We start from the raw sequence: 143,721 nt of genomic DNA, 5'->3' as shown, positions 1-143,721 counted from the left end.
GCCTCCACCACTCTCTTGAAGCTCACCAGTGTTTGGACGTCCGGCTGAAGACATAAAACTTAGCGCTTCTTGGGAGGCAACCCAAGGTGACAAGGAGAAGATAGAATATGCGAGGAAGCTTGCTTGCGTCCTAATTGCCTCAAAGGGGAGTTTTTCTGAACTCTAACCTTTGGTTATGTCTTTCCCTTATCTTCTTTCCTTTCATTTATGAGGCATTGCTTTTTATTACACTCTAGACATTGAGGACAATGTTTCATTTAAGTTTGGGGGGAAGGATTTAGTTATGTTGTTTCAAATTGTCAAAATTTTAAAAATTTTAAAATTTTCAGTGTGTCTAATGTCTAAAAACGCAGGATTTTGTGTCTTGTTTCGTTATCCTTCCAAACACCTATGATAAGACTTGGATCTAATACTAATATGGTTTCTCAGAGATTGATAGTCATTGTTTAAGGACTTTGTGTGGTTCTGAGTTAACTCTGTCTTGCATGCCATCCTTGCACTTATTGAGCACTTTGCCGAGTTAGTCCAATTTCTTGCTACTTGGAGATGTTATGCAATTCTACTTATCTCATGATCTTGGTTTCGTACTCTAGAACTTATTTGAATATCTCTTGAGACATTTTGTTGCCATACAATGCTTAGGAAGTGATTTAGGCCATGTTTGAACCGTTTGAGCTTTTCTAACCATCCCTCTACATGTATTCATCCCTACTCAACCCATTTGAGCCTGCATTAAACCTTTCTTTGTGTAAACCATTCCCACCAGAATGAACCTCTGTTTTCTTATTCTTACTTATTCTATGAGCAATTAAAGTTATCTTCAAAAAAGAGTTATAAAGAATGCAAGGTTTTTGGAGCAAAAGTGAATCATTAGTGCCATAACCCAAGTGTTGAAAAGAAATAAGTTTGGGGGTATTGGTAACTAATCAAAAGAGGTAATGAAGTGTGACCAATGTAGTCACGGCCCTAGGGTGTTATAAAAGAGAAGATCATGGTGATCTAGGGTAAAGAGCCACAAAATTAGGCCAAATAAACAGATATGAAGGTGCTGAAATTATGTTGAAAATCTGCTCATGTATGTGTTCCTTGCTTGTTACAAAGTTCAGTAATCTCTTATGCTCTTACCTATGCTTTAATTATGCTCAAAATATTGTATATCTCATATCCCTTCTTTCATTCAACCACTACCCTAAACCTCATTACTACCCTTGTAAAGTCCTTTTGATCCTTGGTGTTGCATGGTATTATGTGGAGAGCAGATTGGATAATGAGCTTATGGGGTTCGGAATTTTTGATTTTGCTCTAAGTGTGTGCGCATGTACTTATTTGAGTTGCAGGTGTTGTTCTGATTTGGCATTCACACACTACACTTAAGGATGTCATTGTGAGCCTTGGTTACCCTTGAATCATGTGTGGAACTTAGGTTGTGATTGTTGTGTTTCTTTGGAACCATATATTTCGGTGATTCTTTGAGGATATTGTTTGGAAGGCTAGCAGCTTATTTCCTGTTTTCTAAATCGTATTTTTCCTTTGTTTTGCTCGAGGACTAGCAAAATCTAAGTTTGGGGGTATTTGATAAGGTCATAATTTCACACATTTGCATGCCTTCTTTGCTTAGTAATTTTGTTTAGCTTCTCTCTATTTTGAGTCTCTTACCTATGTTTGTGTGTTTTGTAGGTTAAGACAGCAAGAGATCACATTTGATGCAATCCATGCTTGTTAAGGGCTGATTGGGATAAGAGGAATATGGGCTTAAAGACAAACCCAATTTGGGCCACACTCCTTGTCAGTCCAGTTTCGTAGGTCATTTTGGACGCCCCATTTCAGCAACTTACACAGGTCGGATGAGGAGACATCCTTGATAGAAGTTGTTCCAATGGGTGTCTATTATAACATATCCAAATTTTAGCCCAATTGGATAAATCTGGACCCCTCAGCACGTCAAAGACTGAACCATGGTCACAGAAATGTCATGATTGGCTGCCATCACATCTACATCCCTAGAGCCATGTGCTCAGCATGGGCAGCCATACATGGGAGTCAAATCAGCTCAGGAACTCAGAAAGATGAACAAAAGTCAAGCTTTCCATAAAGAAACCATACCAAAGCATGTATTTGGAAGCTGGAGCAGTTGGCAAGTATGGGCAGCTGGAGCAAGTGGCAAGCATGGGCAGAAGGGAGCAGTTGGGAGCAGCTAAGAGAGGTGTGCTTCACCAGCCAAAGGGGAGGACGAAATTTCTCTCTATAAATAGAGAGCTGCTCACTCATTCAAGGGGATAGGCAGACACACACATTCACTTCATCCATTACTCTCAAACACACATTCAGATTCACCACAAAGTGAGAAGAGAGCTGGAGCTGTCCTGGGAATTCCTTGCTGCCATCATCTAGTTCTTCTCCTCTCTTTATCCTATCTATGTATTTCTTATTTTCTGTACTCATAGTTATGTCTAACTAATCCATTTACTTAGGGCTTAGGATGAAGCCCTAGTCATGAATATTCAATGTTATGATGATTTTATAGTTAATTGATTTCCTTGCTTTCATTACCAAGTTGTTAATCTCTAGTTTATTATGTGCTTGATGTATGTTTTCTTGGAGTAGCTAACTAAGATTTTATGCATCTAGCACAGGTTGGGAAGGGGTTTAGATTCACCAATTCTACTCTCCTTTCACAAGCAACACATGAATGGCCTAAGAATCATTCAAGGGGTTAATAACCATAGGTTGACTAGGACAGATACCATGTTCTAGGACTTGTGTGATTATCATATTCTCAAGGAGCTTAATGACTCTTGTATGCTTTATTCTAAGTAGATACCATGCTTAGGTTGCATATTAGAGATCACGTGTTGTGTAGATACCATGCATAATCACATGCCTTAGGAGAATCATGCATCCTGCACCTAGATACCATAGGCTTGTATGCGATAATCTATTGTTGATGAAGCTTGAGTCAATTTCTATGCATTCATAACTTGGATAGGAAGACTAGTGGTAGATTCCAAGGCTCTAACACCTCTCAATCTTTGTTTCACAACTTTTTGATTGCTGCCAGTGTTTACTTTCGAGCACTTTCATTTCACGTTCTTCTTTTCATTTCAACAACAAAACCCCCCATTTCGAGTGCGTGTGTGGTGCTAGGATTCTGTCCTAGACCTTGAGTAATTAGCAAGAGGCATTGTTGAATTCGACCTTACCTTTAGCTAGTTAGTCAGTTTCTTTGTTCTATGTTTTTCTAGCATTCTAAGTAATTTAACTTGGAACCAAGTTACCATTCTCTATGGGATCGACCTCGTATTTACATAAGCTATACTATAAACGGTTCGTGCACTTGCGAGAATTAAAGTTGCTGTTTTTAATAACTCATTTTAGTTGTTAGGAATTGAGACAACACAAATTTAGGGCTCTAAAACTTAAAGCCCCACCGGAGTAGTAGCTAAATGTATGAGCTTTGTTGAAGCCCTTGAAACCGAGTGGGACCCACCAATTGAAAAAGTTGCAGCCCACTTTTGTGCTATTTCTCACTTGCTTGCGACTGTACAAGGCATACTTGCCTTAAATTTGGTTGTCCATTTGCATGTTGGCCCACGTGGCATACTTGCCTTTAATTTGGTTTTTCCATTTGCATGTTGAACCACGTTCATTTGCATGTTGGCCAAAATATAACCAAATTTACAAAGCTGTGTCAACAACTCTATTTCAACTTTGGGATGAGCTTGGTATTTATGAAATAAAATGTTGATTTCCAAATCTTGTCCAAATTTTGATTTTTTTTTGGTTGAAATGTTCACACACAAAAAAACTAACATAACATGAACAAATATTAAAGTAAAATAGTTAATCAAAAAAATAATAACACGTAAATCAAATTACATCATAAAAAAATATAGAGCCTCCCATTGTGGGAGAGATTCCTTTAGAGCCCCAAAGATTCCATTGGAGCTCTAAATGGGGCTCTATAAACCTTTTTTAGAGCCCCAACCATTGGGGATGGCCTAAGGAAATGAGAGTTTCTAAGCACTCTAAACTCCGGACGATGCAAGATTAAAGATACAAAAATAGGATACCATTTTTAATTTTATAAATACTTGATAAAGCAAACTTTTAGAAGTTTGATAATTTTATAATTATAGTATGAAGACTAAATGAAGAAACTAAACGAAGAACCAAGGAAGAACTGCACTCACCGTTTGACTATGGCAACAGTACGTCTGCGAACGAACTCTTTACAAACGTACAAAGATTCCCAATCTTATAGGGTTTTCTTTTTTCGGTTTATGTGGGTTTTAAAATTTGAGGGTATTTATGTCTATTGAGGTGAGTTTTTTGCTATATTTGAATTATTTTTACAAATACTAATGTTTTTGAAATTAGGGGTCAAATTTTAGCTATTTTAAATAAATTCTTGTTTAGGGATGGTGTGGAAAAGCGCACTCAGTTAACATGCAAATGGATGTAGGTGAAAAGCTAATTGTATAAGACTCTATAAGTAAAATATAGACCAAACATATGTGAGAAACATGTGATGGCCTAATGGAAAAGCACACTTAGTTGACATTTTGTTGAGAGGTTCGAATATCTTTGGTGGCGGACTACTCTTAAAGCACTTCTAGCAGTTTGCCCTTTGCCATGGCAGAGAGAAGGGGGAGGGGGTTAGGGCAGCTACTATTCATGTGAATAGTGACCCTTGCAAAAAACAATGGTGTTTCCAACAGTTGCCATGGCAAAAGGCAAATACTATTCTTTTTTTTTTCACAACTTTTTTTTACCTAAACAATTAATTTGGATAATATTTTCGGATAACATTTTTGGGTTCCTACATGTCAATACTATTCATATCTTATAATAGGATAAAATTTTCAGCTAAGATTTTCGGTTTCAAATTTCAAATCAATATCAAAATTCCGATAAATTTCAAATTTCAAAATTCAAATACATTTCAAAATTCAAATTTCAGATAAATTTCAAATTTCAGATAAGATTTTCACCATCTAAAATTGCGCTACGCGTCATCTCTATATGCCTAAATTTTTTATAAAACCAGAGGCTCAGCTCATACCTCTCACATCAGATCTTCTCTATAGTTTCATTTCTTAGATTTTAGAATTCATACTCCATTCTCAATGACAAACATGAACGATGTATTGGAGAGGCAAAAGCAAGAAACTAGAGAAAGAAGGCGTAAATGAGCTGCAGGCAAAAGGGCGCAGAGAGAACTAGATCAGCAAATTGTCATGGCAGTGGCTTTGCTTGATGAGGAAAATCAGAGTAGTCGTGGTTCACAAGAAGGCTTTGTGACTGAATGTGAATGACTTGACATTCTCGGGTAAGAATCTTCTGTGTTCATTTTCGAGCGCAATATAGAATGCAACCCCATTTGTTCAATAAAGTCATGCATGATATTTGCAATTATAATGAATACTTTGTTCAAAAGAAAAATGTTGCTGGAAATTTGGTACTTCTTCCCGAGCAAAAGTTCACAGCTATTATACGAATGTTGGTGTATGGGTCATCTGCTGATAAGGTGGATGAGATTGCCTAGATGGGGAAGTCCACTATTTTGGAGAGTTTGGTGAGATTTTGTGATGCAGTCAAAACTCTGTACACTATGCCCAGGGACTTGCAACGGCTTCTACAAAATGCCGAAGCTCGAGGATTTCTAGGAATGATTGGTAGCATTGACTGCATGCCCTGGCAATGGAAGAATTGCCCAACTGCTTGGTAAGGAGATTATGGAAATAGAAAAGGGCAAAAAATTATCATCCTTGAAGCCATTGCTAGATTCGATACATGGGTTTGACACGCCTTCTTCGGAGTTGCCAAATCTCAAAACGACTTGAACGTCCGGGGTATGGTTGAAAGTTTTTTTGCTATGCCCATTAGCACTATTGTAAAGACAACCTGAAAAATAGAAATTATAAAGATTAGTGTAAACACAGATTATACTCGCAAGTACACAAGGTCAATCATATTATAGTATGGCAAATACGAGGTCATTCCCACGAGGATTGAGTTCAACTTCCAATTAGTCTAACCTAATTTACTTCACAAAATACTTTAACTACTATAATTATATAAACAAGAAATTAAACACGTAGCATACTCACGTCAACATGAAAGGGGTTTTTGAAAAAATGATTTAATTAACAACTATTACTACAACAAACACTTTGCGCGACGAAATAAGTTTGTTGCGCGAAGTACAATTTCGTCACGCAAAACCTGCATGATGAAAATTTGGTCGCGCATGATCCGTCGCGCAAATCTCTTGAAGATAGGGTTTGCGCAACAAAAAATATTCTTTGTCGTGCAGAGCTACTTTGCGAGACGAATCTTAACATCGCGCAAATCTATCTTGAGCGACGAAAAATATTGGTCGTGCAAAGTTTTGCGCAACGAAAGTGTTGGTCACGAAGTCTAAAAAATTAAAAATTTAAAAAAATTCCCGCATCCCATTTTTGGTACCCGCCCAAATTTTTAGAGTTTTGCGCTACAAATACTAACGTTGCTCAAATTTTTTTAATTAAAATAAACTAATTTAATAATTTGCAAGACGAAATATTTTGTCACTCAAGGTTTTTGACTTTTTTATTATTATTTCTTTAATATTAATTTAATTATATTAATTTATTCAAATTTTTACCTTTTATATTTGATTTAATTGTATGATTTTTTTTAATTACTTTAATTTAAATTGACATATTCAAAATAAAATTACATATGAAAAATAGTGATCAAATTATCTAATAAATAAATATATAATATTCAAAATGTACACATAAATTAACAAAGTACAATAATAAAATCCTAATACAAGCCTATTGTGGTGGTACTGGAGGATGATATGTTTCGATAGCGTCCTAATCCTCAACTTTAGCCATCAAAGTCTTGCGATTCCCTACAAAAACAAAAAACAAAAAAAAAAGGTCAAATAAAAAAAAGAAAAAAAAATTGGCATAATCTCCCCTAAAATGGTTCTACCACAAATCCAACCCAAACTCCAATCCTCACCCTATACTCAACCCCAAACCCCACACAAACTCAAAACTAACTCCAAAAGCACATATTAATGAAAAAAATTTAAAATTTGGAGAGAATATACCTTTTGGCAAGATTGAGAGTGAGTGAGAATGAGAGGGTGAAGTGAGTGTGAGAGAATTAGAGAAGATAGTAAGAGAGAGATGAGAGAGTGAGTGAGAGTGAGAGATAGTGAAGAGAGAGATATTAAGTGAGAGGAGTGAGTGTGATAGAAAGGGTCGGCTTTGGGGAGAGGGAAGAGGAGAGAAAGACATTGAGAAAATGGTGGAGGAGTTATTTTGGCTTTAAAAACCGTATCACTTTGCGCGAATTGTTTGGAGGATGAAAAATATTGGAATATGGGTTGCGCAAAGTTTTGTGCGACGAAAAATATTGGTCGCAAAAGTCTAAATTTTTTTAAAAAAACAATTCATGCTTCCCATTTTTGGTACCCGCCTAAATTTTTAAAGTTTTGGGCAACGAAAAATATTCGAATATTGGTCGCCCAAACCTTTGCGCGACAAAAAGTATTGGTGGCAAAGTCTTAAAAAAATAAAATCCCGTCCCATTTTGGTACCACCAAATTTGTTGAGTTTTGCGCGACGAAGTGTTGTCACCAAACTTTTGAGAGACGAAAAATTGGTTCGTAGTACAATATTTATAAAAATATTTGTTATGAATAATAAAAAATTATTTTATTTTATTTTAGGATTTAAAATATAAATACTGTTAAAGCTACATAATAAATATATATATACTATTCAATTTCTTAAGTGTTATACGTACAAAATAAATAAATTTAAAGCTACTTAATAAATAAATAAATATATATATATACACACACCATTCAACGATCCAACCGTCAAACTTGTTTGTATATACTTCAAGATCGTATACCCCAAAAATCACAAAAACTAAACATTCAGAGATCTAGTAATGGGATAAAACTTTTCAATGATTATAAATGAAAAATCACGATTTAACGGTTATTTTAACTCCGATTTTGCTGATTTTTTACAGCCACACTCCTTGACCCTATATGAATACAATGACTAAATTTGATCTTTAATTTAAAATATTTACACTAGTGGATACCACAAAATCTTGTGTTATATTTAACAAAAGTATAAATAAACTCTTAATTGTTAGTGAATATATTGTTTTGATGACATACGCATTCTACGAAACTAGTTTCAATGATCTAACCGTCAAACTTGTTTGTTTATACTTCAAGATCGTATACCCCAAAAATCGCAAAAAACAAATATTCAGAGATCTAGTAACAGGACAAAACTTTTCAACCATTATAAATGAAAAATCACGATTTAACGGTTATTTTAACTCCGATTTTGATGATTTTTTACAGCTACACTCCTTGACCCTATATGAATACAATGACTGAATTTGATCTTCAATTTAAAATATTTACATTAGTGGATACCACAAAATCTTATGTTGTATTTAACGAAAGTACAATAAACTCTTAATTGTTAGTGAATATATTGTTTTGATGGCATATGCATTCAACGAAACTAGTTGCAACGATCCAACCGTCAAAATTATTTGTTTATACTTTGAGATCACATACACCAAAAATCGGAAAAAATAAACATTCAGAGATCAAGTAATGAGACAAAAAAATTCGACGGTTATAAATGAGAAATCACGATTTAACGGTCATTTTAACTCTGATTTTGATGATTTTTAACAACTACACTCCTTCACCCTATATGAATACAATAAACTAATTCGATCGTCAATTTAAAATATATATTTTCTAACAAAAACCCAATCCGAACTACAATAATATATTTTCTAACAAAAATATGATCCGAACTAAAATAATAAATTTAAAGCTATTTAATAAATACAAATACCGTTTAATTTCTTAAGTATTATGCATGCAAAAATGAAAATAAAAAATTGGTTTAGGCTACAAAATGTTTGGATTACGTCATGCAAAGGTTTTAAAAAATAAATTTTTTATTTTATTTATTTTTGTAAAGACTTTGCACAATGAAACACACTTCGTCGCTCAAGACTTTGTGTAACGGAGTTTATTGTTTCGTCACACAAAGTCACTTTGAGGACGATGCATTGTCGTCGCAAAAAGCTTGTCGTGCAAAGTCACTTTGCGCGACAATTGTTTTTCATCACGCAAGACTTTGGCGACAAAGTTTTGAGTTTCACATAAAGTGACTTTGAGCGACGAATAGTTTTTCGACGCAAAAATTTGGTCGCAAGGGTTTTTTTTTATTAGTGAACAAAATTAAAGGACAAAACAAGTAGAAAGTCATGAAACACAAGATGATAAATTCAAATTGATAAAAGCACTAGGACAATGAATTCACCACTAGTAATCCGATCTAGCCTCTTATTCACCTACCTATTTACTAACCATTTGATGTCGCCACTTAGTTTTCATTTTTCATGAATTACTTATGGTATTTAGGCTAACTCGTATATTCCTACATGCAATTCGCCTATGGTATTTGAGTGTACAAATTTCCCCACGAGAATATTCGATTGGAAAGATTCCCCTTTCTTCTTTGCCGCCTCCTTCTCCCTGCAAAATAGAACCAATAAGAGGACCACACTCGGGGGGTGTTGGCCAAAGGCCCTCCGATGCCTAAATTAGTTCAATTGAATCGTATAGAAAACAATAGCTAATAGGGTACGGAGATGTGTTTATGGTGTAAACCGAGTGGCCGGAGCCTTGTGTAAAAGAGAGAGAGAAAGGAGGTGGCTAGGGTTTGAGAGGAATTTTCTCAGAGTTTCAGTAGAGGTTTCAAACGTACCTCAACCCTTGTGTGTGGCCATGCTTTTATAGTGGTCTCGGAGGCTAGGGTTTCAGAGGAATAATTCCGTAGATGGAAGGGGATTATTCCTCCCCTATTTGAAATTGATTTGATTAATTATGGATTTGATTTATTAGGGTAAATCAAATCCCTAATTGTGGTAGGTATCAAATCAAATCCCATTTTAATTAGGTAACTCCTCATTTAATTGGGAATCGTTGTAGGAATCAAATCAATTCTCAACCCAATTAGGTAACGTTCAATTTAATCGGGTAATCCCTAATTAAATTGAGTAACTCCCAATCAGGTTGATTAATTCCCAATTAGGTCAAATAATCCCCAAATGGAATGAATTATTTGACCTAGGGTTTTGATTTAATTTGGTTACCACAGTATTTAGGTCAAATATCAATACATAAAAACTCGATAAGATCAGAGAAAACCTTGAGTAAGCGTGTAAACCCTAGGAGTATGGTATTTACCCTAGACGAATTACAAATCCTAACCACAAGAAGCAAGCCTCAAATTAAGTTTGGTATTTACTCTAATTTGCATCCGATTAACTCAATTAAAAGTCTAGATGGTGATCAATCATCAAGATAATCAACCAAGTTATTAAGCATAGTGTTTAAGAATCCAACATCAAACGGCAATCAATAGATAGGGAAAATAAGAAAACTAGATTATCATACTAGGGCTACATCATGCCCTAGCAAAAGAAAATTAGTTACGCATAATCATAGAATTCGACATAAACAAAAAATAAGGGAGAAACAATCAAACTTAGTTAATTGCGGTACTCTTCCGGCATCTCCAATTTCTCCTAGTCTTTGCATGTCTCCCAAGGGAGTTGTTTCTCATGCTTAAATAAAACACCCCCCATCTATTCCTACCCTAGCTGGGCTTTTACAGCAGCCTAAGAATAAAGACAAACCTAATTAAAACATAAATCCAAAATGGGTAAGTAATTTACTCCTCTTCCTACTTTGACTAGAATAACACTTTAGTTAATTTGCACGCATGTTTGGGGTTGTTCCTCCTCCAAGCAAAATTCGGAAAAAATATGTAAATTGTAGATTTTTGTCTTATCTTTCCAGTCATATAATACGCCTCGAGCAAAAATCAGGAAAGTCTTCAAATAGTCATTCTTCCACAGCAGCACAGTTTTGACGGGATTGCATCTTATGCTGACTTAACTTCAAAGACTACTCTCATTGGCTGCTCCTAAAATTTTAGAAAAATTCCACAATCATCTTCAAGATCTTAGCTTTCATCTCCAATTGGTCTCGTACTAAAACTCCACCAAAAAGTCGTATTTCCGTTGAAAACAAATTACTTGCTCTGGAAAGCTGAAAAGTGAGAAAATAAAGTCATAAGTCCTTTTCAAACCAAATTCTCCAACAAAAACCAAGTATAAAGATTACATAAATGTGTAAATTTATGGACTTATCAAGCACTATATCACATTTGTGCTTGCATAATCTATATATAAAAAAATATTGGAAATGCAAGAAACTTTAAAAAAAAATATTGACAATGCAACAAATATAAACAAAATAATGGAAATGCAAGAAATATTAAAAAAATATAGAAATTGCAAGAAACATTTAAATAAATATTGAAAATACAAGAAATATTAATAAAATATAGAAATTGCAAGAAACATTTAAATAAAAATTAATAGGACATTAAAATTAAAAAAAACCAAAATTACAAATATTTTACCTCATTGCTAAGATTTTCCCTGCTTCTGTAGTTGTCCATCGCTTTTGCCAAGACATCTCTCCATTTTCCCAACTCTTTATTGAGAATTTTCCACCTACTAGATAATGCCATTTCTGTACGGGTCGAACCCGATTTGTCACAAAATTCAGTATGAATTTTTTTCCACATATGACAAAATTTCATCTCATTGCCTGAGACGGGACAATGACTAATTTGGACCCAACACTCACACAACAAAACATCTTCTATGATGCTCCGTGCCCTCCAGTTTCGGTAAAAGAAGTCATAATATGATAGAGAAAAATATAACTTGAAAGTGAAAAATAGTTGGAGGAGAAGAAAATGTATGAGGATTTGGTGTTAAAAGTGAAGAGTATTGGTAGGTATTTATAGAAAAAAAAATTTATTAATTTTTGGGTATTGTTTTAAAAAAAATTCGAATTTTTTTCATTTTTTTATTGCACAAAAATTGGTTGTCATTGAATTGGAGGAAAAAGTCGATCGGCAAGCCCAAACGCGCCACGTGGCTGCTAGCCGTTAGCGATATTGTAGTGGGCGTTCAATTTTTTTAACATTGGCAAGTAAAACTCGGGCCAGAGCAAGGGCTCGCCTCCCTTTGAGCCAGACCAGTTTGCTGGGGTCCACCTTCTGCCCAAGCTAGCCTTTGTTGCTAGAATCGATTTTTTGGGCCAAACCACCAACCCCCCAACCCCATAGGTGTGCTATTGGAAGTGCTCTTTTTCCATAATTTTGGTCGGGCTATAGCCCTAGTTAGACTGGCCTAAGTCCGTCCTTGCTCAAGTTATAGCCCTAGTTAGATGGGCCTAAGTCTGTCTCTGCTCTTAATAACTTGAGCTACAAAATTTTAGAAGAAAATAAACTAAAAATCTTTTTCCTAAGAAAACATTAAAGAAGCAACTCAATTATTCAAACTTTATGTAAAGTTGCCACTTAGGATGACCGCTGCTTGGTCACAAATACCTGTGTATGGGCCTACATTAATCTAGAAGTCCCTTGACAAGGGTTTAAAAGTTCAAGAAAGCCCAATTGATAAATTCCTCAAATGGGCATTGTCCTCTGCACCAACATAAAAATACCAGGTTTTTTTTTTTTTTTCAAACAAGCAGAATTTCATTATACCATGGGCAAATAAAAGAGATTTACAATAAGAACACACCCAAAGGAGGTTCTTGCATACATAATCTGGAAAAGGAAACCAACAAGAACAGTGAGGAAATTAAATCCTAAGTTAAAGTGCAGCTCAAGGAGAGTTGAAAGAGAGAGGATCATGATACTCTTACTCCTTGCAACACCAATGCATCAAAGAGACCATAGTAGATAAAATTTTGTAATAGCTAGAGACCAGAAACACCAACAAGTGAAAGGGCATGACTGCTCAACAATCACCTAACTAGAGAAAACTACAGTGCCTCCAGCAACCCACATGATCCCACAACACCCATTAAAGGATTCGTCAAAGATCTATCAACTCCTCCTCCAAGGACTTCAAAAGCAAATCAAAACCAATTCCCAGTTGTACAAAAGAATAATTATAATAAAAAGTTTACCTTTTTTGGTATCTGAATTTATTTTTATTTTTTATTTTTTTAAAAAGAAGTTTGCATTTTAGCCAGAGTCAATGAATCTATGTCCATGTTAAATAAGAAAAATAATTTATTTTTATCTTTTCAAAGAGCTGCAGACGGAGAGGTGGAGTATGGATGGGGCCCAACTTTTTATTTACCACAAACACCCCTTGCCATGACAAAAAAATCAATGACAACACCTATAACTACCACAATCACTTGATCTGTGGCCAATAGCCTATAGCCATAGGTTGTCTGTGGCGAACATGAAAATAAGCCATAGGTGTATCTGTGGTTTGTATTGAGGTTTTCTAGTAGTGCAAACCAGAAAATTAAGATCCCAATCAAATCCCTAATTAACTCAATCTCTACATTTTGGGGAAAGAATATCTTCCTTCCAAATAAGAAGATATTCTTTGAAAAACCCTAGATGGCTAGAGCCCTATAAATACATGGCCACGTTCAACACACAAGGTAATTCTAAATTCCTCTCTTAACTCTAAACACCCGAAACCTCTCTCTCTCTCTTTGTCTCTGTCTCTGTCTCTGTCTCTCTCCTAGCAAACGACATCCCTAGCTGCTAGCCTCACCACTCTCATCTCTCCTACATGGCCAATCGCCACCACACACAACTCCGGCCACCAAGTTCTCCTCATAGAGAAAATTGTTTGGGCCAAAATCTTGCACACCCAGCCCAACGCTGAGCCCAGAATAACAAAGACAAAACACAGGGCCTGAGAAGTGCGGACTCTGAAAATAAACAGGAATCAAAGGCCCAAAATCCAAGAAGGCACAGCCCGGGATCTATCAAGACATAAAAATAAAACATGGGCCTCGAAAGAATAGAAAGAAAAATAAGCCCATCATGAAAATTCAGACGGGGCCCGGTATGATTAAAAGAAACCCAAAAAACAAAGGAAGACCCACGTGGTATGCAAAAACTTTGAAAAAGTCAATATTCTCAATGGGTTGATAAAAGTTGACAAGGGCAGGCAAAAGAAGGACATACCTGAATCTCTGCCACTAGAAGGTCAAAACCCTTTTTATATTAGAAATATTGCTTCCCGGAGAAGGCACCGACTTTCAAGAGATCGCAGGCTAAGTTTTCAAAAAAAAAGATAAGCAGGAAACAGGGAGTTGTTCAAATTGAAAAAATCAAACTAACATCAAAGTTTGAACTCTTACAAAGAGTAGTTAAATTGGAAGGAGGGTTAGGTTTCCTTTCAAAGAAAATACAGGGAAGTGATTGCCATAGGAATTGTTAAGAGCTTATCTGCCAGAATTGATAAAAATCTATTTTTCTTTGCATTTAAAAAGTAAGAGATCTTTTGAGAATTTTTGCGGCCCATTATTAAAAGAGTTAGAAACCCTACTCCAAAGAATTTCTTATAAATATAAGATGGGGTGAACAGAACACTGGACAGACAATCAATCAAACAATAAAAAATTAACCAAAGGCAAAAACTCAAAATGATCACTTGATCACTGAGAACCTTCAAAATAAACTGGAACAACCAAAAGCTCATTTGAGCCACAAAAGAAGCCAGCTATAGATAAGAACTTCCAAGTTCAGATTTAGAGAAATAAATCATTCAAAACGAAACTTCTCTCTTTACAAATATGAAAACCTCAACAAATTTATGGAGAGCCTTAATCAAGCGAGCAATGTACTACGATTCGCGCTTAGTAAGTCCTCAAGTCTAGCCACTTTTGCCCTTTTAGGTGAAGAGGCCGCAATTCGCCCGTTCAAAAGCGTCCCATGGCTTGAAGTAGATTAACGCTTTGCCAAAATTGAATTTTGGTATCGATTTACAACTGAAGCTAAGCGATCGAAGCTAGGGACAGTCCATCCAAAGACAGATATACCCAGTCTAAACAGGATTAGAAGCTTCTATCCAGGCAGAAATGGAAATTCCAGCCATCTTTTGTCTTTCTAGAGTTGATTTTTCCCTTTCTAGTTTTGTAAAAGGCAGTTTTGCCTAAAACAGTCCACTTTATTATCATTTATTCGGCCAGAACTACCAATTTTGTCTTGAGATAAATTGTAAAGTCCTCACCGATCTGAGGCAGGAAAAGAACTTGGGAGATATTCCTCACCCAAATTCACAATCGCTTGTTTAGAAATCAGTAACTTAGGGCACAAGTTATCTATTTTAAGAAGTCTACTAGAATTGTTATTGCTAGCAGTGGCACGCTCGCATACTAAAGAAAGTTAACTTGTTGACCAGTCAATGGTTTTCAAGATAATGAGGAACTTTACCCTTCCATCACAGGAGCAAACACAAAACGGGTGAACAAAAACTTCATACACTTTTTAGCTATTGTTTCTCAAGAATTCAATCGAATTAACTTAGGCATCGAAGGGCCTTTGGCCAACACCCCCGATGTGTGGTCTTTTACTCCTGTTTATTTCGCAAGAACCGAGGAAAAAAGAGAAGTAAGCTTAAAACATGAAGGATCTACAAGTGAATATTCTCTTGTGAGAAATTTGCACAAACACTACACATATCCACAAATCTAGCTCGAAAGACTGGTATACACACCCTAACAAGACTCGAGAAGAGACCAAAACCCTTGCAAACTCAAGGGAAAGACAAAATCCAGCGCAAACTCTAGGGGAAGACAAAATCTAGAGCAAACCTAGATACAAAAGCTTTCTACAACATGATAGGGGAGAGAGACACCCAATTTATTAGCCAAAAGGGAGAGACACCCGGTTTATTACCCAAAAAGGTTTGGTTCCAAGGGAAACCTCTAGAACCAAAAGGTGTCAGTCAATGACGGTTCTTTGGAGAGGGAGAAGAATAAGCAAGACGGTCATATGAATGATTAATTTAGTTAGCATACATAAAAACACCAATTGAGGAGCAAAATTTAGGACCTGTTTGGTATCCTACTCAAAAAAATGAACTCAAAAATCATGATTATGATTTTTTTTTTTATTTTTATAAACATGGGTTTTTAAATACTGATTTGAAGATCTAAAAACTTGTTTGGTATTGAACTCGAAAATATTTTTAAGATCTAAAAAAATTGAAATTAAAATAAGAAACCCTAGATTCCCAAATTGAAACTAATAAACAAAATGACAGAGGGAGGAGAGAGAGAAGAGAGAAGAGGAGCGAGAGAGTGATGAGAGACGGAGGCAGAGATAGGGAAAAGAGAGCGGGAGATGGAGGGGAGAGAGAGAGAGAACTGCAAACTTCACATTTTTTTTGTTTTTAAAATTAGACATTTTTTAAGTTATTGAGTTAGGTTTTTGAAAAATGGACTTTACCAAACGCGAATTATGGGCTTTGGACTCAAAATTTATTTTTGAGTTTAAAAAAATTGATTCAAGTAGGATACCAAACGAGCCCTTATATTTTGCAAATACTTCGTGTTATAGTTTGCTTTCTCAAAAGTAAGTGCTAATTTGATCATAACATAGTATTTTATTGCATACGAAAATGTTCATAATAGCATTATGTTCAATCTTGTTGATTGTAGTGGTGGGGTCGATCAACCCCGCGAAAGCCATGAAAATGAATGTGAGGTCCTGGTGTGACCCCTTTAGGTTGCCCGCTAGAAGTTTAACGGAAAGCTCGAAAGAGTTTCCCAAGTTTCAGCAGCAGCAACGACATTCCCCCTCACCCCAATTTCTCTAATTCTGACATAATTCCTCATTAAACCCTAACCCAACCCTCAATTCCTTTCTCTATTTGCCTTCTCTTTAATGTATGCGAAGGAACTTGGCCAAGAGCTCAAGCAAATCGTCAGCTCTTTGCAAGACCAAGTTCTTTTCTAATTCTTTGTCTTTTCCAATTTTTTTCTTTCTTCAGTTTATTGCTTTGCTTTTTCTTTTCTAATCCTTCCTTTTCATGTGAACTTCAAAATTAATCAATCTTTGTTTTGTTTATTTGATTGAAAATGGTGTTTGTTTTTATTGATGAAATATCAGATAATGTATGTCAAGTGCAATTAGATCATTTATATTTCCTCTTTCTTTTCTTCTTTCTTTTACCTAGATCAAAAGGTTAGGGGTTAACGTTAATATTACAGTATTGATTTCGGAATTGTTACACCATGACTGACTCCTCATACTAAAAATTCAAGATCTGCTACTGTTTATTAATTACAAATATTAGGAGTGGAGGAAAAAACTTGAACCGAGAAAAGAAAAGCAAAACTATATGGACTAAAAAAGTTAACTTTGTCAAATATGGTTTTTAAATGGGGATATAAAAGATTTACGATTGTATCAATGGACCATATTGCGAGTTTGCCACAATGTTAGTGTTGACTCAATGTTACAATTGATTGCCTAAACCTTAGCCTAAAACATGTTACTCTAGAATCAACCAGGAAGATATGAGGAAACCTCAAGGTTTATTTGATTAACTGGAATAACAAAACATAACCCTAACCAAGGGTAAGTATGCTTAAATACTCTAAAAACTGAAAAAACTTTAAAACTAGATTTCAGGCTAGTAAACGATCTCGGATGACCCAAAAAGCAATGTGTTTTACTCGTGACACCATTATCTTCGAATCAACGGGTGATGGGCCCAATTCTGAGCTTAGAGCCCAAATATGCAGCTTACCCAATTTACCGTTGTGCACTCGTCGCTCCAGCTCCTCTTCAATTGCTTTCGTCATCTCTTCTAAATCAGTCTCTTCCACTTTCAAAGAAATTGACCCTGAGTTATCATCATGATAAATTGACTCATCATCGTGGAACTCATGTAGATCCCATGGAACGAAGGTCCACAACATAGGCATTGTCGTTTATTTTCTTCAAAACTTTGTAAAGGTCATACTTCCGAGGCTTTAGTTTACTGTATGTATCTACTGGGAAACGTTCTCTCCTCAAGTAGACCATCACGGAGTCTCCTTCCTGGAAAAACTTCACACGGCAGCGCTTGTCAGCGGTGGCCTTAAATTTGGCATTGGTCCTCTCTAGCTTGTCCTTCACTTCTTCCCTCACAGTTTGAACCTATTCGGCCATATTTTCAGCAGCTACACTAGTCTTCTGGGCTCTTGGAAACTTGACCCGATCAACCACATGCCTAGGCACCAAAGTGTAAACAATGGCAAATGGTGATTTTCTGGTGGAAGAATGAACAACACTGTTGTAAGCGAACTCCACCTGTGGCAAGGCAACGTCCCATTGCTTCGGCCTATCTTTGCAAATGCTTCTACCCATGTCTCCGAGGGTTCTATTGGTAACATCAGTTCGACCGTCCGTCTACGGATGAGTGGTGCTACTACAATTCAAGTCTGTAACAAACATCCTCCACAAGGTTATCGAAAAGTGGCTAAGGAATTTGGTGTCACGGTCTGATGTAATAAATTTAGGAACACCATGCAACCACACAACCTCCCTGAAAAACAGTTTGGCTATGTTGGAAGCATCCGCAGTCTTCTTGCAACCAATAAAGTGTGCCACCTTAGAAAACCTGTCAACCACAATAAAAAGAATTAACTCCTCGTTATGTATGAAGGGGTCCCAGAACAAAATCCATAGACAAGACTTGCCAAATATCATCAAGGATAGGGAGAGGCATATAAAGACCAGTATTTTGGGATTTCCCTTTAGATATATGACAAATGTAGAACTTCCGCACAATAGTGCTGACCTCTCACTTCAAGTGTGGCAAAAAATGACGCTCCTCCATACTGGCAATGGTTTTAGAAAGGCCTAGATGGCCGCTCAGTCCACCCTCATGCAAGTCTCAAATCCATTTCTCCCTTAAAGAAGAAATAGGGATGCACAATCGATTGCCCTCATTAACATGATAATCTATCATCGGCTCATTGCGAACAAACTTAGCTCAAATTTCTTGAAAATCCTCATCAGTCTCATACAGTTCCTTCATAAATTTGAAACCCACAACTTCTTGAGCCAAAGTAATAAGCAAAGTTGCTCGACAACTCAATGCATCTACTACACGTTTAAGAACTCCATATTTATGTTTAATAACAAATGGAAATTTCTACACAAAAGTAGCCCACCTGTCATGCAACTTGTTCACACTCTTCTGGCTGTTGATAAATTCCAAGGCTTGGTTGTCAGTGCAAAGTACAAACTCCCACTACACTAGATAATGTTCCCATTGTTTCAGGGCTCGAACCACTACATAAAACTCCTAGTCATAGGCGCTCCATTTTTGGCGTGCTTCACCGAGTTTTTCTGAAGAAAAAAAAAACATGCAATCAATCTCTTCTCTTGAGACAAAACAGCTCTAATACCCACTCCACTTGCATCACATTCGACCTCGAATAACTTCTCAAAGTTGGGAAAGGCTAGAACCGATGTTGTGCTCAACTTTTCTTGAATGATGGTAGAGTTGTGCTCTTGCTCTTCACCCCCAATTAAATTTTCCACGCTTCAGGCACTCAGTTTTTAGTGCAGTTAGGGTGTTGAAATGGTGAACAAAACGCCTATAAAAGGTTGCAAGGCCATGGAAACCTCTCATATCACTGGTTGTTTCGGGCATAGGCCACTGCCGAATGGCTCACACCTTATCTTCATCCACGTGGATACCATTTGCACTAATAACATAACCCAAAAAAAGTAACTTGTTTGTGATGAAAGTACACGTTTTCAAGTTAACAAACAGCTTGTGCTCCTGATTTAGAAGTCTCATAAATGTGATCGGTGCATTTGACAACCTAAACGGCATCACCAACCATTCATACAATCCATCCTTGCTCTTAAAAGTTGTTTTCCACTCATCTCCAGGTTTGATTCAAATATGGTGATACCCACCCCTCAAATCAATTTTGGAAAACACTTTAAAGCCTTCCAAAACATCCAACATGTCCTCCAGGCATGAAATTGGAAATATGTACTTGATGGTGATTTGGTGATTGCATGGTGTGATGTACTGTCCTTCTTCAGTACCAACAATACAAGAATTGCACACAGACTCATACTTTCTCGAACAAACCCCTTTTGTAGCAAATCTTCTATCTTTTCTCTGAGAATATCATTCTCCTCAGGGCTCATATGATATTGGGGTAGATTGGGAAGACTAGCCCCATGTTCTAAATCAATGTGATGTTGTATGTCTCTCATAGGTGGTAGCTAATTAGGTAAATAATCTGAAATCAAGTCTTGAAAATCAATTAAAATTTTCTTTACCTTTCTCGGGCAAGACATACCCTCTGGCAAGGCAGCTCACAACCCTTTCACATACATAGTGTACATGACATCAGCTTTTTTAATATCTTCCTCAAACTCTTGCTCGTTGTTCAACATCATTAGAAAACTCGAGTTCTTTTGCTTCTCAATTTTCCAGATTCACTAACACGAGCCATAACATTCTTATAGGAACCCCAATTAAACAAATACACATTATCACGTCCTTTATGTGTACCACATGTATCATACTGCCAAGGATACCTTAGTAATACATGACTAGCATCCATGTCACACGAAACTTCCTCTTTGTAATGCTTGCCAATGGAGATGGGAACCTTGCATACTTTTGTCACCTAAACTATGAGTCCTTTCTTTACCTACCTCAATGCATACAGAGACTTATGCTTCTATGTTGGGAGATGTAAATAATCCACTAATTTCTTGGATACAAGATTTTTGCAACTGCCACTATCCACGATCACACTGCACACTCTATTGTCAATGGTGCAAAGTGAACGGAAAATCTTGTTGCGTTGCCTGCCTCATGTTTTGGGGATATGAAGACTCTCTACAACACGAAATTCATTATCTCATCACCATCCTTATCCGTAAATTTTGCTCCTTCGTAATCTGCATCAACATTACCATCCTCATCTTCGTCTTCAGCTAGCTCAACTAGATTGAAATGTTTGTTAAGCACTCATTGGAGCAATGCCCTGGTTTGGAACTCCTGTAACAAATATCATTCATCGGCCTAGCATAAGGATTGCTCATCTTATTGTGATCTCTTCCCCAATTTTGCTACTACCTTAGTCACGTGGGGTAAAATTCTTTTGCTTATTACTCTCCCCAGTAACTACACACCCTTGTTTTTCTCCATGGATGGAGCAGAGGATTGATAACTGCTCTTCTTGATACCACTAATACTCGACCCAGTATGCTTATTTTTCTAGTAATTCGGCCTTCAATGCCGTATTGTGTGCCTTATGAACTGCCCACAAAGTCCGAAGCCCGATTTTCTCCTGCAAAGACCTGCAGAAACGGTCTAATTGCCTTGGTGGCAATTGTGGTGAAGCCGATACAGGTACTGCTCATAATCGACAGGTAGGAATCTCCCCATCATTAGTTGCTTCATATGGCGCCAAGTCTTTACTCCTTACTTACCCTACCGATCCCGTGATTTTGAAGCTGGCCTCACCATATAGCCGCACTACCCTTGAGACAAAAGGCAGCTATCTTCACCATCTTCATCTCTGGAACCTCCATAATCTAGAAAAAACGCTCCACCTCTACCAACCAATCAAGAAAGTTTTCAATATGTAGGTGACCATTAAAGTATGGAATATCAGCCTTAATCCGAAAATCATCCATGTATTGGTTACGATTATTCTGATTAGGTGCGATCGGGGGCTATTCCTGGAGTTCTTCTTCAGACTCGTAGTCGCTCTCAATAATAGGATGATGTACAGGGGCCCATTAGGTCACAATAGAGGGTTTTGGTTTCCCATGCCAAACAATAAGCACCGAACCTCAACCATTGTCGTAGAGAGGGTCTCAAACTCTGTACGAGTAACAACTTCCCCTGTGCCACGAGTCTTATCACCTCCATCTAGGTTGTTCACTGGGCCAGCAATACTTACCCAATGTGACAATTGATTAGCTAAACCTTAGCCTAAAACATGTAACTTTGGAATCCATCAGGAAGATAGGAAACCTTATGGTTTATTTGATAAACTTGAATAACAAAACATAACCCTAACCACGATTTACCTTATTTGTCTTTGCGTGCGCGTCGCTCCAACTCCTCTTTAATTGCTTCCAACATCTGTTCTACATCAAATGTGATGATCCTTTTTGGTCCTTATCACAACAGATCACTCTTAACAAGGAGGCTCATCATGGTGAAACGAGGGTCGCTCTCTTGCTAGCGAGGAGAGTCGTGCTATATTTGAAGGATTTGTGTCTTTTCCACATCCAGGTTTCACCAACCTTCATCGCACTACTTCTAATTGTGTTAGTCTTATTTCATGTCTCTCTCTCAGTTCTCATGTAGTAGTTCTCCTTCATGCGTCATCGTGCCCTCTTGGCTGCAAGGCGGGGCTGGTCGTTGAATCATTTTGAGGTTCGCGATTAGGGGTTTTGCCCCTGCATTGTCAATTTGGTACTTCGTGAGTTGTTGTGTTCTCTTGGCTGCGAGGTGTCCAACTCAGCAGTCAGCTCAACTCTCATATGAAAAGATCTAGGGGCACAACATCATGTATTCTACACGTCACAAGCTCCCTTTGATGCAGAGACTCACTATCCGAAAATGGAAAGACTCATTTTGGCCATCGTAGTTTCTGTGAGAAAGTTCAGACCTTATTATCAAGCTCATCGGATAATTGTCATGATTGAATTTCCTTTGAGATTGATTTTTCATAGCCCTGACGCTTCTCAATGACTCATGAAATGGGCTATCAAATTGAGTCAATAGGATCTCATCTACCAGCCGAAGACTACTATCAAAGACCAGGCTTTAGCAGATTTAATCTCAAAATTCACTCTTTCCTCAGCCGAAGAAGGGAAGTTGGCCAACAGAGACAAGGACAATTCGAGAGCTAACGAGAACTCATTTGCCAAACTTGACCAACTCAAGACATGTGGAAGTTGGGCATAGACAGAGCGTCAAATCACAAGGGAGTTAGAGCAAGCGTCGTCATAATCACCCTAGATGGAACTATGTTGGAGCAAGCCATAACAATGGGCTTCCCAGCTTCACACAGTGAAGCAAAGTACGAGGCATTGCTCGATGGATTGCACTTAGCAAAAGAATTGACGATCAGAAGGTTAGCCATCTATTCATACTTCCAGCTTATCGCTAATCAAGCCTTAGGGGAGTACATGGAAAATACCTAAGAATTATCCAATACCTCAACAAAGTTTAAGAACTTTTGAAGGCATTGCCAACCTACACCATCCAACAACTTCCTTGAGCAGAGAACACTCATGCAGATGCATTGGCAAGCCTAGGATTGGCACTTGGACACCCAATTTGGGCGCTCAATCCTGGTATAGCACCTTGATCAGCCAACCATTGAAGAGGTAGAACACACAGACTTAATGCAGATCGATGAGGATCTTAGCTGGCAAGACCCTATCATCGACTACTTGGTAAACGAAAATTTGCCAAAAGAGAGGTCTGAGGCCAGAAAAATCCAACAGAAAGCTGCAAGGTACTACATGTAGGACAACAAGCTTGTTCGCATATCATATTTTGGTCTCGCACGCATAAAATACCTTCAAACTCTCGAGATACTCAGCAAAATCCACGACGGTGAATGTGGAAAACATTTTGGGGGCAGGTCTCTCACCTAGAAAGCTCTCAGCATGGGCTAATTATGGCCTACCATGCGCCATGACTCTATAGCGTATATCAAAAGATGTGATCAATGCCAACGATACAAGCTGATTCCTAGTCTACAAACTGAAGTGTATCATTCGCAGAACAACCCATGGCCATTCATGCAATGGGCCATTGACTTAGTGGGCACCATGACACCGACTCTTGCCAAAAAAGAAATGATGATCGCGGCCACTGACTACTTTACAAAATGGATCAAGGCTAAAGCTCTCTTCCCTACTAAAGAAGCCGATGTGGAACGATTCATCATGAAGAACATCATCCGCCTCGTTGGATGCCCAAAGTCGCAAGTCACTGACAACAGATACACAATCGATTGCAAGAATATCACCATATTCTTCGTGAAGTATAGTATAAAGCAACACTTATGAACTCCGAGATATCCGCAAGGCAATGGTTAAGCAAAAGTCTCCAACAAGATCGTGATGGACTAGCTGAAAAAGAGATTAGAAGGCACCAAGGGAAAATAGGTAGATGAGCTGCCCAGAGTATTATGGGCTTATTGCACCACCAAAAGGTGATCAACTCGCAAAACCCCATTTTCCAAAATAAATCATTCCTCCTCACATCACTGTTCCATCCATAAGCATCAAGGTGGGCAACATTAATCAGAACTCCGAGCATATGAGAACCAACTTTGACATGCTCGAAGAGGACCAAGAAAACCCATTGTATGAGTTGCAGCTTATCAGCAGCAATTGATGTCCTACTGCAACAAAAGTGCAGCTTAGTCCCTATCAGATGGCTAAGTCTAGTCCACTTCAGTTCGAAGAAAGTTAGATTTTTCATTTAAAGAAGTGTTTGAGAAATATTCACCCTATCAGCAGAGGATGACACCCTTTACATAAGGTGGGTAAAAATTAACCCTATGTAGAAGAAGGCACTTTTTTCGTAAGGGTGGGTAAGAATAACTCTCGGCAGAGGAAGGAAATAAAAATTAACCTTCAGTAGAGAAAGACACCCTTTACGTAAGGGTGGGTAAACATTGACCCTCAGTAGAGGAAGGCACCCTTTACGTAAGAGGTGGGTAAAAATTAATCCTCAATAGAGGATGACACCCTTTACAGAAGAGATGGGTAAACATTTAAATATCCTAAGGGAGATGTTCAAACACTGATAACATGGTAACTCACTCAATTAACACGTTAACTAAGCAAAAAAAGAAGACAAATTCGAGAGGTTCTTCAAAACCTGAACATAACCTTAAATCCGTCAATGTGATATGCATCTCCTTGAGACCATCTACTGACTAAGGCATTAGAGGTTCTCAAACCTTGAATATTCATCCGATTAAGAGACAACTAAAGCAGTTGCCCAACTAAGAGGCCAATAGGTCCACTAAAGAGACAACTCACTAAGTTGACCAACCAAGAGGCCAACATGTCCACTCAAGAGACGACTCACGCAGTTACCCAACCAAGAGGCCAACAGGCCAACATGTCCACTCAAGAGAAGACTCATGTAATTGCCCAACCAAGAGGCCAACATGTCCACTCAAGAGAAAACTCACACAGTTGCCCAACTAAGAGGCCAACAGGTCTACTTAGGAGACAAGTCACACAGTTGCCCAACCAAGCAGCCAACAGGTTCACTAAAGAGACAAACTCACTAAGTTGACTAACCAAGAGGCCAACAGGTCCACTCAAGAGACGACTCACGCAGTTACCTAACCAAGAAGCCAATAGGTCCACTCAAGAGACGACTCATGTAGTTTCCCAACCAAGAGGCCAACATGTCCACTGAAGAGACAACTCACATAGTTCCCCAACTAATAGGCCAACAGGTCCACTTAGGAGACAACTCATGCAATTGCCCAACCAAGCAGCCAACAGGTTCACTCAAGAGACATTCATGCAATTGCCCAACCAAGAGTGCTAGCAGGCCACTCAAGCAGTCAATAGATCCACATTCAAAACGCTAGCAACCAACAAAAAGCAGTCAGCACACCTAAAACTCAACAAAAAACAAAGCGATCAACAAATTCAGAGGTTCAAATATATTAGTGAGCACCTGACAAGCCCAAGTTCAGCAGAATGGATGAAGTGGTCAATCAAGACCAATACTTAAAGCTACAAAGCTACAAAGAAGAAAGAGTCTTCATCTACTTTGAGACGTCAGTAGGAGACTCCCTATTGTTGACATCCTTCTTAGCTCCAGTCTCATTAGCCACATTCTCTTGGGCTTCAACTTCATCAGCTATCTCCTCTTCAGCTATATTCTCCTCTGCAACATGCTCCTTACCTCTAGCCTCATCGGCTACCAGCTCCTCAATAGCATCTGTGTCTGTGATGATATCCTACTCAACTTATGCAGAAGACTCCTCTGTAAAAAGCAACTCAACCTTTTCATCACTATTGGGGTAGAGTGAAGCAACCCCTTTATTACAGTCCAAGTATAAGACAAAATTCAACCAGTCACAAACATGTTTCATCCTTAGATCCCTTAGGAACATGCTTCCTCTTTTCAGACACGTTGTTTGAGGACTCATCCCTCTCATCGAGCTGATCATTTGAGTTGGGACCATGATGTTTCTATCTTTCAACATCCCTAACTGGGGGGTAGACCACCTTCCTGTTGGCTTGGCGAACTTTGGCCATGTCTAGCTCAAGATCAAACCTTTTACTGATCTCGTCAACTGCAAGTAGAAGACAGAAGTCAGTTAGTGACCAGAACTCACATATAACAAAACTTTGGATATGTGAGTAAAGTACATAAGCAGTTCGATACATACCATAGCAAACATTGCATTGGTCGACTAGCTCAATAACTACCTGGTCCAAGCAAACCTTAACACAGCATAGATGCTCGGCCAATCCCACGATTGGCCATAACTCCAAGGAGTCCCCAAAAAAAAAAAACCTCCAATTTAGAGCCCAACAAGAAATTCACATCTCCTACATGCCCTACTCTCGCCATGTAGAAGCTGGGGGGCCATTTGTGGGAACATGAATTTTGGCAACCAATCACAAGGTGACACGTGGATAGAGGAATATTCCTTAGGTCAAATAATTATGTTAATTAAACCCAATTTAATTAACCGATTATCATTGATTTAAGATTGGAATATCTCCCTAAATCAAGGATATGATTCCTAGCAAATCTCCTTGATATTATCTTGTCATCTCATTTAAAGAAAAGATAATTCCCTTCTATATGGGAATTATCTCTACAAACCCTAACCAAGGAGGATTCTCTATATAAAGATGGCATCACACCACATATGGGGTACTTCGAAAAATCCCATAGGAAACTCTCTCTCTCTCTCTCTCCCAATCTCACGGCTATGTGCCACCCCCTTTCTCTCTTATACCATAGAGAAAGCTTCATCCTTTCAGTTAAAGTTGTATCTTCTAAAGACCATTTAACTGACTTACGCATCGGAGGGCCTTTAGCCAACACCCCTCGGGTGTGCTCCATTGATCGAATCTATTTTGCAAGGATCGGAAAAAAAAGTGGATCGAGTGTTAAGAGGATCATCCGCAAATATTCTCCCCGGGATGAATTTTGCACAAACAACCTTGATGACAACCAAACTTGGATGATCTTAAGCTCTATGTCCTTATACGGCATGTTTTATCACATGTGCCTTGATAAAATAATAGGACTATTAAATGAGGCATGTTTTATAATTCAATTAATAAAACATTAATTGTTAATATTTATTAAAAATATACAGAAATTCAAAATAGATATTAAGTGCTTGTACTTATTAGGAAAGTGTATTAACTCAAAATAAACATTAAACCTTAACATTATTATTGAGAGTTATAAATCCTAACATTATTTAATAATTATATTTATCTGGATTTGAAAGCCAGACACATAAGGGAACTTTTGTAGAACCAGTGTGTGAAGCGCCATTGTCGGCGCGTGGAGCTTAATCGTCGGTGCTGTGTCGAACGAGGCTGGATGTTCCGCGAGTCGATAGTTTCGAGTCCTCCGACTCCAATGATGGTTGCGTTGTCTCGAGGTAATGAGAGGAACGTCGTTGGCGACAAAGGAAAGATCCAACGACACTGTTAATGCCACGCCAACGACACTTCACTTCAAATGGCAGCTCCTTCGAATTCGTAGATCGGAGGCGACAATCCCTATAGCACAGGAGGTGTCGCTAGGTAACTCCGGGAAATCCTCCAACCAAGCTTGGCCGCGTTCATCTTCTTCTCCAAGGCTTCGTCAACAAGCTTTCATCGTCAGGTCATGGAGCTTTGCGTCGGCGTCTGCACCTCGAGGCCTGAGAGTTTGAGGGCATGGCTAGTGCGACTAGGCAATGGGCGGAGGCCGTCTTCCTAAGGATGGAAGTGACTAGGCTGGTTTTGTCACGCTTCCCCATCCTGGCACTGGCCACGAACAGTAACTCTATAAAAAATTTTGCATATAGAAAAAAAATGGTCGTGGTGGGTGTCTAGCGAAATTCTTACCGACATGCAGTAGTTGATGTCGGAATAGATTGATGAGGGGGGAAATGGATTTCCCTTGATTTGGATTCGAGAGCATCGCATTAAGCATATCTCGAACCTCTCAATGAAAGCACCAAATATGTTTGAGCGAAATTCCGCACAGGGAATATTCGCGGGTTGATTCCTTGCCCTTTGATCTTCCTTCTCTCTCCTCTTCCTCGATCCTTGAGAAAAATACCAAAGTAAATATACAACACCCGAGGGGTTGTTGGCCAAAGACCTTCCGATGCCTAAAGTTAGTTAAATGTTCTTGAAAAATATATTGAGATAATGGAAAGGATGGAAGTCTTCTCTCACGGGGAGAGCCGAGTGGCGGGAGCCGTGTGTGAGTGTGGCCAAAGTCGTGAAGAAGGGAGTGGCGTGAGAGAGAGGGCGTTTCAAGGGTAGAATTGGCCAATTAAATGGAGCACAATTATTAACCTAAAAAATATTCTTCTTATCCACGTGATGCCTTGTGATTGGATACCAAAATATTTGTTCCCACACCAATCACAAGGTGACACGTGAATAGAGGAAAATTCCTTTGGTCAAATAATTGTGTTAATTAAATTTATTAACCAATGATCCTTGTTTTAAGATTGGAATATCTCCCTAAATCAAGGATTTGATTCCTAACAAATCTACTTGATATTATCCTATCATCTCACTTAAGAAAAAAATAATTGCCTTCCATATGGGAATTATCTCTACAAATCCTAGCCAAGGAGGATTCTCTATATAAAGATTGCATCACACCACATATTGGGTAGTTCAAAAAACCCTAGAGAAAATTATCTCTCTCTCTCTCTCTCTCTCTCTCCCCACTGTCTCTCTCCCCCCCTCTCTCACACCCATGAGTGCCGCCCCCCTTCTCTCTCGTACCGTAAAGAAAACTTCATCCTTTCAGTTAAAGCTGTAACTTCTTAAGATAATTTAACTGACTTATGCATCGGAGCGCCTTTGGCCAACACCCTTCAGGTGTGCTCCGTTAACCGAATCTATTTTGCAGGGATTGAAAAAAAGAGAGATCAAGTGTTAAGAGGATCATCCGCGAATATTCTCCCCAGGATGAAATTTGCACAAATAGCCTTGATGCCAACAAAATTTGGATGATGTTCAGCTCTATGTCCTTATAAATTGTGGTGGGAGGGACTGTTATGGGTGGATCACATCAGAATTCAGAAAGTGTGTAGCTTTTCTTCCATGGAATGCCATACTAATTACGGATTTGATTTTCGGTGTGATTTGAGTGTTTTGTCATAGTGATGCAAGCACAATAACAATGGAAACATGGTAAAAAACTTTTTCATTTGATATGATTAGTAATATTTAGTGTCCCACACAGGCAGAAAACCAGAGTTTGTTTATCTAGAAGACTAGAAAGAAGATGACCAAAAAGAAAGTGGAATAATGATCAGACAGCTTGCCCAATTATGGCTAATTTGACCACCTTAAACCTAACTAGACTAGTTAATACTCCAATATTAACATTTAAGTCTCATGATATTATCCGTGAACCCACTCTTGGTTATGTACGCACTAAAAATTTACCCTTATTTTCGTCTGAAATATTTTAAGTTTGAAATGTGACACACATGCATATATCGATTTTGCAGACACTTATTTCCCTTATATCAAGAGGCCCTCTCGGATATTTAGTCATCAGCACATTATGGCTTTTGTTATTATTGACACCATGATAGTGTGTGTGAGAGAAATCCACCTCTTCATGTAGTTTAGCTATTGTTTGTACTCAAAATTAAACTCCATAACGTAATCCAATTAAGAATGAACCACGTAAATACCTTGTCTTGTCATATATGTGTATAAACACAAATATCTTGCGACAAATGAGACAAGAACACGTGTACAAAATAATATTTATATTGATTTACCAAGTGTATAGGTTACAATCTTTGTGGATATTATTTTACAAAAATAAAAGAATTTCTTATTATTCGATCTCCAAGAGTGTACGATTCACGGATGCCAAGCACTTGATCTTGAATCGGAATTTGAGACTTCGTTGAGGGCCGTCGCAGCTTGATCTCAATCACGTCAGGACCACAAGTAGTGTCACGTGATGGATAGTCTTCGACTTTGGCGGTGAAGGAATCGGCACGTGTTTGTTATACTTGGTGATTCTCCACAAGCTTGATGAAGAACTTAAGAGTTTAGGTGTTGTTTTGGACAGAGAGCTTTCTGGTTTTCCAAAGTGTGTGTGCCTCTTTTTCTGAAGATCCTTTCTCTTAAATGAGAGCCTAGTATTTATAGGCCAAAATTTGTATTTTGGTTTGGAATCCTCAATCTGAATCCCTTGATTTGTGGGATTGATTTTTGATTTGATTTAATTCAGCTCTTAGTTAAGTCAAAATCCTTGATTTGAGGAAATTAACTTATAATTTAGGAAAAATTGTCCATTAAGAATAATTTATTCCTTTTTTGCATATGATTTAATTTGATTGATAGAGCTCTTAGATGCTGACATGTGTCATCTTTGATTTCCATTTTTTGTCTTGATGTGTCACGTGCCACGTATATTTGTGTGGGACCCATGACTTTCCCAATCCACTTGAATTAGTCAAATTCCTAATTTTGACCAACGAAATTTTCATGTCTACAGTGTGATCTTGGTCGTATATTAATTTATTCATCCCTAAATTGAACATATTTTGGGCATCAACACACTTTGCTCTCCTCAAACATAAAGATGAATGTACGTGTCAGCTGAGCTGCTGGGTAAAGCGGAATGATATGTGCATGCTTGTAGAACCAGTTGTAAATTAACTTTTGACATCATAACATTATAGACAACATTCAGGTTCACACCAAATCTTGGTCCTCTCACGACACAAGCCAAGTTTTTAAGACTGTAACTTCTCAACGCCATTATGACATACATATGTACGATAAATCCTGCAAACTTAGAGAAGAAAAAAATTATGAGAATTATGCCAGCACTTTATTTTTTTTATCTTTTATCTTTTAGAAAGGAAGTCAGATGGGCTCTATAAACATGATTAGTCATTAACAAGGATGGCCATGATTAGAAATTTCATGTAGCAGTTATGTCCCAATGATGATACGACCGAGCCCTTTGACTGTAAAAAGCAGAGTGAGAAAAAGGCAAAATGATAAAAGCAGAAACCCTAATTGCTTGCAGAGCAAAGAATTCTTTGTCTTAATCATGTCACTTGCCTCCTGTGATATAGCTCATACCAACATTGCCCATCAAAGGATTTGATCCTCCATTGCTTTAAACAATCCAGACCTGAAACCACCATGGTATAATTATACTGTCCAAATAAGAATTATTTTTAATATATATATATATATATATATATATATAGAGAGAGAGAGAGAGAGAGAGAGAGAGAGAGAGCTTCCATTGAGGTATCCCTCAAATAAGTTATTTGAGGGACACCCCTTGTAGGGTCCACTCCGGATTGTATTTCACTAATCCAAACCGTCTATTTTGTAGATACACATTCAAAGGTTATCTCTACAAAAAATCACTTGAATCCGATATCATTTGACCATTCACAATTGTGTCTTACAAAATCAATGAACACGGTGCTTCAAGAAAGTACTAAAATTTCATTAACACAATTGAGTGGCCAACGATATCAATTCAAGTGATTTTTTTGTAGAGATGATCTTTGAATTATTATCTAAAACATAGACGGTTTGGATTAATGAAAGACAATGTAGAGTGGGCCCTACAAAAGTGTCCCTCAATAGAAGCTCTACATATATATATATATATATATGTCATTATAAAATATATAATTAGACATAACAATACAATAATGAAAAGCAGTTCAATCGTCAATTGGGTCTAGGTCTAGCCCAGTGAAAAACGGACTTGACTTGTAAATCCGTAGTTTTATGTTCGAATCCTCATGACACTTTGTCAGTGTGTGTGAAAAAATTTCCCCTCTTTCTTTTCTAACTTTGGCAACCAAAAAAAAATGCAGTTAACTTTGCTCTATTTTGCTTACATGCAAGTTGGTGCGCTGTTTGATTCGGGTAAGACTTTAAATTGTTTTCCATGTTAACTGTCTTTTAGGTCGTCTAGCAACTTCACACAACGTTTCTGCATACCTCTCTTTCTCCCTCCTCTTTTCCTCATCCTCTTCCAACTTCCCAGCCAAAGTCATTCCAGCCATGGCATGTGCTACAATGAAGGTCTTCTATTTAAAAATTTAAATCAGGGAGAGTAAAATTTTGTGGGTGCGTTAGAGCATTGAGAGGATCTTTCCCTAGTACGAGAGGACCGGGAAGGACGCACCTCTAGTATACCAATTATCATGCCCACGGTAAAAGACATATGGAAGCCTTCTCCCTTCAACCTACAATTTTCGTAGGATATTTTATTTGCATGCCGTGAATAATAGTAATCATTATGTTTGAACAAATACATGTGAATAATATGAGATAATAATCAAATTATATATCTAAAATATTATTTTAGACAATGCCTTTTTTCTTTTTCTTTTTTCGTTAATAAACTTGCGACTTCCTTCAGAAGGAGTCTGACTTTCTTTCAGGCCTCCAATCTGTCTCACTTTATGAATAGTAAACGTGATAAAAAAAGATCTACCTTTCTCTGTCCCATCTTGTAATATTTTCGGTGGTGAAACAGAAAAAAGTATTTGGTGAGCGTTATTGTTTTTAGGGATTAAAAGAAAAGTGAACTTTGTTCTTTTGAAAAGCGAGAAAGTTATATATACTTCAGGGTATGGTATGAAAGTTCTGGGCCACCTTTCTGTGGGTGGTAAAATAATCGAGTATCCATGACTTTCATACTTTGATCTTTTTCCTCTAAAAATATAAAGTGTCCAAAAACATCATCATTTCCTCTAAGAAAGTGACAACTACAAACATTAAATCTCATACTCGGGTCTGCCCTAGTTATGTCCCACTCCAGCTCCTGTGACCCAAACTTTCAAGAAATTCTCGTAAATTGTTTTATTAACTAACAAATCGGTTTTCACGCCGATTATGGATAATTTAGTAAACAATTTAATGAGAATAAACTTCATTTTCATTTGAATTCTAGAATACAGTTGGTAAACACTTGAACGTGTGTGTATTGAAATGATTCATGCTCACTTCGATTCATATTCCTTTGGATTCATTATTGCTTATATTCCAAATTATACACATAATATTTAAATTATTTCAAGAAGCAATACAAACATTCTGTTTTAATACAAATAGATCCAAAAACGGATTTAAAAGAAAAGATGAGTGTCACTTCTCGACATTATTAGCTAGCAACAATAAGAATACATAATTATGAACACTATTCTTCATCATCATCCTTCATCAACAACTTATTGATGAGCTAATAATAATCAATTTGGACCATTGTATGGGATGACCATGTTGAGGAGACTGATTCCTACAAGTGCATTTTTGACCCGACTTCCTCAAATTTTACTGCTACATGTCCATGTAGGGTTTGTATGTATCCCTGCATGGTTTGATATCATTGTGTTTCATTATCAAAAAGAGTGATGGTTTTTAGTGTGTTTGCATTTGATAGTAAGTTTTTGAAGTAAAATGCACCAACTATATACTCTAGAATAAGTCATACTTTATACAATGAGCCAATAACAACACAAAGTTCCAAAAGAATGTTTTTGTTTAGTAATTTTAAAAGATAATTTAGAATTTACAAGGGATTTAAACCTTACAAAATTTTATGACTTGAAACTGGTCTATTCTTGTAGAATTCAACACCGCAAGTGTTTTGTTCCAAATCGTGTACGAACCAAATTAAAATGAATCGTTATGAAAATATTTGTTGTGAAAATATTATTCTAATACGTTCAAGCGCTAACTAGCTAGCAAGTTAATATGCCATGAATCACTTGTTTGGTTCTACTTCATAACATAATTATATAATCCAAATCGTTCAATTTTAGGTCCTTATTCGAAGTTCATCCATGCAAAATTTCACTGAAATCAAAAAATCACTTAGCAATCAAATTCTTATCAAATAAACAGATCAACAAAATTCCGATAAATAAATAACATATTCACCATAATATCAAAACCACTACACACAACTTCAAATTTTGGAGAATTTTTGTGGGAACAATCCTTGAATGAGGACCTAAAAAATCAACAATTCAGATCATGGGATTACATTATGGAGTGGGTCAAACTAAGTGATTAACGATGTATTAACTTAGTATTGGTAAGGGTTGTGTTTGCTTTTTTTAGGCGAGAAGTTCGATCTCCACCAATGTCACATAATAGTTCTGTTTTCCTTTCCAAATAGGAGATGTCTTAAGAGGTTGTTGATGAGTAGCCAGTGGGGTGACATTGCCGAAGTTGGCCATTCAGATGAGTTCATTGTCTGGTGTCCGGCCAGAAGATGTCGCTTGAGTTGGTTTGGAGGAGGTTGCTGACATAAGAAATGTTACCTAAATAGCTTTTCACAAAAAGGCCCATTCTAACATGAAATTTTATAAACAAATAAATAAAACCTTTCAAGTCCAATATATAGAAAAACTCAATGTTGAACTTTCAAGTGAAAAAACTGTAACACATTAAGAACTAATTAGAAAGTGACAAGTGACTAATTGAGGATATTTTTTTTTTCTCGAAATAAGCACTTTAAGGGCTTTTATATAAAATTTATTATGTTAGAGCAAGTCTATTTATGAAAATCCCTCATGTAAATTGCAGTGTTAGATTTTCATGTAGTATCTAAACTAAAATGATATAGTTGCGAATGCAGATTAAACTAGTTGACCAAGACAGTGAACCCAACTCCCTTGTATTGAAGTTGAAAATGAGATGTTGTTAGCATTTAGATAAAGCAAATCAACTATACGAATTATTACCCTTTATTACCAATTTGTCTCATTGCTCGTAGGGAACCCCCACAAAATAGTATTTTATTTCTAGTTGGGTACAAGTTAAAATTTCATATCGCAAAACCTTTATTTATCCAAAGAAAGGAAAACCCAAGAAAATGATTAACCTCACATTATCCAAGAACAATAAAAAGCTTGAGCAGAACCCCTTTGCAGCTTTCAGTTTAGGAAATTGAAATTTGAAGCCCATCTCTCTCTCTCTCTCTCTCTCTCTCTCTCTCTCTGTTGTTGAGCGTTCCCCAGTAAAAATTTGGGCTCTAAAAATCAGTGGCGAAGAAGTTTCCAATGAGACCCTCTTGCACCATAATATTTATAGAAGCCAGGCAGCAAATCCTATGCATTTTTCTTTTTATTTTGGGTTCTAAATCCTATGCATTTTGACTCTCACCCCCTCACATTGACTTTTTCCCATTTTTCTTCAAATCCCAACACATCCAAGCAAAACAAAACCAAATAGTTCCCAAAAAATCCTCAGTCATCTCAATCCATACATCTCTGCCTCAGAAACCATCAACCTTCATCTGTCTAAGACAGACAAAGAGAGCCATCAAGTATTTCCATGCCCTTGCCATGAAATATTTGGTTAAGAGAAGAAAGCAGATGAGCCTGAAAACAGAGCTGGCCTGCTTGTCTTTGCTTGTTCTGATTCTACTTCAGCTGGAGACTCCAAGCTTAGCAGCTGGAAATGAAAAGTCAACCAGAGTCAAAGCTGCTCCAACAACTGCTTCTGAAATCAAACCAGCTAAGCCTCAAGTTGGTGGGTTTAAAAGAAATGCAGAAAAAGATGGAAATGATGAAATTTTTGGTGCTGATAAGAGGACCATCTACACTGGCCCAAATCCTCTGCACAATAGATAAGTTCATTTGTAGCTTACAGAGAAACCCAGCTTTCTCTCTCTCCATCCTTCAATCCTTGAAATTTTTCTTTCTATATATCTCTCTCTCTACTTTTTATATTTTCCTTCATCTTGGATATTTTTTTTTTGTGGCATTTTTTTTATGCATGAGTTAGAATGTGCTAAAACTGTCCAAAGCAAATGTTCTTCAAGTGATCTTACAGATGTATATGAAGGTTTACCTTTGAGATTTTTGGTGAGGAATTATACTTAATTATTTGTTTAAAATTATATAGGAATAAATTTTTTTTTTAGGTAAAATTATGTATGAACATTAATGCCATTAATGGGGTTGTTGGTGTTATGAATATTTGGTCTGCTGACTCTGCTTTACCTCTTGGTTGGTAGTGTTATTCTATGTAGTTGTTGTTCTTGTTGTTAAAGATAGGATCTTTTTTTCCCAATGGACTTTTGCATATAATCCTTTGAAATCATTTGGTTATCCAAGTCTACTTGCAGATTAGGAACATATCAATTTTGATCTTTAAAAGATTTAATTTACCAATAATTTATGGACTTTTTTTCTTTTTTAAAAAATTTTCTTTTAATATCAATATAAGTGCATGGTACATAGGGTAGGAGTGTCATGAACTAGCTAGACGGTCATTTCCATGCTTTTAGTTTGTTTTTCTTGGGTTTTTTTCTTTCATAACTTTTTATTATCAAATTGCCACATCAATTAGTGGTGAGCATTCAAACCGGCAAACCGGAAATCTGAGTCAAATCGCACAGAAAAAATCGAGAAAAACCCCGATCAATTGAAAGGTTTTTTTTTTGGGTAAAGATTGAAGAGCACTCTTTTTAAAAATAAAAAGGAAAAGGAAATGTACACATCTGGAAAGTCCCATGAAAGGGGTTGCGATTTTTATTTTTGATTTTTTCTTTATTTATTGTGCTGAAAAATATTAGTGTGATGAGATTATTTTCAGCCATAGATTTAGAGTGATTTGACAATTAATTCTTATCAGAAATTCTAATGATAACGGAGGAAGACTCGGGTCGAGTTTGTCCAAGGCCATCCGTCATATTAATTTCTTTGTCTAGAATGATTATGGGGCAGGCCCATGTAGGTTTGATTTTATTCTCCCTTGCCAACCATGTGCCGACTTATGACAATACTTAGACTCAAATTCTAAATATTAAATTTAAATTTGATGGCTTATGTGACAATTTGATACTTTGGAAAAAATTTAACTCCACTCAAAATGCCAAATATTATATTATTTTATTATATTTTTAAAACCAAATGGGATCCATATAGTGCATAAAGTTTTTAAATAGAGTAAAAGTGGGGTCCATGACCAAAAAAATTATTAAAATAATATTTGACATCAAGCTTTTTGATATGTTATTTTTAACATATCTCTTCCAGCCTTCAAATTCATGTAGGATTTGACTATTCAGTTGAAGCAACTTTAACCTTCAATTTTTGTTATTTCATGTCCATGTGGTAATTTGACATATCAGTTGAAGATGCTCTTGGTCGTATTTTTCTTTTCAAAATTTAATGAAACTCAAAGTTTAAATTCTCTCACAAACACGAGTTAGGTTAATTAGTCAAATCAGTGAACCCGTCCTTTTTCGCAAAGTTTGAATTCCCATCTTGAATAATAAAAGAATTAAGATTTAGTCAATTTCATACTCACGGACTAAAAGGAAAAAAAATATATATGTAAGATGAAATGTGATAGAGTAATCCTAATCCCATTTGCCATTAATTTGGAATTAAGGTTTAAAATTCATATTTCTTTTTAAAACAAAGTGGTTTTGTTGGATTTTTGTAGGATAAGCAGTTCAAGAATTATTGGTTAAAACTTTTTAAAGTTAATTTAAATTTAACTAAGTGTTTATGCTTTGGCTCAATTTCATTTTTTATCCATACAGTTAAAATATGGGAAGTTTCACATAGAAGCCTATAACTATAAATGGGGCTCAAATTATATAAATTTTAAAAAATCTACAATCTAGAAACTTTATAATAATAATAAAAATAACCAATTGAAGCATGATTTTAGAACAAGAAATCCAAGCTGAAATATTGAAAATCACATATTAGAGATGAAGAATAGAGTCAAACCTCGTAAAGCACAAATTAAGCTTTGCTCCTCTCGCTTCAACACCAAAAAAGCATAAAAAATGGGACTAATTAATTTGGAAATTTCGTAATCCAATATTAAACTAAACGAACAATTTGGTTGGAGAAGCCGTTGCTAGGCCCTGAGTGGAACATCTTTTCCACCACATATTAAACTTTAAAAAAGGAAAGAAAAAAAAAATTGAAAGCAAACTTTTTTTATTTTATAAAAAAATGTGCTAATAATAACTTGTAAGTTGTGGGTTTTTTTTTTTTTTTTAAGAGGGGGAGAAAAGCCCCAGAAGCAAAAAACAACTAGCTAATAGTAATCATCTGGGGCTTCACAGCCCCCAACATGCCATCAATCATAATAGAGCTAATCCAAATTGGAGCATCATCAAAATAGCAAACCCCCAGATCCATATTCAGACTCCAATTAGCAAAGCAATCTGCAGCAGCATTCCTCTCTCTATAAACATGAGTAAGCTCAACAGACTCAAACTTCCTCATCAAAGCAACACAACTTGCAGTCACCCCAGCACAAGGATGAAGACAACTAGGAACATGCTGCTTGACAAGCTGAACATCAGTCATAGAATCCATTTCAATGGAAAGCCTAGCCACCCCTTTAGCCGCAGCAAGCTTCAAACCAAAGAATAACCCCTAGAGCTCAGCATCCAGAGTTTGCCCAATACCCAAGTTGACAGCAAACCACCCATCTAGTCCCCAAAGGAAACACGGATGATACCACCCTTGCGAGAACCATCAATATTTAACTTGAACACACCATTCACAGGGGCTCCCAAGCCAACATAACCTGCACTTGAGTCCTTTCGGAGATGGAATTAGGACAAGCCTTGAGCCACTCAGAAATTGCAGAAGCAATAATCCTTTTAGGGTGAAAATGAAACTCAGCTTCAACATTAAAAACTCTGTTGTTTCTCCATTTCCAAATAAACCAGTAGGTAAACACAAAAATCACCGGCCAAGGTTGGTGATCAATAACAGACTTGGAACACAAATTACTAAGAAGCCAAGCTTTAAAATCATCCTGGAAAAACCTTTCAGCATCACCCCCCTTAAGGAAAAGAAACCAGACCTCCCTAGCCTTAAAACAATCCCTCAAGATATGAAGCACAGATTCAATGGGCCAACCACAACATTGACAAGATGAATCAAAGGTAAGGTGTCCTCTCACCCTTTGCTCATTGGAGAGGATTTTCCCCTGATACACCAACCAACAAAAAATTTGCAATTTAGGAGGAATCCGCATCTTCCATAGGACTTTGCACCAACGGTCAGACCAATCAGGCCATTTAAACAGCAAATTATAAGCAGATTTCACAATAAAACTTCCATTAGCAGTATATTTCCATATACGAATATCCTTCAATCTCCCATCAAAGTCAGTAGCCAAAGAAGTAATTTTCTTAACCGTATCCTCAGCAAGAAATTTGTTAAGCTTATCCACATCCCACCAGCCATGTTTGAAAAAGTGAGAAACAGGACAATCAACATCAACACCCTCCATAGAATTAACCTGCTGCATCAGAGGAAAATCACCAATCCAAGTATCCTTCCAAAAATTCACTCTATCACCCTTCCCAAGCCTCCAAATCAGAGCCTTATTCAAAAGCTCAGCCCCAAAAAGGATACCTTTCCAAGTTGAGGAAGAACCGTGCCTAGAGGTCATCTTTAAATCAAGAATGGAGTGCCCTTGAGATACTTAGCCTCTAGCCCACAAACCTGTGTCCTTCTGAAGCAACCTCCACCCCACCTTGGCTAAAAGAGCTTGGTTGATATTATGAGATTTTTAAACCCCAACCCACCTTTGCCCTTTGGTCTACACACCAAATCTCATTGGCACAAGTGAACCTTATGTCTTTTCTCACTGCCTCCCCAGAAAAAATTCTTATTAATCTGATCCAGCTCCTCACAAACACTTATAGGAAGCTTAGCAGTCTGCATAGAGTAAATAGGAATTGCAGAAGTCACAGCTCGAATAAGAGTAGATCTCCCTGCCACGGACAACACCTTGCTTTTCCAAGAAGCCAACCTACCATAAACTTTATCCACCAGCCCACCATAGGTAGCCTTAGTGATCCTCGAATGAAGTAAAGGCATCCCCAAATACTTCCCTAGATTCTCAGTAAGAGGGGAACCACATATAAGATTGATTTCTTTTGCCACCTCCTCATAAGTATTAGGGGAGCAAAGAACAGCAGATTTATCAAAGTTTACAGTCTGACTAGAGGCAATACAAAACAACTCTAGGCAACCCTTCATCACCCTAGCTTGTTGGGAACTAGCCTTAGCAAACAGAACCAAATCATTTGCAAAAAATAAGTGCGAAACCATAGGACTAGACTGGCACGATTTGACAGGCATCCACTTCTTTCTTCTAATAGCATAAAAAATAATGTGAGACAACTTTTCAATGCAAAGAACAAAAATATAAGGGGAGAGTGGATTGCCTTGTCTAATGCCACTTCGAGGAATAAAAGGCTCACTCAACTCACCATTCACACAAACCTGATACTTAACAGAGGAAACACAATGCATAATTAATTGGACAGTCGAAAGAGGCAACCCAACCTCTTTGAGCACAAACTCAATAAACCGCCAATTCAATCTGTCATAGGCTTTACACAGGTCAATCTTCCACGCAATAAAACCTTTTTTCCCCTTAGCATTCCCAAACTTGTGCATTAATTCTTGAGCTATAAGAATGTTATTATAATGTGCCTCCCAGGCACAAAATTGACCTGATTGGGGCTGATCAAACCAGGCATAATAGGCCTCAATCAAGCAACCAAAACCTTAGAAATAACTTTATATAAGGTACAACACAAACTAATGGGCCTAAAATGCACCATGGAAGAAGGATTATCAACTTTAGGAACCAAGGTGATTAAGGTAGAGTTCAAACCATCTAGAATACTGCAGGAGATAAAAGTTTGGCAAACCATACTATAAATGTCACTCCCGCAGAGATCCCACTTATTTTGGAAAAAGCATGCAGGAAAACCATCAACTCTAGGGGCTTTTAGACCACCAATATGAAACAAAATTCTCTTTAACCTCAAGGAAATCAATGTTTTGAACAAGATTGACCAAATCAACATCCGCAATACTAGGAAACAAATGAGGGAGATCCCAATTGATGCAGCTACACTGCTCCTGCTCAAACAGCCCCACAAAATAATTAACGGCAAGCTTCTTCAGACCAACAGCCCCTTCAATCCACTCCCCTTTATCCCCTTTCAATCTTTCAATCTTGTTTTTCCGTCTTCTTATTAAGGTAGAGAGATGAAAAAATTTAGTATTTCAATCACCTTCTTGCAGCCACTTCACACGAGACTTTTGTTGCCAAAACAAAGCCTCCTGTTCAAGGACACCATTATACTCATCAATAAGAGTGGTTTCCAGATTATTCAGGAAACGATTACTGCCTTGACAAATAGCTTTCTGGATACCAGCCAAAAAAGCTAAGAGCCTAGCCTTTCTTTGCCTTAGGTGCCCAAAGACATTAGAATTCCAAAGTAACAAAGGCTTCACCAACGAACAAGTTTTATCCAAAACAGACCCATCAAGAAGAGCCCATTGCTGATTAAGGAACTCCTTAAAGTGGTCATGTTTCAACCACATAGCCTCAAACCGAAAGGGACGCAAACTAGGAGACGAAGAGAAACTAGATTTAAGACTTATCTTAATAGGACAGTGGTCAGATTTGGTTATTAGCAGATGCTTAACAAAAGCCTCAGCAAAAAGTCCTCGCCACTGAGCATTACAAACCGCTCGATCAATTCTTTCATAAACCCTTTTATTACTCCAAGTATATTTAGGTCCAGAATACCCAAGATTAATCATTCCATTATCATCAAACCACCTTCTAAACCCTTTCAGTCTACAAAGAGGAGCTCCCCTTAACTTATCATCATAACTCAACATGTCATTAAAGTCCCCCACAAGAATCCAAGGCAGTTGGTGACATTCAGAGACAAAATTCAAGTACTTCCATAACTTTACTCTCTTAGAACTACACGGCGTGGCATAAATAGCCGTGAACAACCAAGGATTTTGACCAGGCCAAGCAATAGCTGCAGAAATAGACTGATCAGTAGTACCAATTACTTCAACTCTAACCTTATTATCATTCCACAAAAGCCAAAGACCACTAGAAAACCCAATGGGATCAACCACCTCAAAGCACGAAAAACCCAACGACTTCACCACATCAAGAGCTTTTGCCCCCCCAATTCTCGGCTCACGGACAAACAGAATATCAACACGATGAACATGAATCAATTCCAACATAGTGTATCTAAATTTAGTGCAAGCAGCACCTCTAGCATTCCAACAAAGAATATCCATCAACAAACAACAGTAGGAAAGGAAACCATAAGGGCTAAACCCTACAATTAAAAGCCAAACGGCTTACCTTCACCATTGTTGAAGGCATTGCTAACCACATTCCCACTAGAATCATTCACTTTACCTGTAGAGACGTCCATCCCTTCATCAAAAATTGACCATCATGAAGAGACGAAGCAACATCATCAAAAAACTCACAATCAATTCCATGCCTATCATCTTTATTAGCTATATTTGGAGGTTGATGTCCAAATATATAGACACCCTTCTCTTGATACAAACTCTGATCCTTCTCCCAAGAATCCAAATGAGTATTCACATATTCGAAAACAGGAGCCCTTCTCTCATTCACAACCTTCTTACCTTTAGCATTCACACTACTATTAGAAAGCCTAGACAAACCCACATTTATTTTACCACCAAATAATCCAGAAGCCTTTGACTTACCATGCTTATTATAAATATCACCAAGCACAACCCTGCTCCCACCATTGGTTTGCCTAGTCTTAGTCCAGATTTTCTTCTCAAAACCAGCACCATTTTTATAAGCAAAAGACTTCCCTGTAGTCCCTTGAGCTACCATACCACCAGAGTCAACATTATCAAACCCAAAATCTTCACTGTTGGCTGCGCAAATCTCACGGCCTGGTGCTCCAGGCCGAGGATGTGCATTAACATGTGACGCCCTTCTTTGGATGCGGGGTGGTTGTGCGCGGGCGTACCAGCAGGTCTACCGTGCGTCGAGATGGTGATGAGGTTTGGGTAAAGATGGTTAAATGATGCGCCTGTTTCGAGTTCGACTCCTGATCAAACAATTGTGACCGAGAGAGGAACTGATCTCGGCCGTCAAGTTCACGGCCTGAGCTATAAGGCCGTTTAATGGTGGTGTTGGTGGCGGGTTTTAGGAGTGCTCCGCGCGTTGCTCGAGAGCGACGGTCGTATGATATATGAGGTGAATGAGATGACAACAAAGATGGTGCTCCGGCGCCTTGAAAATCAAGGGTCGTATGATATATTTGATGAATGGATTTTCCTTACAATCTACCACTACTCCTAGGAAAGCAAATAAAGGTATTGAAAGTGCATTACATGAAAATATAATTTGCTCCGTGGGAGGTTTTTGGTTTGATGTTTGAACCCCTTGAATGTAGTCTTGAGCTTAGTATTTATAGGGGGAGTCTTGGAGGGACAATCGAGGTCGAAAAGATCTGCATGGTGGAGTCAGATCGGGGTAAATGGGTAGTCAAATCGGCATTTGGGATCGTGAAGCATAGTGGTGTGACCCCCATGGATTCGGATAAATCTCGCCACCGCCCTGATCGTGGGTTCTGCCCCATTGGGCGTGGGAATGCATTTAATGCCCTAGTTTGGTGGTTGGTGGTCTGACCTTAAGTTGTAAGATTACTTGTGAGAATATTTGCTCATAAATGGGGCGTGGGACCCTGAGGCCACGTGGCTATTTAACCTCAGTACCTTCTGCCATGTCCTTTACGGCCTTTGGCTTCGGCTTAAAATACCGCAGTCGCGAGGCCGAGAGGATTCTGTCTTTGCAGCTTTTCTTTTGTTTTCGGAAGGCGAAATGCCTAATGAAACGTGGCGTTTCAGTTCATGAGTAGATGCTAGGGCCGAGAGAGGTCCATTCGGTCAGTTTATGACCGTGATTTATTAGGCACAAACATTCACTAACCTTCCTCAAAGCATCAAAACGAGAGCCTTGGTTCATAGAACCAGAACCTTGGTTAACCATCCCCTTAGACATATTCTTTGGCCGCCTCCATGGTGGTACATTCATCCAAGGACCTTGAAGATTCTCCAACTCCTTACTATTCTCTTCTTGACCTATAACACTATCAGCACCCACCTCCGCACCAGCAGATGACTCGCCTGTGTCCGTCTGAGGCAAACTTCTCTTTCAAAGTACAATGCTCCCTCTTATGCCCATAATGGCCACACAAATAACAGATATCAGGAAGACCTTCATACTCTATGTTATACCACACTTGGTTAATTTGAATAAAAGCCTCAAGAGGTTTCGTGAGATCCAATTCCACACAAAGCCGGGCAAATTTACCCCTATTCTGAGCAGTAGTTAGAGCATCAATCTTAAGCAACTTACCCAACAAATTCCCAATCCTCTTCCAAGCCCAAACATCAAAGCACTCCAGTTGAATTGCTAATACTCTGATCCAAGCCGCCATTCGAGTGATATGTGCAGTCCCTGGACAAAAATCAGGCCTCCATTTCAGTAAACCAGATACTGCCCAGCAACAATCTAAGGACCCTCAGTTAACACAAAATCTAAATCCTCCTCTAACTCAAATTTCACTACACTCAAATTTCACTACAAAATAGTCATTCACCAAATCCACTAGCTTCCAACCACCTTTCAAACTCCAATTCTGCTGCAAACGATCATGAATATAGTTATAAGTATGCGACCTACCAAGCAATTTCACAATTAAAGCATTCTTCCAAGGTTTACAGATGCGATCCATTGCTCGCTCAAAGAATTGGATACTGGGTCCCTTATCGTCACGAGAAACCACCACATCATCGCATCACAGATCAAGCATAATTATCATCAAGGGAATCAACATCAATACCCACGTTTTTAACCAAATTGACTTTGTTCATCATCTTATCCCCAAAGTTGTCAGGTCCCCACAAACGAGCTCTGCAGCAAAGTGTCAAGGGATGAGCGAGCGGCGGCGCGAAGCGAAACACAAATTTCGCCACTCAAAGCACACATGCGGCCTAGGATCTCTTCAGGATCCCAATCAGCCTTCTCCCACTTCATGATATTCATGACTCTCACAACTCCGCGAGAGGTTCCCCTTCATGTGTCGTCTTCCCCTAGACAACGAGTCACACTACCATGTGACAATACAATCACTCCGCATCCGGCAACGAACCCTCGACGCCCATACATCAAGCGTTGCATAAGACACGTCAACTGCATCGACCACGTCGCATGCTTAACTCATGGCTCGCTCATGTCCAAGTCAAGACATAGCGATCCAACACACCATCGGTTTACCCACACTTCTGTCGGTCATTCCTTTAGCGTCCACGATAGCCCACATCCTCAAGCTATACACGCAAGCTGTCCTACTTGCATGTCGCCCAAGCCTTGGCGACATATGTATTCCGAATGTCCCACATAACCCTCTATGCATTGCATGGGGTCGCAACCCATGCGTACCGGCATCCGAATATCTTCCTTCCATCTTGGACAAGGCCAAACCCAAGCCAAGTCCATCGAGTATTGTCAAATGCCTCGCTAGCCAATGGCATAGCGAATGCCATACGTTGACCTCACTCTTTACCACGATGCGCAATACGAACGCCCCACGTGTTCGTCCCTCGGAATTCCTTTCCCTCGGAGACACAGATTATCCTTCAACAATCTTATGCCCGCCCTTATGACTATCTCCAATGTCATAAGGATGCTCGCTTAGTGCCACAAGGGTGTAAGCACCAGGGGTGGTGGAGAGCATGACACCATGTCACCCCCTATATAGCATTTTATGCATTTAGCCTTCTGCCAGGAGGGAACATCACCTATGCACGAGGAGTCATAATTGGGCATAACTCCCTCATACGAACTCCGAATGGCGAACCGTCGATTCGCGTTTCTGCGTCTCAACATTACGAAAGTCCCGGTATTCTTAGCTTCTTCAGGGTCCTCCCGTAACCTTCAGAAATACCCAAAATACCCTTCACAAGTGCAACCTGGCCAACACCAACCATTCTAGCTCTTAAGCTCTAGCCTTTTCCACACTTAGACTTCCTCTTAAGCGCATAGATGTTCCAACGGAGTCACGGTAGCACTTGTCTATGTGCGACCCGTGACATTCTCCCCCACTGATAGTGTCGACGTCCTCGTCCGACGTGCCCCACCGTCAACTTCGAATCACGATATCACTCACTTATGTGCGAACCGTGACATTCTCCCCCACTGATAATGGCGACGTCCTCGTCGACATGCCCACTGCATTGTTGCATAACAACACCATATAGGAATATCCTCTTCTCTTCGCTCCAAGGACCACAAAGCACCACTGCCTTAACCCTTCTTAACTTATCTTTCAAAGTTGTATTCCTTCCCTCTCTTGGGCCGAGACCTTTGTCTCTTGTTGCACTTAACCATAGAACAATCACATAGCTCGTTGGTCAAGTACTTCCACATTTTCCATATTAAAAAGATGCGCCCCTCAGCGTGACTCGAAAGCCAACCGTGTGTCCTCCACGGCACCTCCATTTGTTTGTGCTCCTGCACTGCCATACTTCCAAGGCATTCGAGGTTCTCCCCTTCCTATCTCGTTGGCACACCTTCACCTCAAGGTGTCTCCACAGCAAAGTTCCACCACACTTAGGCCATCACAATTCACCAAGGTTAGACATCATCCCTACTACGAGTAGAACTACCTGACTACCAACGCCCAAACTCGGACTCGGCAGAACCACTTCTATAGCATCCCCACGGGAACAAGTAAGCTGTCAACACCCAAGTTACTCCAACATTGTCTGCCATCGAGTGCGGACAGACTCCATGTCCTTAGAAACCATGCTCACAAGTGAGACTTCGGGATCTACCTCTTTGGAACACTCCCTCGTTCCGAAAATCAGTTAGCAACCTTGTGTCAACCATTGTGCCTCACCCACCTGTTCTCAACAATTGTAAGAGCAACCACTTAAGTGACTCCTTCATTAAAGCCTAGCCCGTCAGCGACTTACCCCCTCAATGGAGCCTAGCCCGTCAGCGACTTACTCCCTTCAAAGACTGCACCATTTCGGTCTTGAGCTCCCACAACCTTTCCCCGAACAACGGTCTTACACCATCCGTTCAACACTCATCACCAACCGACTTCAACACAACCGCTTATGGCATGCGATGGTTTGAGTATTGCCAATCTTCGGCACTCTCACCAAGCTCCACTGCCATTGTCTCCAATGAACTTCGTGGGTCTCCCCCACTTATCTCATCGACGCACCCTCACGTCAACGTACCTCCGAAGCAAAGCTCTACAACACTTTAGGCCTTGGCAACTCACCAAGGTTCAATGTCATCCCTACTACGAGTAGAACCACCTAACCAACGCTCGAACTTGAACTTGGTAGAACATACTTCCGTAGCATCCCCAAGGGAACAAGTAAGACATCCTCCCTCAAGTTACTCCATCTTCGGCCTCCCACAAAGTGCGGACGTACTATGTCCTTAGCCACCATCCTCACAAGAAAGACTCTGGGATCCACCTTTGGAACACTCCAGCATTCCGAATATTAGCTCGCAACCATGTGTCAAACATTGTGCATCACCCCCACGTTCTCCACAGTTGCAAGAGCAACCACTTGAGCGACTTCTTCTTTAAAGCTTAATCCTTCTGCAACTTACTCCCTCAATAGAGCCTAGTTCGTCAGCAACTTACTTCCTTCAAAGACAGCCCCCTTTCGGTCTTCCGCCCTCACAAATCTTCCCTGAACAAGGGTCTTGCACTGTCTGCTCAACACTTGTTGCCAACAAAGTTTACTACAACCTCAATGGTATGTCATGGTTCGAGTGCTAGTCAATTTTCAACACTCTCGCCAAACTCGCGCTCCCATCCTCCCCACATCCTAAACTGAACAAGCAACATCCTTCGTCACAAGTCAGAACCCCTGCCTACCCAACTTCCGGGCGCTTGGTGCGCGGATTAGAAAACTAGGCAACCGAGCAACAAAACCAACCATCATCCCACATCTTAGAGTCATCCTGCTTGATGTCTTCTCAGAACTTCGAGGCAATCTTTTTGAATACCTTCACTTTTCCATAGGATCCAGCACCAAGACGGGTTTCCATCATCCGTCACACAACCTGATTCCAACAATCATCCACGGTGACGTTGGGTTCTTCATCCAACTTCGCAAGTCTACTACCTATCACAGGCAATGACCCGCTACCTTGCTATCAAAGTTTCTCCATCACCAATCTCTTCTAGGTATGAATCCCTCACACAGAAACCACCATCTGAATCGATCAACCCTAATACCATTTGTCCTGGGATCAGAGCTTCACTGTTTGTATCAAAGGTGCGAATCATTTGAGCAGAAGCCACCATCTGAATTGATCGGCTCTTTGACATCCTTCTTCGAATCATTAGAGCTTTCGCTCTGATACCACTTGTCACGGGATGAGCAAGCGGCGCGGCGCGGCGAAGCGAAACACAAATTTCGCCACTCAAAGCACACCGTGCGGCCTAGGATCTCTTCGGATCCCAACGCCTTCTCCCACTTCATGATATTCATGACTCTCACAACTCCGCGAGAGGTTCCCCTTCATGTGTCGTCTTCCCCTAGACAACGAGTCACACTACCATGTGACAATACAATCACTCCGCATCCGGCAACGAACCCTCGACGCCCATACATCAAGCGTTGCATAAGACACGTCAACTGCATCGACCACGTCGCATGCTTAACTCATGGCTCGCTCATGTCCAAGTCAAGACATAGCGATCCAACACACCATCGGTTTACCCACACTTCTGTCGGTCATTCCTTTAGCGTCCACGATAGCCCACATCCTCAAGCTATACACGCAAGCTGTCCTACTTGCATGTCGCCCAAGCCTTGGCGACATATGTATTCCGAATGTCTCACATAACCCTCTATGCATTGCATGGGGTCGCAACCCATGTGTACCGGCATCCGAATATCTTCCTTCCATCTTGGACAAGGCCAAACCCAAGCCAAGTCCATCGAGTATTGTCAAATGCCTCGCTAGCCAATGGCATAGCGAATGGCATACGTTGACCTCACTCTTTACCACGATGCGCAATACGAACGGCCCCACATGTTCGTCTTGTCCTCGGAATTCCTTTCCCTCGGAGACACAGATTATCCTTCAACAATCTTATGCTCGCCCTTATGACTATCTCCAATGTCATAAGGATGCTCGATTAGTGCCACAAGGGTGTAAGCACCAGGGGTGGTGGAGAGCATGACACCATGTCACCCCCTATATAGCATTTTATGCATTTAGCCTTCTGCCATGAGGGAACATCACCTATGCATGAGAAGTCATAATTGGGCATAACTCCCTCATGCGAACTCCGAATGGCGAACCGTCGAGTTGCGTTTCCTGCGTCTCAACATTACGAACGTCCCGGTATTCTTAGCTTCTTCAGGGTCCTCCCGTAACCTTCAGAAATACCCAAAATACCCTTCACAAGTGCAACCCGGCCAACACCAACCATTCTAGCTCTTAAGCTCTAGCCTTTTCCACACTTAGACTTCCTCTTAAGCGCATAGATGTTCTAACGGAGTCAAGGTAGCACTTGTCTATGTGCGACCCGTGACAAAAGGCACCTCAAGGTCTTCCATCAGATCTGCATTCAGGACAATTAGGGTTGGGCTTAGGCTCGCAAGCTTCCTCGGTTGAAACCTCTTAGAGAAGAACTTGCTTAGCACTACCGGAGAGCCTTCCTCCATAGATCCAAGAACCATAGCCAAATATTTAAGAAAGAAGATCAAAAAGGTGGGAGACTGCCGGGCGACAAGTCCCATAAAAGGGAAGAAAACTCAAGATCGGCACAGCGCTTGAGGCTGCGTACAAAGTCGGTTATTCTTCAGTTTTTACCAATTGTAAGTTGTGCTTTAACTTTTCACATAGACACATAGAATGTGAATTGTCCTTAATTGTTACAAAACAATGTTGGCCGTAAAAAAAAAATGGAATGTAAGTTTATGTGTCATCAAAAGGTATTGAATCTCAAAGCTACTTTTCTTTAATTATAGATAAAATTTGCTCCAATGGATGAAAGTATCCCTCTACGTTAAAAGTGGCCCGGTCTATTTAAATTTGTGCCGCTATGTTATTCAGGTCAGATTGAACCAGTTGGTTTAATTAATTAAGTTGTACCGTACTAGCCCATTTATTCAAATTGTTAATTTTGGCCCAACCCAAAAGCCAAGTCCACATTAATCTAAGTTTGTGCTCGTGCCGTGCTTGGTTCGAGTCTATGCTTGGGCCATTTAACTTGAATTTCTTTTATTAAAAAAAGAAACTCATGTTAGCATATTAAATTTATAGAAGGAAAAAATTATAATATGTTCAGATATTAAAAATTGAGAATTTATTGTAGTATTTATTTATTGAGGATTTAATATGCGACTAAAAATTGAGGATTTATTGTAGTATTTATTTAATATGAAAAAATATGATTTGTTGGAAAAAGAAGCCACCAAATCAAAGTCCATATATGTCGATCTAGGGGTAGGAGGCTAAGAGAGTGTAGTGTTCTAATATTTTTGTTAAGCATGGGCATTTTTTTGAATGTTTCACTGTTTGAGGCTTCTGCCCTTATATATGTACATCAGAGCTAACACTAGAAACTAAAGCTACCAGCCCACCCCTGACCGATCAAAATTGACCATTAAGATGAACAAAAAGCAGTGGACTTAGAACAAGAAGAATCTCGAATGGAATGACTAGGACTTTCTTGTCAATCCTTTTCAAAAAATTATATTCCATAAATCACCAGCATACAACATCCTTTTCAATCACTTTTACCCATGTCAGTCTTTGGTCTTCATCTAGTCCCCTTCGATTTTCCAAATTTATTCACCTTATTATTTCACCAATGTACTTTGATTTTTACATTTCACATCACCAAAATGTCTCAAAGTAACTGCCCCTCTTGGCTCTTGATTTCAGATATACACTCTATTGCCCCACAACACTTATGCTCAATCAGCTTGTTATATCCTATGAATTGGAGCTCTGGTCCTACATAATGTTACAGAATGGAGAGGTGAGTACCTCATAGCTTAGAAGCATGAGCTGTAACTTTACTCATGGCAACTGCTGTCTTTGAACCAGATGAGCGCCCCAAGTGCTTGCAGATAAAGTCCCCAGCCAACATGAGCTTTTTAAGATCTACGTTCGTCTTCACTCCAAGTCCATTTAGCATGTACACAACATCCTCCGTGGCAACATTTCCAGAAGCACCTTTGGCATATGGACAACCCCCAAGACCTGAGACTGATGAATCCACTGTGCTGATCCCCATCTGCAAAGATGAAAAATTGTCATTGCAATTCTATTGCCTTAAAATATTATGAGATAGTTGGAAATCTGAAATTATGGTCATTAGAATCACGCATCAACACAAAAGGTAATCAGTTTGGGGATTTCTCATTGCTCAAACTTAAACTCCAAACAATTGAAGCTTCAGCTATACCTTATTTACAATGTAAGATGTTCAGCTTGCAAATGAAGGTTCTTCCCCTCGTATAGCAGAACATCATATTTTTCTAGATGATATTCAGAGTTCAGATCTTTTCAAATTTTATCTTTTCTCCTTTTTGTATTCCGTATAGGACAATTCTAACATATGTCTTTCTTGAGAAGCCGACTAGTTCATGCACGCAATTTTAAATATCACTTTGTAGCTAACTCCCACCACAGTTCCACAATCAATGTCAGGAGAGCGTCGCAAGTATAATCTAGCTCTACCAAATGCCAGAGAGACTCACAGCACTCACAGGTAAGGGTGATGAGTCAGGTTGGCTGGCATATGGTGTTTGTCTGTTTCACAAGTATTCGACATTTCGACTAATTGGGCGACAAGAAGACAACACTGATTACTAATGTATTTAATTTTCGCTAATCACAACACAACATGATTATTGAACAAACAAGGCAAAACACATGTAGCATGCAGGTGAGTCAAGTCATAATGAGGTTTGATGATTAAATACCCAACTCAGCACTTTTATTCATTATAATTCACTTGACCAATTTAATGCAAACATCATTTTAGGTACCCGTTTAAACAATACCTATTAATTTGTAATTAGTTTGACATGGTACGCTGGGTCCAATACCTAACCTCATAAAGTCATGTTGTATTTAGGGTCCAATAAAATGTTGTCTTCTAGGCTCTTACTTCAAAATCTTTTTGTCATGGATGTGCACTGAGAAGGTCCACACATCTCCTATGTACTGATGATTTTACTCACTTGGGTATCCTAAGATTAGAGAATCCAAGGCTCCTAAACATTTTAATACCTTTCGTACATTCCCTAAAGGTTGCTTTGGTTGTTTTTTATATCTTTTCGAAGTAATTGGGATTTGAGTGACATTATTTTGCAATGTCATTGGGGTTCACTGCCACCAGTCCTGTTGTCACACACTAGAATAAGAATGGTACAGCTGAACTAAAGCTTCGCCATATTACTCAGATAGCTTCTACGTTTCTCAGTTCAGTTTTGTCTTCCTCAATCTTGGTTGACACAGTTTCAATTGAAGTCCATGTTATGAATCTCCTCCCCAGTTTGTCTCCCCTTATTGATCTCCGTCCCACACTCGTCTTCCTGTGTTAAAAAACATCCATAGTTAGTTACTCATCTTCACGAGGGGATAAAACGATTGTAGTTTCACACAACTGGCAAGGTATATCATCCCTTATCATGCCTTGGCTGCTTAAATTTCTATATCCTAAGCCAACCACAACCCATACTGTCATTAGTTTGGTAGTCAATTTGGGATGATCCTCCACTAGTTATATGAATGCTTCCTCACATAGCTTCATTAGACTATGTTCATGACTCTGGCTCCTTGTGCCTGGTTTCCATGGTTTAGCTCCTTGCTCATTTACTGTGTTTTCACAGAATCGTCAGATCACTCCATGTTTGTGTTTTGACATCCATAATAAATGGTCCTTTTCTTGTTTGTCGATGACATTAGGATCACTATGTATATGGAGACACCCTGTTCACTCTCCTCATTTACCTCCAGTTTTTGATAAAATGATCTTGGCCGTCTTCATTATCTTCTGGGACTAGAGGTGCATTGCCTAAGTTCTGTCTTTTACATCTCCAATCTAAGTATATCGTTGACTTCTTGTGTCGCAATTCTATGATTGAGTGAACAGAAACATCCAGAATACCTTTGAGTGATAACAGCTTTCCTCACTAGAGCGTGATCCACTTTTAGATGCTAATGAGTACTGTCACCACCTAGTTGACTCATTGCCTTTACTATTCAAGATGTTGCTCAACTTATGGGCACCTCGAACTCCACATCTTGGCCCTATTAAGCGCATTCTGCAGTATTGCAAAGGAACTACAGATTGACTTCCAATCCTATATTACATGCTTGCACTAACTTCATTGAGCATGATTATCACTTTATTAATGTGAGCATGTACTCTATGTCAGTCAATCTGTCCAGCGTGTATATCAGACTATCAATTTCTTGATTAAAGGGATTCACAAGCACTACTATGTGCTTTTGCACTCCAAACTCGTCCTCTCTTGACTACCGAGTTGGGAGGGGAGTACTAGCATATTAGGTAGCCTCCTTGCTTGTCTCTTGATTGCGCTTCGTTATAGTAATTGCCTTTGGAACTTTTCTTATAGCTATTCCTATAACTAGTATATAATCTCATTTCAGATGAACACAACCACTCATAAATTCCCAAAACCTTACAAACACAAACTGTTTATTGATAGTTTTAATTTGGTCAAATTTCAGCACGAACACAATTGAAGAACACTAACCCTTTAGTTTTGTCTATTTGAGTCGTATCAATAATTGTCACACCGGCCTACGTATGGTTTAATTTTCAAGCTAAATTCAAGATGCAAAGTGTGATTACCTGGAGTGATGCAAGTATGTTTGAAAGAGCTTGCCCATAAGTGTCATGATAATGGACAGCAAGCTTGTCAGTGGGGACCACATCAGTAACAGCTTCAAGCATTGGAATGACAGTACCTGGGAAAAAAAATTAACAAGCAAATACATAGAAACCCATGACAAAGTTTACAGTAGCTCTGATAGTTGGCCAGAAAACCCACATAGCATGAAAGCTTATACAGTTTAATTTACTTATTTGTTTTATTCATTTTGTTAATGCACTTAGAGAGTAGTTAGGAGGTCATAAAGAGATGCTAAAGGTACATAGGGCTGGAATAGATGTTAAATTCAAGGCACAATAAATTGCCACGCTGTGCCTATCCTAAGCTATTTTATAAGTGCATCAGATGCTTTTGTTTGCTTTTCTAGTTGGGAGACTTAGTTCTAGAGTTCGATAGATGCAACATCTTATATGTTTAAAAATCCAACCAATTGATTGTAAGGTACAGTATAGAAAGGACCAAGTGCATTCTATAACTGTCTGAAAATCAGTTTAGCAAGGAACATGGGAACTACAAGTTTTGGAAGATATATTCAAGATGCAAAACAATTATATCAACAACCAACTAAATGAACAAGATTCTTCACTAGAATTACCTGGAGTACCAACACCAATCGTATCACCAAGAGAAATTTCAGAGCAACCCATATCATAAAGCTTTTTGGCCACATATGCTACTTGTGATGGGAGTACTGTTCCTTCCACTGGACACCCCACAACACATGAAATGTACCTAACAAGATTAGAGAGTATTACATTGTCGTATTGCTTCTAAACTATATAACGTTACTCCTGCATGATTTAAAAGCAGTGACCATAAATAATTAAAAATGTAAGCATTTGAAACTTAAAAGTTGTCCCCAGAAATATTCATAATATTCACCAATAATATATTATAGACAATACAGACAAAAGAAAGGAGGTTATTAAGTGTAGAATATCATGAAAACTTGCATTTTAACATTTTTGGGTCAGGCTGGAATTGAAAATTAACACAATTTTTTTGTACCCAGTCTAAAATCATTGTCATAATTCCAGAAACAAAATTGAGTGCTGTAATTTAAAAGGTAGCAATGACTGAAGGGGTTAGAGTTAAAAATCATCCGTGATGACCTTCTACCATTTTACAGAATCATAAGTAATAAGGCCAAGAAGTAGTCCCAGGGGGGCAAAAAAAAATAGAGCCCAGTTCTTAATACTACAAATCTCTTCTTCAAATAGTCTGTTAAAAAGAAACTTCTGTGCTTATTTCAATCTGTTTATATTAAAGGATTTAAAGAATATACTATTCTGAAAGAAAGTAATTAGTTTTAGTCGGAGTGCACAACACACCCCCGTCCCCCCTATGAACACACACACAAAAGAAAAGGGAAGTTAGAAGATATACCCACGAACAGGAATTGAAAGCTTTGTAGCAGCAGTAGCAACATCATGGTAACGAATGAGACTATCTTCAATACTGCAATTTATATTTGATTTTGAAAAAGACTCAGAAGCTGCGGCAAAGATGGCAACTTCCTTTGCACCAGCAGCAACAGCCGCCTCAAATCCCTATAAGAAAGCTCTACACAATATGAATAAGTCTCACATCTTCTTATTATTTATAATGTTTTGTTTCGCACTGAAAAGTGCTTACTTTAAGATTAGGAGTTAAGACAGGAAATCTAACACCTTCCACATTCCGAATCACCTTCATTACATCTTTTGCATCTGCCAGCTGCAATTGAAGGAAAAAAAATACGGGCGTGAGAAAACATAGCCAATGAGAATCTAATTTTAAAGATGCTCTAAACTTTTTTTGTGCAGATGAAAATTTCATTAGGTTTCACGAAGGCATGACAGAAGAATACAAACAGTGTAAAAAAGAAAGGAAAACAAAAGAAAGAAAAGCTAAATATATAGAGGGAGCTAGAAATCAAAGAATTAATTACTGAGAAGTGGCAGACGTGAAACAGCCACAAAAACAAAGTATCTGAAAATTGTCTTACACTAAAAAATTGGAAGCTAAAATCCATAAATGGTCCAGCTCCTTTCCAACCACATGCACCAGATCAAACATAAAGGTATTGTTGCTAACAAACTTTTCATGACACTAAGGTGATGGATCACACATAGACAGCACCATAACCAATGCATCATATAAAATCAAAATGATATAGCTAAGGAACCAACAAGATGATTTAAGCCAAATGAAAAGAAAATTGATTATATTTGAAACTTCTTATTTTCAAGAATGAAGCTGCAATAGCATCTTTGTCAATTCTAGTTTTGAAAATTATTTGACCTGTGAATATTAGGAGCAAGAACAAAGATTGCAAACGAGGCCACTACCAGATGTTTTGTAAGATAAGAAATTTGTTCTAATAAAAACTACATTTTGTAAAAGAGAAAAATATCATATTAAGATCATGTTTAATAACCAGTTCACAACCATTGAAGATCTAGTTACAAGGAGAAACTTTATCACGATCAGCATTTTCTTTAAAAGAAACCACAATTTTACATTAAAAAATAAAACAGAAAGTACATCGCTGACCGGCCTTATTGGTGACAAGAAACCATAATTTTATATCACAATCAGCATTGAACAGCCTTATCTGTGTAATCGTTAATTCAATAGACACAAAGAGGAAGGATTGAAGACTAATAATTTTATATTTATACGTACTGTCAACCTTCCATAACCCTTCTCCTTTATTATGGCTTAGGACATAGTTGATATTAAATGTATGTGAGAGGGGAGGGGAGGGGAAGGGAGGGGGGCTGCGGTGAGTGTGAGGGTGTTGGTTAGGTAGGAGAGAGAGATTGGCATCTTTATATTATATTACTCCTTCTTTTACTTAACCTAACGACTCCAAAACACATCCTTTAATAGTCCATGATCCATATACGCCCTGCATATTTCAAGTCTGTCCCTAGTTCTTAAGTCTCTTGACGTTTTTATAGTGTGACCATCTTCAATTATCCAGGTTAGAACTTTTGCCACATAATTCTAAATGCATTCTAGCTCTTTCGACAACACAAATTCAACCAAAATGACTAGTGAGGCCTTTTTCCTAACTGGTCAAAATGCAATCCTCAATAAAATTTTAGTTCGCTCAATGAATGTCTCATCATTATCCTTGGGTTCCTTAACTGCTTGGTAACATTTTCTCCAACATATACCCTCAGAGGCATGCAACAAGAACATTAGTAATTGAATAGCGACCCAATGCCATTTTATAAACAAAATAGACACAAAAAAAGGAGTACCTGCGGAACCCATTTGGGTGAGACAAAACTTGTAGCCTCAACAACATCCAATCCTGAAGCAACCAGCATTTCAATCAATTTAACCTTCACAGCAGTAGGAACAATGTGCGTCTCATTCTGAAGTCCATCCCTTGGACCAACTTCCACTATCTTCACAAATTCTGGAATGTTTTTCAACAGCTGATGGATCATACAAATTAACAGATTATCAGAAAGAATTCAATCAAAAACCAAATTTAATCAAATGGGTACAACCATAAGACACCAACATTACTGATTGGCTCCTTTGTGGAACTTTGATTCCAATTGGAGCTTAAACGACGAATTGACGAATATGAAGCCTCAAGGCCCTCAACATCATTACCAGCTGCCCTAAAAAACCCACCAAATCCTGACACTGCTCCGTTCTTACACACAATCCTCATTTGTCTTGACATCTCATGCAAAGCAAACATTGCATTGAATCTACAACGCTAAACGAAACATGTTAAAAGCTCTAAAACTTTCAAAACACAAACATGAAAGGAAAGAAATGATTTTCGAATTGAATTAAAGCCGCTAACCTCAATTAGACGAGATTCTAGTAGTTTGCTGGGTGCGGCACGGTCGCAGGTATGCAATTGGGGACGAAAGAACTCGTGTGCAAGGAGACGACGTGGATGACGAGGGTAATTTGGTAAAACAATAAGGGATGTATTCAATTGGGATTTTCAAAAACTATTTTAGGGATAATAAAAAATGTCTACAGAATTTAAACAGAATGTAATGACCAAATGAATTTTAAAATATTCAAATCGATTTTATGACCAAAAATTATTTTTAGATTTTTATAATTCAAATTTTTTACTTAAGGATTTTAAAGGATTCAAATCATATGATTTATAAGATTTAGAAGTACAAAATGGATTAACTATTCATCATTTCCACCACGATACTTCCATTTAAAATTTGTCACGTGTCTTTTTTCTTAAAAAAAAAAAATTTAAAGCTATTTGTCATTTTTGGGTTTTACCCTCAGCTTTCTTGGCAACCAAACATAGAATAAAGAAGGGAAATAAGCTGGTGTAATCACAATTCAGAAATAGTGTGCTGAAATAATCAGGCTACAAATTGTATTCTAATATAATCACTTGGAGACGTGAAATGACCACAGTGCCCTCCATATAAAAACATATCTATTGGGGAGTTATTGGCCATGGATTGGCGACCTAACACTTGTGGCTTCTCTGTCTTTCTCAGCTCTGTGACGGTCGTCTCTTCCTCTGTCGGCGCTTTCTCTCTCCAGCGGCCACCACCACTCTATGTCTCCCTCTGTCCCCAAAACCTAAGTAACACTCTCTCGTTCTCTCTCTGCAGTCAATGTTAGGGTTTGGTGGGGCGGTTCTTGACGGTGAAAGAGAGGGTTTCTTCGTTAAATGTTCTCTCCCTTAAACGATTTCTTAGTTCCCTCTCTTTTCATGTCTTGAATCAACGTCTTTCTCTTCTCCTCTGCTCCTTTAGAGCCTCAAAAAACCCTAAATCTTGGTTTCGATTCAGACTTTGTTCACATACTTCCTTCTCCTGCTCAATCTGTCATAGACAAAAATCGCGATTTTCTGTAGGTGTTGCTGGGATTTCCAATTCGGTTCTGTGCACAAAACGAGTGATTCTAAGGTTGGTTTTGTATTTGTTATTGACTAGTTTGTGCATTTTCATTTGAGAAGGATAATTTCAGTAACCTGTGACTGATGTTGTGAAGTTTAGTAATTACAGAGATTGCAATAATAATGTATTTTAACTGTGAATTATTTCATGCTTGGATGAAACTTGTATTGGTGTATTGATTTTGCTCTGTGGACGATGAAGTGCCTCAAGTTGGTATTTGTCATCTGGGATTGGTTCGTTTGTGATGCGTGTTTTCAGTTCCATTTGATGATGCATATTTAGTGTGGGAATTTATTCTGGTGGCAATGGCTATTCCATTATAACACAGGTTTACCTCACTAGGCCCTAAATTAGCTGTTGAGTAATAATGCATAAGTAAATTTGTTGGTATCATTGCTGTTTCAGCACCTAGTAGCTTAGTTTGCACCCTTCCAGTCTTAATGGTTAATTATGTGAATTTGAAATACTAATGTAAGTTGGCGTGGGATGTTTCTTTTCCCTGTGCTATAAAACCCACTAAATTTTGTTGTTATTCCTTGCTTGCAGCTTTTCATATATGTCTGAAAATGGTATTTTTTTGGGCTTTAGTATCTGTTTAGAAATTTCATGTTCATCTAGCTAGGTTTAGCAGTTGCAGTTGCTGATAACATTTTGAACGTGTCTAGTTTGTACACAGAGTCCATAACTGTCAATACTGATGTTCCATGTGTGCTACTGTATTGCATATGAGTAGACATGTATATGACTATGGTAATGAGTAGATTTTAGTACGCATTGATGCATTTGGAGTAATTGTTGTAGCCATTTCGCCAAAACCTTGTATAAAGTGGATCCGTGGTTCATGAAATTGTTTTCACACTTGGGTGGTATTTGGTTTTTGGATGGAATCGAATATAGATTTTGTAGAAGGGAATGTAGATAACAGCAGAGTGTGGAGAGAGTTGGAGAGTAGAAAAGAGGCTTCAAAACATTTCTGGTTTTGTCATACGTATATACATATATTAAATGGCTTAAAAGTATTAGTTTGAGTAATGTACGTATGAAATATGGGTAACCAATGATCCATATGTATGATGTTGTTGTGCAGGGAACTCTAGAATGGCTTGTAAAGCAAAGCTTATGATTCCTGAGGATGAGAAGTACGAAGGAAAGCCATTTGCCCTTTCACACGCAAGGACCGCCATTACAACAATAAAGGCGAAGTTCAATACGCAGCGATTCTGAGAGGTTCGAGGGGAGTTGTTTTGGTCATCTATTACTGATAGAGGACCTGAAGTGGAATTCACAAGTTGTCCATGGGCTGTTTATGAGGAAGGCTGATCCTAAGACAGTTACACAGGTGAACGGGATAAAATTCATTGTGGGTAACAAGTTGATACAATTCACAGCCCAACACTTTTGCCTCATCACGGGCCTAAGGTTCGGAAAGCTCCCTTTCATTCCGAAGGCGACAAATGAAAACTGCTCCTTGAGCGAAAATACTTCAGATAGCAATAAACCTCCCACCCTTTTGGACCTACACACTGCCTTCATCAAGTGCACAGATGATGACGATGCGTTAAAACTTGGAATGGTCTATTTTGCCATTTTTGTGCTATTGGGTACTGAAAAGCATGTGCTTATTGACATGCGCTATTTGAAGTTGGCTGAAGACTTAGAAGAGTTTGACAAGTATCCATGGGGTGCCGTGTCATATGCGATGACAAATGCTTCACTTTTGAGCGCAGTTTCTCCTGATTACCAACAAGTGAAGGTGCCCCAAAATAGAAAAAAGCCCAACAAACGTGGGAAGAAGAGAGCGCAGACAAGAATGGAATGCAGTTGAGCCAGAGAGTACATCATAAGGGGGTTTGGCTTCGCTCTTCAGGTGAACACATATCCAACAATGTTTTAGTTCATTTAAATACATGTACAGATTTTGATGTTTGATTGTTGTCAACAGATTTGGGCTTTTGAAGTCTTCCCAGCATTGGAAGCATTGCATGTCACGGTCCATGAAGACAATAAGCACATCCCTCGAATATTACATTGGAGAAGCAACACGGTGGCCCGTTTTCGGGAGGTTATGAGTCAGGTTTATGAAAACTTTGAGGTTAGTTCAGTTTGTATTACTCATGTTATGATTAGGAACAAGTACAAAGTTCACTGATTTATTAGATGTGTTTCAAATGGAGGTTGATGTGCAACTTCTCCGGCCGACTGATATTGAGAAGCAACAACCTTACTGGAGTTGGGGTGATGATGAGAACAATGAAGAAATTGTTCAATTGTTTGGGGATGAGGGCGAAGACAAAACCAGCACTTCTAGTGAAGAAAAAGAGGCGGATGTTGAGGAAACGACTACCCTTCCCTCCTCTTCTAAGGTGAGCATGACCTTTTTCCAATGTTGTGAAAATGTAGACAATGCGATACGAAATAAGTGGAAATAGTTTTCTTATTTTTTGTAAGCTTTCTAACTGTTGCATTATAACTTTATGCAGGGCAAAGGGTCTTTTAATGACTTTGGCAGGTTGAAGCATCAATTAGAAAGCACTAAGGATGAGTTGGCAAAGCTACGTAGTTCAAATCGGGGCCTTAGGAACAGAGTTCGTGACTTGGAAGCTATTGTAGACAAGAACTGTTTGAAGCATGAGAAGGAGTGTGACAGAAATAAAAAGGCTATTCGAGATTTGACCCTAACAATTGCTTCAGTGGAACATTATTTAAAATTGGAGATGGAGGAGTTAAAAAAATTATATGGTGGAGAATGGCATGAGGAAGTGTGTACTGCTCAGATGAATGAAGGAGGGCAGAATGAAATGTCACCCTTGAATGAACTTACTACTCCGACTTCAGCAGGGCCTAAAATGGACGCACAAGTTGCAGGTGATGGAGTGAAACCTTCCCGGCATGCATCTGAGCAGGCTGAAATGGAAGCAATAGTCTATGATGGAGTGGAAGGGGCTGAAAGGGAAACAGTCCTGCTGATGGAGTGGAAGCTTTTCCAGCCATGCATATACAAGGGCTCAAAGGGAAGCGGAAGTCCTGCTGATATTGTGGAAGGCTTCCGACCATGGAAGTCGAAGCTGCTGAAATTGAGACTTCAGTTGGTGACAAACAAGTGGACCAACAACCTCACAAGGTTCCTACTTCTGAAGATGTGAATGTTCCTAGTCTTGAAGATCCACTCCTTCCTAGTCCGGAAGATAGGGAAGGGTACAGAGTTATTTGTAAAACAATGTTAAATTTGTTAGAGGATTGGAATAAGAAAGAAATTCAGGGGGTGGGACGCAAGGCGAGGCCTCCCATGGAAACTAGTATAAATCTGGTTGGTGATGAAGGGGACAAGGAGGCTAATGTCACGGTTCGAAACCAGATCTGAAGGCAAAGGATGCAGGCGGCCCGCGAAAACATTGTTGAGTCCATTCAGATCCCTCCAGGAAAAAGAGGCCGACTCTGGTTTTCATGCACAGACACCTGAGGCCCGTTTTGATCCACACAAATGCCTGAGACTTGCTGAGTGGGTTGTGGTATAGATGATAACGAGCTTTCATGAGGTCCATTGATGAGCCGAGAAATGGAAGTTTTGGGCCGCTTGGGAGCCCTAAAACTCAAGCCCATTTCTTGAGCCCAAATATGTGGGTAAGCATAAAAGAGATAAAAAAGCCCAATACTTTAGAAGAAAAAAATTAGCCAATCATCTCAATAAAATAGCCTATCACTTTAGGAAATTAGCTCATTTCCTTAAATGGGTTAACCCATCACCTTAGGAAAGCCCAAGAAACCAAAGACAATATCTGCAATCTCCAGCATTGCTTTGAAACAAGGGCCACAATGAAAGCCAAAATATCCATGTATGTAAGCTGCTGGGAGGCTTCAGCACAGGGCAAAAACAAACATCAAGGTAGAACACGCAAAGAACCAATGGGTATTAGTGTGCACAAGCACCCTTCAAACCAACGCCCTTGCCATGGAAGAGGGAAGGAAAGAAGGTGAGTAGGTAGTCAAAAATGGGAGTTCAACACTGAAGCAGCTGCGGGAAAGCCTTAGAGCTCCCAAAAATCATGTCTTTGTGTGTTTGGACAAAGGAATATTTCACAAAATGAGGTGAGTCGAAAGGAGAGAAGAGAAATGAAAGGGGAGACTTGGCAAAATTGGAGAGAAACCATTAGGGTTTCTTGGAAAGGAGAAGCTTCCAGCGGCTATAAAAAGGGCCATCTCCTACCATCAAACAACCACACCCATTACTTCACCCCTAGATATAATACACATCCAGATAGCAAGCTTCATCTCTCATCCCTAAAACCTCTGCAATTTCGTGCCCTATTCCTCCATCTCCTCTCATTTTCTCTTCTAGCAAGCCATTCCAGAGTCTGACATAGTTTTTGTCAGGCTGCCGGAAAATTACTCAACACACCTATTGTTCTTCCCATCTCTCTCTCTCTCTTCAACGAATCCTCTCAAAATACTCTTCTCCCTTTACCTTAAACCCATGTTTCTCATAGGAAATCACAACCCTCTCTCTCTTTAATGCTAAACTCGTGACTGCTTTGCTTCTATGTCACAAGCTTTTCATGTCAAGCTAAGAATCTACCTGTAAGCGACTGTTAGTTTTGCTGGTGAAGGTAACCAAGGTGCTTCTCAAGGCTCAGCTTCCCTTTCAAAGCATTCTTAGGGTCTGATTCTTAAACTTAGACCCAGGGGCAATTTTCACACATTTGGATCTTCTGCAGCCCATGCCCCTAGTAGCTGTCGGAACCAAAAAGCCGCCCACAAACATCAATGCAATCTTGGTACAAATCATGTACTTCCATCTACTTAGAGTTGTAATATTGGTACAAATCAAGTATCAAAACATCTCAACATCAGTGCATAAATTTTCTCATCCCTCAGTACAGAAATTTTCTCATCTCAACATATATGCTATGAACCAGCCTGCTGCATGATGTAGTGCTTCATCTGGGTAAGGATGCCAAAGTTAGCATTCGTTTTTAAAAAAAAAACTATGTTAAAAAAATTATAAAAGTCTGGAATAAAAGCCATACAAATCTCAAGAAAGTTTATAAAAAAAATTATTAGAAGTCTTCTGAAAGTCTATGCGAAATCTAAAGCTCCATACAGTTCTATGAAATCTAGCACTTAAACAAACAAAAATTTAAATGCTCTAAAATCCTAATTGAATACACCCCCAAAGTAAGTTTGAACTCCCCCTCTCTCAACTTAGCTTGTATATTAAAAAATATGCAAAATTGTAGTAATGGTCTCTCAAATAAGACCCAACTTTACTTTTCGTCCCTCACATTTAGGGCTGGCAATGGGTCGTGTCGTGTCGGGTTCGTGTCGTGTCGGGATAATAAACATGTCAAGAATGCTTAACCTGAACCCAACCCATTTAATAAACGTATCGTGTCGGGTTCGGGTCGTCTTTTATTTTGCGGGTTTTGAGTCGTATACGGGTTCATGAATAATAACATGCATGTTACGAAACTCACAACTGAAAAATTTAAATTAAAAAACAGAGAGAGTAGAGAAAATATAAGGAAAAGAAAGAAAAAAAGATAGAGAGAGGAGAGAAGAGAGAAGGAAAAGAAAGGGAAAAAAAATATATATATATATATAGAGAGAGAGAGAGAGAGAGAGAGAGAGAGAGAGAAGATTGAAGGAAAGAAAGAAAGAAAAAATAGAGATCAGAGAAAACTAAAGAGAGTGAAAAGAAAGAAAAAAAAAAGAGGAGAAAGAAGAAAGAATGAAAAGAAAGGGGAAAAAAAAGATGGAAAAGAAAGGAAAGCTCAAAAGAAAAAGAAATATTATAAATATCAAAAGGCATACCATAAAATCACAAAGTTGTATTTAGCATGGTGAATAAGGCACTTAAGAGAAATGAGGGTGGTAGGGGTTTGAAACCCCTTGTGTGTGTGTTGAAGTCTCCATTTCTCTCTTTTTTTTTAGCGGGTTAGTGGGTTGTACACGGGTTGACACGACCTGTTTAATAAATGGATTAGACAGGTATTATAGTGGGTTAGCAGATTGACCCGAAACCCACCCGTTTATTAAATGGGTTGACCCAAAATTGACCTGTTTTTTTATCGTACGTGTATTGGGTCGTGTCCGAAATTGCCACCCCTACTCACATTGCTAAATTGTAACCGTGGTGTTTCAATTAGATTTCACATCGCATCATTGGTCTTTCCGTCAACTAAGTTAAATTTTCTGTCAAAATTAAGGGCAAATTGAAAAATTCATCAAAATCAATCAATCAAATGAAAATTATCTCACTCATTCTCTTCATATCTCCACCCTCATATCTCCACCCTAGCTCGACTGCCTCCTCCCATACCCTAACCATCAACAAAGCTACCCAAAGCACAACACCAGTCGCCAAAACCACCATCTACTCTCTCTCATTCCCATCACTGTCAAACCACCCAAACCATCATAGTGAATCCGACACCACCCTCACTACAAACCTCGAGCCCATAGATCTGGCTTTCGACCTCGACGAGCTGCTGGTCGGGTGGGGCTTGATTGTCTCGCGCTCTCTCACTCTCTGTCAAACATTACGAGGCAACCCACCATCAAAAATATAAGGCAATAATGGTTGTTTGACTACTGCTTTGAAAACGCCATCAATTTTTCTCCAAATGACTACTGCTCTGTTTGACTACGGCTCTATTTTTCTCCAAATGGGTTATAACGCCATCAAAGTCAATTTCTCTTTTTGTTGCCCACACCATTTTCTCTGTAAAATTCTAAATTTCCTTCGCTTGAGCAGCAAAAAAAAGGAGGAGAGAGAGAGAGAGAGAGAGTTTTTAAAATTAAAGAGATAATTAAAGTACCATAGTAACAATTTAGTAATGTGAGGGACGAAAAGTAAAGTTTAGGCTTATTCCACTATTGCTACAATTTTACTTAGGTCTTCTTCAACCCATGAGGAGCTAAATTCAAATTTTCCCTCTTCAAAAAGTAACTATTTGGGTTTTGCCCGGACTCAAATCGTTTTTTCTCCCAACCCTCTAGACTCAAATTTTAAATCCACAACTTTATTAAATTATTTAAGAATAGTTTAAGTCAAATTTTTTTTTTTTAATGAATAACTTTTCTTCATTCAATCTTTTTAAATAACTTCATAATTAAATTTTTTGAACAATTTGACTTAAAAAATTTGAAAATTCCACAAATATAATTTGACTATTGGATTTAAGTTTCAGGATCTTTCTTTTTTTACCATTAAAATAGTTTAGATTTAATCTAGGTTATTGATTTAAGTTACATTTATAATATATATATAATTTAAAAAATTTAAAAAAACCAAACATCAATAGCAGCAGCTTGACAAGTGGCGGGACAAGCATACAAACTTGAACAGACAGCAGGTCAGCTGGGGCTCACGTCAAATTCTGTGCACATGGGGCTATTTTAGGTGTAGTGGGCTCCATTGAATAGTGTTAGGTCTAGGCAATACTTGGATCTATATTTAGGTCTAAATTTGAGTTTTCCCAAATTTTGGATTCTTCATTTTCTTGGGTCAGGAGAGTATTTGAACAATATTTTGGATTTAAGTCCTGGTTGGAGATGGCCTTAAAAAATAATAAGGGAGACTTATAAATAAACCCAAAACGAGTACAATATTTATAAAGAAGGACAAAATAAAAGTGGTTGGACAATAATGCCCTTATTCATATCTAGATTGCCTAGGGAATCCTTCTGCTTCTGCTAGCCGGATGAAACCAAAATGTTTCTTCTTTTCATATGTTGCTTTGTATCTGGCCGTATGGAGCCAAACAGTTTGGCAACTATTCTGCTGGATGGATTCTTCACGTGGTCTTCATGCATCCATCATGTTATCTATGTTGTGTAGCTCTTCTTCTCCTAAGCTATTCCAGTATGAGTTGTTATTATCTTCTGCTGCTTACGCTATCCGATTGTAGATTTCATCAAAAACTTTTGCTCTGTAGTCTTGATCCTGTATTCATATATATCATCTGGTCTCCTGGATGTGGATTCGAATACACCTTGATAAATTTAGACTGGTATAGGAGGGTCAGACGATCATCATTAAATAACTGTTGCTCGGCTATTATTGCTCTTCTGTATTGTTGGATGTCTTGCTTAGTAGGCATTCCTGTTTGTGCTGATTCTCCCGGATTAAGTAATTCATCAAAAGAAATAATAATCCTATGTTGTGCTAAATCTGGGTAAATGCTATCTTTAAACCACTCTGGGGGTCTACTAGTGAAATCTAATTTTACATTTTTCCAGAGAGGTAGATAAAAACTTATAATTTCTCTAAATTTTTCGGGGAATGAATCTAAATGCTTACTACTTTCAACATAAAGTTGATCTAGATAACCAAATTTTGCTAAAAATGCTGGAGTAATTATGATTGTTTTTTGTTTATGCTCTAAATGCAATTCTCTATATTCAATCATGTTAATCCTTGCTAAGTAAATAGTGTAATGGGAACAGGTTTTGGTAATAATGGTGATGCCAGGATGTGGATTACTTTTTAAATTGAAAAGAAAAGATTGAATGTACAGTTGAAGAGATGTATTTTGCTCATATTCTAATTCAATTATGTGACTCTTAACATCTACCGGTAAAAACTTATACCTTTCTCTAGCTAGAGTTTGAAGAAAATAGGGATTTTTAGATTTTTGCTCAAGAGAAAATTCACTATTATCTCAAGTAAGTTGGGCTTATTAGCCTCTTTTTCTTGTAAATTATGCTCAATTACGGTGGGCTTATTAGCCTCTTCTTGTAGAATTTGACATCTTAAATTAATAGTTCTAAAATGCCTAACTATTGTATCATATTCCCCTTTGTGCTCTGTATATTTTTCCTGCAAAAAAGAAAGGTGTTGTTTTGCTATTTTATAATCGTAATTATATGCTAAAAACTCTTGCTCAATGGCTCTAATAAGCTTTTCATGCCCTTTTCTCATGCTTTCAGTATTTGTTCTAATATTCCAAAAGTTATCTAAAAGAACTTTTTGTTTTTCTGCTAATGATGCTTGAGTACGATACTTTAAAGAAGGATTTCTAACTTCTTGTACTGATATTCCATTATAAAAATAAGTATTTACTACTGATCGTGCTTGATTACTTATGCTTAATGGATTACCACCAGGTGATGGTATACCATTATTTTTGCTGCCAGATGATGATGGTCCAAAATACTGCATACCTGTTTAATGAATAATACGAGATAAGATATCTGCTAAAGTATTATCCATACCTTTAATATGCTCAAATATCGGCTTAAATCCATTTCCTGTAATAGAATCAACAAAATTCACCCATCTTCGGGTTGCTTGTTTATTAGTAGTAATTTTGTTATAGTGAGAAACAATATTTTGACAATCTGTTCGAATAGTAAATATTTCATTATGTAAAAATAATGAAAATGCTTCAAGAGAATTAATGACTCCTAATATTTCTAAGTCAGTAGCTGGAAGTCTAGCCTGTACATCATTAAATTTTCCTAATGCATATCTACAAACTTTTTCTTCTGATTTTGGTTCTTCTTTATGTTTCTTTTGATATAAAATTCCTGCCCATCCTATCGATGATGCGTCTGTTTCAACTATTTTGTAATTATTATCTAATGGTAATGCTAATGGTTTAAGTTGAGTTATATCTTGTTTTATGCTTTGAACTAACTTAATATCTTCACTATTAAAATATTTTTGCCCTGTTTTACTAGTTTTGCTATGCAAAGCTGCAATTTTCCTTCCTAAATCAGGGATAAAACTTCTAGCATAATTTAATAAACCTAAGAATGCTTGTAATTGCTTTTTATCCTCTAACTTATCTGGAAATTCTAATACTTTTTTAGTTATATGTTCTTGTAATTGTATGGTTCCTGACTTAATATACATACCTAAGAATTCTATATCTTGTTTTTCAAGCTCTACTTTATTTCTACTTATAACTATACCATTATCAATAAATTCTTTCAAAATAATTTCTAAGTGTTTTCTATGTTCATTTTTATTTTTACTGTGAACTAATATATCATCTACATATATACTACAAAAATTATCATACTTCTTAAAGATTTGATCCATCTTTCTTTGAAAGATCGATGGTGCATTTTTTAATCCAAATGGCATTACAAGCCATTCAAAATGTCCTTCTGGACAGACGTAAATGTTGTCCAATGGATTGATTCTTCTGCTAATCTAATTTGCCAAAATCCTGATTTACAATCAAACTTACTAAAATATTTACTTTCTTGAATTTTATTCATAAGCTCATCTTTATTTGGTATTTATAACTATCTTCGTAAGTATTATCATTTAATCTCCTATAATTATATACTATTCTAGCTTTACCTCTCTTAAGTTCTGAATGTTTTCTAACTACAAAGGCTGCTGATCTACGTCTAGATTTTGAAGGTCTAATTACTTTTATGTTTAAAAGTTCTTTTATTTATTGTTCAAATTCTTGCTTATCTAACAAGTTACAAGGCATATCTGCTGTTTTAATTGTTAAGTCTGGATTGATAATGTCTAATTTTACTAATATCTTATTCTTATTCCAATGTAATTGGGGATCTTCTCCTATAATTCTAGTTTGTTCAGCTAATTGTAACAATTCTTCTAAATTTTTTGGTCTATCTATTTGCATAATTTCTAAAGGTTCTAGGTTTCCTATAAGTGGATACTCATGATCAAATATTATGTCATCATATTCTAAATTATATTCTTCATCTATTTTTTCTTTACTTATTTCTACTAATTCTTCCGTATTATATTTAAAATTTTGTTCTTCTATGTTAATACTATTGTAAGATTCTAATATATTACTTTGATCAGTTGTGGTTATACTTTTCTTAAAAAATGTAATGTCTGGAGGTGTATATAAAAATCCTCCTTGTAAACTTTTTAAGAAATTTAATCCTAAGATAAAGGGATATGATCCTACTGGGGATATAAAGGTTAAGGGTAAATTAAACTGCTGTCTTTCTATCCTAATTGGTATATTATTAATACAATGTGTTAAGTATACAGGTCTTGTATCAAACTGTATGATTCTTACTGGTCTAACTAATTTTTGCCTATATTGTTCTGGCACTAACTCTTCTTTTATTACATTTTTTGTGCTTCCTGTATCTATCATGGCTGTTGTTTGAATTTTATTTTCTTTTGATAATTCTAACTCACAATTAATTGTTATTAATGAACTAGTCTTCTGTTTTTCTATACTAGGGCAATTATTCTTTTGACTATCTATTTCAACTATATTTATTTCTATTGATCTATTATTGAAACAAGGTTTACAATAAACTATTGTCTTAGTGTAATATTTTTCTACTACTACTTTCTTACATTGATTACATTCTTGAGGCCATCCTAGATTAACATATTTAAATTCTTCATGCTCTGTTTGTTCTTCAAACATACACATATGTTCATCTAATTCACTATCGGAATTACTAGAGTAATCTAATTCTGATTCTGAATCTAAGGCATTAACACTATAAATACTTTCATTATCACTTAAATTGTCATCTATACTATAGATTGATTCTAAGTCCTCATCATCTTCTAATTGAAATTGCTCAATTAATTGTAATTTCTCTCTAGGTTATTTTCCTAATTTGGGACACTTAGGTCTAATATGTCCTACTTCACCACAAAGATAACATTTACATGTACTTTTATTAGGTACTTTATACTTTATAATCCATGGTTTATTTGTTCTTTTCCTAAATTGCTTAGGGATATATTTTCTTCTTCTAAAAGTTTTGGAAGGTTGTATTCTAAAATTTTTATTTTGTTGTTTATAAGGTTTATATTTTCTATAGCTTTTTCTATATGGCTTCTTTTGCCTAAATTTCCTATGACATCCATATTGTTTTGGTAAATCTATATTTTTACAACTCATGTAAAACTGTTTTCTAATTTGTCTTTTTGCTTTTATTTGACTACATTTTGACCGTAATATATCATATACATGTTGTATTCTTGCACCTATGGATACATCTAATTTCCTAGGGTGCTTCTGCCATTCATTCCAAATTCTTTCTCCTATTGGTCCTTTAATTTTTGTCATATAAGTATCTAACAAATTAAGGTCATCAATCCTACATGTTCTACCTAAATACTTGAAAAAGTCTGAAGTATATTCACTAATATATTGCAAATCACAAATTTGTAATTGTTCTAAATTTCTTATGGCTCTAATTTGTTCTTGTTCATTTCTACCATCTAATCTATTATGGTCTAAAAATTCATATTTAATTAATTTAACAAAAGCATCTATATTAAACATTTCTTTTGCTACTTGATGTTCTATTGGATTTTTAGTTTTCCATGCTTGAACATGGAACTAGAACATGGAACTAACAACCAGACACCATGCCTAGAACATGGAACTAGAACATGGAACTGCAAAGACGCCAACTTAAGGGCTATGGAGCAGAACTCAGAGGTCCTCTGAACTCAGAGGTTCCCTGACAGACATCCAATTATTGTTATGGCAAATATCAAACATGACCAAGTGCTCAAACACAGTACTGATCGTCAGTTTAGCAAGATAATAACATAATTATAAACAGTGTTTCCCTATTTTGGACAAGAAGTCTACTAAGAAAACCAAAAATAAAAGAGAAAAAGACTTACTTAATTGCTTATGTTGCTGGAACTACTGTTATCACCCGGTATAAATAGTGTTGGAGAGATAGACGGTATTAACAGTGGTCGGAGTATGTAAATACAATAAATGGAAAAGAGAAAGTATATGAACAAAGAGAGTTTTATTGATTGAAGGAGGAAGTACTGAGATTTTTTCTTCTCTAGTGTTATATACTTCTTTCTTCGGAGTTACAAACTATATACACAAATTACACCGACCTCTACCATGGCTAAGGATGAAAAGAAAAGAAGAAGCTAAGGATGAGAAGAAGAGTTCTTCTCTATCTGAAACTTTCTATCTCTCTTACTCTCTGAAGTTTCATATGAACTTCACATGCTCACTCTATACAAGCCAACGGATTCACATGATTATTTCATATTCAAATGTACAAACAAACAAAAGCTCTTAAAAATATGTTCTGATATACTGTTGGTGGTGCTGCTGCTGGAAAAAGGACAAGGCTTCACATGTTGCTTTGGTTTTGACGGAGGAGAGAGAGGCTAAGGATATGCATGTCTTTAGTGCTTAAGATAAGAGTTTTTCTGCCATTTTGGAAATATTTTGGGTGTTTTTGAGAGCTGGCTGCTTCTTTTGAGTTTTTTCCTAAATTTCGCAAATAATAATTGCCCTGCCCCTCCTCTGGCCTCCTAACCACGTGGAGTCTGTCAAATGCATGCCACAGCCGGAGAGCTGACACGCCAGTAGACTTCTGCTCCATCCCTTCTTCTTTGATTAAACCAAAAATAAAAGTTATTTCTTGGTTACAAGGAAGACAATAGTACAAGAAAGTAGTCTCACTAAGAGAAATGGCTCTGGGTGGTGATGGTGGTAGAAGGCATACAAAAGCATTGATCGTCCGTGTCACTCTGGGTTTGTCTGCAAGCTTTCTCTTCTATTTCTCCGCAGCCAATCAGCCCTGCACCAATCGAAAGTCATCCTCCCTATTGGTTCACTTGGCTTCTTCGGCTGTTTTTCCCCTTCAAGGCATGTTTATCCTCTTGGGTATGTTTTTCTTTTGTTACTTTAATTGGATTATTGCTGTTTGGCTTTGAAACTCTCCTTTTATTGATGCCATTATCAATTCTTTTTTTGGGTTTTTTCTTTTTCTTTCTTTGTTGCATTTCTATGTGCTGTTCGTGGGTCAACAGATTATGGACCCACGATTTCATGTCTAACTGCTTTGCTTTCCTCTTTACTTTGATGCAAGGCTTTCCAATTCTCTCTGTGTTCTTGGGTTTGTTTCTTTAATTTCATTCAGATTTTTGGTAGTTTGGGTGTTCTTGGTTTGTTGAGCACTTCGATTTTTCTTTTTATCTGGCATTAATTCGTTTAGTGAAAGCTCCGTTTCTACTTATCTTTTGAATACTTTACCTAATTTGATTGTTAGTGATGCATGCATATTCAACAAATTCAATCGACCCTTTTCTTCTGTTCTTTTCTTTATTGAATTTGTTTCATCTTCAATTGTCATAGTTAATTTCCTGCACTAGTACATTTTCTTTATGTATTTGGTTTTCCTCAATCTCCATAGTACTTGAACATAATGAAAGAATTGAAGTTGTTCAATTTTGGTCTGTTTATTTATTATATGTATAAAGGTTGATGCTTTTCTTTTAGCTTAATTCTCTCTAAATATGTGTATTCTTTTTATGTCTAAGATTTGATGGATACTAGGACTTGGTGTTCTGTCTTCTCATTTTGGCTGTCCAATTTTTATCTTTTCTCCCTTTTGAGTGAAGAATGACATTGCAGAAGATTTTATGGTATTACTTTTACTCTGCAGGTACTACTCTGTGTCCCTCAACATAGGCCGCCCGCCAAGATTTTCGAACTTGATATTGACTCTGGCAGTGACCTTACTTGGGTCCAGTGTGATGCTCCTTGTAGGGGTTGCACCAAGGTAAAGTTTTCTCTTGATAGTGGGACTAATACTCTAATGGTCATGGTCTCGCACGGTGCTTGTGTCCATCACCTGTGCATGTTTATTTGCAGCCTCGCGAGCATCTTTATAGACCCAACAATAATCTTCTGCAGTGCAAAGACCCTCTTTGCACCGCATTCCACTCACCAGCAAGCCACCCATGTGAGGCCACAGATGACCAATGTGACTATGAGGTCAAATATGCTGATCATGGATCATCTCTTGGTGTGCTGGTCAAGGATTGCTTTCCCCTGAAATTCACCAATGGCTCTCTCCTCAGTCCCCATTTGGCCTTTGGGTGGGTATTCCATCAGGTGGTTTGATGTAGAAACGTACACGCATCAGCTAAAATTATGTAAACCATCAAGCTTGAACGTTAAAACTTATACCATGTTGAATTAATGTCTTGGAACTAAACTACCTGTTCACCTTCTAAGTTCGAGTTAATCGTGTTATGTTTTCTGTTCGTGCTGTGTGCAGGTGTGGATATGATCAAAAGTATTTTGGTCCAGTCACACCTGCCACAGCCGGAGTCATTGGCCTTGGTAATGGAAAAGTCAGTATTCTGTCACAACTAAGTCACCTAGGTCTAACAAGAAATGTTGTCGGCCATTCTCTAAGTGGGCAAGGTGGAGGATTTCTTTTCTTTGGGGATGATCTTGTCCCTTCATTAGGAGTCATATGGACATCAATGCCTTCCAATTCCATGGGGTGAGTAGTCTATATTTGTCCTGTTCACCTTCTGATGAAGCATTATTTATAGTCTGTATATAATCCATGGCATTTCCATAGAGATAATAACTTGATGTTTTTTATTTTCGGAAAATGCTACTCATCTGGACCAGCAGAACTTGTGTTTGATGGAAAGGCTACCAGTGTAAAGGGACTTAACATGATTTTTGACAGTGGGAGCTCCTACACTTACTTCAATTCCCAAGCTTATCAGGCAATAGTTACTCTGGTGAGAAGGAAACGACAGAGAGCATTCTACTTTTGATAATTATTACTATCTTTTATAGAAAACTAACCATCAATCAGGTGAGAAATGATTTAAAAGGAAAGCCTCTAAAGGATGCAACTGAGGATCAATCCCTCCCAATCTGCTGGAAAGGCAGAAAACCATTCAAATTTGTTCGTGACGCAAAGAACTATTTTAAGCCCTTAGCACTGAGCTTTACTAATGCCAAGAATGTTCAGCTGCAATTATCACCTGAAACTTATCTTATAGTTACAGTGAGTGCCCCTATTTTCTCTCATTCTTTCTCTTCATTCATTTACCCCCTTCTGTGAGTATTAGAGAGAATAGGACACTTGAAAAACATACCTAACAAGATCATCATTGTCAGAAACATGGCAATGTGTGCTTGGGGATTCTAAATGGCACTGAAGTAGGACGAGGAAATCTGAATATCATTGGAGGTAACTCATACTAACAGAACAAAAACGTTCTGATTCTTTTTTATTTATAATTTCTTTTCTGAGATAGAATTTGATCTTTTACTTCCTTTCTATATACAGATATCACTTTGCAAGATAAAATGTTGATATATGACAATGAGAACCAGCGAATTGGATGGGCTCCTGCAAATTGCAATACGCTTTCCAAGTCCTGAACCATTGCCATAATTGCAAGATAAAATGTCACTTAAGCAGGAAAAAAGAAAAAAGTTCTTTTTGTCTATTGCAGAACTTACAAGGTGGCAAATGTAAGTACTGTATATCCCAATACTCAATAAGTACTTTTTTATCAATAAATTCATGGACTAGTGTTTCCCTGCCTCTAAAGAGGACATATCTACTTCAGTACGGATCCCTGCTTCTAAAGAGGTGTCCCCAATGCAATCATGAAATAGTCATAATGATAATTAAATGGCTATTGAAATAAACAAAGAACAGTGTTTTCGTTGACTATGATCCAAAAAATAGTGTGATCTAACTGTGATCCAAAAAGTAAACAAAAAACAGTGCTTTTGTTGTCTTCTGCATTTATTATTCTTGTGTTTTATTTAGTTTGGTGTGACTTCTTAAATGTATTTCAGATAAAACCACAACTACACAGAGTAAAAAGAATAATGCATTAAACAGTTTATTCAATTGTGAGATCATAATACAGAAAATACAACATAAGATTAATGTCTTAAGTATCAAATTCAAGAAGAAACCAATTCAAACTAATAATAATCTCCTAAACTAGACTCTCCACGGGACCCTGTTGTAGAAATCAAGACAAACCGGGCACTATGAAACATGAAAACACCCGATCCCATTCCGACCCTGGTTTTGTCCAATGCCAGTTGCTCCGGCCTACCCCTCATTCTCACCTGAGACTCACACTGAAACATTTAACGAGCTTAACTCAGTAACTAACAAATAGACAAAATAAACAAAGACTTCAGTTAAAGGCTTTAAGCAGTATGTCTGCTATATGACATGTACGCCTCAATTTAAAAGAAGAAGAAATCAAAATCCTTTTATTCTTTACCCTTTCCTTTTCTTGCTCAAATCCTTGGTACTCGCCTCATGGAAGACAATTCTGTTAACCTCTTGGACAAGTATACATTCCTTTAAACCTTTAAAATTTTGGCATGGTCCTTCCACCATGAACCGTTCCTTTTACCTTTCTTTGTATTTTTCTACCATAGGCATTTCCGTAGGTCCTGAAACCATTTTAACAAATTCTAAAGTCATTTCCGAGAATTCCCTATTACGGCGAAGCATTTACTACTTTCTATCAACAAGAAATCCTGTAAAACATCCTTTGTCTAACAAAAACTATGCATTTTACTATGATGTCATGCTCTTAATTTAATCACTACTTGGAGCAGCCTTAAAAACACAATTCAGAAAACACAAACAAATTTTCCAAATCTGTACATAAGCAGCATGCAACTTAGTGATAACCGGTCATTAACATAACACAAAACTTACAAGTCTCCTTGCTATCCCAGACAACGAGTCTAGTTATTTACCTTGAGTGTCCAAAGCTCACACACCTTTCACAGAGTAAGTTTAACCTATAAAAGTGCACTCATATCATCATATAAGTGCATGATTTTAAGAAACACAAAGATGTTATATGGCCTTTTCAAAACTTTTAAACAAAATCTTTCGGCAATGACCTCTTACTAAAAAAATTGTGATGCCCCTTCTACTGAATTAACAATCAAACATAAATACTTTTCCAGAACTGTTGTTAACAATTTCAGAAAGAATCCTAATTATTTCCCAACCGACAATACTACAAGGGTTTCTAGATTCATACCTTCACACTTGCACAAAACTTCTCTGTAATGAAAAATTACCTCTTCTCAGCTTGTGCTTACTCTTCTCTCTAGGGTTACTGTGAAAAGTAAGGATGGAGAAGTAACTAGGGTAAAAGGGTGGGAGGAGGTTTTGAGGTCTCTTTTATAGGTGTTTGGTGGAATATGAGGGCTGGCACAGGAGCTCTACCAGGTTAAGCCGAGCTGAAATTGCACTCTGGTTAACCATAAAAGTTCAGTAACTTGGCTAAACTTATGACAAGTAACTTCAAGTTCTCTGACTAGGAGAAAAAGAACTTCAAGTCCTGAACCATACCCAAAAAACGGATCACATTTCCATAATATATATATGTATTTTTCCTCTTTCCCAGTTTCATAGAGATAATGCCTTGATTTTATTCTCAGGAAACACTACTCATCTGGACCAGCAGAACTTGGCTTTGGTAGCAAGCCTACTAGTGTCAAGGGCCTTCACATGGTGGTATTTGATAGTGAGATCTCCTACACTTCAATTCCCAAGCTTACCAGGTGAGAACAATAGAGAGCATTCTTGTATGGTTAATTGATAATAATTTTGTAGAAAACTAACCATCACCAACTCATGTTATCAGTGGTAAATGATTTAAATGGAAAGCCTCTAAAGGATGCAACTGAGGATCAATCCCTCCCAATCTGTTGGAAAGGCAACAAACCGTTCAAATTTGTTCGCGATGCAAAGAACTACTTCAAGACCTTGCACTGAGCTTTACAAACATCAGGAATGGTCAGCTGCAATGCATGCTTGGGGATTTTCAATGGCATGGAAGTAGGACTGGCAAATCTGAATACCATAGGAGGTAAAAATACTAACATAAGAAAAATCTTCCCACTCTTTGTTTTTTTGGTGGATAAAGTCTCATCTTTTACTTTCTTTTTATGGACATTACACGATGTTGGAAAATGACAACGAAAACATGCGAACTGTATGAGCTCCTGCGAATGCAATAAGCTTCCCAAGGCCTGAACCATTCTGTCATATTTGGAAGATAAAATGTTACCTCAGCAGGAAAAATGTTACAAGGTGGCAAATGCGAGCATCTCCCAATACCAGATAAGACATACCGTCCTTGATCCATCTCTGAATCTACATCAGTAGTAGGGAGCCCTAAATAATTCTTTGGCTTTCGTTTGGTGTTGTTCCTAAGCGGTATGGCTCCCCACCGGCGTGTTTTTGTAATTTTCTTTCAACATCAAATATTTAAAATTTTAATAATAAAAAATCAGAGTGTTATCATAGCCAAAACGAATTTTCACAACATAATTCTGCCTCTTATTAGATGTAGCCTGCTCTGAGTATTGCCATGAGAACAGGCTTGGAGGAAGCTACGCATATTGGAATGATGCATTCAACTGGCAACAATGCGCACGAAATATTGGAATGATCAATCTCTCTGTTTTTAATTAGAAGATAAAGTCAAACAAATAAACACGATCAAGTTTGGGATATTTTGTTGTCCAAACACAAATAACATAGTGATGTTAAGTTAAATTACAGAAAGTGATTCCTAACACTTGTAATGAGGTTGCTAAGGAGATAAGTTTGATTTGTGGCTCTCCTCTTACTAATGACCTTGGTAAGTATCTACGAATGCCTCTTTTGCATTCTAGAATCGGAAAGCGCACTTATAGTTCTTTAGTTGATAAGGTGCATAAACATCTGGCAGCTTGGAAGAGTAAGCTCCTATCTTTAGCTGGAAGAGCTACTTTAATTCAAGCGGTTACAGCTTCTAAACCTATTTATGCTATGCAAACTACTAAACTTCCTGTTAGTGTTTGTAATGATTTAGATCAGCTCAACCGTAATTTTTTCTGGGGCAGCAGTGAGAAGAAATATAAGATCCATCTTTGTCAATGGGATTTGGCTTGCAGGCCTAAAGGTAAAGGAGGTTTGGGGTTTAAAAAGACTGCTAGTATGAATCAGGCTCTACTTGCTAAGATTGGGTGGAGATTGCATTCTAAGGACAATGGTTTATGGGCAAAAATTTATGAGGCTAAGTATCTTAAAGGGCTTCTATTTTTGATAATTCTCTTGGAGCAAGGCAGGTTTGCTCCACTACTTGGAGGAGTATTATACATGGTATTCAATTGCTTATGCAAGGGATGTGTTGGAGAATAGGTCGGGGAGATAGTGTAAAATTTTGGGAGGATAATTGGGTTACTGATGCCCCTTTAATGCAGCAGGCTGGAGTTCTCGCCATCCATGATAGCAATTCTTCTGTTTCAAGTTTCTCTAAGAATGGTTGGTGGGATATTGATAAGTTGAGAGGTGTTCTTTGTGAAGACCTTGTTCAACAGGTCATTAGTGTTCCTATGGGGTTTTTGGGCTCTTTACCTGATACTCAGATTTGGAAGGGTAGTGCTAATGGCAACTTTTCTATTAAATTTGCTTATAATTTATTCTTTAAAGGTTGTTCTACTCATGATTCCTGCTAGAAGTCCTTGTGGAGTTTAAATGTTCCTCCTAAGCTTCAATATTTTATGTGGCTGGCTTCTCAAGGCAAAATTTTATCTAATGATCAGCGTGTTCGAAGGCAGTTGGCGTCTGACCCTTCATGTGGCTTTTGTTCTTGGCCTACTGAAACTGTCCTTCACATTCTTCGTGATTATGAGCGAAGCTCGATCTACGTGGAATGCTATTCTCCCTACCTGTGCTCATCATTTTTTCCATTTAGATGCTCAGCCTTGGATGAAGGTCAACATGCTCTCTAGAGAGAAATGGAATGGTGATGTTCCTTGGAGTACTGTTTTTGTGTTTACTTGCCGGAATCTATGGTGTTGGAGAAATAAGCATGTTTTTCATAATGAGGATACAGTCCTCTTTAGTCCAAGACAAGTTATTTGTGGGGCTGCTCAAAAGTGGATTAAGTCAACTTCTAATCGCACTATAAGGGTAAATAAAGTTCAAATTCATGTTGCCTGGGAGCTTCCTGGGCCTGGACAGTTCAAGCGAATGTGGATGGTTCAAGGAGAAGCGTTCTGGCTGCATTGGTGCTTTGGGAGTCATTCGTGACCTTTTTGGTGGCTGGGTAAGTGGTTTTGCTATTAATCTGGGAAAAGGTCAAGTTCTTGAGGCTGAGATATGGGGTCTCTTCTTTGGTTTGAAGTTAGCAATTGAGAAAGGCATCAGTAGTCTCATTATTGAGATGGACTCAGCTATTGCAGTCAATCTCTGTCAGAATTCTTCCATGCTTACTTTGCATCCTTACTGCTTTGGTTAGGAACTGTTGTGGCCTTATGCAGCAAGTTCCTAGGTGTGCCCTTCAGCATGTTTTTCGTGAGAAGAATATTGTTGCTGACCGGTTGGCTAATTGGAGTTATCAAGTGGATCTTGCGCTGTGCATGTTTAAGCAGGCTCCTTGTTGGTTAAGTGATTATCTTGTTGATGATCTGCTTGGAATTGTTCATTCTAGATTGGTCTGTTTAGACCAGGTTGTGTAGTCTGTTTCTTGGGGCTTTGCCCCCCTACTTAATCAAAAAAATTACAGAAAGTGATTTATGTAACAGAGACATTTGATTTCTAAAGCAAATTGCATCACCCTTGTGTAGGAGCAAAATTTACTCCTCAAGTAAGCAATCAAGCAACACGTCTTCCTAATTTTCAACAAAATAGCTAAGACTTGATGGCCAAGCCATACATAATAACCCCCACTACCATGTCCATTATGGAATGCTTGCTGATCATAAGAGAAAAACAAGGAACACGGAACATAGAGACAATACTTAAAATGACATTATTACTGTTCTACTACCATCTACTTGAACACTCACTAGCTCGAGTGTCGAGTGTTTTCTTGCAAGTAGTCCCCCTTATTGTTGGCAAGCGAAAAAGTGTCCAGCTTCTCAACATTGATTACAAGATTACTTGTTGGAGGACCCGAAACTTCAGCCCCAATACCCTAACAAAGTTCTGTTATATTGAGATACACATTAAGCACATAAAAAATCTAATAGGAAGTTGACCAAACCACTTAAGCTAAACATCTATATTCTTGAATCTTGAACTTGTAGGGCTGGTACCATATCCGTTCTTCCTACGTTTATTTGCTTTTGTACTCTTTTCTGCTGCTCATGAGTATAATCGACATAAAATCTCAAAGGGCAGAGAAAATGGGGACACCCGGCAATGTGGCTCCTGCATCAACAATGTAGACATTGCCTGATACATATTCAGAGGCGTCGTGTACTAAATAACGAACTAGTGATGTCAATGCTGGATCCGAAGTGCCATATGTTCTTAAGGGGACAGTTTTCATAGCCACATTGTGTAGCCAGTCTTTTTTCATAAGACCCTCTGTGATTTCAGATCTGAAAAGTCCGGGCGATATTGCATTCACTCTGATTTTGTGTACTCCCAATTCCATAGCCATAACCTGTTAAACTTAATAATAATCAGAACCCTTCACTTACACTACCATGTGCAGAGACAACAAAAGCAAAAATGAGATAGGTGCGGTAACACACTGGTCAACCAGTGGTCAATGTGACAAATGGCTATTTAACAATAAGCAGGTGCTTATCATCAATTTTAGCTAAGAATTTGAAGTGGAAAAACTAAAAATATTTATTCTACCTTTTGTGTGCCTATGATTCTTATTTCTTATTAACTACAGTTCTCTAATTCTTAAGTTTTTTCCTTTCCACAAGAATAACATTTGATACATCTTCAAATTGCTCCCGGACATTGAATCTTTTTGCTTTTTTCCCCCTTTTTATCAATTGCAATGCCGTTTCGACAACACTGTCCTATAAACCATAATTCACAAAGCACAATATTTGGCAAGAACAAGTCATAATTAAAACCATGATGAATCTACAATATCTCAAACAATGCCAAGGCAAAGTTTCGAAAAATATCGAGTGAAATTGTATGTGTTTGCCCAGCACGAACTCAAACTGCAGGCCATGAGTTGTGATACCCATGGACCTGCTTAGATTCATTTGGTTGATTGACCATAACCCATGATCTGAACTTTAACCCAACAAGGAACTCATGCAATTGGGGTGAGCCAAAGCTCAAATTGGACTCTGATTAAGCTTCGGTAAAAGCTCAGTAACTTGGCTCAGCCTAAGCCAAATAGCTTCAAGTCATTAACCATTCCCATACAAAAGATAGACCATATTAAGATGACTAGTTTTCTAGCATTTAAAACAGTGGCGATTAATGAACTAAAAAGACAAAGAATCAAAAGCTTCCTTAAACCAGGAAGGAGAATAGAAGGAAATTTAGAGGGTGTCCCATAGGCCTAATAACAATATTCCTTTAGTAGACTGAAAAAGAATTGAAATACTTCTAGGCTCATTTCTGTCCTTAAGTCTATTTTTTCTTATTAAATCCACCCCTTCCTTATTCAAAGACTTTGTAATGGTCTTCTTTATTGCTTGTGTTGAGCAACACCCACCACCCCCAAGAGGCAGTGCATTCCTTCAAGTATTTATAATTCAATTATAGGCCAAAAGCCATGCTAAGACAAGTGGATTAAAAAAAAAAGTACGCTTCCTTTCTCTTAAGCTATTAACAAAATTATGTTAAGTCAATGGAGATACCTTTGCCAAGGTGTTTACACCAGCCTTTGAACAATTGTATGCTACAGCTCCAGGCAAATATCCACGATGAAGACCTGCAATGGAAGATACATTGATGATTGATCCTCCCTGATCAGCGTCGCGCATGCGTATAGAAACATATTTTGACACCAACCAGGACCCTGTCAAATTTGTCTTGAATACATTATTCCATTCCTCCTCAGACAATTCGAGCACAGAACTCACATTACCTAAGGAACACAGATGGAAATGAGCGATTATGATACACCAACAGTGACATGCCACAGAGGTACAATATGATACCCAAACAGTGAGTCTGTGATAAAGGTCAAACTCTAAATATTAAGACACTAAATTTGGGAGCATGAAATTAATCACTATCTAATGTTTTATAGTGCCTAATGCATATTTTTATCTTTGTTTTCTTATAGAACCTTTGTATGTTAAAATATGAAAACAACCACCGCTTAAAATCAAATTTTATCCATTTCAAATCATGCATGAAATGACTCCCCAGACATACGCCGACTCAGGTCTTGCAAGAGTGTCTAAGAGTGTGGAAGACGCACATTGTTCTTTGTCATTGACACACACAGAACGTGCTGGACTAAACATAACCACACAGATAAGCAAAGGTTTCCCTTGTTTGCATTTGTCATCAACACCTAACTACACTTTCACCTACTTGACTCATCTCATTTGACATCAAGTGCAGTAGCATGACAAAGAATAGAATCGACATCTTAAACTACCAAAGAACATCAGCATGTGGTCATCTCAAACATATCACATTTTACAATACTCAATTATCACATTTTACTATCTATATTGTCCATGGAACTCTGTTTGCAATGAAGACCCAGCCAGCTGATACTTGTAGCACTCAAATGGATTCAAGCTCACAAATAACATATTAAAAATCATCAATTTTTTATTGTCTGCCCATTTCCCATCATTCTAGAGTTCAAAAACTAGTCAACCAATTATAATGCAAGAGAAGAATACAGATAAACTTAACAAGTCAAAGCATCAGGGAAATCCCAGAACTTGAATTTACTTCGAATTTTAAAAATGGAAGTTTCTGGTTTTCCTGTACAGCCTAAATCTTATTGTTGGTTCTAGTACCTCAATTTATCTTTCTCCAAAAACCCAAGTACAATATACCACATATGTTAAACTTAACACACACAAAACAAGAAAATGCAAAATTTTCTCAGGAACCAAAAACAGAAAGCAAAATCCTAAACAACAATCAAAGCTCACCTCTAACACCGGCATTGTTAACGAGGGCGTCGATGCGCCCAAACGCGTCCCAAGCCTTGTTTACAGACTTCTCAATAGCTGGCCCGTCGGCGCTGATATCGAGCTCCACAGCCACGGCCCTGGAGCTTCCAGGCCCATTCACAGAAGAAGATGAAGAAGATGAAGAAGGTGCGGTAATGGTTAGCTGGTTGATTTCATCACAGACGGATTGAAGGCGGTCGATGCGGCGAGCCGCGGCGACGATCCTGCATCCAGCTTTAGCCAAGTCTAAGCAGAACTCGCGGCCGAGGCCAGACGAAGCGCCGGTGACCATGACGACCTTGCCGTGGAGGTCGCGCCATGGCTCGAGGTGGTCCGCGACTTGGTTCGCCATACTTACCCTCAGTCTGTATTGGATTTGTTTGGTGGATGAGTCGGGTGACAAAATGCCCAGGAGGAAAGAGAAAATCCACGGGGTTTGCTGTCGTTTTTACATGTGGAAGTTTTGTTGCGAAATCTGGACCGTTTGTGGGTTCTGTATGGGCGGTCGAGATGTGGGTCAACTATCTGCTTCATGACAAAACAAAAAGGATGTTTGGTAAGGTCGCAGGAGGTGGACTCTTACGTTGAATTGGGAAGGTTGGCTACTACTTTGATTTTATCAATTTAATTTTTGAGAGCCTTTGGAAAAACACAAAAGAGAGAGAAATTTTGTAAAAGAAGCTAAAATAGACAAAATTGCTTATTTATTTTGAATTTCCTAAGGAATCCTTTGCGTTTGCATGTTTTTGATTTGAAAGTTGAGAGGTTTTTCTTTTTGAAAAAGCTTTGGCTTTTCAAAGCGAAATTTTTTTTTGCTAAAACCTAAATTTACTTTAATTTTTTTTGTTTGGTTAATTTCCGGTTTTTCAGGTATTATATTACATTTTTTTTATGCGGGACTAAGTCGCTCGTGAGTTCTCAGATGCTTAGGATGAAAATTAAAATGAACCGTTTTTGTAAATACAAGTTACACAAAAATGAAAATACTAACCATTTTTGTATATTTACGTATTTTTCTGGTTTCAAATAGATGTGTTGGTTCATATATAGCTCAACATTAACACATGTAGAAATGAAGGTGCACATGGACTTCCTAAGCATGTGTGTATTGATAAGAAATATTTTTGGGAGACAATATAAACTTGGTGATTATTTTAACGTGTGGTTTTGTGGTGAGCTTGAATCCATTTTATTGGTACAAGTGTCGGCTTGCTCAGTCTTCATTGCAAACCATATAAAATAGAACACATGAATCATGATACTAGTGGGAAGACACGTTTTTTCTTTGGTAGATTAGGAAAAAGAGAAAAAGTTTGATTAGTGATTCTTAACATGGGCATACAATATAAAATTGGGAAAAATGCGTGGAATTATGGGAAGACACGTGTTATTTACACTAACCACGTTTATATTTTTAAGGTTTTGGAAATTACACTAACACACTATGAGCTTTTAAATTATTTTCACAAAACTCCTTATGTTAATTTTTCATCTAAAAATCGTCGATCTCATCAAACAAATTTCTCCACATGACAATATTAACCTCATAGATTAGATTGCACACCATGAGGTCTAATTGTTGAAGTTAATTTTTTTATTTGAATAAGTTTTTTTTTTTTTTTATGAATCATAAATTTTGACTGAAAATTAAAGAAATGAGATTTTTGTTTAGTATTTGCTTTGAAAGACTACAAAAACTAGGGAAAAAACGAGTTGAGAGATCAAAATGTAAATCGTTGACAAGTTTAAGGATCCATTACTTCATAAAGATAGTGAATAATGGCATTGAAGGTCCTATGAGACCGTGAGAGAGATGAGGGAGCTTGAGAATGTGACGAATATGAGGGAGGGTGAGACTATGAGTAGGTTAGGAGAGATGAATAGGCCAACATTAGATTCATAAGAAAAATTACTTATATATCAATATATAGGCCAACATTATATAACCATTCTGGTTCAGTTGTCAAGTGACAAAAACCAAGAATTGATCCGATTCAAGCCAAAATCGGTTACCGGTTTAAACGTCCACCCCTATGAATGCTATTCGGAGCAAGTAAAAATTGGAGATGGGCTTGATTGGGTTTAAAAAGTAAACCATGCAAACGACCAGACAGTCCACTAGAAGCCCAAAGTTTTAGTTCAAATACATGCAAGCCCACTTCTCCATTAACCAGCAGAAGAGGAGGAAGAAGAAGGCACGAGACCCGACCATTCATAATGGGGAGCAGGGAGCACAGAGCAGAGAGCAGAGAGCAGAGCAGAGATTGGGAGAGGGAGACAGTGAAAAAGACGTTGTTGTCATTTCTTGAGGAATTTTCGGACATAACAGACGCTCCCGAATCTGGATTTCACTTCAAACAAGGCAAACTGAGTTTTTTATTTTTTATTTTTTAAAAGAAAAAAGAAAACTGCTTTTCAGGCTTTACTGCTGGCAATGCGTGCCTCAATGTGTTTTCTGAAGCAGAAAAGGAAAGCAAGTATAAATAAATAAATAAAAATTATTTTTATACTCACTCATTCACTCGCTGACACGTGTTAATGTTCCATTGGCCCTTGCCGTTGTGGCCAATCAGGGACCAGTATGTTGTGTAAATAATAGAGTGAGTTGTAAATGTGAGCTTATTTATTATGGCATTGAAGAGCGCCGCCTGGGAGTCTGAAAGCGGACGAAAACAAGGACTGTGTATTAAATAAATAAATAGTAATAAAATCTATCTTTTTTAAAAAAAATAATAAAATTAAGAAATAAAATCAATTGCAGCAAGTGAAGGGGCATTAACGGTACACCCCTATGTCACTCGGCATCACCCTTGTACTAGCCTGTGCTACAGAAGCACTATGGTGGTCCCAATTGTCACCTTGGTTACCAAGCAAGGAAAACGAAAACAAGAATAAATATTTTGCTTCCTTGGGGCTCAAACTTTTCTTGGATTTTAGGGTGGAAAGATTATGGAAATTACAGTGCATAAACTTTTTCTTTTTCTTTTTTTTTTTTCAGTTGAAAGAAAGAATTTAATTTTTCTCATAAAGAGGGGAAAAAAAACCCATTTTTCATGGGAAAAATGTTACCATGCAGTGCAGCATGCAAAGTAGGTCTCCATAGTTTTTTTTTTTCTCCATATTTCAGTCATTTCACTAGGAAATTGTTCAACTCAAAAAGTGTTTTTGTGTATTTTAACACTTTTGTGTTGATTTTAAGTCAATTGGGCATAGAATGGGCTCAATGCGCTTATGTATAGTCTAGTTTTTGACAGTGGCGAAGCCAAGAATTTATATGTTGGGGAGCCAACATATAAACCAAACAAGACATTAAAAAATTTCAATTTTTCAACCTTAATAATGTTTGGAAAAATAAAAAGCATAAAATAATTGTTTAGCCAATTAGGTATCAAAATAACACTCGTCGTTCTTTCATATCTCGAAAACAATCTATGACTGAGTCAATGCTAAATTTTTCTGCAATTTCCCTTTCGATGTACATAATCAAAGAGTCTGTGAGAAATTCGTCTTCCATCTTGTTACGAAGCCTAATTTTTACTATATGCATAGCAGAAAATGATCGCTTTGAAGTTGCAATAGAAATAGGAAGAGTAAGCACAAGCACAATTACTCTATAAACAAGTGGATATGTCGTTGATATTCTAGTTGTTACCATCCATTGAGATATATCAGAAATTGTTGACAAATTTTCAAACTCTGGAAGTTGAACGACGGGTAGAACTTATCTAGTAGAAATGTTGAAGTTATCTTCTCAAACCTATCTTCTCATGATCTTCAAAGTCTTGCGGGTAGAACTTATCTACCAATTGACAAATATCATCAATTCTAAAAGATTTAATCACTTCACGAGGATCCAAAGCCGACCCCAGAATAAGCAACTCTGTTGTTTGATCACTAAATCTGCTATTTAATTCTTGGAGTTGAGAATCTATTGCAGCATAAAAAAATATCTATCATGTAATAATGCTTAATCGTAAAATCATCTTGTTGATGGCAAGCTCGACCTCGTCTTGCAACATAATGAGCATTCATATCTAGATATCAATGTTATGTGATTCACAAAAAGAATTCACCTTGGTAAGCAAAGAATCCCATCCATCATCTCTTAATTTTTGGATGAGTGCTTTAGTGGAAGGAACATGATTCATGGCATTTACAATATCTTGGGATTAACATTGCAAAGCTTGACAAAGATCATTAGTGATCTCCATAAGTTCTTCTTGACAAAGATCATTAGTGATCTCCATAAGTTCTTTCATAAGATGTAAGATAAAGACAAATTCATATGAAGTCATTGCCTCATAAGCTGCATCAGCATCTCCTCGTTATTAGAACTGTGCATGTTGCACTTCAAATGAGAACCTCAACAAGTATCACTAGCACATTGTAAGCTGCCAATTTGGTTCATTCCTTTTCCAATCTGAAGCTCATCAATTGCAATCATGTGCTCAATTTCAGCAGCTTGAGCATTTTTCGTTTCTCATTAAGCTTGCATGAAGCGTCAACAATATTGACAATAGAAGTCAATTTAGTGCAAAAGTGGTGAACATTAATAACTTCTCTTGATCATTAATGCCAATTGTAATCGATGTGCTAAACAATGAACATAGTTAGCATATGAGCAATCATTCAAAATCATAGTTTGTAACCCATTCCATTCACCTCACATGTTACTTGCACCATCGTATCTATGTCCTCTAATATTTTGAATATTTAGTGAATTATGAGACAATATAGAGTATATACATTTTTTCAGCATTAATGTCTTAGTGTCTAACACATGAACAAGTCCAAAAAAAAAACGATTCTGAATAAGACCTTCTTTGTCAACAAATCACAACACTATAGCCATTTGCTCTCTTTTGGATTCATCACGCACTTCATCAACAATTATACAAAACTTTGTGTTTGCCCGTTTTGCGTTCACTCCTGTGATGGAAGGGCAAAGTTCCCCAACGCCTTGAGAACCATAAAGTGGTGACAAGTCACTTTCTTTGGTGTCTTGCGTGCCTGCTAGCAATAAAAATTCTAGCAGACTTAGTTTGGAGTAAATAACTTGCGCCAAGTTCTTGATTTCTGCAAACAAACGATTGTGAATTTGGGTGAGGAATATCTCCCAAGTAAGTTCTTTTCTTGCCTCAGACGGGTGAGGACTTTAACAATTTATCTCGTATAAACAGTTAGCCAAAATGGTTGATGGAATTTAAGCATTTGAGAATGATGGAATTAAATTTTTTAAGCTGATGGAATTTAAAGCTTTTTAAGTGCCTTTTACAAAACTATAACAATAAATACTCATGCTAGAGATGAAGATACAATTGGAACTCCATTTACGCCTAGATGGGAGGCTCTATTCAATTTGAAATGTCAAATTTGGCTATCAAATTTGAAAATGTCGGGTGGAATATTGACAACTCGATTGCTAAGTTTCAACTTTAAATCGATACAAAGGTTGATTCTGAGCTTCAATGTACTTTAAGCTTTGTGAAGCTTACAGTGAAGCTGCGGCTTCTTGGCGTGGCTGTTCTCGAGGACTTGATGGGCTAAAGCTTGTGAAATTTGAATGACTTATTTTCTAAGTCTGAACCTTGAATTCTAATCTAAAGCTGGTTTTCACTTGGAATTCAAGTGAGCTTCAGTTGAGTTGTTTGTTTGTGTCTTGGCTCAATGAGCTTTGGTTGCTTCAGTGTTTTGAAGTCATTTTGAGTTTTGTTTTTGATTGATTTTTGGTTTTTGAGTGTCCTCTACCCTGTCCACTCCTCCTTGTATTTATAGAAAAACTGTTTCTTCTCTGGAGTAGGGTGATTGTGTTTTTTTATTGGGCGGCAAAGATATTTTCCCCATTTTCCTCCTCTTCTTCAATTCTGGAGATAGGCTCTCGGATAGGTGATCACTTCCTTTTTCAGCCCCTGACTCCACCTTTCACCTTATCCCTCTAGATTGTAACTGCGTATCTATCTTGGGAGATTTACCTTCTCTGTAAAGACAGAAAAATCTCTGTATATACATATATAAGGGGACTTAATCTTGATTCTTCTTGATGTCACGAACCCTTGATCACTTCTTCTATGGCGATTGGTATTGTGACTTTTTCATTTGAGTGCCTTTGACTTTTTATCCTGACTTAGTCATTCGGCTTTTATCAGTGCCATGTGGGATTGTTCCCTCTTACAGTCGGACTCCCTCTTCCTATTATGTTGGGCTGTGAGGCTAACTCACTTTGTTTGTTGATGGGCCTTGGTGGATGTGTCAATTTTGGCCCAAACACTTTGATTCCCCAATTTCTTCATAGATTGCTTTCTTCACTTTAGTTGAAAAAATATGTAAAATTTCTTTTTGGATCTGTGGTGATGTGTAAGAGGCATTTTTGGGAGCTTTATCTAAGACAACTCCAGCAATATTTTCATTATATGCAGCCAATATTTCTAACATTTGAAGAAAATTTCCACGATTGATTGAATTCTTTTTTTCATCATGGTCTCTAAAAGCACATCCTTGGAATGCAAGCCACCTGACTACTTCAATTTTTACCTTAAGTCGTAGTCAATTGTCTGCAATTTGTTGGGATGAGGGGAGTTGGGATCTTTCCCCTCGTGATTTAGAAAAGAACACTTTTTCCATCTCTAACTTTCTTCCAACTTTGAAATCCCTCAAGAGTGAAAGCATTTTTCCCAGAATGTCCAGATGGTTTGTTAAAAAGATAGCACGATAGATAAAAAGCTACATCTTTCACAGGTGAATATTCTAACTACAAAGGAAATAGTTTGAACCATGAACTTTGAAAGCTACACTGATGAGTTACTGATCCTGATTTGGGATGCTTGGAAAGTATAGGTTGGTATGGGCTAGCGTCAATGTAAGCCCGTCGAATTTCTTCACATTGATTAACAGGATAATTCCATATTTGTGGACGTAGCCCTGGATCGCGCTCTAAAGTACTAATACTCTCAGATTCTATTGTCTCAATATTAGAATCATGTACAGATGAGGTAACTTCAGTATGTTTTCTTTTGAAAAATCCAACAATTCTAGGTTGTTTCTTCATCTACAAACCAATTACAAAGTTTATTAAGGACATGATTCATAAATTATTCCACACACTAAAAAAATTCATATTCTATGCATAGAACATATAAGATACGAAACATATAACTATAACAATGAAAACTTCAATTTTCACTCATATTATATACAAATATATTCTCATAAAAAGTAAATAAACAAAGGAAAAAAAACTATGACTATGTAAAGTTATCTAACCTAGAATTAAATTTTTTGAAGCAGGAGGTTGGAGAGCAAACAACTTAATTCAATTATTATCTTTTGATGTGTGCAGCTGCTTCAAACTAAGTTCATGTTGCTTCATATATGAACAAAAATTAAAATCCCAATCGTTTTTTATTTGGATAAAAGTCTACTTCCTATTTGATAAATGAGATTTTTTGAAACTTTATTTGATTGGTTGCTTTTATTTTGTATTAATATATTGATGGGGCCCAAAATCACTTAGTCTTTCCATTTTGTGAAGAAATCGCAGTCTTTTACTTGTAAAGAGAAACACATCTTTTCTTTATTGTGAGGGGGCCACAAGCAATAATTATTATATATACTTCCTAAAATCTATAGGAATAAAGGACCAAACATAAAATTTTATCAAACTTTTGGGGAGGCCCAGGCCCCTTCAAGCCTTCAAATACCTCCGCCACTGGTTTTAGGTGTGTCACTATTGGGGGAGCTTCTATGATGAGAGGAATTTTGGTGAGAGGGTTGAATGAGGGGTTCAATCGCACCATTCATTCATTAAAAAAGTTCAAGTTCAAGATTTTCTCTCTCTCGTTGGAAGGTGGGATTGAACCCCTCATTCAACTCCCTCACCAAAATTTGAAGGTGTAGGACCCTTGGAGTAGCATCATGCCCATCTTTGGAGTTTGATCCATGTTCATCACGGTTATCCCCCACAATCATATTACATGCAAAATGATGCATACATTAATGATCCACTCTAGATCTTCATGATCCCATAATCGAGTTTGTAGAATACCAAATTCTCGCTCCACATTCTTGTAGTTCGCCTCCTATTTTTGTGCAAATAGTTATTTCTTTTTACCCTCAAGTTGAGAAGATGTTTGCCCATTTTGAGTATAACTCATTAGCAAGATAATATCCCTTGGTGTATTTAGTACCATTGTAAACAAATTAAACTTTTGGTGCACGTCCCTCAAGTACCTGAGCAGATAAGAGTGAAGATTAAAGTACATTAAAAGTCGTTATGTGACATTCTAAAATACGAATGCCAAATCCATGTATCAAAGACGCTATGGGTTGGCACGATCCGGTTCTCACCCAAACCGAAATCGATACTATTTACTAGGTTTGGTTTTGACTAACAAATTATCCAGTCCGGTGTGCAAATAAGCAGGTTCGATTTTCGATTTTTCTGGTTTTGGAGAGGAATCTGTTTTTATTTATTTTTATTTTAAATAATTGAATTTTTTTACAAAACTCAACTAGAACTATATTTTTTGGGCTTGAAAATTCATAAATGGTCCAGTTTCATGCAAAGAGATGTGATTGGGCCTAGAAAAGAGAAATAATTTGGAGGCTTGGGGAAAGGATTAGTTATGGGCATAGAAATTTATCATTGTGCTTAAATATTTTATTACAAAATACACAGCCAGTTCAGTTCAGCCCGATCCCATTTTTTCACTATAAGAACTAGAATTGGACTAAACTCGTCCGATCCAATATTGGTAAACTCAATTTTTTTTTTTTTTTTTTTTTTTTCTTTTTGCTCAATTCGGCTTGGTTTTCTAGTTGAAATGCCCACCTCTAAAAGACCCTACGGGCTCAAGAATAATAATTGACGATCATGGTGCCCCACGTAAGCTCTATGGTGCGAGGTTGAGCATGCAGTCCATGCTGCCAAGCATACCAGGAAACCCACGAGGTTCGTTGGGAGTCGGTCACTGGAGGTATTGTCTTTTGTACCTTGCATGGATTGTATGACATTATCTCTTCGCCATGTCTTGCCTTCCTTGTGACTAGTGGAGGATCCTTGATTTTTATCCCAAGGGATCAACGTGTAAAAGTAAACTTTTTTTTTTTTTTAAACAACAAAAACCTTAAAAACTTAAACAATGCCACTATCATTTACAATTCATAGTGAAAAAAGACTTGTTTATGTTGTTTATGTATAACTATTAGAAAATCTTATTACAAATTCAATACGAGAGATATGAAAAAAAAAATAGAAATAATGTGAATCAAATATGAGGACTATTAGAAAATCTTATAAATAATATAAGTAATGTAATTTCAATATGAGATTACGTTGTGCATATTGGCTCTATATTTGCTTCTCTCAAAGAAAAAAATGTCCCAAATATGCTTCTTTTAAAAAGAAAAAATCAAAATTAGTTATAGTTTTTTTTTTCAAAAATTAATTAAGTTGAAAAGGATTTTAAAAACAAGAAAAGATAAAGATAAATTTGTGGAGGTAAGAAAGGTTTGGCAATATTTGTTGCACCACTTGTTTAAATTGCCACCCTTTGATCCATTTGAGGGTTTACTAAAATGTGTGGACAACCAATAAGGGTCACAAGGCATAGTGGTAGGGGTGGGCACGGTCTAGATTGGACCGGTCAAATTAATTATAATATAATGGCTTGATTCGGTTTGATTTTGTCAAAAATCATGAAAGAAGTTGAACCAAACAAAACCAATTTAAGACTATTTGGTTTGGTCGGTTTGGGCCTAAGTCCAGTTCTCTTTCCTTTTGTATTTTTTCAACATTGTTAGCCAAGATTTTCGTAGAAATATTACCTAAACTTATACATCAGTTTGAATTTGTCACCTTAAAAAAATTTAAGAGAAATGTCACCTTAATTTTTCAGAATCCATGATTTGTCATATGACTTTAACACCATCCAATTTTCCATCAATTTTTAAGGATATTTTAGTCTTTCCATTTTCAAGAGTATTTTTAAAATGGAAAATCATTATAAATAAATAAAAAACACAGTGGGTGACCAAGCAAACTTTAGATCCTTCAACACAAATAGAGTGGCGTAAGTTAATGAAACTATGAAGACAATAAAGGTGGTTGGATTTTGGGTAGGAAGCTTAAGTGGTTTTAAATCAGGTATCTGAAAATTTTAGACATGCTCAATGAACACCATAAAAATATTTGTACATGCTCAGAGAGAGAGAAGAGGGAGGAGGAGGGGTCATGTGCGATGTATTTTGGGTGTGGGTGTGGGTGGGGGAGAAAGGGAGAGAGAGATCTCTTTTTTCTCTCTTTTTTTCCTTGAAAATGGAAAGACTAAAATACCCTTAAAAATAGATGGTAAATTGGTTGGTATTAAAGTGAGATGACAAATCATGGATTTTGAAAAATTAAAATGACATTTTTCTTAAATTTTTCTTTAAAGTGACAAATTGAAACTAAGGTATAAGTTCACGTGATATTTCTACCAAAAAAAAAAAACAACAAATTTCAATAACTAATATAACTCAATTCAAATATCATTATATAGTTATTACCTCATTAGAGTATTACAAATGTAAAATAAAATATAAATAAATAAATATACACATAACGATCCAATTTGATTTAGGCCGGTTTACAAAAACTCAAAACACAAAACCAAACCATAAATAGTCTGGTTCGGTTTTTAAAATGTTTGACTTTTTCTTGGTCAGTCTAGCCGAATTGATGCCCACCCTACTTGCGGGTCAATGGTAACCTATAGAAAGCTTTCATCTTTAGGATTTAAGACGACAACCCATTAATCCATTTCATCTACTACTGCTTTAGGTTGCGTTTGGGGTGGTATTATAGTTTCCAAGTTCCAGTGTCCAATTTAATCTCAAAGGTTCTTTGGCATTTCGTCGAACAGTTGGTGGGCAATCAGAGGCCGCCACCCAACCTTCCATGGGGTCGTTATAAAAGCTGCCATGGAGGTTTTTCGACATTCAAAGGGTCAAGCGACCCCATTTATCCCTATGTGAGTCCGCCACTCCTTGTGACGGTCATGCCAACCGCTGTTTCACATTCAAAAGTCAAACAAGTTTGTTGGCTCATTGTATTATGGTGGAGGAGAAAGATATTCATACAAGAGATGAATAATTCAGAAGGCTTTGACATTTAGAGATAAATGGATGATATCGAGAATAAAAATTTGAGGGTTGAGATGGTATAGGGGTCTTTTTGTTCCAGCAGCCTGACGAATGGGCTTAGGCTGCCATAAGGAAAAGACAAACAAAATTGCCCCTGTGCTTGAGTTCGAGAACCAGGCTCCAAAAGAGTTTTGAAAAGTTTGTGAAACCTTAGAAAACACATTGGGTTCCTTTCACCAATAATGTTGGTTCTATCCTTAACAACTAAAATGAGTTATTAAAAACAACAACTTTAATTCTCTCAAGTGCACGAACCGTTTATAGTATAGCTTATATAAATACGAGGTTGATCCCATGGAGAATGGTAACTTGGTTCCAAGTTAAATTATTTAGAATGCTAGAAAAATATAGAATAAAGAAACTGACTAACTAGCTAAAGGCAAGGTCGAATTCAACAATGCCTCTTGCTAATTACTTAAGGTCTAGGATAGTATCCTAGCACCACACATACACTTGAAATGGGGGGTTTTGTTGTTGAAATGAAAAGAAGAAAGTGAAATGAAAGTGCTCGAAAATAAACACTGGCAGCAATCAACAAGTTGTGAAACAATGATTGAGAGGTGTTAGAGCTTTGGAATCCACCACTAGTTTTCCTATCCAAGTTATGAATGCATAGAAATTGACTCAAGCTTCATCAACAATAGATTATCGCATGCAAGCCTATGGTATCTAGGTGCAGGATGTATATTCTCCTAAAGCATGTAATTGTGTATGGTATCTACACAATACGTGATCTCTAATATGCAACCTAAGCATGGTATCTACTTAGAATAAAGCATACAAGAGTCATTAAGCTCTATGAGAATATGATAATCACACAAGTCCTAGAACATGGTATCTGTCCTAGTCAACCTATGGTTATTAACCCCTTGAATGATTCTTAGGCCATTTATGTGTTGCTTGTGAAAGGAGAGTAGAATTGGTGAACCTAAACCCCTTCCCAACCTATGCTAGATGCATAAAATCCTAGTTAGCTACTCCAAGAAAACATACATCAAGCACATAATAAATTGGAGATTGACAACTTGATAATGAGAGCAAGGAAATCAATTAACTATAAAATCATCCATAACATTGAATATTCATGAGTAGGGCTTCATCCTAAGCCCTGACTAAATGGATTAGTTAAACATAACTATGAATACAGAAAATAAGAAATACATAGATATGATAAAGAGAAGAGAAGAACTAGCTAGCAGCAATCTAGTTCCCAGGACAGCTCCAAGCTTTCTTCTCTCTTTGTGGTGAATCTGAATGTGTGTATGAGAGTAATGGATGAAGTGAATGTGTGTGTCTACCTCCCCATTGAATGAGTATGCAGCTCTCTATTTATAGAGTGCAATTTCGTCCTCCCATTTGGCTGGTGAAGCACACTTCTCTTTCCTGCTCCCAACTGCTCCAGCTGCCCATACTTACCAATGCTCCAGTTGACATACTTGCCAACTGCTCCAACTGCCAAATACATGCTTTGATATGGTTTCTTTATGGAAAACTTGAGTTTTGTTCATCTTTCTGAGTTTTTGAGCTGACTTGACTCCCATGTGTGGCTTCCCATGTGTAGTACATGGCTTTAGGGATGTAGCCGCATTAAATGTGATGGCAGCCAACATGACATTTATGTGAACTTGGTTTAGTCTTTGACATGCTGAGGGCTCCATATTTATCCAATTAGGCTGAAATTTGGATATGTTATAATAGACACCCATTGAAACAACTTATATCAAGGATATCTCCTCATCCGACCTGTGTAAGTTGCTGAAATGAGGCCTACAAGATGACCTACGAAACTGAACTGACAAGGAGTGTGGCCTAAATTGGGTTTGTTTTTAACCTCATATTCCTCTTATCCCAATCAGCCCTTAACAAGCATGGATTACATCAAATGTGATCTCTTGCTGTCTTAACCTACAAAACAAACAAAAAGAGGTAAGTGACTCAAAATAAAAAGAAACTAAGCAAAGTCACTAAGTAAAGAAGGCATGCGAATGTATGAAATTATGAACTTATCAAATAACTAAATAAATGAGACAGATTAGTAATATGGCTTACTTGATAAGCTTGTGGCATGGGAGCTAAGACTTCACGAGTTTAGCAGTAGAGAGAAAAACGAAAGCTTAAAGTAAGGGGGGAGAGAGATTTGGTAAGATTTTGACTAAGGAAGAAAGGGAGAGATAGAAGCAGAGAATGGGGTGCCTTGAGTAAATTTTCAACTGACGACAAAAGCTTGGTCGTGCTCTAGATAGTGGTGTGTTTGCTGGGTAGAATGAGTCTCCTTTTATAGGCCCTGGAACCTGTAATTTTATCAAGCCTTTCTCTCCCTTTTCTTTCACTTTCTCCCATACACTCTTATTTGGTGAAATTTTCTCAGCCTAAGCGTATATGCACCAAGCTTTTTAGGGTTCCAATATCTTTACACAATTGGACCTCTCCATGTGACTGAGGCGCCACCCTTTTTTATTTTGGTTTTCCTATTAGAGCTTGCAGAAGAAAGAAACATGGGTAAATGCATTAGTCTAATGGGTATTCCTTTTGCGCATATTAATCTCCGTTGGTTTTTATAGTGGCCTGCTATTTGACTTGGTTATGAGGTTTTTGACAAGTTAGATATGATGCTAGATATTTTATATGGTACTGGGCTGGGCTTTTCTAAAGTATTGGGTCGTTGGCATTTTTATTTCCGGCAGCCAGCTAATCCTTCATGGTTTCGTCAAGCTGCTGGAAGCAACTTATTTGCTTCGTTCTTTGTCAAGGCACTGGGCATCTTAGTTGGTGCGAGATTTTCCTAAGTATTGCAACCTATTGGATATCTTCCTAAGGCATTGTGCCATTTTTTCTCTCTCCCTTGCTTACCCATATGTTTGGACTCAAGAAATAGACTTGAGTTTTGGTGCTCCGAAGTAGCCCAAAACTTCCATCCCTTGAACCTTCAATAAGCCTCGTGAATACTTGTAACTATTCATACCACAACCTACTCAGCAAGCCCTAGGTGTTCACGTGACTTGGATCCATTTAAGCTTGCAGTGCAGCTCGATGTCAAACTAACTATTTTCGCTTGGCATGTTGCGTGTTTGCTTGGCGTGGCATGTCACCCACAACTCGTGCAATGTCACATCCCGAGATCGGCTCCGCTGTAGCACGATATTGTCCGCTTTAGGGCCCCCTCTCTGCTCTCACGGTTTTGTTTCTGGAAACTCAATAGCAACTTCCCAGTGGGTCACCTATCTTGGGATTGCTCTAGCCCCAACTCGCTTAACTTCGAGTTCCTATGACTCGCCAGTGAGCTCCCAAAGGCCTCGTACTAGATGGAGACGGGCATGTACATATAAGGCACATCACCCCCTTTCCATTAGTCGATGTGGGATGTTACAATCCACCCTCTTTAAAGGCCCGACGTCCTCGTCGACACACTCGCATCACACGACATAGTGGCTTTGATACCAAATTGTCACATCCGAGATCGGCTCTGCCAGTAACGATATTGTCCGCTTTGGGCCCTCCTCTCTGCCCTCACAATTTTGATTTTGGGAACTCACGAGCAACTTCCCAGTGGGTCACCCATCCTGGGATTGCTCTAACACCAACTCGCTTAACTTCAAGTTCTTATGACTCTGAAGCAGTGAGCTCCCAAAAGGTCTCGTGCTAGATGGAGGCGGGTATGTACATATAAGACACATCACTCCCTCTCCATTGGTCGATGTGAGATGTTATATGCAAACTCATCCGACAAATTCATGCATACCTTAGACGGGCTTCTTCCCCGATTAAGCGTTGCGTTGAACTAGAAATATGTTTGGACACAACCTTGGATTTTTTAGGACTCAATAGATGGAGATGAGAGAATCTGTCCAACTATTGAAAATGAAATTTTATAATGTTAGAATCTCGAATTTTATATACATGAAAATCCAAATGTGCATGAAAGTTGAAAATTTCTAATGAAATTCTTTGTTATCAGAATTTTAAAAAATTAACACAAATAAATTAATACATGAAAATCTTAAATACATTTCCTCCATTGTTGCAGAGACTACATTTGCATAAACTGCATAGAAATCTGATTTTTTTACATCCTAAATAGGCATCTCCCCACTCTACACATTCTTATAAAATTATGTAGAAATGAAAAGAAAAAAAAAACAAAAACAAAAAACAGTGAAGAGAATCTTTTGAAGTCTTTCCCTTTCCTTTAGCCTTTACCTTCCTCTTCATCCCTTTTCTCTCCGATGCTGTTTGGTCTTTTCCCTCTCAATTACTGAATTACTTTCCCTTTGTCTGAGATATGTAGAGATGCCTGTTGCCAACTCCTCTACGAAAAGACTTAAAAAAGTTTCTCAAAAGCCCTCTGCTTTTATTTCTTTGTCTGCCATTAAAATGCCATAAATATAAACACTTTACTTCTTCTCTCCCATCCCCACTTGCCACCATCTCTCCCTCTCCCTCTCCCTCTCACGCTCTCTCTCTCTCTCTCTCTCTCTCTAGGTAGAGAGAGAATAAAAAACTCTGGTCATTTTCCGGCAGTTGCTCTCGTTTTCACTTTACTTAATATCTCGCATTTTCCATCTTTGTCATTGACTCTTCACCTGAAAATGGGTTGATATTTTGCGTCCAAAGTCACACGAAAACTGGTTTTCGTCTGCTTTATCTTACCTTGGGTTCTGCCATTAATCCCATTTTCACATCTGGGTTTTCCTCAAATCCCAACACAACCCATCAAAAACAGAGAAAGGCGCGACCTTTATTAAGCCAAAAAAAAGAACACACACAAACACAAACAAAGAACAAGAAAACATGATCAGTTTCACAGACCTCTACCACGTTCTCACAGCTGTTGTGCCACTCTATGTGGCCATGATCTTAGCCTACGGCTCAGTGAAATGGTGGAAGATCTTCAGCCCTGATCAGTGTTCGGGCATAAACCGCTTTGTGGCTCTGTTTGCAGTTCCTCTGCTCTCTTTCCACTTCATCTCCACCAACAATCCATATGCCATGAACTACAGGTTCATAGCAGCTGACACTCTTCAGAAAGTCATAGTCTTGGTGGCCCTAGCAGTATGGTCAAGAACCAGCTCAAGAGGCTCTCTAGAATGGTCCATAACTCTCTTTTCTCTCTCCACTCTCCCCAACACGCTGGTCATGGGCATACCCTTGTTAAAGGGCATGTATGGAGATGCCTCAGGCAGCTTGATGGTCCAAATTGTGGTCCTCCAATGCATCATTTGGTACACGCTGATGCTCTTCTTGTTTGAGTACAGAGGAGCTAGGCTCTTGATTGGGGAACAGTTCCCAGACACTGCTGGCTCCATCATTTCCTTCAGGGTTGATTCTGATATCATTTCCTTAGATGGGAAAGAGCCGTTGCAAACTGAAGCTGAGGTTGGTGAAGATGGCAAGCTCCATGTCACTGTCAGAAAATCTACAAGCTCTCGCTCTGAAATCTACTCCAGAAGATCCCACGGACCCAACTCTGGCGTTTCCTTAACTCCAAGGCCTTCTAATCTAACAAATGCTGAGATTTACAGCCTTCAGTCTTCAAGAAACCCAACTCCCAGAGGTTCAAGCTTTAACCACACCGATTTCTACTCCATGGTGAACGGCAAGAACATGAGCAATGCGAGTCCAAGGCAGTCAAATTATGGAAATGTTGGGTTTGATGAAGAGGCAGGAGGAGTTGGGATGAGAGGAGCAAATGGGGTTTATCCGCCGGGGAATTCAGGGTATCCCGCACCTCCTACAGCCGGAATTTTCTCTCCGGTGACAGGGCCCAATGCGAAGAAGAAACCCAATGGGGCTGATGGCGGTAAAGATCTCCACATGTTTGTTTGGAGCTCAAGCGCCTCACCTGTGTCTGAAGGAGGCATTCATGTTTTCAGAGGTGGAGAGTATGGCAACGACATTGGTGGGGTTGCTCACCAAAAGGGTATGCTAATTTGCCAACACTAATCTTTGAGAATATTTGTCACATGGGCATGCTTGTTTTGGCTCTATTATTAGATTGTTGTGTTTGTGATGTGTAAACTATTTGCTAAGGTTTTGGATCTTTCTGTACGTTTATGCAAACTGTATTTGTCTGGATGAATGTGGGATTTGATTTTTATCTGCTTGTGGGTCTGCTTGTGGGTGAAGAAGTGGGGTTTGTTGGATTTTGTTTGTTATGCCCCATTTTTCTCTTGTTGCTTTTCCAAAACAAAATCCCCTGTTTTTTGTTTCTGGGTCTTATTTTGTCATTACTGGTGACTAGTGGCATTGCTTTTTGTCATGTCCTTTTTTCTCATGTTTTGATCTGCAACAATTGGTTTTTGCTTTCAAATTTAGATTACGATGAGTTTGGCCGAGATGAGTTCAGCTTTGACAACAGACCAAATTCAAATGGGGTTGACCGGGAAGGTCCTGTGCTTTCCAAGTTGGGTTCAAGCTCCACCACTGAACTCCATCCCAAGACAGCTCATGGTGAACCAAAGGCCACAGCCATGCCTCCTGCTAGTGTTATGACCAGACTGATTCTTATCATGGTTTGGCGAAAACTCATTCGGAACCCAAACACTTACTCCAGCCTTATTGGCCTCACCTGGTCTTTGGTCTCATATAAGTAAGCGTAACTACATTGTGAAATACTTTCTGAGGGTTTTACAATCATAATTGGAAGTTTATAATCTGTGTTGTGATTTTTCAGGTGGCACGTTGTTATGCCCGCAATCGTGGCCCGTTCAATCGCCATTCTGTCGGATGCAGGTCTTGGAATGGCCATGTTTAGTCTTGGTATGTTAAACTTCCAAAGTTAATGCTTTTGTGCTAAATATTATACAACTCTAGTTGGACAACATGTTCTTAGATGGCTAAAATATGTATTATTGATGAGCATTATCTTTAATGGGATTGCAGGCTTGTTCATGGCATTACAACCAAAGATGATTGCCTGTGGAAATTCAGTTGCATCCTTTGCCATGGCAGTTCGATTCCTCTCTGGTCCGGCTGTCATGGCGGCAGCCTCAATTGCTGTAGGACTGCGAGGTGTTCTGTTGCACATTGCCATTGTACAGGTAATGAAAGTTTGCCTGTGGAAAATTCTTCAAAGGCTTCAATGGATAACAAATAACCTTTTGTTCTGTGATTTCAGGCAGCTCTTCCACAAGGGATTGTTCCCTTTGTCTTTGCCAAGGAATACAATGTTCATCCTGACATACTAAGCACCGGGTTCGAAACATGAACTTCATCTTGATTTTAATTCCACTTCTTAGTCTTAAACTTGTAGTAATCTGATATAAGCAAGTTTGTTTTTGTGTTGTGCAGGGTAATTTTTGGAATGCTAATTGCTCTGCCTATCACATTGGTTTACTACATCCTGCTTGGACTGTGAAACAGAATCTCTTAACTTGTTGAGCAAACAGTAGTCATAATGTAGTTCTCACCATTTTGGCATTGGGATTTTGCTTTTTGGCTCTCTAACAGAAGAACAGCATAGATTTTCAGAAGAACGTAGACAAGAAGATAGAGATGTGGGAGGAAATATAATGACAAGTTCTCTTCGCACAAGGTAGATAGAGAGAGAGAGAGAGAGAGAAGAGAGAGAAGAATCAGAGATGGAGAAATGAGCTTTTAGGAAGCTCTGCTACTTTTTTATTCTCATTTTGCCCTTTTCTATGAACCCTTTGTGCCTTTGTTTTTCGTTCTTTTGATGAAGTGAAGCTTGTTTGTAGTTGGAGATGCCCTCTACTTTCTAACCATTTATTTTTTCCTAAGGTCAAAAAGGATTTAATCCCAATTGGAATCTCTATGCTAGAAATTTAAAGCCAAACCAAAACTGCTTTTTCTACAAGAAAAAGTCTGTAGCCAAACAGTGGATGCCTTCTACAGCCCGAACATATCAAATGCGTGCTAGTTGTTTATTGGGTTTTGTGGTCTTTCTGCCTTTTAGGCAGTGCTTAATGGTACCAGCTGTGAGCTGTGACTTGAATAAATATAGCCCAATATAATACATATCTGCTTTTTTCACAAGCATTTAAATTTAATTTTGGTCATATGTGCTTGGAACTTGAAAATGAGAGGCATGGCAAAAGCTTTGCAGGCAAGCTGCTAGAAAAGATAAAGCAAATGTATAGCAGCAGCCTAGCTGACATGCTGAGGGGAGCCTATCTCCATAGCCAATGTCGGTTGGTATTGCTCAAAGTCTTGCTTTAAGGATGTGTTTGGCAGAGCTTGTAAAGCTCTACGCTGCTGGTCTTTGAATTGGGGAACACTAGGGACCGCTGAGAGAGAAAATTGCTTTCCAAATGAACGAGGAGCTTAAACTTTAACTTTTGCAGCAAGTTGCCCAATAAAGTTTCTGCTGAGAAGAATGGAAAATATTTTCTTCCTTTTTGTTGTGTGTGATTTGAACCTCTTTTTGCTCGTTGTGTTGTCTATCAACCAGTAAAAAGCTCTTCAGCATGCTAGTAGGTCGGGATGAGTGGTTGCTTGCTGTCCAGGATTTTTTCTAGGGTTTGTTGCACTTGAAGTTGTCACGCTTGGATTGAACCTTAAACCAAACCAAAGGGAGTGAAATCCAAATTCACTTGAAAGACTAGTTAAACCAAGATTGTATTTTTTTACTAAATTACTTCATGGATTTGTCAAACTCCCAAAAAAGAACATAAGTTCTTACATTACAATTACTTGTAATTTACAGAAATGAAAAAAAAAAAACCGCAACTCCTTCCTACTCAAGTACATGGTTATAGAACTTCCCTTGTATATTGTCTTTCAAAAGTACAACATTAACCTTTTAAAAGGATTCTAAAGCTTTTAAGATAACCACAAGATCTTATATTTCGTGGCCAAAACGTCAAAAAGAGCTTAACTTCAAGTCTAATCTTTTCTGAAAGGGATCGGAAATGGTGCGTTATAAAGCTTGGTAAGCAAAAATATTCATAGCCACGAGTGAGGGTGAGGACCACAACTATATAGGAGCTGAAACACAAGTAATATTCCAGATTTGCTATATTTTGGGTTCTAACCCGTTTGGTTCATGAGAAAGGAGGTTTGAGTATGAGAAATCAATTGCTTTCCTATGTTTGGTAAGTCAATGCATGGGAAATAGTTGCATGACACATGAGAAAGTAGAAGAGAAAATGAAGCCCTCCTCCCAACTTGGGTTATGTTTTCCCTCCTTATGGAAAAGTTTGGGAAAATGAGCCAACATTCAATGCACATTTTTCATGACCATTTTGTCCCCATTAACAGTTTAGAATTACAATATATCATTAAATGCACTTCTTTTTTATTTGATTTAATATGGGTATAATTGAAAAATTATACAAACTTTGTTTTCCATTCATACTCAAAATAAATATGGGAAATGAAATAAAATGAAATCTCTCGGTTACTTTCCCGGCATTACCAAACGTGGGAAATGAATTTTTCATTCTCATCCCCTAAGAAATAACATGGGAAATGATTTCCTCTTAAATCCGTTCCGTGAACCAAACGAGACCTAAGAGGACAAGAAATTTTTGGAGCCCTACTGCGAGAGTAATATTCTATTCCAAATGAACTAAAGTTTCAAGTCTTAACCTAAAAGTTTCGAGGTTCTTCTATTTTCACTTTCCAGTCTGATTGAAGCCTAACAAAATTCTTTTGCAATAGGAATGAAGTTAATGAGTTCTCTTCCCTCCTCCATGCCACCGCACCATCTAATCCCATAAAGAGAGAAGAGAGCTGGAGAGCAAATCTTGAGGATATAGACTACTTGTCAAAATGTACATCTTCTCGTCTCATGACACACACAGCCATCATAATCATCCTTCATCATTTCACTTCATCAAAAGCCGCATCTTCAGTTAAAGCAAGCTAGATTTATGGGGCTGCTATAAAATATGTAGTTTGCGTCCTTCCCTGAGAGAGAGAGAGAGAGAGAGAGAGAGAGTAGTCAATGATGGTGATAATTAAAGAAAATGGTATTAAGTATTCAAATGTGCGAGTGACAGCAATCTCAATCAAAGTGACTGTCTGGTTTGCTTAAACTTTTTTTTTCTTAAGTAGTGCTTCCACCTTTTCTCTTCCTTTTTCATGGAAAACCTAATTGAACCAGGAAAGTTGTATGCAGAGCATGAGATGATTCTACAGAATATAATGATGAAACCCAGCAGCCACCTTGTATTTTTAATCATCTTTCAAGGAATGTGCAGCACGTGTGCCACTTGGGTCACATTGCCCCATTCAAACTTTTCTTTGTTTTATGCCCCATATATTATATAAATATAAATGCATATGTTATTAGTTGTAAAGTCACATGGAAGAGTACTAGTTTTATAAGAAGAGAATGTTTGTGAATACATGGGTTATGTGAGAGTTTGGTGTTAGTGGCGACAAAAAAGCCTGTTTTTTACTTAATAAAATCAAAAGACAAAAGCCAACGTGTCTAGCCGAGTGGAAAGAGCTCTAACTTGCAGACGTGTGATTTCAGATTTTAATCATCATGACACCTTGACATTGTGTGTCTGTAATCTTCTTTCCCAATATCGTTGTATAAAAAGAAATTAAAAAGGAAAAGTGAAACCAAACAAACAAAAGCAGAATGGTGGGGTGTGTAGGTACTTGATGCATCCAGTGCGGGCTCAAACTAATTTTAAGTAGCTTTTCTTACTTGAGGCCCAAAATGTATCAGACACCCTACAACTTATTATATAGCCCAAATAAAAAAGTCCTAAACAAAAAGAGACCACCCAAAATTAAGAAGAGAGGACTACTGAAATTAAGAGCCCGCGAACAATACTTAATGGCCCATCCATATAAAACAGATCCAAACGGCAAGCATCTTCGCTTATATGGAGGCTAGAATGAGGGGTCATCGTGAGGGATTATAATGAGAGGGTTCTTAATAGTCGTTCGATTTAGTGCATAGTTATTATTGAACTGTATAATTGAACTCCCTCATTGTAACCCCTCAACATAGCCTCTCATTATAAAAGCTCCCCCTTTGCTTAAGACAAAGATTGATGTTTGGTCTAAGATTCGATCTAAACTTGTGGGTCCTTAGCTCCCATGCCACAAGTTTCTCATGCCAAATATTTTCCACATTATCAACACTTTCTCAAACTCAAGTAACATCCTTCCACTATTAGACCAGCAATAACATATATTGCTATGTTTTGACATGAAAGAAATTAATTGTTTTTTTTCCCTGACTAAATTGTTTCCATATTCATTTTCTATGCTTACTTATTTCTTAGTGACACCGTCAACATGTCTACATGATTGATTTGTAAAGTGTCAGACATGATATATATATAGTCCTCTTCTATTAAGGGATCCCTCAAATAATTTATTTGAAGGACGCCCTTTAGAGTACTCTACAAATTTTTTTTTTCCAACGATCTAAACCATATATTTTTTAAGTCTACATTCATAGATCATTCTTACAAAAAATTAAATAAATCAGAAACCATTTCGACATCCAATTATATCATACAAAATCAATGAACACGGTGCTTCAAGAAAGTACTAAAATTTCAATAATACAATTGAGTGTTCAAATAATATCGGATTCCATTATTTTTTTTTTTTTGTAGAGATGATCTTTGAATAATTATCTAAAACATAGACGGTTTGGATTAATGAAATACAATGCGGAATAAGCCCTACAAAAATGTCCCACAAATAAGTTAATTTGAAGAATCCTCAATGAAAGCTATAATATATTCCAAAATGTACTAGCGGGCTGTCGTCAAGTGACCTTACCCAAGACAAATGCTGCTTGTTTTTTGTTTTTGTTTTTGTGGTCCATTACAAAAGTAAATATAATGCTTACAAAAACATGTCAAACTATCAACAAGAATTAAACGACCAGGCATTTACACTCGACAAATAGATTCTGATTTGAATTCCAAACTGGAAAATGTGCAACTTTTGTTTGGAAAAGAGTAAACCAACAACAAAAATGGCTTGACTTTTGCTCCCCCGGCCCTCTTTTCTTTCGTACCATGTTTAATTTGAAACGAAAATATTCACATTGGGAAATAGTAGGCGGGTCATGTAACACATTGAAACTGAGAAACTTCATCTTAAATAAAATAAATAAAAAAGTTACTTACGTTAACACTCGCTAAGGTTTTTATTATTATTTTTAAATACCCCTAAGATGTCAGAAATTACAGAAACACCCATTGAGGTTTTAGGTTGTTTTCACAAAACTACTTTTCGTTCAAAAATTGATGATTTTTATATAAAATATTTCTTCACATGATAAAGTTAGCCTTTGAGATTAGACTGCACATACATTTATTATTTGTTATTTGCATAATTTTTATTGTATGAAATCATCAAGATTTGGACGAAAAATTAATGAAAATGGGTTTTGTGAGAACAATTTAAAACCTCAAGGAGTTTTATGAAAAAGCCAAAAATCTCAGGAGGTGTTCATGAAATTTCTCATTGATTAAAAACAAAATGTTAAAGAAAGAGTAACTATAATCTGGAAACATCCATTCTCAATCCTAGGAGTACTTTAATAATCCCATCCAGAAAAATATGGCAGGATACTCGAAACATGCTTATGCTAGAGATGCTAAAATAAAGTAAAACCATAAAGTCCAAGGCCGCAAATGTGATTATTGTTCAAGTTATGTATGTGAGTGTTTGCGGTACATGCTCTCAAATATTTAAGTTACAAGCCCTTTGTTACTATTAAAAAAATTTTAAACAAAAAAATAACATTTAGTCCACACATTGCTTACATGGCTTCCACGTCCACAAAAAATGCATGACCCACGTTATATTCTATATCATTAGTTAACACAATTTTTGATGGCATTTGCCACATTATTGCTACATGGAGCAAAGCCAAGGTGGCTAATTATAATTTTTTTTTTGTTTAGGTGGTAGTTGACAAAAGCCTAAATGCATGTGATATTTAATATTCAGTTCTTTTTTTATGCAGATGTATGTATGTTATTATTGTGCAAACGCTATTGTAAACAATGAGAAAAGTATGGAGGGGTAGTAGCAATTCAATGGCGTTCCCACGGTAACAACGTTCGGACTTCCGAACTCATAAAACCCATTTCCATTGATTTTTCATTCAAAAATTGATGCTTCCAAATGATAAAGTTAGCCATTGAGATTAAATTACACATACATTCATTGAGGTTTGTTATTTGCTTAAGTTTTTATTATATAAACACATCAAGCTTTGGACGAAAAATCTATGAAAATGGGTTTTGCAAAAATAATTTAAAACCTCATGAGTGTACGTGTAATTTCTAAAACCTCAAAAGGTTTTGTGAAAAAGCCGAAAACCTTAAGAGGGTGTTCATGTAATTTCTTTGTTTTTTAATGAACAATCAATGAAAATGAGTTTTGTTAAAACAATTTGAAACCTCAAAGGGTATTCATGTAATTTTAACTCAAATAGTTTTTTGGAAAACACTAAAAATCTCAAGAGATCTTACTTATAGGAAATGTCATCCCATTATCTTATACCTTTTTTTGGAGACATGCTATGAAGAGTTTTAGTGGCCCTAGAAAATACCGTACAAAAAAACAAATGGAACTGAAAATTGCAGAGCATTTTATCGTCATACTCACATCATCATATAAGAATTCCACTTTTTGTCATCCCTCCCTTTTCCCCAATAAAAATAAATAAAAATATAAAACCCATTTGGACCCCAAAATTCACGGATATATATAAAACCCTAAAGACAAAAGACTAAACCACCGAAAGTCTCCAACACTTTCATTTCATTTCATTTCAGTACACACACACACACACACACAATATATATATATATATATATATATATATGTATCTCACTCATCTCTCTCAGTTGGTCGGTCAAAAAGCAAATCAGAAAACAAGAACAGTATTCAGTGAGAAAAAAAAAACACTTGACTCAGACAAGAACAAGATATGCAGCCAGCTGATCATCAAAACCAAGAGCTCTATCGTTTTTTGGCCCAAAACGGGTTAATTAACGTGAACAACAATAATGGTTCATATGTTGGGTTTCCAGGAGGAGCTAGCTGTGATCAGTTTTCAGCTATGCAAAGCTTTTGCAGCTCTTCTTCTTACAATTATTACCCTCTGGAAGTCTCTGGAGTTAGCACTGAACATGAAACCTCACCTCAAGATAGAGCCCTTGCTGCTCTCAAGAATCACAAGGAGGCTGAGAAGAGAAGGAGAGAGAGAATCAACTCCCATCTCGATAAACTTCGAGGCCTTCTTCCTTGCAATTCCAAGGTACCCTCAGTTCATTAATCATATATATTTGTTTTTTGCAAGGTTAATTTTGAAGTTTGTTTTTGGGTTTGTGTTTGAAAGTTTGAACTTTGCTCTTAAAAATTTGTTTTGCTTTGTCTTAGATCGTTTCTCACTTCATCCACATTCATTTTTCTCTTTGTTGACTGATGTTTGGTTGGTGAGAAAAGAAAAAGTTGGCAAGTACTGCTGGAATTGGAATCCTAGACTTTATCTCACTTTTGACCAAGGAATCAAAGATTTTATGTTCATTGACTTGTGCTAAATTACAAGTTTTACTAATTAGAATCAGTACTTAAATTATTTTTTTGGTAATAGTGTAAGGATCAAGTGTTTTCACTAATTCATTCTGAATTAATTAAATTCAGAAAAAAGGTTTCTTCTAGTGAACTGCTTTTACAAGTGAAATTCAAAGATCTTGGATCTATACAAAGCTTAGGTTCTTTTGAAGCTTTTGAATGTTCAAACTCTAAGTACTATCTGAAAAAGAAAAAGGGATCAATGGAATTGTAGTACTCAGACTGGTCTTAAGTGTACATATACTGTATTTGGGAAAGTTGCTGAGCTTTTTACAATTAGGGTTTCTTATTATTATCTTTATTCTAATTCTAATTTATTTATTTTTTTAAAACAAAAATATCAGACAGACAAAGCCTCTCTGTTAGCAAAGGTGGTTCAACGAGTGAAAGAGCTGAAACAACAAACTTCAGAGCTCACTGAGCTTGAGAGCTTCCCTTCTGAGACTGATGAAATCACTGTGCTCTCTTCGGATGATTATTCAAGTGATGGAAGAATTATTTTCAAGGCCTCTTTGTGCTGCGAGGACCGGACCGACCTCCTACCTGACCTAATTGAAATTCTAAAATCCCTCCATCTGAAGACACTCAGAGCTGAAATGGCCACCCTCGGAGGAAGAATTCGCAACGTGCTTGTCGTTGCTGCGGATAAAGATCACACCATTGAATCAGTCCATTTCTTGCAGAATGCGTTGAAGTCTTTACTAGAACGCTCAAATGCTAGTGAAAGATCGAAAAGGCGACGCGTATTAGACCGCACATTAGTCCTTTAATTAGTACTAGTACATACTGCTAAAATGGTGATCATAACTATTTTCAAGTTCGTCTTTCATTCTATATATTTTCTCATATATGTAATTTTGTTTGAAATTAATTGTGTGGGTTTGTTTTTAATTTATATATGGAGTTGTTTTTTAGGGCTTTCAATCTCAGACTCAGAGCACTCTTGTTGCAATTCGCATGCATGTGATCTAAAAAGAGACCATTTTGATGAATGATTTTATGAAGTAGAAGATCATAGATTCTACTGCACGTGAAGTACGCGTCTATGAGTTTCCTTTTTTTCATGCATCTGTGAAAGTTTCTCAGAGGCTGAGCTAGCTGCTCTGAGCTCTCAAGTTCCGAACAAATATATATATATATATATATTACACTGATTCTCAAGAAAGCATGAAAGAGGAAAGTTATGAAATTCTTAGATTTGAGATGAGATATGATGCTTGCTTTAGTGTTGATATATGTGGTGAGCAGCTGAGACAGGGAGAAGGAGACAGTAAAGGACATGGTTTTTAAGCCCAAGAAACCGAGCGCTGTGCTTCCATTTCCAGCACAGCCTGAAACAAAAAAAAATAGAAATTCCAGACTTCAGAAAAGAGAAAACATTCTCACACGTATCAAGGCGGATCCCTGCCTTAGTTTTAGTTTTGAATTAAAGAAATACTAGGCTTACCACAATTTTATACCACATTATGTACCATCTTTCTAATAGAAACGGGCTCCCATTGTATCAGTAGACTCCATCTCTATCAGAGATGTGATACGTATAAAAATGTGGCAATCCTAACATTACCCTTGAATTAATTCACACTAACTATTTTTTCTTTATTATTTTATTCAGAAGATAATTAAAACAGAATGTACTTGCTATTAGGTAGATTCCACTATTTTTGTCCTCATGTGAATCCAAAACCCACTACTAGAAAAAGGGCTAAAGAAGGCCACAGATTAATTCCTTTTGCACACACTAGACAACAATGTCGATATCTAACTACTTGTTTGTACCAAATTTTGCACTTCTCTGAGTCGTTTTTGGCGGACGCGTTCATCCACATTTTAAAGCACGATTAGGGTTAGCTTGAAGTCCAAGTTAGATAGGTTAAGACACCTATAAATATAACGTTTAAGCCATCAAACAAGACTTCAACCCAAATGACTTCATATACTGTAAACATATTTCAAAGATTCATTTCAATTCTTCCGAATGTCATCCAAATCCGAAGTTACCCTCGAAGATTTCTCTGTCACGCCTTGTTGCTGGTATGATCTCCAGTTGACGTTCATCCCAACTAAAGATTGTGGCGACAATGAGTCCTATATTCCTCTCTCGAAATCGAGTTCAATTGCTTCTTCTTTCTTTCTTTTTTTTTTTTTTTCAATTTACTTTTCTTTCTTGTTATCCATTGAGTTCATCATAGTGCTCGCACAAAATATTTTAAAAAGAGATTTACTCATCATTAGAAATTATTATTGAGTCTAATCAAGGCTTGATTGTGTTTGACCAAACAATAGCGGGTACACTTCACAAAATCTTGTGTGATCGAACAATGGATCTCTCAGAGCTATTGTATCCAGGTGTCATCACATTATAGGGTTACCTTGAAGTCCAAGTTAGATAGGTTAAGACACCTACAAATATAACGTTTAAGGCATCAACAAAGACTCTCCAATTCCTTCAACACAACAGACTTCAACCAAAAGTAGTTCACATATTCTATACATATTTCAATCTCCGCAGAGATTCCTGAGAGATTTCAATTCTTGCTGGGATGAACGTCTCCAATTGACGTTCATCCCAACTAAAGATTGTTGAAACAATGACTAAATTCCTTTCTCGAAATCGAGTTCCATTGCTTTTTTAAATTTACTTTGCTTTCTTGTTATCCATCGAGTTCATCATAGTGATGGGGCTCGCACTAAATATACAAAAAAGAGAGATTTACTCATAATTATCAATTATTATTGAATATACAAAAAAGAGATTTACTCATAATTATCAATTATTATTGAGTATAATCAAGGTTTTGATTGTTTTTTACGAAACAATAGCGGTTATTGATGCAATTTTCCTCTTGGGTAGATTCGAGAAGATCCTCACACCTATTCGCTTTCCCAAGATTTCTTGCAAAATAAGAATGGTCAATCGGAGAACATTGGTGACGTGTTAGCCAAGAGCCCTCCGATGTCTAAGTTAGAATACGGTCTCAGAGAGATGCATATATTTTTGAAGGAAATGAGTTTTCTCGTAGGGAGAGAGGAGAAGTGGCGTGAGAACCAGAGAGAGAGAGAGAGAGAGAGAGAGAGAGAGTGTTCTCTAGGGCTCTTTGTGATATAAACTTATCTTTATATAGCCTCATCATCTTGTGCCATATTTGGTATGATTTATGGGAGAATAAATCTTTTTTTAAGGGAATTATTTATTTTCATAAATAAAAAGATCAAGGAGATTTAATGCAATCTGAATCCTTGACTTATGAAGATATTTCCCATTTTAAATCAAATTAATAGGTCAATAATAAAAATGACCTAGGGTATATTCCAATTTCCACGTCGCGTCACCCAAGTGATTGCCGAAAATTCCTTGTTCCCACAGTGGCTACACTTCACTATTTGCCATAGTCACAAAATCTTTGTCTAAACTGTGGCAGTGTGAGGTTGTGGCGTACTGCGGTCCATCGTAACCATTGACAATCTGTGCCTATGTACAAGACTTGGGTTGGGCACAACAATCCATTAAAAAGAAAAATCACAATGCCATTTCTACAAAAGTACTAAAAAGGGTTATTGGGCAGAAACCATTATTTGCGGATTCAAAACTATATGGTTCATTAGTATGAAAGGATAAGAGTGAACGCGTTGAATCTAATTGCAATGGGACTCCTATTATTCTAGTTGAATCTAAACGTGATGTACAAGATTTAAGTTATCTTGTATGGGTAGGAAACTATAGGCATGACATATATATAAAAGCAAAGGTCTCCTCGCTAGTTGTGGTTTATGCTATTCCCATTGTAGCCTTACAAGGTCCGATTCCGGAGAATTCATGGCTTCAGGTTAGTCTTTTTAGTTATTTATGTTGTTACATGTGGTATCAGAGCATACGATAATATATATACTTGATTAACTATAAACTATGACATGTCTTTAGGATTTCGTATCAATTTTGGTATTAATTTTCTGAACTTCGCTTATGAATTGCCGTGACCCATTATGTGTGTATATGTATATGTATGATTCAGAAAATTAAATATGTATTTTCATGATGGCGATAATATATAAATTAGGGTTTTCAGTGGTATGATATTATTACTATTGTGTCTTGAAATTGTTAAGCATGATTATTTCAATTGTTATAAAGAACTTATAAACCCTAATTTGAAAACTGTAAATTAGTGCATAGAATTGCATATATAATAATTCATGTCGAGTTAAGTCTCTCTGCTCGAAAGTGTTAGCCTTAGTTTGAGTAATTTATTGTGGCACATGATCATGGTGTTAGCCTTTTTTTTTTTATTTATTTTTATTTTTTATTTTGTACAGTTTATACTGGTCCAGATTTGAGTTCAATAGAAACTTTGAATGGACCAAATTATGATAAGTGGAAACTAGACATAGAGATAGTTTTAGGCCTTATGGATTTGGATTTGGCTTTGATTGAAGACAAGCCTGCAGCTCTCACTGCTTCCAGTACATCTGAACAGAAATTGAAGTTGAAGAATTGGGAAACATCGAATCGAATGTCTCTCCTTGTTATGGAGAAGACAATTTCTGCATCTGTGCTTGAGGAAATACCTGCTTCGGAGAATGCAAAAGAGTTTTTGGCAACTATAGTTCGGAAGTATAAGCCAGAAGATAAGGCACAAGTTGGAAAATTGATCACTGCTCTCACTTCTGCTAAGTTTGATGGTGTTGGGTCTGTAAGAGAGTATATTATCGGATTGGCTGGCATTGCAAATAAGCTGAAAGCGCTCAAGGTCCCCATAGATGAGACCTTCTTGGTGCATATTGCCGTAAACTCTCTTCCAAGCTCTTATGGGCAATTGGTAAGAGTATACAGCATTATGAAGGAGATGTGGACAGGAATGAGCTTATTTACGTGTGTGTTCTAGAAGAACAGAGGCAAAAGAATGAGAAGGGAAAGCGAGCTTAAGTGTCAAATCAAAAGGATTCGTTCATTAGTCTCGCCCTAAAATTTTAGTTTTGACTTAGATTTGATAGATGTTGTTTATGTACCTTCTATGCGATAAAATATTTTGCGAAGTTTTGTAAAGAATTACTACCTACATCAATGTTTTTATCAATTTTCTACACAATTTTCTCGTAACTCCCTCTTCCTCTAGTCTATTTTTCTCCTTGCTATGTCATTATGACGTGTACAAAATTGTTAAACTGGTTTAGATTTAACAACTAAATGAGAAGTTTATTTGGTAAAACATAAATCTTGACCGACTTATATCAAAATGGGAGGGATAGATAGATAGAGGCAGTGAAGCGTGCAAAAAGGAGGCTGACAAAAAGCATCAAGATTTCTCTTTTGTTTGAATATAATTTTAATTTTTTGGCATGACAAAAAAGCGACAATGATGATGATGATAGTTATTTGCATGTAGTGATAGATACAAGGGGGAGGGAGGGAGAGAGAGAGAGAGAGAGAGAGGGGGGGGGCTTGGTTGGATGGTGGAGAAAGTGGGGACTGTGGTTACTCTTCTGCATATTCAAAGGCCTTTTGCAATTGGCAGCAGCAGCAGACAAATGCATTGCGCTTTGGGATGGCCCCCTGTCCCTTGTCGGGGACGTGCTCTCTCTGTCTCTGCCAGCCCCCCTTCCTTTCCAACTGGCGTGCGTTTTTATTCTCACCCTCTCTGAATTCTCAGCTTAATTGCCTCCTCCTCCTAAACCCTAATGCCTATGCAATGCTCTTTGCCTCTTTGTCTTTGCTTGCATGCATAAAATCTCTCTCTCTCTCTCTCTCTCTCTCTCAATCATTACTACTCCACTCTCCCTCTCTCCATTCGTTCCCAAATTCTATCTCCAATGCTGTATTCTACATATATAGGTGAAGTCACTTTAGTGTCTGTGGTTTGTCCGTTTTATCATTTTAGTTCCCGCAGTAATTTATTTTTGTAAATTTTATCATATAATTTTAAATCTTAAAAAATTCAAAGACACATAACAAATTATATCAAATTCCTTTCAATTACGTTACGTTTTTTAGCATGTGATTTGACACAATTAGAAGGAATTTAACAAAATTTGTAATATGTTATTGAATTGCTCGAAGTTAATACTATAAAATAAAATTTACAAAACTGAAATTGTGGGGATCAAAGTAATAAAATCGACAAATTACATGAACCAAAAATAATTTTTTGTCAAATTGATAAGAGAGACAGCAGGCGTATTCATGATCATGATGTGAACACCTTCTTGGCCAGTGGCACATTCTCCAACATTCCACACCCCACCAGAAGACTTAGGGTACATTTTTGTTTTTATTGCCGTGTTTGTAAATTTTTTGGCCAAAGGGTCTATATATGCCTCCAGCTACCACCTTCTTCTCACCTATATTCTTACAATTCAACGGGAACGACAATCTTTCCCAATAAAAAATTATTTTAATTGGCTAGCACAAATATGGCTTCTAAAAAGTATATGATTGACTGAATATTCGTACTACTAGGCAATTTTTTTAATGAATTTATGTATAAAAGCTGTGATGATTTAGCCATGCCATGCGACCACTTTGAGGGAGAGCAAGCCAAGATGAGGAAATGCATATTCTATTATTGTCTTGCCTAGGCATGCCTCTGGTCGAGCCACTGCCCATCTTACAATTATTTATCTCCTCAAGAAAATCTCACCTTCCCCTTTGACCGTTACATTTTAGAGACAACAAAAATGAAGCCCAAACTAGGGTTAAAATGATGGAAGTATTGCAACATCCCTGCAAGCCCAATGAATCAGAATTCCAAGCTATGCCATACCATCTGGCCGTATTTCTTTGTGTTTGGATAAATTATGCTACACCATGCAACAAAAGATGTGTTATTTATCATGTCATGTTCAAGCGTTACTTATAATTTTCATTCTATAGTTTCGAGATCGAAACAATACGACACTAACAGCGGCGTCGTTGGGTGAGCCACTCCTTGCTTCCCTAACCTAATCACTTCCGATCCCTTCTTTACGTACCTACTTATCCGTCGAGCCATGATAAACGATAATGCTCAATATACAGTCATTCTTTACTAAGTATCTATACACATACAAAAGAGCCCTAAGACCAAAAAGAAACCAAAGAGGCCATTAAATTTTTTACTAGCTGAATGTTCAAAAGTCCAATAAGGATCGGACCAGGCCCAAGCTGATTGTCACTTTTGCATTTCCATTTTGTTTTCTGGGTTTCCCCTATTTTTACTTGAAGCTGAAAAAAACCACGAAGTTTCAATAAGCACTTTCCAAGATTATGAAAAGACCTTAAAACCGCTCTAGAAGGACCTATCTTCCACAAGCAAAGGAAAGCACAAAAACCATTTGATTTTCTTTCCTAGGTATATTTAGTGCCATAACACATATCAAACTCAAGCTTTTAATGCTTAATTCATAGGGATGTAAGCATTTTTATGCCTCGTAACCACTTTTAATATTTTTTCCAAACGCTTTCAAAAGCGTTTTTTTATTATAAAATAAAATACTTTTAACTCTTCTAGAAGCAGTATCAAACATGCCCTTAGCCCTAATCAAAATGTTTTCTTTTTGTTTTCTTTTTGGGTGTTGAGCACGGAGGTGACAACCTTTAGAAGAACTTTCTTTTGGAGTCTAATTTTGTACATAGAGAGAAAACTTGCGGTAGTAGTAAGATCATTTAAGCAAGACATGCTTGATTCAATCACCAATGTACGTATGTTCGAGTGGATGAATTTAAACTGTTGATAAATATAGAGCTCACATTACATCAATGGTCAGGAGTCGCATGCGTGCGAGTGAGTGACTATACCTAGAAAATTCCTTATTCACAAGGATTAGAGTGGTGCTTATAAAGCAAGACCCTCCTCCCATCCCATGTTGAGGAGGTTAGAAATAGAACGGACAACAAAATTCTAGGCATATGTATATAACTCAACTCAGCTTACTGGGCCTCCATATTTTTATGTCCCTTTTCTTCATGAAACATCATATTGGGCTTCTAGGCCTAGGAATGAATTGGAGACTTTTCTAATTTTCTTTTGGGCCTTGTGCCTCATTAACAGAAATTCAACTTTATATATGGCCCAACAAGAGGAACTATTATTAAGTTTTTTTAAATTTTTTTTTTAAAAAATACAAGTGATATTACGGGAGGATGAATTATTATTAGGATTTCAAACTAGTCATCGCACGCTCTTTTATCTAATAATTTTTCAATAAGAAAAAGGATGCACGACAACTATTTTGGAGTGGTACCAATAAGTACTAAAAAGAAAGAAAGATATCTCCATTAGCTTAGTATTTGGATTTTAATGTCTTTATTGGGTGCTTTATTTTCTTGTACCTAAATGCACAAACATTCTAAACTGGAGTTCTGAAAACAACATGGGGAATCTTTAAACTTTACGTAGGAGCATTTCTAGAATGGGCTTATGCTTGGGCTAAGAATCTGGCTTTTTCATTCGGCCTCCACTTTGGAGAGAGAGAGAGAGAGAGAGAGAGAGAGAGAGAGAGAGAGAATAAATGATGCATAATTGAAAATTGAAAATTATAAAATATTTATTTATTTGCGTTTTTTTTAATTTATATATTTACATTTACTCATCCACTCATGACCCTTTAATCTAATGGTGTAAATTAATGCTTGTTTTTGTTGGATTTAAGCTTTAAAATAAGATGCTTCGATAAAGAATCGAACATTTTATTATTATAAAAGAAAGTGGAGGAGGAATACATTTTTGTGGATTGCCAGAGGATCTCCAATCCCTATGATACTCCATCCAAGCATAATCTTTGTAAGCAAGAATAGTCAGAGAGCCGACCTGCAGATTCTCGACACGTGTCCACCGACTCAAAAGAAAAAGAAAAAGAAAAAGAAATAAAAATAAAATATTCAGAGAGCCTAAATGAATTGGCATTGTCTTCCCAAGCACACACCAAATTCAATGATCAAAAACTCCCAAACGGGAATCCCTTTCCAAGCCCAAATGGTCAGACGTTCTCAACAAATGAAAAATGGCTTGTAGCGGGTCACCTAACAATGCCACACACAAGATAAAGTGGGGTCCACCAAAATGACTTTGTGAATATAATAGTGACGTTTCTCAAGGCATTACCCTAACCCAAATACCAAAACAAAGTTCCACACCTTATTAGATTATAAAGTTATTCATTGAGTCTATTCACTAAACAATTTTTATTTATATAATTTTTTATTTATAAAAAGGCTTAGATTATTATAAGGAAAAAGTATAAACTCGAGGAAATATCATATACTAAGGATTAGGCTATCAAATTTACACATAAAGTGTTTATTAGTCGTAATGATCAGCATCCTGCCCGTGTTGTTTTTGTACACAAGTTAGGCTTCATTTAGATTAGAGGGATTCCAAATCTATGGATTTACATGACATTATAAAGTAAACTAGTTTGTTTAGATTAGTACAATTCATGTATGCCAAGATTTGGATTAGAAAGACAAAAAGAACATAAATGGGTTTCAAATAATTCCTTAAAAATAGTCATTTCAAATCCTTTTTTTTAATACAGCGATATTGCGAGAGGGGGGAAATTGAACCTATATGCATCTAGTTATTTCAAAATCGAATGTGGTTCTTATTTTTATAACAATTTTAGCTTTGTTTTCTAATTCAAATCCATTCTTTTAAACCCCTCCATTGAAACGGAACATTAGAGTTTTGTTAAAAATAAATGAGGTCTAGAGTAGGTCCAACTTTAAATAAACAAGAAATCATCGCGTCATTTGGTAAATAAGTTTAATGATTGTAACAATACTCAACTGATACTACTCTTTGATCATAAAAGAGAGGAGGATGATTATGAAACCAGGGTCGCCAAATTGCCATAATTAACATAATAATTGCATTTCTCAAGGAAATACACACTCATCCCCCATAAAAAAGTTTCAATAATCAAAATACCTTTTCTTGGACTTGTGATGTGTGTGACCAACACAAACACACACACACAAAAGAAATATATATATATTTGTAATAAGCAACACTCTATATATATATCGTGATTTGCGCAAATGACTAGCATTGGATGCTAATTATAATCAAATATGGGTGCTAACAAACATTTGACCAAAGCTCTACAAGAGTGTCTTCATAGTCAAGCAATCCCCAGCACTGCCTTGGAAAACATCTGTATCCCATGTTCTTGCATGTTCACATGCAATTAAAAATTTTCATACACACACCAACCATCAATCCCTCTCTCTCTCTCTCTCTCTCTCTCTCTCTCTCTCTCTGGGAGAACAACTATACTACTTTTATTCTCCAACATTTTTATATATACCAAACTTTATTCTATAGAAAAAGAAGGGGTAAAGAGGAGGGTATCAAGGAATAAGAATTTTTTTTTGTCTTGCACAAAGCTCCACTCTACAATAAAAGGGGGGCATAATTGGGGTCCTTGTTAACCTTTGCCTAAATATATCATCTTTTATCTAGTGGCCTTTGAAAAAGAGCTTTCCCAATCTGATTTAAATTCTTGTGTCATTTGAGACTTTAGTTTTTATTATTTTATTGTGCAAGAATTCGTCTCTACCTGGTTCTGGCCATAAAGGGTTTCTTTCTGGTGTGATTTTGTCTCTGAGTAACCTAACAACCAGCTTGGTTTTTTCTTGGTGGGATTCAATTGAAGGATTAGAAGAAACCATAAAATACCAATCACTAGCTTTTCCACTTCACTTGCTTCAAGGAGCTGCTAAGATATATAATTAATAGTTTGGGATGCTTTGTCTATACATTACAATCAATTCGATTATTTTAGATCAAATGAGTGATTGGTTCATGACACCTATGTAAATTGTTTGCTTAAATTTGATAAAATTTGGTGTTACTCATACAAATTAAGTGTTTTAAGTGAACGATTATATTTTCTTCTCTTGTAACTTTTTATTTTACTCCTATAAATACTTATGGTGTGTTTACTAATCAGGAATTGAATTATAAGGATGGATGATTCCTGTGATCACTTCACATCAAGGAATTAAAAAGTAAGTGGGGCCCACACAAAATTAGGAATTGAAATCAATTCTTGATTGGGAGGTGGTATTCTAATTCTGAGAGATTTAATCCATTAGGTATTCATCTTTTTTACCTATTATATCCTCACACAATTTTAAAATTTCCAAATTTGTCATTTATTTTAACTCAACAACGAGGACATTTTACTATTTACCACCACTTCTACAAAAATTCCATAAGGTTTAGTAAACAACTTCAATAGGAATCCAAAATCTAACTCTCCTCAATCCATATGGTTTAATAAACAATTTCAATAGGAATCCGGAATCTAATTCTTCTTAATACAACTCCTCCTCAATTCAATTAATCCTCAATTCAATTCCTCATAATCCAATCATGGATTAGTAAACATGCCATTAATATATTGAAATATTTTCCAAACAATTATTTACGATTGTCTCTAGGGAGGTACATGTGGTATCACCGGACATGCAACGACATATATGGGTTACAAAGTGGCGGAGCTAGTAACTTGTCTTTGCAGGAGGCCAGTACTGTAATTTCAAGTTTCTGTAGCCTTATATTTCAACTGAAATTGCAGCAAGTGTTTAAGAGTTATTGGCTTTTTTATGGAGCTTAGGGGGCCCACGGCCCCTGCAGGCTTGCATGATGCGTACACAATTTTTTTTCCCCTAAAGTGTCTAGCCCACAACCCATCATACTAAGTCTTTGATATTGACTTTTTTTCTCTAGCAAGTGTTTTTGTTTAAGTTTCTGAAATTTCGTTAAATCTAGCTAAATTTTTTTTTTCTTTTTTACTTTGGTCATTTTAGAATGGATTGCTTATGCTTGTGAGTTTTTATTTTGGTTTGTGTTTTAAGATGGATCATGTAGGGGGTTTGATTTAGATTCCAACCTTTTCTTTGGCATTTCCCTTGCAAAATGATGTTGAGTTTTTCCTTTTTGTTACCAAACTCACAATTTGGTTCTAAACATGCAGAATACTGCTTAACTAGGGAAGCAACTTTGCTTCTTGCCATGTACTTGACTTGTAGTGCTTCCATTTATTAGCTCGAAAGGACAATTTTTGATGACCTTTGATGACAAGTCTATTTATTAAATCGTAAAGGCAACTTTTGATGACATTATCACAAAGAAAATTACGTATATAATAAATTGAAAATATGTTAACATATAATTTTTTAAGAGGCCTAAAATTTGTTTTGTAATTTTAGAGAGGTTCAACTAACACATTCAAACGTCCTTTAAGAGTCACAATTTTTATTTTACTTTAAAATGAAGGAAATTAAAATGTCCCACACTACTAAGCATCAATTTTATGATACGGTATCTCCACAATACACGTGTTTCTCATGTCACATTATGCGTATGTGAGACTTTTTATCATTGTCGTATATGACTCCTAAATCTTTGAACCTAGCTTGCCTTTATTTAACATGGTATCAAAGCATTGATCTTGAAACTTACGGTTTTTTGCTTTGCCTTGCTAGTTATAAAAGAAGAAGTACGATTGAAAAAGAAATAAACAAAGAATTATAAGAAATTATGGCGGATGCTCCACGGGTAGCAAATTAGGCTCCTTAATTCGAAATATCTAGTTTATTCCTCTAAATATGAAGAAATTCAATTTCAACATGTTTATTTATTTATTTTTATTCAACAACTGTGGTTCATATTTTAACTTAAAGACTTTCTCTTAAACAAAGTAGACATTGTGTGCTACTAAACTAATGGACAAGTTTTTGACGCAAACTTTGCAGCTGATACTTTTGGCTTCTTCTATCAAGTTTCGCAAACTTGAAATGAAACAACTCCTTTCACTTTCTGTTGTGTAGTTTCTCTTAAAGAAAAACAGAGGAAGAAATTGTACATTATTTAGCTTTCAATTTTTTTCCTTACTCTCTCTTTCAATTATTTTCCCTTCTATGCACTCCACATCTCATCCCACATTCCTCATATTCTTGTTTTTTTTTTAACCTAACCCAATTACAAATAGGTATTGCATGCATATTATTGTTCACCTAAATTCTTTAGCATTTATCTCATAAACAAAAGAATTAAAAAAAAAAAAAATCTCTAGTATTTCTTGAGAGAAACCTTTGGAACCATCCAAAGCCAAACAAAAGCTGGTCAAAGCTCAAATACACATACAGACTCTTAACTTGTTATTACAGATACAAGGCAACATATCTATCTTCGTTTTTAGGGATCAAAAAGGACAGGCTGGAAGGATCCAAACCCAAACCCCACTTCCATAATTATGAATTATTATTATCAGAGACCAGAGATGTAGATAGAGAGAGAGAGAGAGAAAAGGAAAATACAAGGAAAGAATTCACAGTGAACAAGAGTAATAGAAGAAACTTCCACCCTCTAAATGAAAGTGATATTGCCACACACAGAAACCATTAACAGAAAAGCTTACATAAAGCAGAAAAAAGGAGGCCTTGGGTTTTCCTTTTCCCTTTCTTTTCTTTTCTTCCTGCCTCTGCTAAGCATCTTTTTCTTCACTTTTTTCACCTCTCCTCTCATTCCTTCCTTCCTCTTGGAATTTTTTTTTACTTGAGTTTCCCTTTGCTTTTGCTTCCCACCATCATTTCCTTGTCTTGCTCACCTATAATTTGCTTCATGTTCTGCTGAATTTTTGATGGTTCTCCTCTCTGGCATTGTTTGTTTAATCAGAAAAAGTTGCATTGCTTTTCTTCTTGGTTTCTCAGATTGATTTCCCTAATTGTGTATCTCTCTTTTGCTGTGAAAATCCCTTTGGAATTTGATTCTGGGATTGACTTCATTCAATGATCCTTTCTGGGTTTTTCTTGATCAATTCAGTTCTGCTTTAAGAATTCCCTCCCTTGAATATATTCTGTGTGAATTTTGTTTCATGAGCGCCAAGTTCTTGAATTTAGTCTCACTTTCACCTTCCTAATTGTCTAAAAATTCACTGTTTTTTCTTTTTTCACTCATCATACTTTGTGAGCTGTGTGATCTTCATTGTTAATTCTTGCAAATAAACTTTTTCTTCTGTTTGTTGGGTTTGTGATTCATGGGACTCTGTCATGGAAAACCCACAGAAAACCCAAAAGCCCAATCGCAAGATTCCACAATTCCCAGTGAAAGTGAGCCTTATGCACTCAATTCCCACTCCACCAAATCCTCAAACTTTCCCTTTTACAGCCCAAGTCCATTGCCAAGTCTCTTCAAGAACTCCCCTGCCAACTCCAGCGTGAGTTCGACGCCTCTGCGCATTTTTAAGCGACCTTTCCCGCCTCCCTCTCCGGCGAAACACATTCGGGCATTGCTTGCTCGCAGGCATGGCTCTGTTAAGCCCAATGAAGCCTCAATCCCTGAAGGAAGTGAGTGTGACGTTGCCTTGGATAAGAATTTCGGGTTTTCTAAACAGTTTGTAGCTCATTATGAGCTTGGCGATGAAGTGGGGCGTGGGCATTTTGGGTATACTTGCTCTGCCAAGGCCAAGAAGGGGAGCTTGAAGGGCCAGGATGTGGCTGTCAAGGTTATTCCAAAGTCAAAGGTCTGAATTTCATTTCTTGGTTCTTTGGTGATCTCCTCAATGTTCAACAAGTTCAATTCTTTTTGAGTTATTGTTTGCAAAATCATAATTGAATTGTCCTAGTTTCCGTAGAAGTTTGATTAGATTGCTTAGGTGCATATGCATACATGTTTCATTAACTAGGGACCATATGACCTTAATATCCTGTTGGTAATATTCTTAATTCGTATCTCCTATAACTCGTCTTGTTGTTTTATATATTTTAGTGAGCTGTGACGCATCTTTAGCATATCTGATGTTGAGTAACTGTCGTCCGTGTTAGCTTATGCTGGAAATATCAGAAGGATATTGAGGATGTAAAGGTTTATTAGACTTTATCTTCAAGAGAATATTGCATACTCAACTTGTGTGTTGTGTTTGTTAGTCCTTTGGGTGTGATATAGACTGTATGCTTGCCCCTCTTAAGTGGCTCGTTATAGATGTTATTTTATATGAAGGTGATAAGTGTATATGTATCAATCTATGCTCAGTGTCGATAGCTTCAGGGCTTTTAAATAGTGAAGGATCATGGCTTAGTCTGAACAAAAGTAGTAAACTAGGATATTGTAATGGCAATGACAATAAATCATAACTGCAACGCAGACAAAATCTTCATAGATTTCTTCTCTGTTGCTATCAACATTTCTTACAATGTGGATCTTTAGATGACCCATACTTCCTTCCATGTCATACTATTAGACTGTGAACATACACTAATGAAAGATGTTTCTGCAGATGACAACGGCAATTGCTATAGAGGATGTAAGAAGAGAAGTGAAGATCCTACGGGCACTAACACATAAGAACCTAGTGCAGTTCTATGAAGCCTATGAAGATGATGACAATGTTTATGTGGTGATGGAGTAAGTTATGATTGCTTTAACTTTCTGAATATGCGTCTTACTCTGTGTCATAGGATGCCTTTGGCTTATTTTAGTTCTCTTAATACTGGCTTAAGATGCTGATACGACTTCCTGAATTTCTTCTTCTGCTTGGTTGCATCAGTACCAGGTGTCAAAGTTGCAACTTGTTGAACATGTGACAACGTGCATACATATGAGTCCCCTTAATAACAATGTATACTTATTTTAGCAAGTGTCTTTTTTGACACCAAAGCCATTAGGATTTAGATGCTATGTAATCATGGTGCCTTGAAACATAAGTTTAATCTGGACATGGCTAAGTTACCCGTATGATCAATCTAGATGTGCAATCTACAAAAACAGAGATGGGCGAGCAGAATAATTTTAAAACCTGGTCAGATTTGACCCCAAAAGCATACAATTTTTTTCTGCCCAAAAACAAAAAAAAAGGCATACAATTTTTATTGGGGGCGTGATCATTTCTAGTAACAAGTGCTGAATCAATTATGTGATTCATTTTTCCTTTTCAGCTGGATATCATTTAGCACTGAAGGAAAGCACTATATATAGATATATAGATACGTATATATATCGATATATATTAGTAGTAAAATTATTCTAAGTAGGCCATCAGCAAGGCATTTGTTGCTATAATTTTAGACTTTTAAGATATTGGAGCTTAATCAATGTTATGTTCTCCAGGTTGTGCAAAGGAGGTGAACTATTGGATAGCATACTTTCAAGGTACCTGCTCTTACAATCTTTTCATTTGTGTCACAAGGAAGAACGCAACTCTTTCTTTTTTGGAAGTCACTAGCCTGTTCTGTACCTTTCAAACTAGCTGAATTCCCATTTCTCTTCTCTAGGGGTGGCAAATATTCAGAAGATGATGCAAAGGCTGTTATGGTTCAGATTTTAAGTGTAACTGCCTACTGCCATCTCCAAGGCGTGGTTCACCGCGATCTCAAGCCAGAGGTAGTTCATTCACAAATATCTTTCAGTTTTTGAGTATCAACAGACTTAGCCCCTAAATACATGCTAACTTAGAAGTTGCATAAAGGTAAAAATTTAACTTGATTTTCTTAGGTCGAGGCATCTGCATATGCTTAAAATTAATTTAAATTTAAAAAAAAAAAAAAACAAAGGTAATAATAATAATAATAATAATAATAATAATAATAATAATAATATTTTCCCCTTCTACTGTTTTACTCTTAGATTTGAATGTCACCTATCCCATTGGCACCAGCTGTTTATACCATTGAGCAATATCTTGAATTGCCAAACAGCTTTAGGTTTAACTTGATTAATTTTAGGATTCTTACCTTTCACTTTTTTTGTTGCGCTAGATTTTCATACAGGGTCTTCCCATGGATATTGGATACATAGTGCTTCATTGCCTGCATTAGTGGTTAATCTAAATTATACCTCTCGCTATTGTGGGAGCAACTGTGCATTGATTAATACGAGTTAGAGGCAGCTCACATCCTGCATCACTGACAACTCTGAAGACAAATGATTTTTTTCTAACTGCATCCATGCATTGTTTATTTTCTTAATTTCTGGATAAATGCACCTACGTGCAATCTATTGATTGTTGAATTTCTTTTGCGGTCTGAAATTGATTATTGATTTAATGATGTGATAGATACAATTCCTTATTTGACTATATTTGTTCTCTTTTGCCTCATTCTCTCTTTTTTAAACCTTGATTTGGTATTTTCTGCTCCAGAATTTCCTTTTCACTTCAAGTGATGAGAAGTCCCCCCTGAAGGCCATTGATTTCGGACTCTCTGACTATGTAAAACCAGGTTTGGACTCAGGACTACTGCCTAAGATAAATCCTGCTCTAGTTAATTTTAAACGCCAGATTGGGCTCTAATACTTAAGTTTGTGCAGATGAGAGACTGAATGATATTGTAGGAAGTGCATACTATGTAGCTCCTGAAGTTCTACACAGGTCATATGGGACAGAGGCAGACATGTGGAGTATTGGTGTAATTGCTTATATCCTTTTGTGTGGAAGCCGACCCTTTTGGGCCCGGACTGAGTCTGGCATCTTCCGAGCTGTACTAAAGGCTGATCCAAGCTTTGATGAAGCTCCTTGGCCTTCTCTATCATCTGATGCGAGAGATTTTGTAAAGAGACTGCTGAACAAGGATTACCGTAAGAGGCTAACCGCGTCTCAGGCTTTGTGTAAGTCACCAAGCTCAGGGCCCTTCTTTTGACACCCACTATAGGATTATGTTTAGTAAAGGGTACTTCTGATGAGAACTTGCTCCTATCTATGTTTTTTTTTTCCACATTTAGTCAAAGCCTTGTGAAACAAATTCTGGAATGAAAACAGTTAATAATCTGAGAGAAGGGAGATAGCACTCTGGCTTCTTTCTTTGGGAAAGGTTTCTCTCCTTTTGAAGATCAAATGGAGAGGGCCAGTTGCTAATCCTAACTGTGACATGCTTTGGGCTTCTCCTGAATGGCAGCGGGCCTGAGATGCTTGAACTGTGTAGATTAAAACGTTTATTCTCTATTTGAACTTTAAATGGAGGGGAGGAAGATCCTCTTTCTTTCAATCTATTCTAAGGGTGGTGTGATGGATTTCATTTTCTGCATCATAAATTCATAAGTTTGTTGGAATTTCGGATACTGACAGCCAATTTTTTTTAATCAGGTCACCCATGGTTAGCCAACTGTCACGAGGTCAAGATACCGATGGATATGATAGTGTACAAACTTGTTAAAGCTTATATATGCTCATCTGCTCTACGAAAATCAGCATTAGGGGTACGCAGTAATAAGTTTATTAATCTTTTTTCTCTTTGTTGGTGTCTTGCACCTGACTGAAATTGAAATGTCTTCAAATATTGCAATTAATTGTTTATTCTTAACTAGTGCCTCATTGTTTTGTTCTATTTTTATTCTCTATCCTCTTCCTTTTCATCATTTTGGTTTCATGAGTATTATTCAAATTTGTCTCGTGATGTCTCCTATGGCAGTTCTCTAGGTTTTGGTTGAGTTGAAGCGAAGCTTTTCTTTTTTAGCTTTTGGTATAACAGTTGAGTTTGGGAACCTATATATTGTAGTGGTTGTCAGGGCTGATTTTGAAAGAGAAACTGAGGAATAACTAAAAGAATAGAATCTTTGAGAATCGCTTATTGAAATAATTGCTTTGTATCTATCTCAACTTTGTAAAAAAAGTAATGCCTTGGAGTGATGAATATTTTAGGAATACTTTTGCACATTCATTTATCTTATTCAGCACATGTCATTGGTGTAAATATCTGAAATTTTCCTTTAAAGCAATACCAAAATGGAGTGAAAAACTTTTGCCATTTTGACAGACTCTTGCAAAGACATTAAGTGTAGCACAGCTGGCTTATCTCCGGGACCAATTTACACTGTTAGGGCCAAATAAAAGTGGATTCATCTCTATGCAGAACTTCAAGACGGTCAGCACTTTTTCCTAACTATTGTATTCTGTTAATAATTTATGAAGTCATTAGAACTGACATTGGCATTCAGCAGGGTGTAATAAGGAACTCAACTGATGCCATGAAAGATTCACGGGTTCTAGATTATGTCAACATGGTAATATCTCTAAGTTCACATATCTTTTAGTTTATCTTAATAAAAAGTCTCTGTACAATAAGAATTACAGCTGAATTTGCAGTCGTATATATGTGTCTTGCAGATCAGCTCTATCCGATATAGAAAGCTGGATTTTGAAGAATTTTGTGCAGCTGCCATAAGTGTGCATCAGCTGGAAGGGATGGAGAGCTGGGAGCAACATGCAAGACGAGCATATGAGCTGTTTGAGAAGGATGGAAACAGACCAATTATGATAGAGGAACTTGCCTCGGTATGCTCTCTCTCAGTGAATAAAAATAGAACATAAAAAACCCTCTTTATGCTAAACATTTTCCCCCGTAAATTTCTATTTTCAGGAATTGGGGCTTAGCCCATCTGTACCAGTTCACGTTGTTCTCCAGGACTGGATAAGACACTCGGATGGAAAACTTAGTTTTCTGGGGTTTGTTAGACTACTACATGGAGTTTCTTCACGCACATTTCAGAAGGCTTAAACTAGAACTGGTCTACATGCAGTTTTGATACCTCCATCCTTACTCTCGAGGACTTGGAATGCCCCAAGGGAACAAAATGTGTGCTTAATTGGAGAACTTCATTTTGTTTTGGTCCCTAGGAGGGTCTGCAGTGCATGCTCATGTCAATTTTTTTAAATTACTTTTTCTCCTCCCTGTTAAGTTATATAAGGTTTTTCCTTCCCTTTCTTCTCTTCTCTCCATGATTGGTGCTGTTGAAGTTTAGAGGATTGTACAGGTGAGAGTAGATCACAGAATGTGTGTAGGATTACCGATTACAGAAGTGTTCTAAACTGGAGTGAGTTTTGTGGTCTCTGGTGTTCATCCCTCATGTAGTTATATTGCGCTTTAATTTTCCTAATAAAATCTTCCTCTGATTTTATTGAAATTATAAAGAAAATATTGATTAGATACCTTGAAACATTTTTTGACAAATCAGTAGTTGATTTTTTCTTTTTTATTAGGTACCAAGCAAAGGCTCATTTGTTTAGAATAAGCCACAAATCATGCTTTTATCTTGACCCAAGTTGTTTTGGGTGCTAATGCAATGTGTGTTGCTAGGCCTTTAGATTTCTATTAAAGTCCTTTTTTCCTTTTTTTCAATATAAAAAAAGTATGAGGATGTGTGAGTGGTTGATATCTTGATAGTTGATTGTTTTGAATCTACAATTGTGCCTCTCCTTTTATCTTTTTCTTCACATTTCATAAGGGTGCACTCTCCTATGCATTCATATGTTTATTTTTGACATGATATATAATTTTATTTATTTATAATCAAATAAAAGTTTCATTAGATAAATTTCAACGGTACAATCAAAGACATTAACAAGACGTCTAAAATACTAATTCCAAGAGGGCAACAAACTAATATGCTAAAAGCAAAACTAACGTGAACAAAAGTCTCACTAAAACTATTAGCCCACATTACCACAATTAACCATAGGCCCAAACAAAGCCCACAAACCCAAACCCTAAAACAATCCATGAGCCTAGATGAACCATATCGCCACCACCTAAAGAAGCGACGTTGCGGCCATACCCATCATCGCATCAATAACCGATCTGGGGAAAATATAATTTCCAGCGATCTACTTACGCATAAAAGCGAACAAATAAACGAAACTAACGCAAACAAGATATAGAAATTCAGTTGATCTTCTTTGAGTAATAACCTTGTAGGAGCACTCGACATTGAATTTCAATTATATGAACCGTCTATCCTTTCGATATTTCCTCAAAGATCATCTCTGCAAAAAAATCACTTGAATTCAAAATCATTTGATCATTTAATTAATGATAGTTATTTTAGTGTTTTCTTGAAAAACCATGGTCGTCTATTTTGTTGATCACAACTAGATGTCTAAATGATTTCAATTTATCTAATTTTTTGTAAGGATGATCTCTTAATAATGACATGAAAAATATATTATTTGAATTGTTGAAAAAAAAAATCGTAATGGACCTTGAAAGGTATCCTTATTTGAGGGATCCCGAGGTATCTTTAGGTTTGGTATGTATGTTAGTGATCTTAAAAAGACCCTTAAAGGTATCCCTCAATAAAATTTTATGTATGTGTATGTTACATGTTCTTCACGTGTAATACGGATAAAGGGTCGTTCGGAAAGAAATGTCCTTGAAATCCATGAAATTCGACCCGAAGGTCCCATGGAAAAAAATCCCTTTGTCCCACTAGAAAAGGTCCATTCGGAAGCGAAGAAAACAAGCATCTACACAATCCTGTGTTGAGAGAATAAGTAAAGAGGCACTCATAGGTTCGTTAGTTCTCTCTCTGGCGTGGCTCTTTCTTGCTCCATTGTGCAGATACACTATGCCACACTAATTGTGAGAACACATATTTTGCTGGCCAATAAGAAGACGACATGTGGAAAGGGAATAAGTAAACTCCATTTCTGTGTTTCACTTTCAACAATCTCAATACTCTTGGTGCAGCATTACCACAGTACAGTTTGCTCATTTAATTTCTTGTAAGTTCTTTCATTTATACTATTCTCTTCGTATGCGCTTCCGTGCGTGCGAGGTCTTTTTTAATCACATGCGACTTAAATTTTCCATATATATATATTATGTTTTCTATATTTAAATAATGTTCAAATTTGTTTCCATCTTTGCAGGGCATGATCAGAAATCAGTCTCGAGGAGTATGAAAACAAGCATACAGATTCATCTGTAGCCCATGTTGAATTTTTCTCCATCCACTAAAATTGGCAAACCACTTGGAGAATTGTTATCAACTTTTATTCATCCACTAAATTTTTTTCCAGCACTAACGCAGTGTTGAAGCTTTTCTTTCTCCGATAAGATTTCTTCCTTTTTATGCCCGCTTTTCATAGTTGTTTGAATGGTTTGGTCTTGTCTTGTCCATAGAAAATTTTCCAACACTAATGCAAATGGAGCTTTCTTTCACACTATCACAAGTGGCCTCTGAATTTTTGAAATGTTCTCATTTTGAAGTTATTTTCTTTCTTCGATATATAGTTTTTCTTTACTTTGTGGCATGGATTAATAGGTTGTGTCATGTATTGTCACGCGACAAATTTCTTCGAAAATTTTGACAAAATACGATGACAGAGACCAAAATGTGCGAGTCAAAAAATTAATGAGCACATTCATTTGAAGACTTTGGAAAAAAATAGTCCACAAAACTTTTTCCAACACTGTGAAGCTTTGTCTTTTTATTATTATTATTATTTTTTCCCTGTAATGACATCTTCGCCTTTTTATTAACATTCAAAATTGTGTTTAGAGTTCTATGCATCCACTACAATTTTTCCGACACCAAGACAATGATGGGTTTTTATTTTTCTCCGTGATATGATTTCTTTCTTTTATTCACACTTCCAAAATTGTTTGACCTTTTCACTCATCCATTATCCAACACTCACAGTGAAGCTTAATTTTTGAAGTGGCTTCTGTATTTGGTTCTTCTTTTATGCGTTCTTTATATAAACGAAACTCTGTTTCTGATTTTGACAGCAAAAGGAGAAAAAAAAACACTTGGTTTCTGATTCCATTGATTTCTGCAGCTGGGTTGGCTTACATGCAACCATTCCACCAACTGGGCTGTGGGTAAGCTTGTCCCACATCGATCCACTGGGCTGTGAGTGAACTCCTTATAATTGAGCCTCTAACACACAAGGTTCTCCTCGTGAGGAAAAATCCCTTTGTCCCATCGGAAGTGTAAATCCTGAAAAAGGAGAAGAGTCCCATCGGAGTAAGTCCCTCCTCTTCGGAAGCAAAGAAAACAATCGGATTGTCCCTGTCCCCATCGGGGGCAAAGAAAACAACAAATGTTCCTTCGGAGGCAAACTCGACTCGGAAGAGGAGATGGTGGAAGAGTATAGAAACAAATGTGCGCATATTAAGCAGTAGTGAATATGGATAGTGAAATAGAAACAAATGTGCGCATATTAAGCAGTAGTGAATATGGATAGTGAAATATGCCAAATTGAGCCTATACTATCTGTTTGATGAAATGCCTCTGTGAGAGTCTCTTTGTCTTTTCTCCTTTTCTGTTAGTCTGTTGGCTGAAAAACAACTGAATTTCAAAGCCAAGAGAAGATTTTGATTTGTATGCAATTGAATAAGAGTTTCACTTGGTTGAAAATTTTGAAAGTCTCTCCATTCAAATTTGTTTGAATTTGCCCTTGGATTCTTTTAGTTAAGAAATAAACCACAATATGCCTCTCTTAGTTAAGTTGCAATTCTTTTAGTTCTCAACAAGTACAAGGATTCTAAGGATATGTCCCCGTCCGGATTGAAGAGAAACTTTGATCTGTCCGATTTTTATGAGGACAAGAAAGATCACGTGGATGACGATGACGATGACGAAAAGTTTCAAAATTTAGGGAAGAATATTTTTGAGGGGGAATACCCGACAAAGTTTCAAAATTTAGGGAAGAAGATTTCTGAGGAGGAGTACCCGACATGGGACGATCGAATAGATGATTTTTCGCAGGACGAATTGACTAAGCTCATTGCTTCACTCGAATCTAAGATACAAGTTGCAACCAAGAAGATTGATTCTATGGAAAGATATATGGGGTTTAATAAGAAACAAGGGTTAATGGTTCTATTGGTCCCCCAACTTTGACCGAATTTTCATTTGAGTACCTCAATTTCCAAAATGGTGCCCACGGTCCCGCAACTTAAGTTTCGTTTGAATTACTAGTCCCACCGTTACTTCTGTTAGTTTTTTCGTTATATTTAGGGGTATTTGGGTCTTTTCAGGTTGGTTTTGAGGGACAAAAAAGGTTTTTACCCTTTTAGGATCTCTGATACGAGTATAATGGAACTCTTGTACTTCAGACCAAAAAAAAAAGAAGAAAAGAACTCTTGTACGAACGAAAAAGCTGAAGAAGAAAAAGACGAATCTTTTCTGCTGAAGCTTTCAGACAAAAGCAGAAAAACTAAAGAGTTTGAGTTGATTTTGTCTGGGTCATTGTGTATTAAGGTCGTCTGGTGTCGATACGTCTTGGTTATCTCATTGTGGGGTCAATAGGTGTTGTCGACAACTTTGATGGAGTTTGCATTCAGGACTTCTGGAGACCCCCCCATATACGGTATGCGATGCTAATGGAAGTACTAGGAATGCTTTTTGATATGTTAATTGCGTTTTGTTGTTTTGGAATTCTATCTGTGTTTGCTCGAACTGTGCATCAATTGAGAGTTTTGTTATTGTCTCTCTTGTTTTCTTTTGTCTTTATGTCAACATTGAACGCATACCTTGTGTTTTGGTCAAACATTGAGTGCATACTTGGTCCTACTATCCTTGTTGAATTTAAGGGTTTGTGGTCCTACTGGTTTGATATATGTGAATTGATTGCACAGTTGCACACACTAGCACATTTGGTGGTCCTACTGGTAGATTTGTGGTCTACTGGTAGGGTTTAGTGTGATTTGTCTTTATTTAGGTGAGCAGAGATTTTAAAAATTGGTGTCGAACTGAGACTACTGCTTCATTTGCAGATAAGGGTGAGTTTTGCACTTTGGAAATTCACCATAGGGGTGTTGTACAAGATGGGGTTTATAAGGGGGGGACATTGTGCTATTTGGACAACTGTGTGGATGATTATCTATCACTCTTGGATTTAAGGAAAATAGGTATAGAGTTAGGATATGAAGTGGACCTAACTAAGAAGGAGATAGGTTTGCAAATATATTGTAAGATGTATGACAGTAATGGTGAAACTATTGTAAAGCTCATTGACAATGACAGTGTTATATGTGAGATGGTTGGCTGCATAACAAGTAATAGAGTGTTAGTGTTATACTATACTGACAACAAAACAAGTGAAAATACATGGACTCAAACATCTGTGGAATGGCCTAGTTTGCAGAGTGAAGAATACAACTATGGGAGATTTAATGAAGACCACATGAAGGAGGATAATGAGGCTTTAGATACTGGTGCGCATGTTGTTTTGCTTGGAGATTGTGAAGCTGTAGTTGATGAAGAAGAAGAATAGTCAGAGTATGTGAATAGTGATTATGAGTTTAGTGAAGATGAGGAGGCAAACAAAGGTTGTAATGTAGACATTAATATGCCTTGTGATGAAGAAGTGAATGTTGAGACTGAAACACAAACACAAGGGCCAGGAGAGATTTCTGATGATGGGGCAGATTCTGATACCTTATATTCTGATGGGAACACCTCAGATGATGAGAATACCAGTCGACATTGCACAAAAAAGCAGAGGATTCGCCTACCAAAGTTCAAGCAATATAGGAGAGCTACTGACCTTAAAAATCCAGAGTTTCATTTGGGGATGCAATTTGCAAATCGGGAGCACTTGAAAGAAGCAATAAAGGAATATGCCATTGTAAATGGCAAGTTGCTGAAATTTCAAAAAAATGACAAGAGGAGGGTGAAGGTCGTGTGTAGTGGATCTGGAAACTGTGCATTTGTTCTTTATGCATCTAGGATTGATAAAGAGGAATCCACTTTTGTAGTAAAGGCTATACATGTTGATCATACATGTGGCAGAGTAGACAGATTGAGATATGCTAATTCAACATGGATTTCAGAAAGATTTTGTGATAAGATGAGAAGAAATCCTAATTGGACTGTGGGGCAACTTCAAGATGAGGTGAGGGAACACTATGCAATAAATGTTACACAGAACCAAGTGTATAGGGCAAAAGAATTGGCTAAGAAGGTCATTAAAGATTCGTACAAGGAACAATTCGAGAGATTAAGGGATTATGCAGAGCAAATTAAGAAGACTAACCCTGGAAGTACTGTGGTAATTAAAACTGAACTAGCAGGTGATGATGCATTGTTTGAACAGATTTATATTTGTTTAGCTGGTTCTAAAAAGGGTTTCTTAGAAGGGTGTAGGCCTGTCGTAGGTGTTGATGGGTGCCACTTAAAAGGACCCTGCTCAGGGCAGATCTTAACTGCAGTTGGTGTTGATGGGAACAATGGTATGTTCCCATTGGCCTATGCTGTAGTTGAAATAGAAAGCAAGGCAAGTTGGATATGGTTTCTAGAACTCTTAATTGCAGACTTGGGGATCCAAAATGGTTTGGCATGGGTGTTTATAAGTGATAAACAGAAGGGGCTAATTCCTGCTATGCAAACAGTTTTACCAAATACTGAACACAGAATGTGCATGAGACATTTGTATAACAACTTCAGAGGCCAGCACACAGGACTTGCTCTAAAACATTTGCTATGGGCTGCTGCAAGGGCAACCACATTGCCTTGGTGGGAAGCAGAGATGGATAATCTGAAAAGGGAGGATGCAGATGCTTGGGGGTGGCTAATTGAGAGGCCTGCAAAAAATTGGTCAAGATCTCATTTTGCAACACACTATAAGTATGATTTGTTGTTAAATAACCTATGTGAAAGCTTCAATGCAGCCATTATTGATGCAAGGGATAAGCCAATCCTAACATGCCTTGAGAGAATAAGGATGTATATTATGATTAGGATGGCTAATAGAAGGGCTTTTTGTCAACATTGGAGGTATACTGTTGGTCCTAGAATCTTCAACATAATAGAGAAAAATAAGTTGGCATCAAGTCAATGCATACCAAGGTTGGCTGGGGAGAAGAAATATCAAGTAAGTCAGCTGTATGGGGGAGAATTTGCTGTCGATCTAAGAGCAAAGACTTGCTCTTGTAGAAGATGGGACTTATGTGGGATTCCTTGCCCATATGCAATTTCTGCTATTTTCCATAGAAATAAAGACATAGAGGATTATGTGGATAAATTGTACAAGAAAGATGCTTACTTAAAAACATATGATCCTATCATTGGACCTGTTCCTTCCATTGACCAATGGCCACAGAGTGGTTTACCAGCTATTAAGCCTCCCAACTTCAGAATCCAACCTGGAAGGCCAAGGAAGGTGAGGACAAAAGAACCAGGGGAGGTGGAAATACCAGCTCCAGTACCTCCAAATCCAAAACCACTCAACTGGAAACCACAACCTGCAAGGCTCAGACGAATCTTTATCAAGATTCGGTGCACAAGATGTGGTCAAGAAGGACACAATAAAAGAGGATGTGAAAGGGTCCAATAGGTAAAAGCTGCATTCAGATTCCTTGCCTTCATGTTATCACCTATAACCTAACCTAATCTAATTTTGTAATGATTCCAGATGCAAGCTGAAGAAGGCCAAGCTCCAGCTCCCCAAGCCCAGGCTCCAGCTCCCTAAGCCCAGGCTCCAGCTCCCCAAGCCCAAAATCATGCTCCCCAAGCCCAAGCCCAATCCCAAGCTCAAGCCCAAGGCCAAATTGAAGCCTTTTCTGCAAATATCCAAGCAAAGGCAGTAATTGGACCAAATCTAGTGGCCCAACATGTAAGTATAGTTTGAAGATGGTTTGATATTCACATGTTCTTATGTCATTTGTATAACATCAATCACATATGTGAACATTTGCTTGTAGGTGGCAGCAACCAAGGGTGGTAGAGGTAGAACGAGAATGAGAGGCTTAGGAAGATCATCATCCCAAGCTCAAGCCCAATCCCAATCCCAAGCTCAAGCCCAAGGCCAATCCCAAACTCAAGCCCAAGGCCAATCCCAAGCCTAAGGCCAATCCTAAGCTCAAGCCCAAGGCCAATCCCAAGCCCAAGCCCAATCCCAAGCTCAAGCCCAAGGCCATGCCCAAGCCCAAGCCCAAACTGAAGCCTTTTCTGCAAATATCCAAGCAAGGGCATTAATTGGACCAAATCTAGTGGCCCAACATGTAAGTGATATTTGAAGATGGTTTGATATTCACATGTTCTTATGTCATTTGTATAACATCAATCACATATGTGAACATTTGCTTGTAGGTGGCAGCAACCAAGGGTGGTACAAGTCGAGGGAGAATGAGAGGCTTAGGAAGATCATCATCTCAACCTCAACCTCAACCTCATGCATTACCTCCAAATATCCAAGGGAGTGCACCAATTGGACCAAATCAAATGGCCCAACTTGTAAGTCATAGTTCCTCATGGTTTCATACTCACATTTTCTTATGTCATTTCAATAACCTCAATATTTGCTTCTAGGTTGCATCAACTAGGGGTGGTAGTGGGAGAGGCAGAATGAGAGGCTCTGGAAGATCATCATCTCAACCAGTGAGCAAAGGCTCTATCTTTGGAACAACCAATGGTGCATCATCTTCACAGCCACTAAGATGAATGCTGTTTTGTAACTATTTTGGGGATACCTTTTTAGACTTAAACTATGTTGTAAACATGGCTCTTTTGATGATTCAGTGTGTTTTGTACTCTGTTAGAGTAACAAGTTATCATTTTGGAACATGTGGTGGATATGGGGATGTATTAAACATGTCATATGATTGCACTTTTCCAGAAAACGCTCTATCTGTGAACATTTGAATTTGTAATGAATGTAAGTTTCACTCTTCTGCTTATGTGAAAGGTTGCTCTACTATTTCATATGCATTTGTATGCCTTAATTTGAATAAGTCTTATATGCAGATTGAGGTCAATGAATCTGGAATTACAACATTGTAAATAACCAACGTTTTCAAAATCCATAAGCCTTTTGCATAACTAATAACATTACAAGATTGCATAACTAATTTCGGGAATTACATTAGCTCCAAAATGGGTTTCACTGCCCTTACTCCCATACATTTTCCAGACATGTTCGACACCATGATCATCATCATCACAATGGCCATAAATAAAACACAAGCACCCATACTCATCCTACATTCTCTTTGTTGATGCCTCATCATATTGTCTTCCAGCAAAAGTCTAAGCCTTCTGTTGTCTCTGACTGCATAATCCAACTCCTTCATATTTTCTTCAATTATGCCCTCCATTTCCAAGTTTCGAGCTTCTAAGGATTGAAGTGTGTTGACCACAACATTTTTTCTCTCTTCTGTCTCCCTCATTTCAGTTTCCATCATTCTTATTCTTCTAAGCAGACCAGGCACCACATTCTTCCCTATTGTACATGTCTCCTTGTCCAACCACCTAAAATAATGCTCTCCAACTTTGTTTTTCTGCTTCGTTATTATCAAATTCTTCATCACAACAAATCTGAACATAATACCAATTTTGTGCATAAACCCAATAGTCTAAAATTGTTTACCTAGTTGTTGTCACAAGCCTCAAAGCGTCTTCCTGGATTCATGTCCGTCCATGAAGTCCTCGATTTGATCAAACTCCCACAATGACAATACTTCACCGATTTGGGGCTTTGGTTAGATTCCATTGATGATGTTTCGGACATATCACTTGCCATCCTTCGAACTAATCTGCTCTTCAAGCTTCCAAACTTGACGATTCCAACTTTTACTCAGCCAATATGCAAGCTGCAGAAGTGGATTGCAACTTTTGGTTCTTTAGGTTTTCGGCGGCAGGCTCTCTCTCTCGATCGTCTATTTCAGAGGGAGCGAAGGCAAGTTGTAGAAGGGGGATAATATAACCAACCTGAAAAGACCCATATACCCCTAAATATAACGAAAAAACTAATAGAAGTAACGGTGAGACTAGTAATTCAAACGAAACTTAAGTTGCGGGACCGTGGGTACCATTTTGGAAATTGAGGTACTCAAATGAAAATTCGGTCAAAGTTTGGGGACCAATAGAACCATTAACCCTAAGAAACAAAATCAATGTTTCATCCGGGAAGATACTAATCATGATGAGCAGCCGGCCTATCAAGTCCCTGTTTTGATGTCTCCTCCATCACTTGTGCATTATCCAATGTTGCCAAGTGCATGGGTTTCAAGCTCAGAATCGGAGAAGAGCTAATGACAACTTGACAACCTCAGTTCGATTTTGATCCTTTGTAATCGAATTTCTAGTATTGTTTAGTTCGATTTTGATGTACCTTTTGGCTAGGGATAATATAGCCTTATAATTTTTGTTCACCTTCCGTCAAGGTCTCATATTTAAGGCCAGAGCTTAGCAATTATTTCATATTTCTTTTCAATCTAATTATGAGGTCCATAAAAATATATGGTCTTTACCACGTGTCCAATATAGTTCTATCATACATGAGCAGTGAGCAGTTCTTGTATCTCTCTCTGAGGTTGTATGATGAAGCTAAGATTATCCTCTGAGTTGGTATGATTAAATAACGAAACACATCAGTGGACAGGCCCTCTATATGTTGATGAATTGGTGGTAAGGGCAATGCTAGCAACCTTCTCTCTAACCTTCTTTTTTGGACCTTCTCTCTTCTACTTATGACATGTGTCACTTATCTCTTACTTAAAACCATGCCATTAATACTTTAGACAAGTTAGTTTTAGTTTTCCAAATTTACCCTTATTAATGTTTCCTTTGCTTTTTCTCCCTAAAGAAAATAAAAATAAATGTTCTCTCCATCTCTCTCTCCCCGTCCTTCTCTCTGTACTTCCGAGCACCTCCCACAACACAACCCTTCTTCTCCTCACCCCTTCGCTACCCTCCCACATAGCCCCCACCCTCCACAGATTCCCGTACCTTCCCACCTCCTTCTCTTTCCTTGTTGCTGAAATTAAAAATTCTTGTTTTATTTCTCAAATCTCAACCCCAAAGCACTATTTGCTGTTTTTCATTCAGTTATTGTGGGAGCAAATATTTCCGTTTCCAATCAGGGCACGCCACGTGGAAAAGAAGATTATCTCTTAAATTAATTAATTGAACCAGTTTATCTGGCCAATTAATTAATTGGGATAAATATCTTAATTAATGGGATATTATCTTTATTTAATGAGATAATAACATTAATTAAGATATTATCCTAATAAAGAGAAGATAATATCATTAATTCAGATATTATCTTCATAAAAAGAGATAATATCGTTAAATTCAGATATTATCTTCAATAAAGAGAAGATAATATCATTAAATCAGATATTATCTAAGTCCGACTCGATCTCTACGAAACCCTAGCTCCGAGGCTTCTATAAACAGACTACTTCATTCATCATTCAAGGTACATATAAACCTACTCCTAATACCCGAGAAAAATACCCGAAGCTCTCTCTTTCTCCCTCTCCACTCTCCATATTTTCTCCACACGGCTCCGGCCGCCCGGTTCACACCGTACATAAACACTACTCCGTACCCTTTGCTTAGCTATTGTTTTCCTACAAACACTCGAACTAACTTAGGCATCGGAGGACCTTTGGCCAACACCCCCCGGGTGTGGTTTATTTACTCCAATCTGTTTTACAGGAATCGAGGAAGAGAGAGAAGGAAGATCGAAGGTTGAAGGATCTAGAAGCGAATATTCTTCCGTGAGATTATTTGCACAAACAGTTATGTTATTAAAAAAAGGGCATGTTCAAACTTTCATGAATTTGGGAACCAAAGGGTCTGCAGTCTACACAGGTAGAGAGAGACATACAAAAAGTCTTGGATTTTTTTTCTCACCACACCCATATGTACAGTGAGTGAGTGAGAGAGAGAGAGAGAGGGGCTGGGCTATGTCGTGGGTGGGTGGGTAGTTTTTTGGGCGCAGAGGGGGTGGGAAAAGGGTGGTTTGGGATCGGGCTGTGAGTCTGTGATGGCTGCCACAAGCGGGTGGTGCTTGAATTAAATGAACAAAAAATGGCTGTGTGGGCAAACAAAGCAAAAAAAGAAAAGATTTTTGACGCTTTAGTTTCTGTCAAGGGCAAATATAGAAATACAAATTAATATTGTTTTAACATTGAAAATATTATTTTAAGTGAGAGAGAAGTGACACATGTCATAAGAAGAAGAGAGAAGGTTCAAAAGAGAAGGTTAAAGAGAAGGTTGCTAGCATTGCCCATATAGGTGGGGACTCAGAACCGACGCCAATCCATAAAGCTTGTTTTCCTACTGCTGCTCATCAAGGGAAGGTTGGTTAAGGTTGTTATGTATGGTTTTGGACAGGTTATGTTATATTCGGTTTGATGGTCATTATAATTGTTTCATATGACGGGACGTTGTTAGTGCTGTGGAAACAGGGGCTGGGAAGAAACTAGCCTTTGGTTTGCCCATTTTGCAATGCTTGTTGGAGGAAGGAGAAAACACTATGAAGATGCTTGAAGAAAAGGGGAAGGAAGAAGGAAAGTTTGCTCCAAAAGGACTTTTTATAGGCACTTATTATTACTCCCACTAGAGAACTTTCACTTCAGGTAATATAATTGTATTGCAAGTTGCTGCTGGAGGTTGTCAAGTTTGAGTTCAGGGGTTGGTAAGAAGTAAACGAAAGACAGATGGAAAACAATAGTTTGCCTTTTTTGAAAATCTTATTAATTATAGCTCTGTTTTTGTACTTAGAATCAAAATGAGTAGGAATCAGAATAAAAGGGAATGGCAATGGAAAGTAATCAAAACAAGGCATTTCCACTAATCTGAATGAGGGATTTCTTGAGAATGATTCCCATTCCATGTAAGTAAGCATAAAATTACAAATATTATATTAATCAGAAAGAGGTCTTACTTAGAAACCAAATAGATATTTATGTACAGACTTATGTGTGTAGACTATGCACATGTATTTCATGCCTAATCTCATCTTCAGTATTACAAACAACTGTTTGGTTGAACAGTGCCAACAATCTTTCCATTTGCATTGGCACAATGTGACTGAACCTCTTGATTCCTGCAGGTCAAACTCACATTTTCGAGTCTTATCCCACTACATGGATTTGTTGCGCTACACTCAAATTTTATTGCAATGGCTGTAGCTGATGTTCCTTGAATGTTCCGGTACACGATATCATTGACTCTCACACCTGATACCTATAATATTGAAACAAGATGAAATGTGCATTAGACATTTAGTCAAGTCATACGTTTATGAATGAGTACATGCTCAATTACTACGTACATTGTGGTTATAGTTTTCATTACCTGAGCAGGGCAGTTGATGTTGTGTGGGCAGTAGTTTTGGTCTATTACAATAGGATTTTGGACATTTAACATTACGACATCAAGGAATTGAACACTTTGAACAAATCCGTTGCTGGGCCTTGCCCAAGACTTAATCCTCAAACCATTTTGAGTACCCTTGAAAATTGCATTTTTAACTGTCACATTTTGGACCCCTTCCTCTTCCAAGTCTTTGGCTAAACTCCCTATGCTGCAATCACCACACCCATGTATGTATAAGCTAACTATAATATTAACTGTTACGAGATTTTCATATGGAAGCAATGCAATATTCCAAGAGCTATAAAATCTGACCTAATGCCATGGCCAGGACCACAAGTTATTTGCTCAATCCACAAGTCCTTTGTTCCGGGGCCAATCGAGACACAATCATCTCCAGTTTTGAGAGAGGTGTTGAAGATTGCAACATTTCTTGACAATTGGACATGGATGCCATCAGTGTTTGGGCTATTTCCAGCTGCATTGACTTTGACCCCTTTGATGCGAACATCTTGGCAGCCGTTTATCACAATGTGGAACATCTGGCTGTTCAATGACATTAGTCCATTGATGTTAATGTTTTTGGAGTTTGTAAAACTCAGACTCTGCGTATCCGTGGGAACAAAAATATCAGAATTTAGGAAACAATAGAACATGAAGAGACTGGTAGGGTAAGCTAGACAACACATTTAAACAAGATTTCACTTGATCGACAAGAAAGCATAAATTACTAACCGTGGCTCCTCCGTTGGGGCAATCAGTGCTTCCAGCTAACTTGCATGCCCACAAGGAGGTACCTTTAGCGTCAAGGGCACCTCCGATAATGGACACACCGGTAACTCCTTCGAAGCTTAGCCAGTTGTTAGCTTGGCCAAGGACTCGGTAATCAGACGAAGCTATCAATGTTCCATCAATTCGAAAAGTAATATCTGTGCTTTTGCAGTTATCACCTTTGAAAACCATAGCATTGCGAAGCAAATACCTCCCTTTTGGTATACGTATAGTAGTGGAATCAGAGGAGGCACATGCTGCAGTCCATACATCCAGAAAAGCTTGTGTAGAATCTATTACACCGTTAGGCTTGGCTCCAAAGCTTAGGACACTGAAAATTAATGTACTCTTAGCAACACATGATTGGTGTAGGATATATAGGATGAGTAGTGCTACTCTGCTAAAACAACTTCTTGTAACCTCAGCCATTTTCTCCTTTTCTATTTTTCCTTTCTGTTTGAGAGAGAGAGAGAGAGAGAGAGAGATTAAATTAAACCGATGACGTCGATGATAACGAATGAAGTTGGGAACTGAGAGGTTGATGGAGAAAACTTGAACATTGTAGGGTACTTATACTCTTGATGATACATGCATGCAGTAAGTAATTAGGTTTATATAAGGGATGTTTGTATATGATATTATATATACAGAGAGAGGTGGTGTAGGTTTAAAGAAAATATAGTTATGAAAGCTGCGCCGGCACCAATTTGGTGGCTACTCTTTTGTGTTTTACTGTATATATAAGTAATATGAATGAATCAATGAATCATATAATATTATATGAATTGATAATAATTCAATTAAAATATTAGTTTGGATATGATTACTTTTGCCGTTGACTTGTTAAGGAATCAATTCATCCC

General features: G+C 37.4%; 10 protein-coding genes, 1 long non-coding RNA gene and 1 pseudogene across 14 annotated transcripts; 7 read left to right on the top strand and 5 right to left on the bottom strand.

Moving 5' to 3' along the window:
- Window positions 1-38,200: 38,200 nt before the first annotated feature.
- Window positions 38,201-43,231, bottom strand: LOC148914944 (uncharacterized). Its single transcript, XM_089042223.1, has one exon. The coding sequence runs from the start codon at window positions 42,329-42,331 to the stop codon at window positions 41,285-41,287; it is 1,047 nt and encodes a 348-aa protein (XP_088898349.1). The 5' UTR covers window positions 42,332-43,231; the 3' UTR covers window positions 38,201-41,284.
- A 7,556-nt stretch (window positions 43,232-50,787) lies between these two features.
- Window positions 50,788-57,981, bottom strand: LOC103339160 (hydroxymethylglutaryl-CoA lyase, mitochondrial-like). 2 transcript variants are annotated; one of them, XM_089043436.1, is made up of 8 exons: window positions 57,828-57,981; window positions 57,534-57,729; window positions 57,265-57,444; window positions 55,649-55,729; window positions 55,400-55,563; window positions 54,609-54,745; window positions 53,974-54,089; window positions 50,788-51,381 (listed from the first exon to the last, which is right to left on the bottom strand). In XM_089043436.1, the coding sequence occupies exons 2-8, from the start codon at window positions 57,717-57,719 to the stop codon at window positions 51,133-51,135; spliced, it is 1,113 nt and encodes a 370-aa protein (XP_088899562.1). In that variant the 5' UTR covers window positions 57,720-57,729; window positions 57,828-57,981; the 3' UTR covers window positions 50,788-51,132. The 2 variants fall into 2 exon arrangements, with proteins under 2 accessions (XP_088899562.1, XP_008240671.2); XM_008242449.3 differs by having other exon boundaries at window positions 57,534-57,737; window positions 57,828-57,953.
- Window positions 57,982-72,117: 14,136 nt separating this feature from the next.
- Window positions 72,118-77,988, top strand: LOC103339159 (aspartic proteinase Asp1-like; annotated as a pseudogene). The gene is made up of 10 exons (XR_016122697.1): window positions 72,118-72,527; window positions 73,309-73,425; window positions 73,518-73,744; window positions 73,927-74,153; window positions 74,265-74,407; window positions 74,485-74,679; window positions 74,793-74,865; window positions 74,965-75,152; window positions 77,112-77,234; window positions 77,318-77,988. The product of XR_016122697.1 is annotated as an aspartic proteinase Asp1-like (transcript).
- LOC148914943 (uncharacterized) lies at window positions 75,487-77,118 on the bottom strand. Its single transcript, XR_016122698.1, has 2 exons — window positions 75,929-77,118; window positions 75,487-75,779 (listed from the first exon to the last, which is right to left on the bottom strand). It is a non-coding gene; the product is annotated as an uncharacterized LOC148914943 (long non-coding RNA).
- A 2,249-nt stretch (window positions 77,989-80,237) lies between the features above and the next one.
- LOC103339167 (uncharacterized) lies at window positions 80,238-84,025 on the bottom strand. Of its 2 annotated transcripts, none has more exons than XM_089042861.1 (3): window positions 83,553-84,025; window positions 82,290-82,450; window positions 80,238-81,115 (listed from the first exon to the last, which is right to left on the bottom strand). In XM_089042861.1, the coding sequence occupies exons 1-3, from the start codon at window positions 83,923-83,925 to the stop codon at window positions 80,837-80,839; spliced, it is 813 nt and encodes a 270-aa protein (XP_088898987.1). In that variant the 5' UTR covers window positions 83,926-84,025; the 3' UTR covers window positions 80,238-80,836. The 2 variants fall into 2 exon arrangements, with proteins under 2 accessions (XP_088898987.1, XP_088898986.1); XM_089042860.1 differs by having other exon boundaries at window positions 82,290-82,519; window positions 83,553-84,019.
- A 15,084-nt stretch (window positions 84,026-99,109) lies between these two features.
- On the top strand, window positions 99,110-102,450 carry LOC103339157 (putative auxin efflux carrier component 1b). Its single transcript, XM_008242448.3, has 6 exons — window positions 99,110-100,668; window positions 101,064-101,337; window positions 101,422-101,507; window positions 101,631-101,788; window positions 101,866-101,942; window positions 102,039-102,450. Exons 1-6 carry the CDS (start codon window positions 99,540-99,542, stop codon window positions 102,103-102,105), a joined length of 1,791 nt encoding a protein of 596 aa, XP_008240670.1. The 5' UTR covers window positions 99,110-99,539; the 3' UTR covers window positions 102,106-102,450.
- Window positions 102,451-108,472: 6,022 nt separating this feature from the next.
- Window positions 108,473-110,204, top strand: LOC103339156 (transcription factor bHLH106-like). The gene is made up of 2 exons (XM_008242447.2): window positions 108,473-108,963; window positions 109,625-110,204. Exons 1-2 carry the CDS (start codon window positions 108,634-108,636, stop codon window positions 110,048-110,050), a joined length of 756 nt encoding a protein of 251 aa, XP_008240669.1. The 5' UTR covers window positions 108,473-108,633; the 3' UTR covers window positions 110,051-110,204.
- Window positions 110,205-112,945: 2,741 nt separating this feature from the next.
- Window positions 112,946-114,361, top strand: LOC107881677 (uncharacterized). The gene is made up of 2 exons (XM_016796012.2): window positions 112,946-113,107; window positions 113,595-114,361. The coding sequence occupies exons 1-2, from the start codon at window positions 113,098-113,100 to the stop codon at window positions 114,161-114,163; spliced, it is 579 nt and encodes a 192-aa protein (XP_016651498.2). The 5' UTR covers window positions 112,946-113,097; the 3' UTR covers window positions 114,164-114,361.
- An 8,179-nt stretch (window positions 114,362-122,540) lies between these two features.
- On the top strand, window positions 122,541-129,166 carry LOC103339155 (CDPK-related kinase 7). Its single transcript, XM_008242446.3, has 11 exons — window positions 122,541-123,785; window positions 124,539-124,666; window positions 125,369-125,410; window positions 125,533-125,641; window positions 126,399-126,477; window positions 126,566-126,862; window positions 127,338-127,450; window positions 128,008-128,115; window positions 128,192-128,254; window positions 128,358-128,525; window positions 128,611-129,166. Exons 1-11 carry the CDS (start codon window positions 123,300-123,302, stop codon window positions 128,746-128,748), a joined length of 1,731 nt encoding a protein of 576 aa, XP_008240668.1. The 5' UTR covers window positions 122,541-123,299; the 3' UTR covers window positions 128,749-129,166.
- Window positions 129,167-130,222: 1,056 nt separating this feature from the next.
- On the top strand, window positions 130,223-139,139 carry LOC148914941 (uncharacterized). The gene is made up of 3 exons (XM_089043347.1): window positions 130,223-130,271; window positions 132,498-132,853; window positions 138,860-139,139. Exons 1-3 carry the CDS (start codon window positions 130,223-130,225, stop codon window positions 139,007-139,009), a joined length of 555 nt encoding a protein of 184 aa, XP_088899473.1. The 3' UTR covers window positions 139,010-139,139.
- Window positions 135,507-137,419, top strand: LOC148914942 (uncharacterized). The gene is made up of 5 exons (XM_089042630.1): window positions 135,507-136,255; window positions 136,392-136,562; window positions 136,681-136,705; window positions 137,069-137,212; window positions 137,288-137,419. Exons 1-5 carry the CDS (start codon window positions 135,507-135,509, stop codon window positions 137,417-137,419), a joined length of 1,221 nt encoding a protein of 406 aa, XP_088898756.1.
- A 2,588-nt stretch (window positions 139,140-141,727) lies between the features above and the next one.
- Window positions 141,728-143,287, bottom strand: LOC103339154 (polygalacturonase-like). The gene is made up of 4 exons (XM_008242445.2): window positions 142,823-143,287; window positions 142,403-142,692; window positions 142,070-142,298; window positions 141,728-141,958 (listed from the first exon to the last, which is right to left on the bottom strand). Exons 1-4 carry the CDS (start codon window positions 143,285-143,287, stop codon window positions 141,740-141,742), a joined length of 1,203 nt encoding a protein of 400 aa, XP_008240667.2. The 3' UTR covers window positions 141,728-141,739.
- Window positions 143,288-143,721: the final 434 nt, after the last annotated feature.

The sequence above is a fragment of the Prunus mume genome, linkage group LG8 (assembly GCF_029339155.1).
Source record: "Prunus mume cultivar Tortuosa linkage group LG8, ASM2933915v1, whole genome shotgun sequence".
Lineage (NCBI taxonomy): Eukaryota > Viridiplantae > Streptophyta > Magnoliopsida > Rosales > Rosaceae > Prunus > Prunus mume.
The sequence above is the reverse complement of the archived record's forward strand: the minus strand, read 5'-3'. Positions and strand labels throughout refer to the sequence as shown.

What these genes read in the sequence shown, in the direction of transcription:
- LOC148914944 (XM_089042223.1), bottom strand. Translation starts at nt 42,331, where the DNA reads ATGGATATTCTTTGTTGGAATGCTAGAGGTGCTGCTTGCACTAAATTT.
- LOC103339160 (XM_089043436.1), bottom strand. Translation starts at nt 57,719, where the DNA reads ATGTTTGCTTTGCATGAGATGTCAAGACAAATGAGGATTGTGTGTAAG. An exon ending in CACCCAAATGGGTTCCGCAG is followed by an intron (nt 55,730 to 57,264) that starts GTACTCCTTTTT and finishes CTTCAATTGCAG; the next exon opens with CTGGCAGATGCAAAAGATGT. An exon ending in ACATACTTGCATCACTCCAG is followed by an intron (nt 51,382 to 53,973) that starts GTAATCACACTT and finishes TCATCTTTGCAG; the next exon opens with ATGGGGATCAGCACAGTGGA.
- LOC103339167 (XM_089042860.1), bottom strand. Translation starts at nt 83,925, where the DNA reads ATGGCGAACCAAGTCGCGGACCACCTCGAGCCATGGCGCGACCTCCAC. An exon ending in TAACAATGCCGGTGTTAGAG is followed by an intron (nt 82,520 to 83,552) that starts GTGAGCTTTGAT and finishes TGTGTTCCTTAG; the next exon opens with GTAATGTGAGTTCTGTGCTC. An exon ending in GTGTAAACACCTTGGCAAAG is followed by an intron (nt 81,116 to 82,289) that starts GTATCTCCATTG and finishes TAAGTTTAACAG; the next exon opens with GTTATGGCTATGGAATTGGG.
- LOC103339157 (XM_008242448.3), top strand. Translation starts at nt 99,540, where the DNA reads ATGATCAGTTTCACAGACCTCTACCACGTTCTCACAGCTGTTGTGCCA. An exon ending in TGGTCTTTGGTCTCATATAA is followed by an intron (nt 101,338 to 101,421) that starts GTAAGCGTAACT and finishes GTGATTTTTCAG; the next exon opens with GTGGCACGTTGTTATGCCCG. An exon ending in CCTGACATACTAAGCACCGG is followed by an intron (nt 101,943 to 102,038) that starts GTTCGAAACATG and finishes TGTGTTGTGCAG; the next exon opens with GGTAATTTTTGGAATGCTAA.
- LOC103339156 (XM_008242447.2), top strand. Translation starts at nt 108,634, where the DNA reads ATGCAGCCAGCTGATCATCAAAACCAAGAGCTCTATCGTTTTTTGGCC. An exon ending in TTCTTCCTTGCAATTCCAAG is followed by an intron (nt 108,964 to 109,624) that starts GTACCCTCAGTT and finishes CAAAAATATCAG; the next exon opens with ACAGACAAAGCCTCTCTGTT.
- LOC103339155 (XM_008242446.3), top strand. Translation starts at nt 123,300, where the DNA reads ATGGGACTCTGTCATGGAAAACCCACAGAAAACCCAAAAGCCCAATCG. An exon ending in TTGGATAGCATACTTTCAAG is followed by an intron (nt 125,411 to 125,532) that starts GTACCTGCTCTT and finishes TCTCTTCTCTAG; the next exon opens with GGGTGGCAAATATTCAGAAG. An exon ending in AACCGCGTCTCAGGCTTTGT is followed by an intron (nt 126,863 to 127,337) that starts GTAAGTCACCAA and finishes TTTTTTAATCAG; the next exon opens with GTCACCCATGGTTAGCCAAC.
- LOC148914941 (XM_089043347.1), top strand. Translation starts at nt 130,223, where the DNA reads ATGGACCTTGAAAGGTATCCTTATTTGAGGGATCCCGAGGTATCTTTA. An exon ending in GGATCCCGAGGTATCTTTAG is followed by an intron (nt 130,272 to 132,497) that starts GTTTGGTATGTA and finishes CAATTCTTTTAG; the next exon opens with TTCTCAACAAGTACAAGGAT. An exon ending in ATAAGAAACAAGGGTTAATG is followed by an intron (nt 132,854 to 138,859) that starts GTTCTATTGGTC and finishes ATTAACCCTAAG; the next exon opens with AAACAAAATCAATGTTTCAT.
- LOC148914942 (XM_089042630.1), top strand. Translation starts at nt 135,507, where the DNA reads ATGGATAATCTGAAAAGGGAGGATGCAGATGCTTGGGGGTGGCTAATT. An exon ending in CAAATATCCAAGCAAAGGCA is followed by an intron (nt 136,563 to 136,680) that starts GTAATTGGACCA and finishes ATTTGCTTGTAG; the next exon opens with GTGGCAGCAACCAAGGGTGG. An exon ending in AGCAACCAAGGGTGGTAGAG is followed by an intron (nt 136,706 to 137,068) that starts GTAGAACGAGAA and finishes ATTTGCTTGTAG; the next exon opens with GTGGCAGCAACCAAGGGTGG.
- LOC103339154 (XM_008242445.2), bottom strand. Translation starts at nt 143,287, where the DNA reads ATGGCTGAGGTTACAAGAAGTTGTTTTAGCAGAGTAGCACTACTCATC. An exon ending in GCCCCAACGGAGGAGCCACG is followed by an intron (nt 142,693 to 142,822) that starts GTTAGTAATTTA and finishes ACGGATACGCAG; the next exon opens with AGTCTGAGTTTTACAAACTC. An exon ending in GGTCCTGGCCATGGCATTAG is followed by an intron (nt 142,299 to 142,402) that starts GTCAGATTTTAT and finishes TGGTGATTGCAG; the next exon opens with CATAGGGAGTTTAGCCAAAG.